We start from the raw sequence: 144,179 nt of genomic DNA, 5'->3' as shown, positions 1-144,179 counted from the left end.
TTAAATGAGAAGTCGAACTGCTGTGTGTGGCTTTGCAGATTAAAATGCCTAATGCAGTGCCTAGCACATAGTAAATGCCGGCTCCCTTCTTTCTTTTCTGCCATCCAGAAGAACTTATTAAATTTAATTAAATGATTCTGAAAGATGAGTAAAGATAGGAGAGGCCCTCACAATGCCCACAACACAGACAAGCAGGAGCGAGGAAGACTGCAAACATTCTTATCCTTTATTTCTATCTTGTGGTCATAATTTCAAATTGTTCCTAATTCAAATAATGGACCCAGTAAATGAGATTCCACAGTGTCCTGCCAAGGGCACTCTGTCTTGCGTGCCCTGGCATCTGGGAACTTTTAATAACCAACCCTCTGTACCTTAGGCTGGTTCTGCCTTTGAGCCATTTGGACCCACTTGCCAGATGGTTCACAAAGCGTTAATCCTCTCAGCCTCCCGGAGGAGAGCAGGAGGCAGCAGCCCCATCTTCACGCAGCATTTTAAACCTGGGGACTTTCCCCTTGGCTCAGCCAGGGTTCCCCCCCCCCCCGTTCCCCCACAGCAGATGACCTTGGGCTGGAGACCCCTTTGAAGCCTGTTTTGTTTCTTTCTTTTTTCTTGGGGGGGGTGGATAAATTGGGGTTTTTTTCCCCCTTGATTTTATTTCTTTTCTTTTTTCCAGCTTCACTGAGGTATAATTGACAAAAATTGTATATATTTAAGGGATACTTCATGATGTTTTGATATACACATATAATGTGAAATGATTATTATCATAATTGAGCTAATTAACATACCTATCACCTCACTTAATGACATTTTTTGGTGTGACAAGAACATGTAAGATCGACTCTCTTAGCAAATTTCGAGTATACAACATGGTATGATTAACTCTGTTCACTGTTCTGTACCTTAGGCCTCCAGAACTGATTCATCCTGTGTAACTGAAACTTTGAGGAGGGCGGAAAAGAGGCAGACAGACAGATAGATTGTATGAACTGGTCAAACATTAACTGAAAAATAATTTCTATGACCCTCAAATCTCAGGACTCAAGGAACTTGGGCAAGGAAATGGCCAGAGGGAGATGGTGGATCCCATGAGGGGTCCACACAAGGGGATTTGGAGGGCTGAGCGTCTCTCCCCATGCAGATGCTCTACCCATCTCCTGGGAGAAGGCACCCCAGGGTTCCCACCCACCTCTGGGACCTCCTCTGGGCCACTCTCCCCACTGCCATTACTGGACTGCTGTCTGCCACCCCTGGCCTTCCTTGCTTCCTGGAACACCCCGAGCTCCTTCCCACCCCAGGCTTTCTGTGTGCTGTTGCTCTGCTTAGAGCTTTCCTTCAGTGCCCAGCACGGAGCACAGGAACATGTCATCTCCTCAGGGAGCCTTTTCTGACCCCCACCTGACCCCAGACAAGGCGTACCAAGTACTTTTCTATTGTAGATTTTATCATATCATCATTTAAAATGTTTGTGGAATAATTTGATGTCTGCTATGGGCTACATGGTAGCCCCCCCAAAACTCATATCTTGAATCCCTAACCCCCAGTGTGATAGTATTTGGAGATGGAGCCTTGGGGAGGTAATTAGATTAATGAGGAAATGGGGGAAGGGGTGTCCTCATGATGGGATTAGTGCCCTTATAAGAAGAGACAACAGGGCCGAGCCTGTGGCGCACTCGGGAGGGTGCGGCGCTGGGAGCGCGGCGACGCTCCCAGCGGCCGCGGGTTCGGATCCTATATAGGAATGGCCGGTGCACTCACTGGCTGAGTGCCGGTCACGAAAAAGAAAAAGAAAAAAAAAAAAGAAGAGACAACAGAGCTCTCTCACTCTCTCTCCCATGTGAGGACACAGCAAGAAGGTGGCCATCCACAGGCCTGGAAGAGAGCTCTCACCAGGAACCAAATCAGCTGGCACCTTGATCTTGGACCTCCCAGCCTTCAAAACTGTGAGAAATAAATTTCTGTTGCTTGAGCCACTCACTCTGTGGTATATTGTTATGGCAGCCCTGGATGACTAAGACAATGTCTGTCACCCCCAGACAGGCTATGTTCCTTATCACTCCCAGCAGTCACCTAAATCAGATAAGTGGAGGAAGGTTTATTTACACAAAGGGTGGTTGTAGGGGGAGTAACCCAGAACTTATTACCCTAGGAAGAAGGAAGGGAAGGGTCAGTTAGGGAAGCCACAAAGGGCAGAGTTGTGTAGAATCAGCCACCCGGAGAGGCATACTGCCTGCCAGTATGGAGACCGCACAGGGAAGGAGCCTGACACCGCTCTCTCTCCTCCTTCTGCTCTCCTGCTGGGACCATCCCCCCTACTGTTGGCCAAGCCCAGCCAGAAGCCAGAGGGCACTGGAGCCTGATGCTGTCCGACAAGTCAGCCTTCTGGGTCAGAGCAAGATGGAGAAGGGTAGAGGGCAGAGCAGGTCTCAAGGGGCAAATGGGGGGATATCCCCTAGCACCTGGTATAGCTGAGCACAAGTGTGCAATCAGTGGTTGCTAAATGCAAGAATGACCATTCTGACCCTGAAACTTCTCTCCTGTGCCTGGAGTCTGCGACAGAGGCCAGTCGTGAGGACTTTCTGCACCTTTCTCCTTTGTTTTAAAGGGGAGAGTGCAAAAATGATTCCCATACTCCTGTTTTGCTACCATGAAATCTTTGACAGTTGACACCATTTTGGTGAACAATCACAAAACCTGCAGCCTGCTTCAAAGCCATCTGATTAGTGTTCTGGATTTAGACAAAGAAAGACACCTTATCTTAGGTACCTGTCTCTAAGTCAGGTGTTGCATATATCTGCTCCATACAAACATGTTCTAAAAAGGCCAAACTCTCTCCTTGGAGAGGTCAGATTTCTTCCCTTCTCCTTCCACCCATTCTCTCAACACATTATTTAAACATATTTCCCTATCTGGGGCATATCGGCTAAGGGCCAGTCTGGGATTGAGGGTATGGCGCCATGGAATGCTCAGATATGCTGCAGGAACCCAGTTGACTGACATTCACACTGAGGCTACACTTCTCCCAGGCTACTCCACCCAGTGATTGAGCACAGCCCCTTGCCACAGGATGTAGGACTCCTCTAAGGGGTGACTTTGGCTTGAGGACTCCTCAACAGCCTGGCCAAAAGTTTCTTAGACCTGGGCTGTGGTCTGAGGTGCCTCCTGTCCAAACCCCTTCCTTCCCACTCTCCTTTCACAAGTATGAGACTTGTATCTAGTCTGAGGACTTGTCTTGTCTCTTTCTTCCTCCTCCTCCTTTCCCTACTTTTCACAGCCAAGTCCCCCAATAAATGTTTTGTTTGTCTAATCCCGTCTTGGTGTCTGCTTCTTGGGACCTGAATTGTCACAAAGAGCCTGGCTGTTTGGCCAGTTGATCAGGCTGTTGATGCCTACAGTCAGGTGTTTGCAAGTTTGCATGCCTATCAATGCAAGCAGGCTTTAATCTTTTTGTTTTTATTTTATTTTATTTTTGGTGAAAGATGATGGTGGGATTTAGAGTTTGGGAACTGGGGACAGCAGGTGGATGGAGGGGGTGCCATGGTTACTGTCTCTTTGCCCAGTGTCAGGAGTCAGTTTTCAGCTTGGACAGAAAAAGGGATAACAGCCAGAAGTTGAAGGGGCTACATTCAAGACTGTTTGAGATGCTGGGCATAAGCAGTCCTGCATGACCAAATGTGATAGAGAGTTAGAAAAAAGGACAGTCACACTCACAGCTGGCCACAAACCACAGTGCATCAGCAGAAGTAGCTATCCCCAGTAGGACATCATCCTCACTGAGGATTGTATCAGTTAGCTATTACTGCATAACAAGTCACCCCAACATCTCAACACTCAGTGGCTGAAAATGACAACCATTTATTATCATTCATGTGTCTATAGGTCAGCTGGAGTTTGGCTGATCTAGGCTGGGCTCTGCTGAGGCACCTCCACTTCCTGTATCTCTCATCTTCCTCCTTGCACCAACTGCCTAGCCAGGGCATGTTCCTCTCATGGCAATGGCAGAAGAATGAGAGAGCAAGTGGAATGTATAAGACCCTTAAGGTCACGTCCAGACATATACCACTGGCCAAAGCAAGTCACATGATCGAGGGCTGGAGAAAAACACTTCACCCGTAACGAGGCAATGAAAGGTGTGAACATGGGAAGGAGTGAAAACTCTCCCACTAGGACACAAGCAATAAAGGTAGATAAGGATCACATGAGGAGGAATCAGCCAAAGGAAAGGAATAAGGGCAGTTTGTTCCTGCACATGTAAGAAACATTCCCACCCTGTCAACAACCTGAACTAATTTTGAAGGCTTTGAATTGGGGCATTATCTTCAAAGTAACTTCATTAAGGGGTGAGAATCCCCTGCCTTGGTTTCTCTGCAATGCTCACCACTCTCTGCCTTCTTCTGAGTGTCAGCTTTGTCCTCAAACTACCTTCATGGTAGCACGATGGCTGCAGGCAGATCAGAAGATACACTGCCAACCATCCAATAAAAGTCTAAAGTTGCCCATGAAAAGACAAGCCAGTTTGGCTGGGGAATGACGTGTAGACAAGCTTAGGGCTGCATGGCTCTCCACCACAGAGCCAATCATTACAGCAAGGACAAGGTTCATTGTGAGAACCCTTCAATCTCATTTTTGTTATACGTCAGGGTACAGTTGCTTCCACAAAGGAAAGCATGAACACACTTAGGAAGGGGAAGGGGGTAATAGGAATGAGGAAAGCAGCTGCCATACACATTCCCTGTCCTCGTGGAGCTTATAATCTAGCTGGGGAGAGAGAAAGGTAAATGGCTATACAAACTAGTAAGTGCTACAAAGAAAAGACACAAAGAGGATGCTATTGGAACAGACAATTGGGAACTCTTCTGATGAATAGAGAAGGCTGAGATGGAAGGGAGGGCAGGATAAATTAGGTGAAAAGGACTGTACGTGGGGGACAGAGGGGAGGAATGGTTAGAGCATCCCGGGTGAGGGGATAGGCTCTGGGACTAAAGGAATAATGACACTGGTGGGATCTGGGAGAGGGCTAGTGTGCCTGGAGCTCAGAGATGAACAGGGAAGATGTGAGATCTGGGGCTAAAGAAGGTCAGAGAGGCCAGACCACACCTGGCTCCAAAAGCTCTGTAAGGTGTTTAATTTTTATCCCATGAGAAAATAGTATCATTGAAAGGTTTTGAATAGAGAAAGGACATAATCTGGCTTGTGTTTCTTTCAATCCTATGCACTGTAGAGAGTGGGTTGAAGTTGACGAGAGTGAAACAAAGAGACCTGTGAGGAGGCGATAGCTGTGGTCCAGGCAAACAAGGATGGCAGCTTAGAGATGAAGCCAGGTAGATGGATCTGAGTGCTGCTTAAGAAGAACCAACAGGACCTGGTGAGAGATGAGGGAGGAAGACCAGGTTGGTGAACTCTTTACTCTTGACACTAATTTTCATTGAGGACACTCTGATTTTTCTACAGTCCGTATTCAACAGTCCAAGGAAGTCACAGAGATGGCCTTGGCAGCAAAGAGTATAAAATGGACTTCGAGCCAAAAACCACCTAACACTGCCATAAGTTTTCTCATTCTGCCAGCGTGGTGTGATGTAAACTACATGAGATTTTGACATCACCGAAACGGGGTTCCATCTCTGTCCTTAATTAGTTAGAGAACATGGGTGACCTATTTTAACCCTGTGGAGCTTCAATTTCCAAATCCATAAAATGAGGATTATGACACACCTCTTGGGGTGCTTTTAACCTGCGTTGGTTTGATCAGATAGTATATTTGAAAATCTTTGTAAAGAGTGAAGGACTATAAAATGCAAATTAGTTTGGTATAATTATAAGGAAAATCATTCTCTTATGAGAGTACATTTATCTAGGTTTCTGACAATGTTAGTTCTATATTTAATCACTCCCAAAAAAAAGAAAATTGCTTCTCGGGTCTTTGTCATGATGTCATGCTCCTACAAATGAAGGGGCCAAAACTTCCCTGTGCAACTTGACAGTGAAGCCATTTCAAATGAAAGAACACAAAGTATCCTATTTTGGAGATAGTTTTTGCCACTCACAAAAACTGTCACCAATGACCTGTCACCTATGTCTGTTTGATGTATTACACAGGTGTTGAAGCCACAGGCAAGCAAATGTTCAATGTATAATGGAATCAAAAGAGGCCAAGCAAGGAACTGGGTTAGTCTCAGGCAAGGGCCTTAAGTCAAAATGATTAAGCAAAATGTTTAACACGAAACAGAAAAGACCAGGCTATGGCAGACTGAGGCATCGCTGGATTCTGAGACTTGAACAATGTCACCACCTTCTCTCCACCTTTTTCTTCTGCTGTGTTGGTTAGAGCTCAGACAGATTTTACCCTTACCTCCCTCCAGGTTCATCAAGAGAGAGAAGTTCTTTTCTGGGTACCTCCTGGGCAAGTCCTGATTTCATTCTGATTGGACCAACTTGGGTCACATGCATATGCTTCAATCAATCACTCAGCCAAAAGGATAAAGCTATGATGATTGGCCCAGGTCTAGATGACACTCCCATCACTGGAGGAAGAGAGATTGGGTCCCACACAAATACCTAGCCTGGAAATGGGGTAAAGAGATGACGCTCCAACAAAATCAGGGACTCCTGCAGAGGAACGATGCTGGGAATTCCACTATAGGCAGCCATAGGGGTCCCCTTGCCAGGCCTTGCCTTGGCCTCTCATTCCAGCTTCCCCTCAGCTTTGTCCCCACTTCCCCTGACTGTGCCAAAATCAAGTGCATCACATAATAATAATTTGCACTTTAAATTTCCTCATCCACTAGTCCCTTTGCTTTCACGTTGTAGTGGATTGAATTATGTCCTCCCAAAACTCATTGAAGCTTGAACTGTGTCTCCCAAGTTTTATGTATTAGAAACTTGGTCCCCACTGTGACTGTTATGAGGGGTTGAAATCCTATTATGGTAATTGAAAGGTGGAGCCTTGAAGAGGTGATTGCATTGTAGGACCCTGCAGTAGTGAATGGATTAATAATGGTGGTCAGGGGCATGGCTCTGAGGGCTTTAAAAGAAGAGGAGAGTCTGTCTGTCTCTGCTCTCTCTGCTTCCACCATCTTGCAATGTGAGATCCCTGAGTCAGTCACTGTTGCCACCACCAGATGGACTTTGGAATTCCCAGCCTCAGAAACTGTACACAATATATTTGATTTTCTTTATGAATCATCCAGTTTCAAGTATTTTGTTATAAGCAACAGAAACAGACTAATACACACACTAACCATGGGCAGCGGGGTTGTGGCTTCCCAGAGAAATCTCCTGACTTCTAAATGTTCACTTTATTCTTATTCTGTCTGTCCTTCCACTCCGTTCTTCACCCCTCTTTGTCCTCCTGTACATCCCCAGAAGCTGACTCTATGGACTGCATCACAGGGCCCCCTTTCTAAATTAGTGTCCTGTGGCTGCTGTACCAGATGAACACAAACCTAGTGGCTTAAAACAACACTGATTTATTCTCTTACAATCTGGAAGTCCTAAGTCCAAAATGAGTCTTATGAGTCAGCATCAGACTTATGAGTCTCAAATCAAAGTGAGCAGGTCTGGCTCCTTCCAGAGGTTCCTGGGGAGAATCTCCTGGGGAGAATCCATTCCTTGCCCCTTCCAAATTCTAGAGGCCACTGACATCCCTTGGCCCTTGGCTACTTCCATTGTCACATCTCCTACTGTGACACTTCCTCTTCTCCCTTTTTCTTTCTCCTATAAGAACCCTTGTGATTCCATTGGGCCCACCCAGATAACCCAGTTTAACCTCCCCATCTCAGGGTGCTTAACTTAATTACATCTGCAAAATACCTTTTACCATGTAAAGTAACATATTCACAGGTCAGGGGTATTAAGTCACTATTCTCTGTACCAAATTACCCTTTAGTCGTTAATTGAGTTCAACCAAGCGGAGGCACCTGCAGGTGACCAGGGAGTAGGAGGAGAGAGATGTCCTTCCGTGCTCCCTCCCTGCCAGGCGAGGCATAGGTACGGCTCTGTTCCTCTATGGCCACAGCTCCTCTCAGGCTGCCTCACAGTCCCAACTTGCACGTGGTTCCAGCACCCCCTTTCTTCGTCTTGCCCTTTCAAACCCATGGCTGGTAACAGCTTCCAGCTGTTGCCAGTCTCTGGGTGCCTCAATATCCCTTGTTGATGCTCTTAACCCTAACCACACCTCTAGGAAGAGTCCCTTTATTAAACTGTCTTAACCATTTGAATTGGATTGTTTCCTGCTAGAACCCTGACTTAAACCATCTTTAAAACACTGTTCCTCAATTCTTTTCTCTCATCCACATTTATAATATCTTCTTTCCCTCTGCCTATTAACTAGCTCCAGTTTCCCCAAACCTAAAACAACCTCCTCAAAATACCATAGTATTTCCTCTTTCCTCACCCTGCTGTCCTTAATCAAGGGATCTGTATCCATGATCACTTTGTATATCTTTGTCTGTAGATCACTTTGAATATCTTTGTCTCTCTGAATCTGGTCTCTTCTCCCTGAAAGCTTTTGAAGCTTACCCTTTGAAGTTCACTGGGGACATCGTGTTTCTCAGTCCCCATGTCTCTATCTCCCCTTGTGCCCTCTCCTCTACCTCTTGGGTCTGAGATGTGGAATTTCACCTGCAGCTCTTTCTGTTCCTTCTACACCCAGATTCCTGATGGCTGATCCCACCCTGCCTCTCACTTCATCACATATCATCAACTGTGAGCTCAGATTCCTGTCTCTACCTGCCCATTGGCCATCACCTGGACAATCCATAAGCCCCTCAACACCTCCCAGATGGAACTTTTATTAGTCAGGGTTCGCCAGAGAAAACAGAACCCACAGATACATAGAGACATATAAGCAGAGATTTATTATGGGAATTGGTTTACATGATTATGGAGGACGAGAAGTCCTACAATATGCCATCTACATGCTGGAGAACCAGGAAATCTGGTGGTATAATTCAATCTGAGTCCAAAGGCCTAAGAACCTCGGTGGGGGGGCGGGGGGTGCACTGATGTCAGTTCTAGAGTCCAAAGGCCCCAAGAACCAGGAACGCTGATGTCCCAGAGCAGAAGAAGAGAGATGTCCCAGCCCAAGAAGAAAGAAAATCTGCCCTTCCTCTGCCTTTTGGTTCTACTTGAGCCCTCAACAGATTAGATGGTACCACCCATATTAGTGTGGATGACCTTCTTTACTCAGTCTACAGATTCAAATGCTGATCTCTTCCAGAAACACCCTCACAGAAATGCTGTTTTACCAGCTATCTGGGCACCCCTTAGCCCAGTCACCATCCCAGAAATTCACCATCAAAGAATTCCTCTTTCATCTACCTGTTCCCTTCTCCACTGTTTCCATCTGAGACATTCCTGACATCTTATGAACATGGTTTTTCTTCTGGCTCCTCTTCTTAAAGTGCTGGTGTGCCCTGTCCTCAGGTGGACGTGCCACCTGGACAACAATTGACTGCCTAAACCTGTAGTTCCCAAACCTAGCAGCAATACAGCCAGATTATGTGAGAGAGAGTTTTAAAATGCAGATCCCTGGGCCTCTCCCATGTGCTGCTAAATTAGAATCTCAAAGGGGGAAACCCAGGCATCAATATTTCTATCAAAATCCCAGGTGACTTAAATGTGGCACTCAGGAAACATGTGTTTAAATGACCTACACATTTACACTAAATTTTCTATCCCATTAAATTCTATTTTATTCATTAAATAAAGAAAAATAAAACATCAAAGCAAAAGTTTCTAATTTTTTTAGATTATGTCCACTACCTTTATTTGAGGTGGCATTTGCTTAATAAAGCAAATCTTCACATACATCAAGTGGACATCCACTCAAGTAAACTACTGTGTCCTTCTTGACTGACCCATTTTGTAATAAGAGCAAGTGCACAGGACACAGCAAATAGCGAAAAGCATGAAAGAGAGGAAAAATGAAGAAATAAAAAGGTAACAAAAAGATTTAATACTAAGCTCTGAATTTTTTTAATCAAAACAAACAAAAACAACCCTTACTAGGATAGACAGCATTCAGGACAAGACTTCAAGAGATACAAGTGTACTTCAAAAAGTTCATGGAGAAATAGGATTGAAGTATGATATAAATCTTTTCATGAACTTTTTGAAGCACCCTTGTATAAAGATCCATGTCCAAATTGGTCAGCTACCTTTATAACTAGCCCTTCATGGCTCTCTTTTTAGCCTATTTTTGATTTTGTTCTTCCAGGATTTACTATATATAATTTCCCTTCATGCGCTACCCAAAAGCTTGAGAATGCTCTCAAGGTTTTGTACAATGTGTTCACCTCAAAGATTATATTCCATTGACCACTTTTTAAAGTGCTCCATCCAAACTTGTCTCTCTCTATGTAACCCAAGTGGACTTTGGTACCTGCTTTCAGCCTCCCAGAAAGAAATATTTCACTTTTTCTTCTAATTTACGTGGTTTTTCTTTCTCCAGGTTTAGACAAAAAAGAAAGGGAAATCTTGATGCATCTACACATACAACCTCTAAGTTTCCGACCTCTGACCAACTCCACCCTTCAGAAATGGGAGCTGAGATTGACCTAGGTTAGTTAGTAGCCAAGTCAGTCCTCCTGTCACCAGGCTCTGGACAACTGTCAAGAGCATTGTCTACCTGTGATCTGAGGGCCCCCTTGCCCTGGAATCCGCTGTCCAGCGCGATCTCCACATCTAAGCAGTAACATGAGCCCGATGCTCTCGGATGCTAGCCTGGGCACATGAAGCTCAGGACGCAGCTCTGTGTGGAGCAGGGAGCCTGCCTCTCGCTGCTCCAATGCAGCCGAGACCAGAATAGGATTCTGGGGAAGCTGGAGTGTCTGCATCCTCTGTAAAGCCTCAGGCAGCGCTGGGCTCCCAGCCAAGTTCCATGTCATTTTGCTTGTCTTTTGCCTGAGTAAATAAAAGGAGCTGCCCCAACAGAGTCTGACCCATCTTTCTCTTTTGTAACAGGTGAGAATTGCCTCCAATGCCAGAGAACCTGCTGCCCCTGAGTGAACAGCCAGTCCTGCTGGCTCCTCCCTCTTGGATGGTTTCTCTCCCACGCTAGCCAAGGGAGGTCAAAGAATTCTAGAATGTCAGTACTAGACAGAGCCTTCAAAACCATTTCCAGTAAGGGACAGAGGCAGGAACAGGGCTTCTGAGTCATCCAGGGCTCTTTCCATGAGTGCATTAGTCAGGGTTCTCGAGAGAAACAGACGGCAAATAAAATTAACCATCCCAATAGGGCATCCTGCCCACTTCCACTTGGGAGTCAGAAGTTTGTTCATTTAAAGCAGTTTCAACAGGGCACAAGACAGTCTTATTCAGCATGAACAGATGCTTACTAGATCTGGTTGAGCTCTCAGAAGGAACATGAAGTAGACATGTGCTCTTCTTGCCTGACCAGCCCACTATTTCTCTGGGAAACTGCTGTGCCACCATCCCATGAGGGGCTTGTGGATTTGTCACTAACGGAATACTGCCCAACGTACCCACTGAAGGTACCACATGAACCAGGTTGGGCTAATTATATTTTGCACCTGCAGTAGAAAGAGGTCCATGTCCTAATCCCCAGAACCTGTAAATATGTTACCTTACATGGCAAAGGGGAATTAAGGTTGCAGGTGGACCAGCAACTTTAAGATAGGGAGAGGATCCTGTACTCTCCAAGTGGACCCAATGTGACCACAAGTTTTCTTGAAAATGGAAGAGCAGGGTCGGAGAGATGCTTCATTGTTGGCTTTGAAGATGAAAGGAGGCCATAAGCCAAGGAACGTGGGCAGCCTCCAGAAGGTGGAAGAAGCAAGGAAACAGACTCTCCACTGGAGCCTCCAGAAGGAACACAGCTCTGCTATGATGGCTCACTTCCCACGCAAAAAGCAGGATGAAGTGGCACATGGATTTCCCTTCCATCGTACGCCTAGGCAAAACACTGCTTTCAGGCTCCCAAACCAAGTGCCATAGCTTCTGCAACACACCACTTGCTGTTCTCCGCTTCCTAAAACTACCACTTGCCACATACCTCAAACAACTCCAGGGTTAAAAACCTGTGATTTTGTTTACCCAGCCCCCATTCACCCTTCTTGTGGTAACAGCAACCCCAATTGCCTTTGCAAGAACAGCCCTTTCTGATTCCCAATCCACTGGCTGCAGAGAGGGTAGAAGAAAGAAAAGCAAAGCTAAAAGCTAGGAATGAACAGTGTTTAGATTAAATGTAAAGGACATAATTTCAATAACCAAATCAGCCCCCCCAAGACCATTGACTTCATTAATTCAAAATTTTCTCAACAACTTTTTATTGAGCACCTCCTAGGTACCAGGCACTGTTTTTGGTTCTGTGAATAAAATAGTGAACAAAGCAGATGAAAGCCCCTGCCTTTGTGGAACTTACATTCTGCTGGCACATACAGACAAACAAAATAAGCAACATGTATAGTACGTTAAAAAGTGATAAATGCTAAAGAGGAAAAACTAAAGCTGAAAAGAGGAATACAAAATTGGATGGGAATTGTTAACAATTTTAGATAGGCAGGCCAGGGAAGGTCTCACTGAGAAGGTAACATTTTAGAAAAGACGTAAGTGAGACATGTGGAGATCTGGGAGAACAGCATTTCAGGCAAAGGGAACAGAAAATATAAGGGCCCTGAGATGAGACTACACCAGGCATGTTCAAGGAACAGAGAGTAGGATATTGCTGATGAAGCAGAAAGAAGGAAGGCAGAGCAGCAGGACATGAGGTTAGATAGGATACTGAATGGTTGTCTCCCCCATTGAATGGGGTCTCCCCAAAATTCAGTCTACCAGAATCTCAGAATGTGAAGTTTGGAAATAGGGTCTTTGCAGATGTACTTAGTTAAGATGAGGTCATGCTAGATTAGGGGGGCCCAAAGTCCAGTGACTGGTGCCCTTATAAGAAGACCGTGTATAGACACACACAGACAGAAAGCCATGTGAAGATGAAGGCGGAGATTGGAGTGATGCTGCCACAACACAAGGAACGCTGAGGATCATGAGCAATCATCAGAAACTGGGACAGGTACATGGGATGGTTTCTCAGAGCCGTTGAAGCGAGCACAGCCCTGCCGCACCTTGATTTCAGGCATCTGGCCTCCAGAACACGGAAAGAATACAATTCCGTTGTTTTGTGCTCCCAGTTTGTGGTCATTTGCTACAGCGGCCCTAGGAAATTAATACATAGAGGCAATGAGAGACATGTATCGGAGAATTACTGGCATGGGAGTCACATGGTCTGGTTTACATTTAATAGGATTTCTCTGGTCACTATGCAGAAGTTACCTGTAGAGGAGGCCACTGCAAAAACGCGGGCAAGAGATAATGGTGGTCACAGACTGGTGAGAACTGAACAGAATGTAAGTTCCACAAAGGCAGGGGTTTCGTCTGCTTTGTTCACTATTTTATTCACAGAACCAAAAACAGATCCTGAAAGTAGAACCAACGGGACTTGCTGCCAGATGGATGTGGGATTTGAGAGAAGAAGAGGCGACAAAAATGAAGTTAGAGATTTTGGCCTGTGTTTCATGAACATGGAGCTGCCATTAACTGAGATGGGAAAATTAGGGCAGGGCAGGTTCTGGAGTGCAGGGGCTACGGGAGCTCTGTTTGGGACATGCTACATTTGTGAAGTATTTGTGTAATACATTTGTATTAGACATCTAAGTGGAGATGCTGTGAAGGCAGTTGGATATTCCAGAATAGAATTCAAGGAAGAGATCCAAGCTGGGGGTATAAGTTTGGAAGTCATCAATGCATGGCTGGGTTTAAAACATGAGGCTGGATAAGATCACCTAAGAAGAAAGTATGCATAGAAAAAAGAAGAGGGCCAAGGCCTGAGCTCTGGGTGACTACAACGCTTAGAGAGCTCAAGAATGACAGAGATCAAAAAGACTGACCACCCAGAAACGGAAGGAGGACCAGGAGAGGAGACTGCCCCTGAAGCCAAGAGAAGAAATTATGTCAAAGAGAAAGTGATCAACTGTGCCGAATACTACTGATAGGTCACATCAGATAAGGGCTGAAAAACAGCCATTGAATTTAGCCATAAGGAGCTAATTGCACTGGAGACATGCAGTGTCAGTGGAGCAGAGGTATAAAAACCCGATGCAGGTGGGTCCAAGAATGAATGGGATGAGAGAAATGGGAGGCAGCAAGTATAGAACTTGCTTCCAGTAGTTCCTTGAGCCCATAAAGTTTTTATTTTTCCTTAAGCTACTGTGAATTGACTGTCTGTTGCTCACAACAACAACAAAGTCCAGACTAATAGAGGAAGAAGGGCAGGAGGCAAAGGAAGGTATGAGTATCTACTGTGTGCTAGGGAATTTATATACATCATCTCGTTTAATTTGTACTTAATTATAGTAACCCTACACAGCAGGTATTCTTTATCCCTATCAGAGAAATTAATTACCTTCACATTCAAACCCAGATTTGACCCTACATTCTATGGCATAGCCATGGGGTGACGAGTACTATTGAAAAAAACAGATGGTCACCAAGGTCCTGTTTTTGCATTGATATATACCAGTAGTTCTCAAACTTCAGAACCTCCTGGAAGGCTTGTTAAAGCACAGGTTGGTGGGCCCCACTTCCAGCACTGGGTGGGACAGGGGAGAGAACATGTATCTCTAACAGGTTACCATGTGATGCTGCTGCTGTGGCCTGAGGGCCACACTTTGAGAACCACAGATTTGTACCATCACTCTCCCTTGCTCAGGTCCAGGATGCCTGAAGACCCCATTCAGAACTCAACTATCTCAGTCCAGCTTACTTCTAAGCTATTAGAGGGAAACCTGCAGCATCAGACCAGAATCCTCTGACTCTTCTAAATCTCTCCTGAGACCTAGCTCTGGGCAGCCTGACAGCAGGTACTTAACTTAAACTGTCTGTGTGACCCCCATATTTATCATCATATAGCATACCATCATGTATAATCATGATTACAAATGTGAGATGTGGTAGTCAGAAACAGTTTCTTTGAGAAATTGGATCAGTATATTATCTAGGGAAATAATTATTCTCAGTTCCTACAGACAAGTTGCTACAGACAATACTGCCCCACACCTCATGTCCATTTCTTCACTTTGCAGCCTCTGTGGGACGGCATGGAGAACAACCAATCAGTGCCTCACCCAGAACGCGCATGGGCCTCCTTGGCTGAACAGTCCACACCCCCTTGCACTCTCTGCCCAGGCCATATTTCCCATCCCTGGAATTCTATTTCTGCCCTCTTTGGCCCTGCCTGTCCTCACCCAGGCCATGAAGTAGGGCTGTGTCTCTTCGGGGTGTATGCATCAGTAGGAGAGGATGCAAAACTGAAGAATGCATTGATTTTGGGGTTAGACTCACTTGAATTTAACTCAGCAAAGTAGTAGCTGTGTGCCTCAGGCAACTTAGTTGACCTCTCCAAGCCTCAGTTTCCTCTTCTACAAAACAGAGACAATAAGAAATATCTTGTAGGCTGTTGGTCTTGATTATCAAAACTGTTTGTTAAGTGCCCAGAATGAAGATGGTTATTAACAGAGTTGTCTATTCATTCATGTAACAAGTATTTATTGAGTACCTACCATGATCTAGGAACTGTCCTGGGAGCTGGGAATGTAGCGGTGAAGAAAGCAGACACAAAACCCTGCCCTTTCAGAGTGGAGCAGTCAGACAATTTGTGGAAAATGATCATTATTATTACATTATATTAAAAGGAACTAAGTTCTTTGGAGGGGGTCTGCGGTCTGCCATGGCAGGGAGTTTGCAATTTTAAACAGTTGATCAGAGAAGGCCTCATGGAGAAGTGTTCTTTCAGCACATACTAGAAGGAGATGAGGAGGTGAGCTGAGAACACCTCTAGGGCAAGAATACTGGGGCAGGAGGAACAGTAAGTAGAAAGGCCCTGAGGTGGGAGTATTCTGCATGACTCTGAAGACTGGCAGAAGCCACAGAGCCAGAGCAGAGTGAGTGAAGAGAAGGTTATTAGCAATGAGGTCAGAGCTAATTATGTGGATTTTATTAATGGAAGTTATAAGCCAAAGGTAAGTCACAGTGCCCTAAGTCAATTCACCTGGTGACAGCAACCTAAAAGTCACATTTTTAATATTTGCATCATATTCTACATAACATACAGATCTTTGTAAGCATATTTGTGTGATGGGGTCTTTCCCTATATTGCCAACTGTAATAAAAAGTGACCTTCACTGATACCAATAAAAGCCCAGATTTCCTGAGGGTAGAAATGCAAAATGAATCTCAGTGAATCTCCACATGGGAAAGGGCAGCTGGATCTCTAAACTCTAGTTCCCAGAAATATTTTCCTTTTGGGATCTATCATGTGGGCCTTGAGGGCATGTTGCTTCCCACTTAATGCCCTCCTAGCCTCAGTGAGGAACCACTTCTTCCATAATGCCCCTCAGCACAGCTGGGTCAAGGCTGAAGCATGAGATCAAGGTTTGCAAATACTGGGGGTGAGCAGAAGGGAACCAAACACAGGACCTAGTGGAAATATGTTTGGTTCCTAGTGGAACCAAACACTTGGGCCTGGGGCTCTAGGCCAGCCCTGAAGTGGGCACATTGTAGCATTTATTTGTTCCACTCATTTGTTCACTTAACGCACCTTTATTGGATGAATACCATGTGCCAGGCACTGCACTAGGCAATGAGGTTATATGTTGAATAAAATAGGCATAGATCTTACACTAAAGGAAACCAATACATAATCCCAAAGTGGAATAGGCCAGTAAAGGATGATGTACTGATAGAGACCATCTGAGCCAATTTAGGGTGGTCAGGGAAGGCCTCTTTGAAAAGGTTAACTGAGACTTGAAGAGGAGGAGCCAGCCTTGCAACAATGGAAAGATGACTGTACCAGGCAGTGGGGAACCTGTGTGAAGGCCCAGGTGAACCAGGACCTTGATGTGTTAAAAATCCAGAAAGGCAGAGGGGCTGTTCAGTGGGTAAGGGGGAGGTGGGGCCAGCTACATGGCTTGGCATTTCGATTTTATTCCAAGTGTGTACTGGAGTATCATTAGAGATCTTTTAGCAGGGGAGTTCCTAAATGACCACATATCTCCCAACCCACATGTTCTTACAGCATAACGTGCACACTTCCCCTTACAGAGAGCTGGGCAGTGGCTGTTACTGCTCTTCCCAGTGGAAGTGGTGCTATGTGACTCTTGAGGATAGGGCATCAAAGGATACAGGTTCTTTTTGCGATGCTTATTCTGGAGAAGCCAGCCACCACACTGTGAGAAAGCCCAAAAGAACTCAGGCAGAGAGACCATGTGGCAAGAACCATGTGGAGAGGAACTGAGGCCCCCAGCCAATAGCCGACATCAACTGCAGACAAATGTGTAAAGGAGCCTTCAGATGATTACAGTCCCCTGCCTTGTGGAGCCACCCAGCTAAGCCTCACACACTGGGAGACAGAGATAAGCCATCCCTACTGTGTCCCGTTAGAGAATTCCTCCCCCCAGAATCCATAAATTTAAAAAATACTTGTTTGACAGCACTAAGTTTTGGGGACTGTGTTATGCAGCATTATTGGCCAGAGGCGGAAGCAGAGTGAAAGGCATTTCCTAGACATTTCAATTCCTGGAAGTCATGATCCAAAAGAACAAGAACTAGAGATAAAACAGAGTGCTCTTTCTCTCCTATCTGAGATGAAACTTCCAGCCCACCTTTCTTGTCAGGGGACCTACCTCGCATCCAGATGACTGGCTAGGGAAGTTTTTCCTTCCGGCAGAAGGCACCTATCCACAGGTGGAATGGAGAACACTTGCCTTCAAGGACTGCACAGAATAAACAGCATAGCACAATCACCCAAATGGCCATGCACAGCACAGGTGGGAGGCATTTCCTTCTGCCCCCTCTTGAGCACTTTCAGCTTATTCACCCAAGGACATGTCCACCTTAATTTCATGTTTGTAACAAGTATTTGTCAAAATTTATTCATCTTTCCATGATATATACCATTTAGTCCCTTCGGAGTGGTTTTGCTTTTCTTTCAAATGTCGTTTGCTATTTTTGCCCACTTTCAGACTTTTAAAGACTTTTTTTAAAAAAAGCCATTTCATTGACATACATCTATCTTAATTGGCTAAAAATCTTTGAAATACTGAAATGAAGATAAAGAAAAACATGCCCACAAAAGAGGGTGCTGTTGGCCTTCAAGAAATGGCCCCCAGGATTCAAAGTGCCTCATCTTCGTGACACAAAATTCAAAATTCAGAATGCAATGTTCATTCTTCATGGCAAAAAAAAAAAAAAAAAAAGAATGCGTCATTCCTTCTCATACTATTATAAAATAAGTGCATGTTGATTACATAAATCTTAGAAAATACATAAGCCAAAAGGAGTAGGAAAAGGAGAATGGGGGAGAAAAAGAGAGAAGAGGAAAAGGAGAGGGAGAAGGAGGGGGAGGAACCTGCTTCTCCTCGAGGTTCCCAAAGATGAACAACTGAAGGATGCAGAGGCTTGATGACCCTAACATTAATTTAAAAGAGGTCGATTATTCAAGTAGCACTGGAATGAACTCCAACGAAGAAAACGTGAATTTTGCCTTTCCTCCATTCTCTACCAGCTATCTCACCTAACCTCTTGGAAAAGAACTATGAATGGCCCTACATTACATAAAGACTTAATTGTTGACAGCTAATTGCTTTAGGATGCCTTTACTAATCTTAGAGCTCCCATCCCTCTAATTAGACACCTAGTCCTACTGATTTGCAAAACTCAGGTACTTTCGATCACCATAGTGAAGCTGATACTTAGGCTTTTGGAGTAAGATTGCAACTCATGTTCAATTACTTATTCATTCAATAAATATTTATGCATGCCAACTATGTGCCAGGCACTAGGGGTACAAGCAATGAACAGGTAAATAAATGTCAGGAGGTGCATAGTGCTATGAAGAAAAAAACAAAGTGGGTGGGGAGTAGAGGGAGTGACAGAGATGAGATGTGATCTCCCCCTCTTGACGTCCTCTGGGTCTCAGTTTAAATGTCACTTCCTCAGAGAAGTCTTTCCTGATCATTCATCTAAAGCAGCTGCCAAGAACTCCATCACATCAACACTTTGAATTCTCCACACAGCACCTATCTTATCTGATATCTTGTCTGTTTCTGGCTTTTGTTGTGTCTCCTCCACTAGACTATAAACTCTCTGAGAACAGGAACCTTGGCTATTCTGTTCACTGTTGAAACCACAGCACATACAACTGTGCCTCCCTCATGGTTGATATTCAAGAAATTTTATTTGAATGAATGAATGAATCATGGGCTGAGACTGAAGCCCGTACATGCATCAGAAACCAAATCCTCTCTCCCTATGCCTTTCCTTCACTGGGCTGTCAAGGTGATGGGGGAACAGTGGTGGTAAGTGAGGGTCGTGGGGAAAAGCTAGGGCAGCTATCATAACATCAGGACTTATGAAACCCTAGCGAGTGGGCTCAGGAGTGTGTTGGAGTGAACTGATGCTGGGCTAGCTAACAGGAGCTGACTGCACTCATATCTTTCCAACTCCGTATCCAGTGATGTCATACTAGTAGCTTGACACTGGCCATGGGAAAGAATTTACATTGTGGAAATAGGCAGATGCTACAAACTAGGGCTTTGTTTTTAAGAGCGGGTTTGCCTACACAACATTAGATGGGTGTTATGACGTTAGTCAAGTCACTTAAGATCCTTCAATACAAAGTAGGTCTATTTCCCCCCTGGCTACCCTGAGACCCTAAAGGGCTGACTACAGGCAGAGAGGTCACTGAATTAGTAATACATTTTCTAGTTCTGAACAACTCCATAATTCTACCCAACAAATCCCTCTTTTGCTTCTTTCCTCCTCCAGCAGCTTTTGGGGCTCTCCAGAGCTGAGAAGATCTATATAACCCGCAGCCACTCTCTCGCAGGAGGCGATTCTATGGGTGGCACACAGAATAACTTATTTGTGGACTTTGTTCCAGCTGCAGTAGCACCTCCCGTGAGGTAGCACACAGGGGTCCCAGTCCAGGCTGCACCCTCCCTTGGCCTCCTCCTGCTGCTCCCCAAGGCAGATTCCTAATTCCTGGGAACCTAAGAATCCTGTTCAGCCTGGCATCCCGCCCAGAGGAATAGAGGAGTGAGTGTCTGGTGCATCCCTGGCTGTAACCAAGCTGAATCCCAGCATCTGGAAAACCCCCAGATTCTTTGTCACACATACCTTCCCATAAGGTACAAGAGTCCCTGTGCAAATCAGGTCCCATGAGTCGCTATTTCTCCCACGTCTCCGAGGCAGTAATGTAAGCTCATTCCTAATAATGGTCTGGACAAGGAATTGGAAATCATTTATCAGCCGCTTTAAGTAGTTACCAAGGAGAATGTCTGATTACTTGAGTATTCAACTAATATAAAAACAAACCACTTCCTTGAATTTAAAGTAATGTTTACTCTGAATGCACCACAGTATCCCAACCAGGTGAGATGCCTCCTCCCTACTTCCCCCACAGGCATTCATCCTCTCCACAGACTGTTACAGAGAAGCTAATAGACATGGAAGACAAAATTTATCCAACATATAGCTATTTGATTCCTTAAATAGATAATCCAACATGGAGCAGCAGCAGGACTTAAAGACATCATACAATTAATTTTCCTGAAATGGAGAGGAATGATAACACAATAATGTCCACAAAGTTCTAAATGAAAGAAAGTATATCTTGAGAATATTATACCCAGCCCATGATGCTGTTCAAGGAATACAGGACTTACAAGTTATTCTTGAAACAAAGACTTCAACATGAAATCCAGACAATTAAAATATGACCTAAAATAAATAATTCAGGAATGCAAAAGACTTGGGGAAAGGGCTGGCAATGAGCACAAAGTCTATTTAAATACAGATCCAACAATAAAGAACCATTCATATATTTATATGAATGGGAATATTATAAACCTACAAAATTGAAAATACTCATAGTATAACTTTTAAAAATCAGGAACCAAAAGGGGAAGTGGTAAGAGGAAATTTACGTGTTAATGTCCTCATCTTTCTTAGGAAGGATTAATTATACTAGCGAAAACTGAAACATGTAGCTTTTAAAAATCTCCAACTACTTGGGCCGGCCTGTGGCTCACGCGGGAGAGTGTGGTGCTGATAAAAATCTCCAACTACTTAATTCTCTCTCCCCTCTCTCTCCCTATATTCCTTCATCCTCCTTCTTTTGTCCCTTCTTAAAGGAATATTTTGTATTTTTTGTAGTAAAAACACTTTTATTTAAAATTCAACAATTCATTCCATTTGACTATAATTCCTTTCTTTGTATTGAATTCAAACAAAATGAAATTCCTAACATGAATACTTTTTAATAAAAAGCATCTATTTTATAGTCTCAGTTTTATAAAATATTTATATCTATTCTCTAATCGTAAAATAAAAATATACGAATGGTCTTCAGGGTTAACCACAGCTATTCCTGAGTGGTGGGATTTTTCTCTTTTTTAACGTCTGAAAACTTTTTGCATCTTTTGATTTCTCTGAAACCAACACGTTGCCTCTTTAAAAAGGCTGCATTAAGTACGGATGCCAGAAGTGAATATGCCAAGATGTTGAAGGAGAAGAGAGGAAATGAGAGGAAAGAGGGGAGGGTGTCCGATGGAGAGAAAAGAAAGTGGAAGGGGGGTGAGAGAGAGAGAGGGGCAGGGGAGAGGCAGCGGGGAGCGAGGGGAGAGAGGGGCAGGGGAGAGGCAGGGGGGGTGCGGGGGGGGGAGAGGGGCAGGGGAGAGGCAGCGGGGGGAAGGGGAGAGAGGGGCAGGGGGGAGGCAGCGAGGGGGAGGGGAGAGAGGGGCAGGGGAGAGGCAGTGGGGGGGAGGGGAGAGAGGAGCAGGGGAGAGGCAGCGGGGGGGGGGGAAGGGGAGAGAGGGGCAGGGGGGAGGTAGTGGGGGGGAGGGGAGAGAGGGGCAGGGGGGAGGCAGCGGGGGGGAGGGGAGAGAGGGGCAGGGGAGAGGCAGCGGGGGGGAGGGGAGAGAGGGGCAGGGGAGAGGCAGCGGGGGGGGAGGGGAGAGAGGGGCAGGGGAGAGGCAGCGGGAGGGAGGGGAGAGAGGCAGGGGAGAGGCAGCGGGGAGCAAGGGGAGAGAGGGGCAGGGGAGAGGCAGCGGGGGGGAGGGGAGAGAGGGGCAGGGGAGAGGCAGCGGGGGGGAGGGGAGAGGGGCAGGGGAGAGGCAGCGGGGGGAAGGGGAGAGAGGGGCAGGGGGGAGGCAGCGAGGGGGAGGGGAGAGAGGGGCAGGGGAGAAGCAGTGGGGGGGAGGGGAGAGAGGAGCAGGGGAGAGGCAGCGGGGGGGGGGAGGGGAGAGAGGGGCAGGGGGGAGGTAGCGGGGGGGAGGGGAGAGAGGGGCAGGGGAGAGGCAGCGGGGGGGAGGGGAGAGAGGGGCAGGGGAGAGGCAGCGGGGGGGAGGGGAGAGAGGGGCAGGGGAGAGGCAGCGGGGAGGGGGGGGGAGGGGAGAGAGGGGCAGGGGAGAGGCATTGGGAGGGAGGGGAGAGAGGGGCAGGGGAGAGGCAGCGGGGGAGAGGGGAGAGAGGGGCACGGGAGGGGCAGGGGAGAGGCAGCGGGGGGGGGGGGGGGGGGGAGGGGAGAGAGGGGCAGGGGAGAGGCAGCGGGGGGGGAGGGGCACGGGAGAGGCAGCGGGGGGGGAGGGGAGAGAGGGGCAGGGGAGAGGCAGCGGGAGGGAGGGGAGAGAGGGGCAGGGGAGAGGCAGCGGGGGGGGAGGGGAGAGAGGGGCAGGGGAGAGGCAGCGGGAGGAGGGGAGAGAGGGGCAGGGGAGAGGCGGGGGGGGGGAAGGGGAGAGAGGGGGCAGGGAAGAGGCAGCGGGAGAGAGGGGAGAGAGGGGCAGGGGAGAGGCAGGGGGGGGAAGGGGAGAGAGGGGGCAGGGGAGAGGCAGCGGGAGGAAGGGGAGAGAGGGCAGGGGAAAGGCAGCAGAGAGAGAGGAAGCGGCAGGGCCTGGGAGCAGGAGTGGCGGGCGTGGTGGAGGCGAGCCCTTGGCGCAGTAGAGGCGGCCACGTGCCTGCCGTGGAGGGCCCGGCCGCGCTGACCTACTTTCCGGGCTGGTCTGTCCGCCGCCCGCCGGAGCGACCGTGCAGCCGGGCTCCCTGCCACCCCTTACCCGGGCGCGCCAACTCGTCAGTGTCATCCCGCCCGGCTTCCCTGGAAAGGAGGAAATCCCTTCGCAGGCTTCTTGGAAGAAATACAGCGGGTTTCGTCTGGTAAACCCGAGTCGCCCCCAGGGATCTCCGGCCAGAGAACAGGCCCCCTTCTTCCTACGAGAAGACTGGACCCTCATGGAGCGGCCCGTGCAGAGCCGGGGCTCCGGGAACCCTCGTCTTTCCGGTTGATGTCCCCTCCGGTTCCCGGTTCCCTCCGGGACAGAGGGAGAGCCACGTGGCGACACGCATGCACATGCTCCTTTCCCTCCTGGCCCAGCAGGCCTCCCAGCATCAGTGGCAAGGTGGAAAGAGACAGACAGGCTCAGGTTGTCACCTCAGCTCTGCCACTCTCCACCCCGTCCCTTAGGCAACTCACTTGACAGTCAGAACCCCATTTTTTCTTCATTTTTAACATAGAGAAAATGCCATCTATATCTCAGGGTCAGGGTGAGGATTAGACAAAAATAACGTGCAAAAGTGCCTGGCATAGCAGCTGGCACATGATGTGCGCTCAATAAAATTGTTAGTTTATCCACTTATCAGAAAGCTGCTTTATAGGGGGCATCATGGGTGGCTCCGGATGCTGGCCACCTCCAATTTAACCAAACCTGGTCATGAGTGATTTATGTCATCATAGTTACTGATGCCAGGAGACATTCTTGGGGAAATGCCTCCTTTCTGAAATATTTCCTATGAAACAGTTTGGCCCTGTGCCCACTACCTAAAGAACTATGTTGTGGATTATTGGTATAAACAAAAATAATAAACACTTAAAAAGCAATTGCTATGATGCAGATAGAGAGAGGCAGAACTTTAGACGAAATCCTGCACTCGGCCTGTCAGCAGTGCTATGGGCAGGTGCACTCACCAAGGGGACAACTGAGGCTGGACTAAACAGTAGTCCATTTGGAGGTCATTTGGTGGTCATTTTGCATGCATTCCCTCTGTTATCATCTTGATTTTTTCTATGGAAATTCTTCACCACCCTCTTCCCTCGTGCCATTTTGGGTGGATGAAAATCAAGAGTCTCTTGCCCTCCCCAAGCAAAAAGTGGGCCCATGACCCCACTGGCCATGTGGACTCTCCCTCCCCCAGGACTTGGAATCTGAGGAGAACATGCAAGGACAGAAGAAGATAATAATAATAACAAAATTTTCTTTCTAGCGGTGACGTCCTGTCTAGGTTATCATTGCTTCCACCACCACCACCCACACTCCTCAAACCTCATGTCAGCCCTCCAGACACCCCACCCCACCCCCGGAGCTCCAGACTCAGGAGCCCAGCTGACATCTGGACAGCTTCAAGTTGATGTCCCAAGGGCACTGACATGTTTAAGAGTGGACTCATCTTCCCCTTGCCTCTAAACCTGCTCTTCTCCCATATACCCTGTCTAGTGCAGGCCACCACTGTTCACCCAGTTTCCCACTGAAGAAACCTGGACATTATCCTAGACTCTTCTTTTGTCATCCCTGTCCATCTGGTCCTCAGTCTGTCAATTCTACCCCTAAAGAGCTCACAAACCCATTCCTTCATCTGCCGCAGGCCAGGCCTTCGCCCCTTCTCCCCTGGAAGATGGCAGTAGCTTCTTAAAAGCCTCCTGCTTCTAGGCCTTTCTCCTCCAACCCATCTTCCATGCTGCAGTCAAGGTGATCTTTCTACATGCCTCCCCGGTTATGTCAGGGGCTTAGAACTCTTCAGTACCTTGCCACTTGCCCCTCAATAAAGCCCAGACTCCTTATCACAACAAACAAGGTCTGTATCCCTTACTACTCTGACCCCATACTTCACATCTCCCATCACTTCTACTTAAGCCTCCTCCTCTAGCTACGTGAAATGCAACAGTTTCCTGGACACTCCTTGCCTTTTTGAGCCTCTAAACCTTCACATGTGCCATTTCCTCTGCTTAGAATGTCCTTTCCCCTCTTCTCTACCTAGAAAACTCTTCCTCATTCTTCAAGACCAAGTTCAAATATCCCCTATTCAGAGAAACTTTCTCTGACCTCCATAGGCAGAATTTACTATTCCGTCTCTGAGTTCCCATTACACCTATTTCCCATCTCTACTACAGCACATATCTTACTGTATTGCCTTTACCCTGCAAGTTATGTCTCCATCTGTCACCTCTATCCACCACACTACCTCCAGCAGAGTAGGTGCTCATTAAATGATCACTAAGGATGAATGAAATACATTCTGGTTGGAGATGGGGAAAGAGAATAGTCTTGGGTTTACTTTTGCTCAGGCAGATCATGGGAAGCTGGTTTGAAATGGGTGTCTTTACATTTCTGAGAGTGAATAAGTATATTAGCCTGGAACTGCTGGCATCCACCCTGACACTATGAAGGAAATGCTGCCTGGGAATGGAGCCAAAGCATACGAAGACAGAGTTTGTAGACAGAATGAGAACAAGTTCCAATGGTGACATTTGAGCCCATTTTGGTAGCTGTACCTGAAATCAGACATGACTCTTGAATTTTTCAGTTGTAAGCCTTTCCCTCTTTTCACCTAAGCCAGTGTGGATTTTCCACGTTTTGCAAGCAAGAGAATCTTCATGCTCCTAAAGAAGATTGAAATAACAATACCCTTAAGAGAAGAACTTTAAAATTCACGTCATGCATTAAAATAGAAGTATGAGATCAACTTGAAGAGGCAGAATGGCCCTGGGGCTGGCAAGAATTGACTGCAATCTAACTGAACAAAGACTTATTAAGGGCATCAGGCCAAGACTCTAAGTTACTTGACATAGAATGTGTCCATCAGAAGGAAGGTTGGTCAGACATGGGTGCTGGACAAAGGAGGGTCGTGGAGGAAGAGCTGGCAGTGCCCCTCAAAGCACCATCCAGGTTAAGTGGAAACAGGTATCAGAATTTCCTTGGAAAGAAGACCCATCTAATGCAGGGCCTCTGAACCTGGGGTCCCATGGATGGCTTCCAGGAGTTTTGTGACCCTCCTGAAATTGTACGTGCAATTGTGCATCTTGTCTATAGCTTCATTCAGATTCTCAAAAGGGTTCATTATGCCAAGTAGGTTAAAAATTGCTAATATAGCACGTAAATGTGTTTCACACATCCTACCTGAGAAACCCTTCTTTAAACACCCAAATTCTTTTATATATTCCAGTCTCATTGTCAGGACGCTTCCCTCTGATAATCTGGTTTTCCATGTAGCTCGCCTCCAGGAAGGGAATGTAGTGAGCTTCTGATGGGAGCACATGGGTCTACATGAGAGCTGTATTTCTCACTGTAAAGCAAGAAATGGAGACATCACGGAAAAGGGGGAATACATTGTGCCTAGGCAGCCCCAGGTACAAGTACAACAGAACCCGGGGATTAATAACTAGCATTTGTTAAGCATATGTTCCAGATGCTTTCATGTGTTACCTCATTTCATCATAATAAACCTGTGAGGGAGAAATCATTATCTCCATTTTTACATGATATTAAGGTGAAGACATTTTCTCAGGGTTACACAACTGCTTGCCTTCCAAGACCCTGTGCTTTTCATGCTGCCCCCAATGACTGCAAACCCCATCTAAATTATAATTATCACACTCTGGTCTTCGTAGTAACTTTGAGTATTGTGCTACTGTCTTGATACCCCCTCCACATGTTTCTATCAATGGACTCTACCTCCACCCCTAGTCATAGGGTGTGTGAACCCAGGTACAGGTAGCCAGAAACACCCCTGAATGGAGAGATTGATTCAGGGATGGAAACGTGACCACAGTCAGGCCCATCAGAGTTCTTCTCTGGATTGCGGTAAATGGAGGCAGCATGGAAGGCCCTTTGTCTCTTGGAGAAAGCTCATGTACAGCAGGAGGAAAAAACGTCAAGCAGAAACCAGAAGAGACGAGAGATGGGCAGTGGGCGCTCCAGCAGCACTGGGCCTCCAGGTCCAGATCTACAAGTTCTTCCTTACATTCTGTACACTTCCCTCATAACATCCTGGACTGACGGAGTCAGTCAACAAGTGGGAATGTGGTAACAATAGACATGGTAGCTGCCTTTTATCTCATTTATTCTTCACATTGAAACTCTGAGGTAGGTTCTATTCTTCTTGTCAAAATGAGGGAAATAAGGAACAAAATGGTAAAGCAAATTGCCCAAGGTCACACAGAGGTGAGTGGCAGAGAATTTAGGAGGCAGGACCCCAACTTAATCTCCATGTTATATTGCTCTCCATCAGATGATGAAAACACATGCTAACACTTGGATCCTGCCACTGAAAGCAGAGTGAGGTTATGTCTCAGAGCAGGGAGGGAGCTGGAAGCAGTTTAGATACCCCCAGTGAGGTGGGTTTGCCCTAGAAGATATAGGGACTTCTCTTAGCTTACCTAAAGAACCAACATGACAGCATTTTGTTGTAACAAACAAATTGAAAAATCTCTGTGGTTAAAACAACAAAAATTTATTTCTTGCACTTAGGATTTCAGCTCAACTGCATCTCTGCTCAGCTCTGCTCCACATGTCTCCTTGCTCCAGGAATCAGGCTGAAGGAGCAGCCATTATCTAGGACTTGCGGATCTTCTGGCAGAAGGTGGGAAAGCAAGAGGCCAAGCTGAACTACGCAGTCTCATTGAAAGCTTCGGGTCAAACACGGCATAAATCATGTCTACTCACATTCCATTGGCCAAAGCAAGTCACGTGGCCAAGGCTGCCAATATATTCCACCTATGGGGATAACTCTTGGAAGAAATATATCCCACCTACTAGAGTCACTCCTGGAAGTCACCTAGCCAGGGGCATGGATGAATAATACCCTCAGAGACAGGGAGAAGACAGTTGCAAGCAATAACACAATCATATGAAAAGATAAACAAGCGCTGCAACGACAGAACTTAGGACAAACCCACCTTTCACAAAACCCACGTTTCACCACAGGGAGTCTTTAACAGGACTGATGGGAGGAGAACATAAAGCTCCCAGACTTTTGAACTTAGCAAAGACAGAGTCTCAGCTGCAGACAGGCCAGGTTCCAGTGGCAAAAACAGAAAGTCCACACAGCTAGACCTTTCCACATCTGGAGCCCAAACAAGGACCTAACAAAAAGTCAGAACACAATGATCCCAGGGGATGCCTGATGAGTGTATCATAAGAATAATCCTTGTCTCAGGGCATTGAGTTATGAGTAATTTCCCCTTCTGTTTTCTATTGCATTATTGTGCTACTTTCATTATCATAAAAATAAGCATTTTTTAAAAAAGACACATGCCCTTCCTGAAGCCCAAAACAGCATGGGGCAATATAGGTGACTGCTCTTCAATGAAAAACCTCACAATGCTGAGCAAGGTTTATGTATCAGATGATGCATCAAAGGCATATAATTTCAATCCTGTGGGGCAAATGGTCCTGCCACCTACTGCAATGACTGACAAACAGAAAGGCAATAATTAGGATAATCTTTTCCATGGGTGGTTTTTGTTTTTGTTTTTGTTCTTTTAATTTTGGAAAAATCAGACTTTATTTGCAAAATCCAGACGTTCCTGGAATTTTCTACCTGCAGATTCTGTCTGAAGTTGAAGAAGAAGGAAGATCACAGTGAGGTCAGTATCTAAGAGATCCTGGATTTCTTTCTGGCCCAAGAAGGGAGATTAGGCAACATAGGCTTAAAAAATGTCTCAGCTAGCATTAAATCTGTGATAAGTCAGCACCACGGCTTTCTAATAGCTAAAAATGCGTTTGAGCCCATTTGAGCCCAATTTGATACAATATTTGTAGAGACTTAAGCCCTGGGCTTTGGAGTTATACGGGCCTTTGAACCTTGACCCTGTTGCTTGACAACTCTGCAACTGTGGGCAAGTAATTTAAGTTCCCTGTGCTTCAATTCTCTCCATGTGCCTTATTCTCTGCTATGGGATAATAATAGCATCTACTCCATAGGGATGTGTTTTTGGGGTTAAATACACACATCTGATGCTTCTAACACAGCATTTCGCTTGTATAAGCAAATAACAAATTTTAGTTATAAATACTAATGTAATAAGGACAGAAATGATTGATGTATGTGTATCTGTAGCTTTTTCCCCTCCCTCTCCTATTAAATAGAAGCTGGTGTTACTTGGTCAGCACATCCTCCTTCTGCCCGTTCTCCCACACTGTCCTCCAATTCTGGGTCTTATTGGGGAAATCCAGCTAATCAGTGCGAAAGGAACCAGAGAAACAGGAATGTGGATTTGCAATGGAAAATGCTAAACAGAACAAAAGCAAGAACAAATAAACAGATGATAAAGAGAAAGAGAGTAGCAAAAGGAAAGGGAGATGTGGGGGTATTTGTGAAAAGAGTGGAGAACAAAAAACAGGACAAGAAATTTTGCATAGCGTGAGAGGTAGTGACCGAGATAAATCAGGGAAGGAGATTAAATTAGTTATCTATTGCTGCATAATAAATTACCCTAAAATTTATCAGCTTACAACAATTAACATTTATTATCTCACTCTGTCTGTGGATTGGGAATCTGGGAGAGGCTCAGCTGAGTTATTCTGCCTCAAGGTCTCTCATGAGGCTGCAGTTAAAACGCAGCTATGGCTAAAGTCTGAAAGCTTGATCAACCTGAAGCCCATCTTTCAAGATGGGTCACTTATACGGCTGTTGGCAAGAGGCCTCAGTTCCTCACCACAAGTCTTCAACCACGTGAGAGATGGCCTCCCCAGGGTGAGTGATCCAAGTGAAAAAACAAGGCAAAGCTGCAAGGCCTTTTACGACCTAGTCTTGGAAATCACTCACTGTCACTTTCCCCATATTCCGTTCATTAGAAGAGAGTCATTAAGTTCATTCTACACCGAAGAAGAAGGGAGGAGTGTCAAAGAATTTGCGGATATACAGTCATCCCTCAGTATCCATGGGGGATTGGTTCCAGGACCCCCGTCTCTGCAAATACAAAATCTGCAGATGCTCAAGTCCCTTCTATAAAATGGTGTAGTATTTGCATATAACCTACACACATCCTCTCGTGTACTTTAAATCATCTTTAGATCACTTATAATACCTAATACAATACCTACACATCATTTCATTTGTGTGGATTCAACATAGTACTCGGCAAGTGGCAAATTCAAGTTTTGTGTTCTAGAACTCTGTGGAATTCTTTTTTTTCCAAATATTTTCTGTCCACAGTTGGTTAAATCCATGGATGCAGGACATACAGATATGAAGAGTGACTGTATTTTTAAAACATCACAGGGACTTTAGGGAGTATTGCTGTGGACTGTGAATTTGATTCTCTTGACTACTATTGGAGAACTGCACATGAGGTTTGGAGTTATTTTTGCTTTGGGCTATGCAATAGTTTTTGTTGTTGTTGCTTTAATATGACATGGCCCCTAGATTGGTCTATGTTGTGCCCCTGGATTTTTCTGGGTGACACCAACAATAAATTTAAGTATTACTGTAGACTGATGTATATAAGTAAAGATTTCAGCTAATTTACCATCTCTAATACTCACTAGGAACTTGGCACAAGGAAGGAAACAGCTGGATCTTTTCTCCTGCAAGCAAAGCCTGTCAAGATTTCTTTTCATGCTTATCTGAGAATACTACAAGAAAAACAATGGAAGAAGAGAGAAAAGATTCCCCTAAAGGGTGCCCAAAGAGACTGAAGTATCCCATTTTCTACATAAGGAGAAGCTTTGATGTGGGAGAGAATGGGGCTTGTTACCTACACCCTGCTCACTCCTTTCCAGTCACTTTGGCCTCCTTAATTTTTTAAAACACCCCAACCTCCTTCTTGTCCCTAAGCTACTACACAAGCTAATCCCCTATCTAGAATCTCCTTCCCTCCAGTCTTCACACGACTCTTTCCTTCTCATCAGCCTTCAGGATCTCTGTCTAATGACACTTCCTCACAAAAATTTCCCCTGAATACTCTCTTTTACTAGAAAAGCTCCTACTCCATCACTTATTATTTTATGGATTCCCTTACCCTACATTATTTTCTTCATTGCACTTTTCACCATCTGAAATTGTTTATTCATTGGTTTACTTATTGCTTGCTGTCTCCTTTACAAGAATGAAACTCTATAGACAGGGGATTTACATGTCTTGCTCACTGCTGTATTTACCATACCAATTAAGAATGCCTGACATTTAGTAGGTACTATGGTTGGAATGTTTGTCCCCTCCAAAGCTCATGTCAGAACTTAATCCCCAATATGGTATTTGAAAGGTGGGGCCTTTAAGAGGTGGTTGGACCATGGGTTAATGGTGTAATGGGTTGTCAGGGAGTAGACTGGGGGCTTTACAAGGAGAGGAAGAAAGCATGTGGAAATGTGCTCTTGCTCAGCCTCTTGTCATATGATACTCTGTGTCACCATGGGACTCTGCAGAGAGTCCCCACCAAGAAGAAGGCCCTCACCAGCTGTGCCTCTCAACATTGGACTTTCCAGCTTCCAAACCTGTAAGAAATAAATTTTCTTCCTTTGGTCGCTTGGTGGGCCTGTTTAGTTTTAAGATTCAGTTTCTCAGCTCTGGAAAATTCTTTTCTATTATTCTTTGATCACTTCTTCACCACTCTTTTCTGTTTTCTCTTTCTGAACCTCATATTAGTAAGATGTTGGACCTTCTGCATATGCTCTGTGGCCCTTGTGTTTTCTCTCAAGGTATGTATTTGTTTATCTTGGTATCTTTCTCTTTCATAGACTTCCTGTACTTTATCTTCCAACATTTTGATTGAATTCCTAATTTCAAAGATACCATTTATAATTTTCAAGAGCTCCTTCTTTTTCTCTGATTTTCCCTTTTTAAAGCTTGTTAATCTTGTTTTATGGATTGGAGTCTTTATTAATCTTTCTTGGCATATACTTAAGGTGTTTTCAAAAATTTTCTTCTGTTTCTTGAGTTATTGTGCTTACCAGTAGTTTTTCTGTTTGCTTGTTTATTAATATTACATTTGCCTTTTTCATTTTTAAAATTTTTTAGTGCCAACCTATCTGTGTCTTAATATTTTAAATGCATCTCTTGTAGAAAGCATCTAGTTGGGTCTTATAACAATCCCTTCTTTTTGAATTAGGGTGTCTAAAGTCTGGCCAATTAGCTCAGTTGGTTAGAGCATGGTGCTGATAACACCAGTCTTCAGGGTTTGATCCCTGTACTGGCCAGCTGCCAAAAAAAAAAAAAAAAAAAAAAGTTGTTTTCTTATTTTAGAGTGTTTAGTCCATTTACATTTAATGTAATTACTAATATGAATGGGTTTAAGTATAATAGCTTGATATCTGTTTTCCATTTGACTCTTCTGTTTTCTTGCTCCTGTTCTTACCTGTATTCTTCTGGTTAATTGAATCTTTTAAGTGTTCCATTTTATTTTCTCTATTAGCTTTTTACCTACACCTCTTTGGAATTTGTTTTTGTAATGATTGATCTAGGGCTAACAATATGAACATTAACTTACCAAAGGCGATTTTTAATTAATACTGTACCACTTTCCACTTCACACATATACAACAATATAATTCAACTTATCCACTCTCCCTTACCCTTTGTGCAATTGTTGCCATATTGCTTACTTCTACATATGGTATAAATCTTACCTTGCAGTGTTGCTATTCTGCTTTAGAAAGTCCATTGCCTTTCAGAGAAATTACACAAAAAAGGAAAACGTATTTTATATGTATCTACTTATTTATCATTTCAGTCTCTCTTCATTCTTTCCTGTAGAACCAAATTTCTAATATCATTTCCCTCATACCTGCGTAATATCCCTTAGCATTCTTTGTAATTTAGGTCTGCTAGTGGCAGGTTTTCTCAGCCTGCTTTTAGAAGGATAATTTCACTGGATATAAAACTCTGGGTTGAAAGTTGTTTCCTTTCAACACTTTAATGATGTTATTTGCTTGTTATCTGACATCACAGGTTCTAGTGAAAAGTCAGCAGTAGTTCTAATCCTTGTCCGCCAGTATGTAATGTATCTTTTTTCCCTGTTTGCTTCCAAGATTTTTCTCTTTATTTTTGATTTCCAACAGTTTGACTATGATGGATGTGGATATAGCTCTCTTTGTATTTATCCTGCTTGGGGTTCAGTGCTTCTTGTACTTGTAAGTTGAAGTTTTTCACCAAACTGGGGAAAGGTTAGGCCATTTATTTATTCATATATTTTATATACTCCAATCTCTCTTTATTTTCCTTCAGGGACTCTATTTACACATATATGACTATTTGACATTTTCGCACATGTACCTGAGGCCCTGTTCATTTCTTAAAATCTTTTATCGCTGTCCTTCATATTGGATAATTTTTACTTATCTGCCTTCAAGTTCCCTCAACCTGTCTTCTGCCATCTCAGATATCTCCAGGTATTTTTCATTTTTGTTTTTACTTTTCACTTCTAGAATTTGCATTTGTTCTTTTTTGTAGTCTCCATTTCTTTGCCAAAATTACCTGTTTATTCCTTTAATTCACTATAACTGCTTTAAATTTTTCATTTTTTAAGTCCAATATCTGGACCATCCTGGATTTAATTTTTATTGCCTGCTTTTTTCTTGACTAAAAATCACATTTTTCTGTTTCCTTGTATGTCTACTGTTTCTCAATTAAAAATTGGGCATTGTGATTAATTCATAGCAGGGTATGTGTTGTATATATTATTGTACACATATATGTATCTTGTTATCTTCTCCTGAAAGGTATTCATTCCACAGTTCAGTTACTGGCTAGTCATCTTGAACTTGTGTAGGTTCAGTTTTATGATTTGTTAGTATGGATCTCTGGAAAGCCCAAAGTGTTTCCCAAGCCCCTCTGACTTGGTAGAACTCAATTTCCAAACTCTTCCCTCACTGCAAATCTTGCCAGGACTTAATTTTGGGTTTTGTTAGGTAAGGTACATCTTTGGTTTCACACGTTAGTAGTGGAGTGCTACTGTCATCTAGTAGGTAAAGATCAGGGATGCTGCTAAATATCCTACAATGCAAAGGACAGCGTCCCACTACAAAGAACTCTCTTGCCCAAAATGTCAATAGTACCAAGGTTGAGATACCCTGCTCTAGGGCACAGTCTGTACTCTTAAGATGTGGCCTTTCTGTCATCTCAGCTGAATGCCAGGAATATTAACAAGCCATTAATGATATCTCTCCACTCTGGCAGGGCTGAAAATCCAATGTGCCCTAGCACTGCTCTTCCTCAGCACTTCCCACCCTCTAGCACCTATCCTCTGCTCTCACCCCTGAAGCAGCCATCTCAGATGGTCTTCTTTGTACATGTGTCTCTCAGCACAGATTTAGAGGGGACCTCCACACACAGCTCTCTGTGTATAGCTCCCTCCTCTCCAATATCCTGCCCCACAGATTCTAGCTTCTTCAGTTACCCTGAACTCTGATCTCTGCTTCCTTCAGTCAGTGGAACCACTGTGCCCTGCTCAAATTCCAGTTCTTTATGCCACAGTTGAAACATCATCCCCAGCCAGGGAGCTGGGTGACTATGGCAATCACCTCATGAGTGCCCCTTCTCTCAGGGACCACAATTTTGCTATATTTGTTGATCATTCTCTGAAAAAAAAAGCTTCCTATATATTTTGTTCAGGTATTTAGCAGTTTGTATTGGGAGGGCTAATCCATATTAGTGATTCTTCATGGCTAAAAACTAAAGTCCAGTTTGTTTATCTTGACCTTTCTATTTCAAGCTGAAGCTTTGTACAAATTGGTAAAACTGAAATAATTGTGATAACACACTCAGACTATAGGTGTTCCCAACCTGTCACTTACTGAAGATATTTCTAATTCATATTCTCATTCAACAGAAATATTTCTGAGCCCCTACCATGGGAAGATGCTCTCACAGAGGATAAATCAGCTCATGTTCATAACAACCCTAAAAGGTATGGATCATCATCCCCATTTTTATGAGATAAACATGTGTGAGTACACTTTTCTTAAAACTTGGCCCGAGCCTGTGGTGCACTCGGGAGAGTGCGGCGCTGGGAGTGCAGCAACCCTCCCGCCGCGGGTTTGGATCCTATATAGGAATGGCCGGTGCACTCACTGGCTGAGTGCCAGTCACAAAAAGGACAAAAAAAAAAAAAAAAAAAAAAAAAACTTCGAAGAGATACAGTAGACTCAAGAACACATTACTTCCCCAAGATCATATGGAAATATGTCAGAAGCATGAATTGGGTCTACCTTACTCCAAATCCATTGTCCTTTTTTTCCTTTCCAATGTCCACAGCTGTCTTTCTGGGATCGATCTACTACCTCTCAGAGGAAATTAAATGGCCTCAAAATGAGACTAGATTTTCCCCTCTCACACACATCTGCTCTCTGCTAATTTTATTCATATTTATCTCTTCGGGCACCCTTGTATATGATGCTGAGCCTCTTTGTCCACATTTGTCCTGGAACATATCTGGGGCTGAACACTGCCTCTCTCCCAGGGAGCCAGGACCTTACACTGTCAAGAACATGTGGTCCATTGACCAGAGTTCATAGATAATTATAATTACAGAGGAACTGTTATAACTATTCATGTTTTTAAAAAATCTATCAAACATTATTAAATTTGATCAGGATGGGCCAAATAAAGTTTTATTGTAACATTAAAACAAAAAAGAACATGTAATCCAACATTTACATCACACAACCTTACTTCCTCTGTTAAAATCTTTTAAAAAAACATAACAAAACAAACAAACAAACATAAACTTCTCTAGAGTGTTAACTAAGCAGTTATCCAAACTGGCTAAGAGAAGACAATGCTTTCCATGGTGAAGCAGTAAATACCAATCTATTTATTCCTATTTTTATGAATCAGGAAGCACTTGAAAATAAAACCCTTATCATCTGTTTGCACTGTAAAATCACAACAAACAACTATGTTGTAGTGAGTTGAATGGTGGTGCCCAAAAAAGATACGCCCACATCTAATCCCCAGAACCTATTAATGTGACCTTTGGGAAACCCATCTTTGCAAATGTTAAGTTAAGGATCTTGAGATGAGATAATCCTGGATTATCCAGGTGGCCCTAAATCCAATGACAAACATTATTATAAGAGACAGAAGAGGAGACACAGAGACACACGGAGAAGACTATGTGAAGACAGAGGCACAGATTGGAGAGATGCCAACAGCCACCAGAAGCTGGAAGAGTCAAGGAACAAAATCCCCCAAAGTCCTTGAAAGGAGCACACCCCTACCAACCCCTTGATTTCAGGCTTCTGGCCTCCAGAATTGTGAGAAAATAATGTTAAATGCCACTGTGTTTGTAGTAATCGGTCACAGCAGATACAGGAAACTAAAAAACATGTTCCCAGAAAAAGACAAACTGACACAGTAATCACACCGGACTCTTCATGATTTTTTCCATCAAGATTTGGTTTCTTCAAAGGCTTCTTCTTGGTAGTACTGACAGCCAGCCATCAGAGCAGGTACAAATGTTTAAGAAAAAATAGGAGAAAAACTTAAAATTGAGTAAATTAAGAAACATTTAATTTTCCTGCTGATTAGGAAATGATTGTTATATGCTTCCATAGCAACCTATGCGGTACAGTTAGAATGCTTTCAGCTGCGAGATAATGGAAAACCCAAACCAAAGTAGCTTTAACCTCTAGAGTATTTACTGGCTCACATTCTGGAAGGGCAAAGGGGGGGCAGGCTTCAGAGCCAGGGTGATACAGTTGACATAGATTTAATCATCGCACTACTCTGCCATCTACAGTGTTGGTCACATTTTAAGGCTGTTCCCCTATTAGAGGAAGGCTGCCATGGGCAAGCAGGGCTACCTGCTTCCTCTTTTAGATCCAGAAACGAGAGAGATGGAGGGAGGGAGCCAATCACTGGCAAGAATGATGGGCCGTCCTTAATCAGGCCCTGCACCTTGAACCTAAGGGTAAGTCAGCTTTCCTGAGACCCCCATAAGGAAGCGGTAGATATCTAACCAAATGGGGGTTATGTCAGGAAGAACAAAGAGGATGCTGAGTGGCAGGTAGGTATTGTATATAAATGAAGTTGCGATAATACTAATGTGCCCATCATCCCATCCACCCTGAAATAAAAAATACAGCCATAGTTGAAGACGTAGGGCATGCTGATAGTACTGATATGGCCATCACATCTTGGGCACGAGTCGTGACGGTCAGCTTTGTACTCTATGAATATGCATAACCAATAAAATAAAATTAAATTAAATTAAAAAATAAAAAAAGAAGATGTAGGGACATTCCCCTGACAATTACACCCCTTCCTCCTCCTCAGACATCTGCTCATGTGAATTTGGGTTTTATCAATCCCATGTATTGCATTCTATCTGTACTATATCTGTTTGCAGGCCTAAGCAATATGCAATATTCTCTCATACGTTTTTAAACTTAATATAAATGGGATCGTACTGTAGATGCTACTCTGAGACTTATATTTTTATTGTTCATCATTAGATTTGTGAGACACATGCACAGGAATAAGGGATGCTCCAGCTCATCTATTTTCAGAGATGCATTCCAATGTCTGAATGTCCCACAACGTATTTATTCATTCTCCTGTTCATGCACGTTTTCGTTGATTCTTTTTTTTTTTTTTTTTTTTTTTTTCCTCTTTATTACAAAGCAAGCTGTTGTGGACATTCTCAGGATATGACTCCTTGTGTATTCATAGGAGAGTTTCTTTGGGGTATATAAACAGGAGTGGCATTATTGAGGGGGTCATAAGGTATACACATCTTTAACTTTTGTTGTTCTCAGTAGAGGTGGTGGCAATTTACATCTCCAAGAACCAAGTTTGAGAGCTCTACGCCTCCACATCCTTGCCAACACATGCCGAGTCCAACTTTAAAATCTGTTAATCTTGTAAATCTTCTTTAAATTGTCTGTGGCTCTTGCTAGTCTCTAGACTCCACGTGGGACTGTGTTTATTTCATTCACTCCCAGACCCCAGACAGTGCTTAGCACAGGGTAGATTTCATGAGGGGAGAGGAGTCAGATGGTGAATTCTTGAAGGGCAGGGTCCCAGCCTCCTTCTCCTCTGTGTAACTCCTTTGCTGTTGTTAACAGTAACAAGGCAGGGAGGGTACAGCCCCTTTACTGGGAAAATCTTGCTATTAGCTAAATCAGCACACACAGAGAATCTAGAGGATGTGGAAAAGGTGTCTTTCCTTTTGCCTTCAAGTTGCTGATCAGTTTTCAGCAACTCGTCCTCCCCTCTTCCCTCCTTCCACTGTGGTGCTCTGGGTTGCTCTACCCTTCCGCTCTCCCTCCTGGACATGGTCTTCCTCAGCCTCTGCCTCAGGTCATCAGTCACTCATGTCCATCTGCCTACTCGTGGATGGAGCTGGGCGGGGGGAGGTGTGGATAAGGGGGAGGAGAATGAAAGGGATGAAGGAAAGCAGCCTCCTTGGCCCAGCCTCAGCGGGGAACATCTAAACACACCAACCTTCTACTGCTAAGATCGACCACTTCTCAGTGCAGGACCCTGATAAATGGATTTGGTTTTCCCTCTGCTTTTTCAAATACCTCCTTCTACTGTCTTAACTTATTATGGCCAAATTCCTTGAAAAAAAGACAAGTGTGAGCCACACCCAAGACAGAACTGGTGGGGACTCCATCCAAACTTACCTGTTCGAGATCTGGCTTCCTGCAATGGTTCTCATTCAGAGGCAGTATCACCCCCTGGAGACATATGGGAATGTACAGTGACATTCTTAGTGGTCATCCTGCATGGGAATTTAGCAGGTCTGGGCCAGGGATGCTGAACAGCCTGCAGTGAGCAGGACAGACCCGCACAAGGAGGAACTGTCTGCCTTGAAATGTCGATGGTACCCCTCACTGAAAACGCTGTGGGCTCTGGGAGGCCAGGAGTCAGGCCTGACGTGTTCACACGTGTTACCCCCAGGGCCTGGCACAGAGTGGGAGCTCTATAAATACCTGTTGAGTGAAACAGAGCATGAGTAGATGCAGTATTCTGTGGACCAGCTCACAAAACTCAAGTACCTGCTAGAAGCACACTTTAAAAACCAAGGTGTTAACTCATGGCTAAAAAGCAGACCAGAAATCTGAAGACAAAATATCCCCTTGTAAGGAAACAAGTGAAATTTTCTTTACACATGGGGGAAAAAAAATTTGATCTCTATTCCTGGGAAACGATCAAATCCTGTCTCATCTCCATTTAGAAATATGAGGGGTTTTGAAGAGATATAGTCACAGTAAAAAAAATGTATAAATGCTCAGACACTGCAAAGCAGCCAAAACTTTATACACATTAACCCCTCTCTCTTGATGTGACCACGACTGAACACAGGGCAAAATTTGCCAGAGCAGTTACAAAGGCTTTGAAAGAGAGGGGGGTATCCAAGCCCATCCTACTGTGGAGGGGAGGACACATGGCTAAGAGATAGGCTCTAGATCAGAGGGCACTGGGTTCAAACTTCAGCTCTGACACTTAGTAGCTGAGTGACTCTGGATAAGTGGCAAGCTTCTCCCAGCCCCCATTTCCTCATCTATGAAATAAGGATAATGATACTTGCCCTATAGGGCAACATGAGGATTAAATGAGATAATACAAGGAAGGTAGAAAGCACAGTACATGGCAATTAGTAAACACAACCATCACCATCATCATACTTTGAAAAGCAACCCCAGACAAATGTCTAGTCACCTCAGGGAACAGACTAGACATTCTGCTATTTAACTCATGGACATGAGCAGACTGAAAGAACGTCATGTTCTTAAAAGACACAAAAGAAGGAATTTTATTCTGCCTCTTAGTCATCTTGCTCCCTGGTTGAACAAGACAGTGTTGTGACTGACACTTTAAATTATAATTGTATTTCTATATCCCTCTGGTGATAAATATTTCACTTTTAGGCCTCTTTTGCAAAAATGAAGGTCTTCCAGCCAACTATTCCTCATTCAAATTTACAAATACGTTTTCCTCCCCACCCTCAGCCCTCCCACCATGCCAGGCCTTTGCAGGCATTTTGCTGTACCAAAAAGTAGATTTGTGTTTTATTCTAATAACTTTGAACATCTATACTAATGAAAACACTTGACATCTGTTTTCTGTTGAATTGTGAATGCTTCAGAGCAATATTTATAAAACCCACTTCCCAACCACTGCTCTCAGATTTGATTAAGTCACAGTAAAACATGACATTCCAAATCAGAGTTACAAGCTGTTCTTGGGTTACATGAGGTCCAATCCTTTATATTTTCAAATTCATGAGCACATTACTAGAGAAACATCACTTACCCAGCTGATCAAACAAATGCTCTCTCCTCTCACTCAGATGCGATATACTTTGGGCTTTTCTGACTCAAATCCCAGTTGAAGTCCCCTTCTACGCATTTTGGAGATTGAGGGTGATGAGGGAAATAATTCAAATAATGGTAGAGTGTACATTTGGGGCACATTCGTGAGTTAATCAACCTTTTAGTAAAGATGATCTGAAATAAACAATCAAGGTAACTCATAGTAGGAGCAGAGAAGGGAGTGGTCTCATATTTTTTTTTATCAAACTCAGGCCCCCATGCAGAATGCTGAGAAAATTCTCCCCTGGAGAGCCTGGCGGACAGGCAGCAACTTCCGCACATCCAATAACATAGCCACAGTATCTGATCTAAAGCAAATCCACTACTTACAAATACTGCTAATGTAGTAAGCTAAGTAGCAGCCCCCAAAGATATCAGGCTCTAAACCTGGAACCTATACATGTGACCTTGTATGGAAAAAGGATCCTTGCAGCTGTGATTAATTTAAGGCTCTTGAGATGGGGAGATTATCCTGAATTATCTAACATGGCCCTAAATGCCATTACAAGTGTCCTTACGAGAGAGGCAGGAGATCAAATATAGAAGAGGAGAAGGCCATGTGACGGTGAAGGCAGAGATTGCAGTGATGCAGCTGCTAGCCAAGGAACACCAACAGCCACCAGAAGCTGGAAGAGGCAAGGAATGGATTCTTCCCTACAGGCTCCAGTGGGAGCATGGCCTTGTCCACCTCACGGTTTGAGCCTGTAGGGAAAATGTAGGAAGATGGTCAGGACCCCTACGATGTTCAGAATCTTGTTGAACATTTGATGTAAATATGCATGTGTGCCCAGGTGTTCCTTGGTTATTGACTAATGTAATTGTGCATGTGCACCCAGGTGTCCTGGGTTATGGACTTAAGTATAAAGGATGAGTGGCTCTAATCCACAGCGCCCCCGCCCCTGGGGATGCCCCCGGCAGGGGGTGGGGAGGAGGCACAGGGAGGCCACTATTGCTGCTGGAGGCTGTTGCTGCAAACTGTTGCTGCCAGTGCCCCTGGGATGCCCCGAGAAGGCTGCCACCGCTGCTGCCACCAGATCTACTGTAAGCTGCTGCTGCTACTGCTGAAGACTGAGCTCACGCCATCTGCCAATGGCTCCCAGGATCTTTCCAATTACCTGCCGTGGACCTGCATGTAAGAGGTCTGGTGACCCAGCCTGGCATGTGAGGCGGGGGTCTGTGTAACCAGACAATTGGCATAGTCACTTAGCCCTGCAACTGGCTATGTCAGCAGGATTCCAACAATAACCCCAACCAGACAATTAGCATAGCTATTGCTGTAATCCTACAACTGGAGTAGTCACATAGCTTAACAACTGACATTGTCACTTAGCTATTGCCTAGCCATACAGAGTCCAGTGAAACAGTTTCAGGTTTCTGGCCTCCGAAACTGAAAAAGAATGAATTTCTGTTCTTTTAAGCCAAACACATTTGTGGTACTGTTACAGTGGTTGTAAGGAAACTAATATACTACACAAATAAAAAGCAAATCATAATAGAGACAAAAATCTAGCAGTGGAAAGAAGTTAATCCAATCCTCCCTCTGTTCCTGTTTTACAGATCAGGAAACCAAACAGAGGGGAAGCCAAGTGGAATGATAAGTCCACACAGACAGAGCTGTGGAGTGGGAGACAGAGCTCGGACCGGGTGTTTTGAGTCTCAGCTCTTTTTTAAGGGAAGTCAAGCCTTTGGACTGCTTGGGTCCCCTCCTAACCTTTTCAGAATGTTTCCAGCTCTGTCCGATACTGTCCAATGCAGTGGCCACTAGCCACATGTGGCCTTTTAAATTTAAATTTAAATTTAATAAAATTAAAAATTCCATTCCTCATTTGCACAAGCCACTTTTTTTTTTTTTTTTTGCGAGACAGCATAGAGGGTCTTTACTCAACAGCAGGTCCTCAACGTCTCAGGCCTCCAAGGGGAAGCATTTGCCCCTGTTCTATTTAACTTCTTCCACACACGTTTCTGTCCTCCCCAGGTACGGCTTGATGCAAACAAGGGGATTGTCCTGGATGTACTTATACACAACATTTGAGGGCACAGTTTGGAGGTGGACAGGACCCTAGTAAAAGTGGGACATCAGAGTCTCGCTATAGCCCATGAGAATGTAGAACTTGTGCTCAGGCAGCTGCCTCAGGACCAGGGCACAGATCTCCATGGTTAGTCCAGCACTTCAGGAACACGTGGTCGGCCAAGGCAGCCTGGAACGGTACCCAGCATGAAAAAGGAAGAAAAACATCCTCCACCATTCACTCTGCAGCATGGTCTTCCCCATCCAAGTTACCTGTGTGCGGCGACAGCCAACCCTTGCGGTGGGTGATGGGGTCTGGTGCGTGCGCCTACTCCTAGTTCACTGGCTTGGCCCCCCACCCACGAGAACCGGGACCACCTGGTTTTTGATGCAGACCACGGAGGTGTGCGGGGAGCTCTTGGCTCCAGGACAGCACCCACTGTCCCAGCCCTAGACTCCCCGGCTGCGCACGGCACTACCACCTTGGGCTAGATGCAGAACCACAAACTACATTTTAAGAGCCCAACACTCACATGTAGCACATGGCTACTGTACTGCACAGCGTAGATATATAAGACGTCTTCAAAAAGTTCATGGAAAGATTCATATTATCTTTTAATTCCATTTTTACATGAACTTTTTGAAGTACCCTCATATAAACAGTGTCATCACTGTAGAAAGAAAGTTCTACTGGACAATGCTGGACCAGACACATGCAATACCCAGCAGACTTCTCCCCAGCCTTATCAACTCTGTGTCTGGTTTGTTCATAATATATCCCCAACCCCTAGGACTCTGGGCAGCATGCCTTGGTGATCAGTAAGGACGTGTATGAAGGCAGCAGGGACTGTGACCCCTCCCAGCTTCTTCTTGCTGAGCAGGGCTTTCCTGCATGCTCTGAGGGATGCTGCAATATGGGCCAAGGACCACAGCCTGTGAAGTTTCCTTGACTGGCCCAGGAGCAGCACAGGAAGGCAAAGAACAAGACCCCACCTAGACCCAGCTCGTGCCTCAGGAGAGTCTTGCAGAGCACCCTTCAGGGGCTGCTCCCAGCTTGTTCTGATGGGACGTCCTCTTGGGCTGCTAAGGGAAGTCTGACACAGTCTCTCTAGAAAATATCAACTAATATTTGCAAGGTCTCTTATAGTTCAATGCTGTGGTCTCTTTTTACAGATGAGAAAATTGAGGTTCAAAGAGGTGAGGTGAGGAGACTTGCCAAAGATATATGGGGAAGCCAAGATTCCAAATGAAAATTCTGACTCTAAACTTTGCCTTCTATACCACCACCTCTTCTTCCTTCTTCCCTTAAGATGTATGAGTGTACTCCAAAAAGTTCATGGAAAAATTCGTATTATCATTTTATTTTTCCATGAACTTTTTGAAGTACTCTCGCATGGATGTGTTCTTGAAGACACAGCTGGGTCTTGCTCATGGTGTAGTCCAGAAAGTATCAAGCAGTACCTGAGAAGACCAATAAAATCCAGACGGAAATGAGACAAACATTTAGAATTGTACTTCTGAGTAATCAACTCCAGAAATATAGAAATTTTGTACAAATTCACTTCAGAGGAGTGATTCCTTATGCCAAAACAAAGGTCATGTGTCTCAATTGAGATGGGGTTTTGAAGGCACACCGAAGGCATTTGTCTCCGTATATCCATGAGATTGAGTTTCCAGCTCTCTCGCGTGGGCTCTCTCTTTCTAGCTAGGATTCCACGGACACTCACAGTATTCCAAGCACTTAATTTAAACCTCACCATATGTGAAATGTGATAATTTAATCCTCACCACAACTCTATGAAGTTAGGCACTATAGTTATTCCCATTTTGCAGTTGAAGAAACTGAGATGTTCAGAGTTTAAGTAAATTTGCCCTCCAGGTGAAAGAGTTGGAGTTTTGAATATAGGTTTGTCTGATTACAAACTCCTAACCATGGAAGTATTTTGCCTCTCAAGAAAGACTGAAATAGACAGTTTGATTCCTAGGAATTTGTCATGAGAAGTGAGGCCCTGGGGAGAAAAAAGTCCTCAAAATAGTCATGAGTAAGTCTCTATGTGGGCAAAAATATTTCATACTTTGACCATATTCCTATTCTACTCCTGGCATTTCCATTGCCAACATTTGTCTTTCTTTTAAAAGGCTGCCCTTTGTCTTTAGCGGAAAAACCCAGAACTCTTCAGTCAAAAAGACCAAAATAAATCTTGAGCATATTAAGAAAAGATCCAGCAGTTCTGAGTCTTTTTCTCAGAAAAGTACATATTTCTGACAAGTTATATTTCTAGATGAAATGGCTTCTTAACTGTAAGTATCTGGGACTGTTTTAAATATATATATATGGAAAATTTCAAGCATTCATTAAAGAAGGGAGAAAAGTATAATAAACCCTTATGAATCTATCATTCAGTTTCAACAGCTATCAACTCATGACCAATCTTGTTTCATCTAATCCCCCTACACCCACTTTGTTTGCTGGCATTTTAAAGTAAATCCCACACATCTGTCATTTCCCTTGTAAATACAAAATCACAACGCCATACACTTAACAAAATTACAGTAATTTCTTAACATAATCTGAAACCCAGTCATACTCAAATTTCTCCAACTGTCTCAAAAACGTGTTCTTTCAGTTGGTTCGTTCCCATCAGAATCTAAACAAGCTTCACACACTGCACTGGTTATGTTTCTTAAGTCTCTTAATCTAAAGCACTTCCCCTCCCACTTCTTTTTTATGCATTTGCTATGGCAATTGGGTCATCTGTCCTGTAGGATGTCAAACATTTTGGGTTTCTGTGGTGGCAGTGTAACTTGTTCCTCTAGCCCTCAGCTTCCTGTAAACGAAAAGTCAAATCTAGAGGCTTGATTAGATTCAGGAAAATACCATATGTATTTCATATTATGTTTTTTTAAAAAGGAGGCACACAATATGTGGTGGTCATGGTTTAAGCATTTTAAGACTGATTGATGAGTTTAGGATTTATTGGCCTCAATCATCCATTTTATACCTGCCATCAACCTTTCTCTTCCACCTAATGATTTCAAATACCCACTAATAATTTTAAATGTCACTGATCCATTAGGGACCGCAATATGGTGCTTTTCTAACTCTATCAGTCTTTCTGTGTTTATTAGCTGGAATTCTTCAAGAAAGAACATTACCTATTATTCATCAATAAAAAGGAATGAAGTGCTGATACGTGCTGCAAAATGGATTAACCTTGAAAAGATTACGCTAGGCGAAAGCCGCCAGTCACAAAAAAAATCACATGTTGTACATTTCCATTTATATAAAATGTCCAGAAGAGGCAAATCCATAAAGACGGAAAATAGATCATTGGTTGCTAAAGCTGGGGAGGTGGAGAATAGGGAGACGCTGCTAATAGGTAAAGGGTTTCTTTGGGGGGGTGATGAAAATATTCCAAATTTAGGTTGTGGTGATGTTTGCACAACTTTATAAAAGCCATTAAATTAGATGGTTAAATCTTACAGTATGTGAATTAAATCTCAAGAAAGACATTAAAAAGAACTTTCCCTCAGTCAACCCTTTGGTTATTTTGAATATAGTTAATACAGGAAAGTCAAGATAAATATTTGTTACATTCCATTCAGAGTAATGAGCTGGATACCCTAGCAACCTTCAAAGGTGATAATGCCTTTTAAAGTACTTTTATGAACTCATGGATATTTATATATTCAGTGTACTTAAATCTATTGTATTCATTATTCTTTTTGAAGCTTGCATTGTCCCATCTTTGGCCAGTGGGCACTCCTCCAAGTTGGCTCCTGTGTGTTACTGACATGACTCTAGGAGTCTTTGATAGTCTCCCTGCTTTCTGGCGCAGGACAGCCCAGGCTCAACATAACATTTCCTGCCCAAGAGCTGGAATTAGCCATTTCCCCAAAGAGGAATGGTTTTCTTCTAGTGGGAAATGACAGTTAGAAAGCATAATCTGAGTGCTCAGGGCACTAATTGCTACAAAGACCTTTTGTCATTGCTTCAGAGGCCTTTTCAGTGGGCAAAATTAGGTAATACTATTTTTTTAGCAAGAGAAAAATAAATCATGAATTCAAAATAATATTTCCAATTCAAATGTAATATTACTGTTTTGACTTGGATTTTATTTTTGCATCTTGTTTTGCTCTTAGGTACAAAAGCTTGGTTTCTAGTGATACTAACATAATTACCTTATAACATATATATGATAGTTTACAGTAACAATATTTTTATTACTAACAGAATCTTACATTTCTTTCTTCTTTTTTTTCCGGCAGCTGGCAGTACAGGGATCCTAACTTGTTACCTATGTGTTATAAGGCTGTGTTCTAACCAGATGAGCTAACCGGCCAGCCTTCTTTGCAGTTTTTATCTTCAGGATATATCTCTACCAAAATACTGTGTTTGAGCAACACTTGAAATAATCCCTTTCTGTCCCTGGATATACAGCCAACCTGAAATATACTTAGAATTATTTGTTTCAGTTTGTTTGCAAGTTCTAGGAATTTCTCTTTTTTCTTTATAAATATAGATATCACTATATAATCATACATACACACACACCTGAAATCCTCTTATTCACTTTTGACAGCTTCATGGTGCATCTTTGTGTAAATATGCCATTATTTGTTCAACTTGTGCCTTACTGGCAGGCATAGAAAGTCCTTCTTATTTTAATTGCAAATATCCAACAATATACCTACCAACTAATCTACAGAAAAGAAAAAATGAATTTTAAAGTTCTTCAGACTAACAACTAATTTAATACTTAACTCATTCATTAATTTATCCACTAAAACTTAACTCATCCAGCCAAAAAATATCTATTGAGCAACAACTATGTGCCAATCACATAGAGCTGCAGATACAGCAATTAACAAGATAAAGTGTCTGCCTACAGAGGGCTTTCAGTCTAGCAATAACCTCAATTTCATGTATCATGGACATATTGATAAACTACTTGCTAGCTGAACTAAACTATAATTCTGACAGGTGAAGTCCTCACCACAACTTATACAATATCTAGGGAATTTTCCCCTCTATTTTAAATTTTTATCTGCTTTGAAAGATTCCCCTTCATTTCATTTTTGAAACATTCCTAGTAAGTCCAATCAGCAGATCAATAATCAAGGGATACTGGGGAACAGATGTTCTACATGTAAAGCCAACATTCCAGTGAAAAATAGCCAGGTTTAAAGTTCTCTATACAGAATTACAGGTTGTTTCACTTTCTCTGTTCTCTATCCTCCAGAGTTGGGGAGAAAGCAAATGCCTTGAGAATTTCTTAATCGCTCAAGTTAAATAAGATTTTGCTATCATATTCAATATGACAATATGTCGTGTTAACACTTCCTCAACAATTAATAATACATTACCAACAGGAATTTTTCTCAAAAACTTTAGTACAAAAGCCATTTCAGGGACATGCTTTAAAATGCTTAAAAATTAACTGGAGGAAAAAGGACTAAGCTAGAACTGATAACAAAAGGGAAGGAAGGTCACTAACCCCAAAGAAGTAGTCATCTGATGGTAGGTAGTTACATCAGAAATAGTCTAAGTCAGTGCTTCTAAAATTTTTATGTGCATATAAATCATCTGGGAATTTTGTTAAAATGCAGATTCTCAGTCAGCAGGTCTAGGATAGGCCTGAGACTGCACTTCTAACAAGCTCTCCCAGGTGACACTGAAGGTGCTTGTCCACAGACCACAGTTTAAGCAGCAATGGTCCAAATGTAGATGAAGGCATCTGAGAAGAGGACGTTCCCTCTAACACCTCCCATTGCCACACCATCCCCACCTCCCATCCTCCCAATCCCTTTCATCCACCAGGACTGAGGAACCAGTCCTCTAATTGTTCAAAATACAACCACACCTAGTGGGTAGAGTCTTTTCAAGTTAAATTTTTATGTACAGGACACCTGTTTCTGGTAATGTGGCTCATTAGATCATTTGAAAACCCTCCTGCTAAAAAAGCTAACTAAAAATACTAGTTAATATATATCAAATGTATTTTTTAAGGCATAGTTAGCTCACAAGAAAATAAATACTTATTTTCACAAGAAAATAAATACTCTGAAAACAGAACTGTAAACCAGAAGGATAAGTGCATGAGTAGATGCTGTGCAGCCTGGACCAGTTCCAGAAAATAAGGAAATGAGGTTTCCAATTCACACAATGAAAAGAGATGAAAGATGTTTGGTCTATATGAGGAATGGTATGGTAGATAACAATACAACATAAAACCAGGACCATCAAAGGGTAACCCTCTAATAAGAAAAGGTAACTAGAAAACTCCACATACAAGCCTAGGAAGATAAGAGCCTATGTGACTCATCTTGGGCTCAGAGCAAGAGCAGAAAAAAATGCTTCCCTGGAATTCATGACCATGGGTCTGCCCTCACCTAAATCTGAGTAATTTTCATTAGTCAAGTGGTCCAGAGATCCTTAAACTGCAAAACTAACATAAAATGTGGTTCTGAGTCAGTGATAACTATGGGGTAACTGGCAGAAGCAAACACAATACCTCTCAGTAGAGACCTGCCCTCAAGTTAGGCTGCAGAAAGCCCAATTAAATAAACCCTGCTAAAGATACGCTTATAATAAATATATTAAAAACAAACAAGGAAACATTCTACTGTGAGGAAGAGACAGCAAACAACAAACAGAAATACCAAATATCAAAACCTTCAAATAATAGAACTTTAGGATAAAAACTATCGAAAGAAAACTGCTTAAAAATAAGACATAAGAGAATCAAAAATATAAAATATCCTTATGAAAATGGAATAGGTGAACTTGAAATAGAAACAAATAGAACTTCTAGAAAGGGAAAATTATAGTCATTGAAGTTAAAATGGATTGTTTAAACAGCAGAAGAGATCATTAATAAACTGGGTAAATAGAGTTGAGAAAATTACCAAGAATGCAGTGCAGAGAGGTAAAGATATACAAAATCCAAAAACGTTTAAGGGAGAATAAGAAGGTCCAATATATGTATAATAGGGGCTCTAAAAGTAGAGAACAAGGAGAATGGAGGAAACAGAGAAATCATAGCCGAGAATTTCTCAAAACTTAAGACAGACATGAATCCTCATTTACAGGAAGAAGACAACATCTCATGACAGACATGAATCCTCATATACAGGAAACAGACAACATCTCATGCAAGGTTTTAAAACTCCCCTCAAGGGCCGGCCCCGTGGCTCACTCGGGAGTGTGCGGCGCTGGGAGTGCAGCGGCGCTCCTGCTGCGGGTTTGGATCGCGGAGCAGGCGACACCAAGCCAAGGGTACCGATCCCCTTACCGGTCACATAAAAAAAAAAAAAAAAAAAAATTCCCCTCAAGACATATAATAATGAAACTGCAGAGCACTAAAAACAAAGAGATATTAAAAGTCACCAGGGCTGGCCAGTGAGCTCAGTTGGTCAGAGTGTGCTGCTGCTAACACCAAGGTCCAGGGAGTGATCCTTGTATGGGCAAGCCACCAAAAGAACAAAAAAAAAAAAAAAATTTTTTTGAAACAGTAACCAAAGACAGATTATCTCTAAATAATTAGAAGCAATAATGAGACTAACAACAAACTTCTCAACAAGCCAGAAGACAATAAAACAATTTCTCCAAAATGGTGAGAGAAAAAGATAACCTAGAATTCTATATAGGTAGCTAAAATATCATACAAGGTGAGGACAAAATTAAGACATTTTCAGACAAACTGAAAGTTTACAACTAGTAGACCTTGACTGAAATAACTTAGAAAGTTTGTTTTTCAGAAACAAAGCAATTAAACCTAGAAGAAACGGGATGATAAGCAACCACGGCAATCCTAAAAACATTAAATTTATAAAAGAAAACAATCACTACTCTGAGGGATTTGTAACAAAGAGAATTCTCTGAAATATAAAATAACAAGGTGTTAAAAGGAAGTTTAAGTACATGCTAATCAAAAGGAGGGTAGAGATCTTCACAGACTCTAGCCTTTATTAAATCAAGTGTGCACGTCAAAAAGTTAATGGTGGGAAATTCTGGAAAGATGGCTGTGTTTGTGAAAGCAAAGTTTTTGTATATGTCCAAATCCCCACACAGAAACAGAGAAACTTGATAGCAAAACCAAGAACATCATGGACAATATTCACAACAAAAGTAGGTAAAAAGGTAACCCACAAGTCCCAAAATACGAGTGAGGAAAATCACCAAACACTACAAGAGCTGCATGCATGGAAAGAAGCACAGGGAAGCAATGGGGCACCTGAAACATCAGAGTACCAGAGAAACCAAAATTGCCAACAAATGTGTGCTGCAAAGCCTAACAGGCCACTTTGAGGACAGCAGTTGATAATGGGAAGGGTCTTGCCCACTTCAACGGTGGGTGAGTATACGGGATCCGCAGGAATGTCTGAATGGGTTGCAGGAGTTTAGTCTCTGTGAACTCTCAGAACTGACCCCTCAAGGTTTCCCTCCCAGGACCAGATCACACACCGAGGAGGAACTGTAGGGAGCAGAATCAAAATTGAGCAGGATGGGGACAAGAGAAGAAAAGTGAAGGTCTGGATAAAAGTGGAAGAGGAAAATAAATCTAAGAAATCTCAGAAATTAAGCCACTATATTTTTTAATACTACGCAAAAGCAATAGAAGAGGGGGCTCTGTGAAGTTAAAAAAAATGATATAAATCAAGCCTCCTCCTACAAGTCCAGAAACTATAAGGGCACAGGCAAATCATTATCAACATGCGAAAATCCAGGGAATATTGTTCCCATGAGATCTTCCTGAGGAATCGGCTGGAGCGTGAGTTTCAGACAACCAAAACAATTAGAGAAATATTAACTTAAGACTAGTGGTAAGCATGAAATGTATACCTCCTTATTGTTTATATAATGAAGTTTAAAGGAAGAGTAGTATGCAATGGCAGAAAGGTATTTACTAAAGGGTATTCAATAACTTACCTAACTATTGGAAGGCATAAAGAAATTTCAGGAACAAATCCCAAAGCCGCACTGCAATTAGGAAGCTGCCTGGCAAAAAAGAGAAAACTGCAGCTACAGTTGCTGGCTCTATAACCCCACCATCTCTGCTATAATCCACACCAGCAAAATGGATGCTTCACATCCTGCCTCTCCTTCAACTTAAGTCAATTCAAAATTCAAATCTCACTAATTAATGTATACTAATTCATATCTTCAATCCTAACTATAAGGAATCTGAGAAAATGCAGTGTTTAGTTTTCCAGCTTCAGCAACATGGGAAGGCACACCAGAAGGAAGTGGAATTGAGGTTGAGCGAATCAATCCACAATACCTGCCATGAAAAGGAACTTCCTTAACCAGGCACAGGTATCTTCCAAAAACCTACTGCAACTTGTTACTTAGTGAAATGTTAGAATTTAATATCAGTAACAAGAGAAGTCTGATTCTTCTATTAAACATTATACTGGATGTCCTAAGTACAATTTTTTTGAAAAAGGAAGTATAAACACTGAAAAGGAACAAATGATTCAATACTACTAATACTCAAAAGTCACATGACTATCTGCATAGAAAAATCTAAGATAATGTATAGACTATCAGAATTAATAACAAAGTTCAGCAAGCGTTCTGGATATAAGATCAATATACAGAAATCAATTACATTTCTATGTATCAGTAATAAGAAATTAGACTATGTAATTTTTAAAATAACACTTAAGTACAAACCTAGCAAAAGATGGATAAGATTGTTATTAAAAAATCATAAAAATTGCAGATCCCCTTACCAGCCAGCCAGCAAAAACGAACGAAACAATAAAATTTTATTAAAAAACATATAAAAGACCTGAATAAGTTGAGAGAGATACTGTGTTTATAGACAGAAAAATTTAATGTCATTAAGAAGTATTAATAGTTTAAAACAATTTGGGATGTAATTTAGCAACTTCTAATAAGTTTGATCACACATACCTTACAACTCAACAATTAAAATCCTAGGTTTATACCTGAGACACCTTCCAAATTTCACAAAAAATACAAAATACCACTCATTGAAGTGGTTTATAATAACAAAAAATGGATAGCTATTGACCCTTACTAAGAAAATGCATAAACAAACTGTGATATAGTCATACAATGAAATACTACATAGCAGTCAAAATGAATGAGAGCTTCACTTATCAACATATATTGTGGGAAAAAAGTAAGCTACAGACTACACACATTATGACGCCTAAGTAAAATGTTTAGATGTGCAAAATAATATATAGCTTATGGATACTGACATCTAAGTATGAAACCATACATGGGAATGAAACAGATCAGAGTCAGGGCAGAAGTTAACTCCAACAAAGGAAGAGGGTGAATGGGCTTGGAGTGCAAGACACAGGAAGCTTCACTTACTTTTGTAATGTATTATTCCTTTAAAAAAAAAAACTGAAACAAGCATGGCAAAATACTAATATTAATAAAGCTAGATGACAGGTATGTGATTGCTCGTAGTAGTCTGTATACTTTTCTGTGAACTTGAAACGTTTCATTTTTTTAAATGGCAATATTAGCACAAAAAAGTTCCTTCATGTGATGTGGCGCTCTCTTCTCTCTCACTCTTGTTTCAGAGGTGGTATACACTGGGCCAGTTTCTATTCTATTAATGAGACAAACTCAGCCAACTTGCTCTCTTCTCTCCCCTCTTTACAGTCAGCCTCTTCAGTCTCCCATCTTCCCACATTACCAGCAGACTTGAGCTTAGAGGAAGGCAACACCTTCACAGTCCTCCAGCCCAGACCACCTGCCCTATCTCTCATACCAATGAGGCTGGAGACCATAACAGTAAAGCATTCCCTTGCTTTCCCTTGCCACTTTCTACTATGCACTTACCTCCTCTACGGGAGGCAGGAATGACTGGATAGAGGTAGGATTTGGGCATACCTGGATCCCTGGATATAATATTATGTATATATTATATATAACATATAATATTATTTAAATGATATATAATATCATTTAAAGAGAACCATTTTCAATCTCAGGTGTGCTGGAAAGGGCAGCTCCCTTGGGATTGTGGGGCTTGTTTTTTTGCTAAGCACAGACTGATCTCTGGCATGTCCACCAGGCAGGTCAGCGGCCTAATTTCTTACTTGGTTCAGCCCAAGCTCTTTTTCAGGAAAACTAACTCTGGGCTTTGACCTAAAAACTCCATGGAAATTAACTTAATTTTAAACTCCATTTATGAAAGGTCAGAAATAGCTCAACTTTCTATCTTCACTCTTAAGTAAAATTGTGTAGTGCTTCTTGCAATAAAGCATTAATAAATTTGTTGTGACCAGAGCATGAAGGCTCAGAGTTCTGCAAAATTAGATTTCTGAGGAAAACTGTGGCTTGCGCTTTCTAGTTTCCAAGAGATGGTCCCTAATGACCCAAAGGCACTAGAAATCCCACACAGACCTACAATACCTTCCCATTGACCTCAGAAGGAAAGCCAAACATCTTAAGAGGACTTAGATGGTCCTTCCTGACATGAGCCCTCACTTGAACCACGTCCACCTCATTCATCACTGTTATCACTGGCACCCAGCACAGTGCCAGGTGCTTGATAAAGGCAAGAAGACATAGGACCTCTGCTCCTCCCCACTTCACTGTCCTTCCCATCTCTTAGGCTTCTATTGCAAGTGGAAATTTTTTAAAAACACTTGGAAATCCTCAGGAAAAAAATGTGCTTGGTCTACAGAGGAGAAACTGAGATTTCACTCTGATCCACAGTAGGCTGGGGAAAGTTGGTGAGACTAGAGACATGATGTAAACCAGAGGTGGTGTGACGATGACAAGAGATACAGCCAATCCCGGGTTGGCTTCCTCTGTGGAAAGGCAGGATGCACAGGGAGCCAGGGAATGCAGCCAGGTTGGGATGAGCTCTAGGAGACTGTTGTAGCCTGGTACTTCCTGACCTCATACCAAGTCCCTCACCCCTTGACCCCCTACACTATCAGCTAGGGCCCTATCCAAAAGGGCCACCCCAATTTGTCTTGCACATTCTACAAATGTGCAGGGGAACTGTTTTCAATACCCTAATTTGGATGCACTTATTAGAATAACAATATTGAAAGTGTCCTTATTTTTTGCCAGATAATTTGCTGTTACATACATCTCAACAAATTCTCACAGTAACCTTATGTGACAGGTACCATCACTGGGTTGAATTAGTTTAACTGTAACCATTCTCTACCCAGTAACCAGAAAGAGTTTGATGAAATACAAATAAATGAGATCATAACCAATTCCTTCTAAAAACTGTCTAATGGCTCTTTTCATTACCCTCCAAATAACATCCAAGTTCCCTGTTGTGGTTTGCAAGGCCTGTGTGTCCTGGTCCTGCCCATCTTCCTCCCCTCCTCATTCCACCCTCTCCCTTGTTCACTGTGCTCCAGCTCCACAGCATTTTCTCCTTCTCAAATTCCCTTCCTCAAGGGAGCTGGAAAGGTAGATGGGGCTCATCTTGCCACAGCCTTGAGTTACCTATAGTGATCTCATAACAGCTAAAATAAGGGATAAGAATTTAAAAGCAGTGTGTTGGGGTGGGATATCTGAGGGTTATCTGGAGGGAGGTCAGACTAGAGCAAGAAGAGCAATCCTGAAGCAGGACTTTGAGACCCTTGATTGAAACTCAATACCCCTGAAAGGCATGATATATTCCTGGTAGTAAAGGGGGCTCACTACAGTCGTGAGTAAAAGATGTGAGGACAAGAAGTTGAGACCGAGATGGGATTGAAAACTGCACAAAACAACAAAAAACCCAGGCAAGTTGCTCTCACAGATACAATTTTTTTATGGCAAAAGAATGTTACCTCCTACTGATTCTTTAGGGCTTAGGCCTAAGGTACTATGGATTCAGCAGTAAGCAAGAAAGCCAGCCCAGCAACCTCATATCTGGAGAGGCTGAGCACTCTGTCAGAAATCACACAGCTAGGTAACAATTGATAGACAGCCCACACCCATTTTTGAAGGTCCAAACAGTCCTTGAGATGACTATCAAGGTAATGTGATTATGGAGAATAGAGAACAGAGTTGAGGGCAAGAGGCATCTGAGTTCCTGGGACACAAAATCCAACCATCATGGCATCGGCAGATTTCATTTCCTTCCTAAATCCACCTGGTATGTGGTTATTTGCTCTTCTACAAAATGACATGCCCCAGGAGCCTATGAGAGCTCCAGTAGTTCTGGAATTCAGCTGCTCTGTCACAGAAGCCACAACAGTAGTGCTATAGTGTAACCACAGGTTACAGGTAATTTCAACTGACAAACACTGTAAGAGGGAAAAGTGACTATCAGTGGGAAATCAAGTGACCTGATGCTTTGCAGTTCCTCCTGCACTACCATGGCGCGCAGTGGTGGGCTGGTCAGCTCAGGAGAGCCTACTGTGTGCATGTCTTCTCAACCCCACCTTCAGTAACATCACATTAGTAGTGTGAAATCCGCCATACTTGCACACACAAAATGGCAAATGCTACAGGTTAAACATTCACCAAGCTATCACTGGCTATAGGTGACCATACTACGTGTGTTTGTAATTTTGGTTGTCGGAGAACAGAAACAGAGCCTGTGCTCTTAATTCTTTGTATAAGAAATGGCATTGCATCCTGCAGAAATAAGTATCACTCTGTGAAAGAAATGTTTTACATTTTCCATAGTGCTTCAAGTTCTGTTTCTGATTTGTTTTCTGAATAAAATCATGGTCAGCATAGGCTCTGGATCTCATCAATTTCTTCATTTTTAAATTAATAATTAACTTATTAACTTAAAGATAATCTCTCACTCTTTTCTAGCATTCTTTTCAACATACAGTATGTTGAAACATACAAGTGTCACCCACCTTTTTCTTCTGATTTTTTAAGATGACCCTCTTGACCTTACACTGTCCTTCCCTTCAGAGACAAGCTTTTTCAAATGTGCTAATAACCTCCAGCTCCACTTCAGCTTCCACTCACTCCTCGCCACATCATTCAAATAGCTCTCTTCCATCTGACAGATGGAAGAGGAACCAAATCAACTGGCACCTCAGCTCTTCCTTTGACGCAGTGGCACTCCCTCCTCTGTCAGATGGAAGAGGAACCAAATCAACTGGCACCTCAGCTCTTCCTTTGACGCAGTGGCACTCCCTCCTCTGTCACCCCCTTGGCAATCTGTGGCACCATTCCCTATGGTTTGCCTTCTACCTCTATGCCTGCTCCTGCTCCCAAATTTCTTCTGTCCCTAAATATTTATGTAAACGTACAGAAGACCCAACCGTCAACTGTAGATACTTCTGGGGAGTCAAGTGGTGTTGGTGTATGAAAGACAATAACAAGCTTTTACTCTGTAAAACTGACAAATTGTTTGAATGTCCCATGAAAATATACTCATATATTACCTATATAATTTTTCAAGAACTAAGTAATCAGCAAAATTTCATTCTGCTCTATAAAACAACTCTCACGGTCAATTATCAACATCGGCCTATAGGCTTTAGCTACCATCTGCATACTGACATCTCCCAATTCTGCTCTAGCCCAGGCGACTCTAATGATGTGAATACCCAGCAGACTGTAAGCCATCTCCACCTGGATCTTCCACACACCCCTCACCTCTCCAGTGCCCCCTTCCCACTGAGGCAGGGTGCCCTCAGCATGCAGACACAAATTGAATGTCTGAGACATCCTAGACTCTTCCTTAAACCCTATACTTAGTCAGTCATGCTGATTCTGTATTCAAATTCCCCTGAAATCTATTCATCCCTCTTGATCCTCAAAGCTATTTTTTAAATCCAGGCCTTCATTTCTCACCTAAGAACAAATATCTAATTGGTATCCTTGAGTGTAATCTTCCTTTCCCCCTAATAATCCCCCAACTACAACTAGAAAAATCTTACTAAAATACAAATTGAAATATATCACCATTCCAACTAACCCCTGTCCCCAAATCCCTAATCACCATATTAAAATCTGCAACTGGTCATCACAGCATTGACGATAAAACCTCAACATAATGTAGTCATTTGTGATCTTCCTCCACTAGCAGTTCCCATATTCCAGTCATGTTAAAAGACTTGAAGTTCCCCAGAATGTATCCCAATTTCACTCATTTGTCAAAGGTCACTTTTGCCAAGTAACTTTCTTGGAATGGCACTTTCTTCCTGAAGGCTGGGCATGCATGCCCTTTCCATATTTTCTATGACACTTACCTAATTATGGCACTTTCATGATTACGGTTGACCAAGAGTCAACTTGTCAGTTTACTACAAGATGAACAGCAAAATGTCTCTCTCATTTCTGTACCTGTACTGCTTGACACTCAGGGGAACTGAATAAATATTCATACAATCTGTCTTGGAAGGGATCTCAGAATTAATTCCAGTTCTTCCCCCATCCCTTCACTGAATATCTGGTATCCTCTGTAACCACACTGCTATGTGAATTTCCAGCTTCTTAAAAACCTCCTGTGATGGGGAAATCACTTATTAAACACCAACACCAACAAGGCCTCATGCAGGACATCACGTACAGAATTCCACTGGAAGGAGCTCACGGTTCAGTATGTTCCTTGACACCTTCTCTGACAAGAAGACCAAGCCCCTGCTGTTGCCATGGCTGGAAGTTGCTGACTTCCAGATTGTCACAGGTCTCAGAAACACCTAGCAGAAGGAACACTGGTGAAATGACTGCTAGAATTGAACATGGGAAGAGCCCTGTACCCAGCAGAGAGGAGACACGCTGGCCTAAAGTTAATGCCCAGGAGTTAACTGCCACCTAAAGTGGATAAATTCAACCAAAAAGGGAAGCAAAGTCCACTAAGACTTAAATCCTAACCAGGTGAAATTCTATCAGTGTTAATTATAAACACTTAATCTTTTAGAAAATAACTGAAAACAATAAAATTGTAACATTTTCAAAAAGTTAACACAGTTGGGATTTCCCTAGAACTCTTTTTGCTCTAACTTGTGTCTTCGATGTTTAAGCTTCAGAATCACCACAATGTCAAAAAAGAGAAGCCTAATGGCATCATTTTGCCCTAACTCTAGGACAGTCTAAGAAAAAGAAGTGATTTAAATAAATTATTTTATTGAAGGAGATAAGTTACTCAAATGTTAACTGCTTGTAGACAAAAGGAAGAAATATTGTAGAAGTCAGGTTTGTTGGTAGACAAAAGACAGTACTAAAGGCTCTGCCCCCAAAATATCCAGAATCCAGGGTTTTCATATTTTTTCATGGTTCAGTTTCTCATGGGACACTTTCCATTCAAAGGATTCTGGAGACCAAATAAGATAGGATTCTTTCGGCTATCAACCAAGAGTCTTTAGGTCTTCTCTCAGCCAAGGCATCCAGTTAAAACAGAATTTATTTTTCAGATTCCTCTGGAGGATTAAAAAGTCTCTTTCTCATTGCATCGCCATGCTCCCTGCTCTTGGTCCTCTTTTCCATGTACTAGAAAATAGAAGGGGGGAGAGAAGAAACAACAGATTATGTCACCATTTGTATTAAATATTTAGAAATATTTGCAAATAAAAATGTTTTTACTGATATCATTTTTACTCGTCTTTTATTTCTCCAAATCTGAGACTGAAAACAGACCTTAGAGGATATCTAGTACAATTTCATTCAATACAGTACAGCACCTACATCCTAATAGGTACACACATATTTGCTGAATTAATTTCCTCCCAAAACATGAATTCAATAAATATTTACATGGATGAGTTCTGTCCCTCTTCTGCAGGAGCTCAGTCTAGAAAATCCTCTAACCTTTGCAGAGCACTTCTATTTATGAGGGGCTCACTGTCTTGAGAAGTAGCCTGTTTGATTGTTGGACAGTTCTACTTATTCCAAAGTTCTTATGTTAAACCAAAAAGTATTTCCCTATAAGCTATCCTATTGCCCTCTATTTCTTCTTGCCTGCTATACTCTTCAAATATCTGATTACAGATAACCCACTCATTACCTCTTCTTCAGGCTGAACATCACTGGTTTCTACAAGTGTTCCACATGGCTTCTGTCTTCTAATATCTATAAAATGACTAATATTTTATAACGCACTTTAACATCAATACCCCTTATCAAAAATATTACAACCAGAATTAAATACAGTGTTCTAGACATAGTGACAGACACGGACTTCAGTGGGCCTAGTTCTTATGACCTAGTCACATTATATTTCTATAAATATTATCAAAAGAGTAAATGGCTCTTAGCAACCATATTATCCTACTGACTCATATGAAAATTTATAGTCACCTGAACTTCCCAGGATTTTTTTTCACCGTGAACAGTCATCAATCCTGATTTTCCCCAAATCCTATGTTTTCTGTAATCAGCTGGATCTAAATGTGGTTTTCACCTTCGAGGTTTTCATTCTAGTATTCTGATCTGACCAGCAGGTTATAAATAACTGCAAATAGAGAGCTTGGCGCTTAGAAAAAGCACTTGGATTTTCTCAAACAAATGGTTATTAACCTATGTTTAAAGCAGAGAAACTTGAATATAAGTGTTTTCTGTAGGTACATATTTACATGTTTATATATACCAATACAGACATGTTTTAAAGGTAAATAAATATTTTTCCCTATGCAGAAGGAAAAAAGAGTAAAAGTAAGTTCAAAGCCAGAGAAATGGAAAGAGAGGCCACAGAAATGAAAGATCAGTGATAGAGAGCTAAAGAAAGACTTGACTGGATCCCCTCCCCAACCCCTGAGAGAATAGTATGGAGATTAGTGACTGTGAGTTATTTCACTCTTCTGGGCCAGTAACCTCAAATATAAGGAGTCACTCTAGATGATCTTTAAGAAGTTTTCTAGGTCAAAGATTTCAAATGAAGGATTCTAACATATCTTCTGAATGGTAGTTCTCAAAGTTTTTTTTTTTTCCTCATTGAAAGGCAACTTCAAATTATTGGTGAAACACCAGGTCCCTTCAACCGAAATCACTCCTTTCATTTGTCATACATTAAATTTCCTCCTAAGATTGTTGTGGAGAAAAAAACAAAACCAAATCACTATTCTAGAACATGGAGGAATACTTGTTCCAAGAAAAAGATTTGATATCTATATTTAATCATGTATAATGAACGACCCCCAGAAATCACCTTGGGAGGAGGGTCCTATGGGTAAGTCTTCGGAAAATAATACTTTGTAGCAGATTGTAGGGAAAATATAGGAAGATGGTCCGGGCCCCTCAGGTGTTCAGAATCTTGCCAAGCATTTGATGCATGTGGGCCCAGGTGTTCCTTGGCTATTGCCTGATGTAGATGCGCATAGGCAACCAGGTGTCCTGGGTTATGGACTTAAGTATAAAAGACAAGTGACTCTAATCCACGGGGCACCCCGTCCCTGGGATGCTCCCAGGGAGGCGGCTGCTGCTGCTGGAGGCTGCTGTAAGTTGCTGCTGCTGTTGCTGACTGAGCTTGTGTCATCTGCCAGTGGCTCCTAGGATATTTCCCAATTTCCTAGCATGGACCTGTGTGTGAAGAGTCTGGTGACCCAGCCTGGCATGTGAGGGGTCTGGTGACCCACTCTGTACAATGGGTTTGAAGGATCTGAGCCCTAGCTCTGCCAATACAAATGGAAACTTAGTATAAATAAAATAATGAAACATTTTGGCTTTAGTTATGAAATGCCTAGCCATACAATTAGCATAGAGCTATTGCCTCAACCCAACAACTGGTGTAGTCATGTAGCTTTACACAGACCAATAAGATAAGTTAAAGAGCAAATTAAATTAGTCTATATTAAAACATATCGAAGACATCTCCAAAGGGAGTCAAGATGGTTCCTGAATAAAAAAGGGGAAAAAAGGATGCAGATGAAGTTACTCAAAAAACTCCATCAAGGAGTTCTGGTCAAGATGGCGGAATAGACGGTCCCCAGCGTCATTCTCTCCTACAAATCAACCAATTTACAACTATAAAAATGTAACAACAGCAAAGCTGGGGCCACTGGAGCTCATCGGAAGAGGAAAACAGACCTATGGAGTTCATGAACGGGGAGAAGCCACAATGAGAGAAAGAAAAAACTGCTAAGAGCATTTTGGGCCACAGCCTCTTTAAGGCTGGAACTGCTGAGCACATGGAGCAGGAGCCAGCAGAAGCCACAGCTGTGCCGTTCAGATGGAGCTGCTAGGAGGTGGCAGGGGAGAAGAGAACCTTGGTGGCCTCCAGGACAGCCACACCACTAATAGGGTTCCCGTGGACCCACGCACAAGCGAGGAGCCAGAACAGCTGAAACAGGGTAGCCATTCAGAGGCCAGTGAGTCATCGCAAGGGACCAGCACAGGGCCCGTCTCATGGGAAGTGTTTGGAGTACGGGCAGTGGGGGAGACAGGCCCACCAGGAGAACACTGGGACACAGCAAGGACAGCCAATCCGCCCCCCACAATCAGTGCAGGACCACTCAGATGAGACTGGTCAGGAATGCGAATTGCATGGGGTGCAGCTTGTTGAAGAGATTCAGGCCCAGATCAGAGTTTCTACACAACCCAGGAGCACCGGGTTTCTGGAGAGCCAGAAGTACCTATAAGGTCAGCCATTAAACCCTGAGCTGCACAAAAAATGTCCCCTAGGGAAACAGCAGTAAAGCAGCAATTTAGCTCAACTACACAGCTCAAGTACTGGTTCCCACAGGAAGTTCCCCCATTTTAGAAGTAAGCAGCAAAGGACAAACAATTAGTTCCGGCCCAGGCACACCACCAGTGCCTTGGGGCCCACCAGGGTACCTGAGGCATGGAGACAGGGATCAGACCCCACTCCCAAATCCAGGCACATAGCCAGTGCCTCGGGGCCTCACCAGCGCAGGGACCAGACCCCCCGCCCACAACCAGACACACCGCCAGTGCCAAGGAGCATGCCAAAAACATCACCTCCATGTGGGTGGCCCACCACAGCCACCACAGTAACCACGGCTGCTGTGAAAGTGGCTAGACATCACAACCACCATGCAGATGGTTTACCAGCCACTGGAGTGCATTGACACAAGGAGAGTCACCAGTAGAGAACAAAGAAAAGAAAAGGATGTCTCTCTCCACAAAGCCCATTCCAGAGTGACAGAAGAAGAATCTGCTCTATGATAATATTAGGGGACCTGAACACACCTCTCAGCATTGGACAGATCATCTAGGCAACAAATCAACAGAGTAATCATTACTCTTTCAGAGAGAGAGAAGAAATCTATGGTTATCAATGATGGGAGGGGGGAGGAAGGAGAGATGGGGATAGATTGGACAAGGGGCATAAAAAATAAGTACAATTTGTAACAATATACATACTATTGATTTGATCAACATATGTCAACATTGAATCCCCAAAATATGTATAATCAATTATGATTCAATCAAAAAAAAAAAAAAAAAAAAACTCCATCAAACGATATGGACAGAATGGAAGGCCAGTTAACCAAAATTCAAACAAAGCAAAATAATTAAGAGGGACAAAAGAAGATGTTACAAAAGTAATGTCAGCGATTATTTCAATAAAAAGAACAAAAGCAGTGACAAAGCAGTAAAGACAGGTTCAGAAAAAAGTGGCCAGGCCCTTTTTCTAGCTAAAAGCTTCATAGAATAAAGTATTCGGATGACATATGAAGGAAAAGTAGGAAAAAAGCATTTGAAGCAAGCTTAAGAGCAGAGAGGAAACAAAGGAGCACAGGTTCTGAGGATTAGAGGATAAAAAAACAGACAGAAAAACATTTATAAATTAGGTAATGAAGCAACATAAAATTACATAGAGGACTTAGAAAATAAGTCAAGGAGAAAAAATGAAATTTATATAAAAATGAACTCAGACAAAATATGAAAAATATCCACAACATTCTACCAAATAGTCAGTCACAGAGCTCAGACCAGTGGGGAAGAAAATTTCATATGAAGATCTAATCACCAAAGCAATGGCAAAATTATTGAACTGTAAGGGGGAAAAATCTAAACATAAAAGCTACCTTATACAACTGAAAGCATATGTAAAACAAACAGCTATACTGAATAAAATAGTATGGGCTTTATTTTTCCATAAGCTTATTATTAAAACAGGAACACCCTTAGGTTTAGTTTCACAAACTAGCCTTTACATATAAAGGAAAATATTTTTCAAAAATTATTTCAAAACACTAATAGGTGTACGTTGTACACACAAAGAAAATTATCACCCTTAACTCAGAACTCCAGAAAATTCTTCTAACAGTAAAGATGGGAGTCACACTGAAAAAAGATTCTAGGAAGAAAAATTTTAAAAGCTCCAGAATGAAAAATACACAAAATTAAGATAGATGCTACACAGCTTCAAATATTATATTTAAACCTTTCAATCTGAGAATAAAGAAAAAAAGTTCAAAACTACAGAAAATGAAGACTGGAAGGCAGATTTTTAGTTAGTATATATTTTAAAAGGTTCTAGATATAAAACATTTGATGTATAAAATACAAATAGAATTAAATTTCTTTTCAAAGGTTTAAAATGCACTCTGATTGTTTAGCAATGCCTGGAAAAGGTCAACAAACTAGGTACTTTGGCTATTTGCCCACATCCAAGTCATAGCCTAAATACAAGTTCAGGAGATGATGGTCTTCCCAAACAAGTCAAACTAGATCCCTATGGCTTGTAGAAAGCATAACTACAAACAAATTCAAAATGCTAAAGCTTGAAAGAGCCTAAGTCTAGCCTCTTCATTTGATATAAGGAAACTGAGACTCACAGAGTTTTAGCACCTGCTAATCACCTACTAGCTGATTGACTAAGTCTTTCTGCTGACCAGAGACTCAATTCCCAAACCTTAAAATTCATCCAGATGAGTTACAGTAATTATAATAAGGAAGTTGTTTTCATCATTTGTGTGCAAGGCAAAACATAGAGAGCAAAGTTCTAAAACTGTCCCCAGAAGAGGTTTTCATCTCTCCTGGTTTTAGAGGGGAGGTCATACATATAAAGTCAAATTTTTCTGTCACACTAAAATTTGGGGGAAAATTTAACAATAACAGCAATGTTGTTCAACCATTTCCATCCTTTGACACTTTTCTTACCTCATTCTTCAAGCATTTTCTCATCTCCCGATCAAGATCATTGCAATGACCAAAAAATTTCAGAATGGTGTGCTGAAAGGAAGAAAAGGAGTAAAATATTTCATCCCACAATATGTCAGGTCTATGGCACACAGAATATAAATACTTATTCCTATGGAAATGAGTTTTGTGTCACTTCGCTAATTAGCAAGTAATAGTTAAATCACATGTATAAAATATACAAATAAGCTTACCCAAGTCCTTCCTACAAAGGAGGAATGTATGCTCTATGGATAGAACAAAAATAGAGACCTTTTCATTGATAAAAGGAAGTCCTACTAACCCACCAAAACCTCACAAAGACATAGGGTATAAGTTTTATCAACTAATACCCCTTCCTTTAAGGAGCGTGTTAAAATTGCAGCACAACCTATTCTATTGTGCCCTATTCTCTATTACAGCACAAGTCTGTTACAGGGAATGGTGTCAAGCTGCACTGCAGCCACACTGACATGAGCAAAGAGTAATTTACTTCACTAGCAAATACACTGTCCCATAAAAGAGTTATTTAATAAACGCTTGGTGCAAGTGCCCTTTTTCTCATTTGCCTCCCTTCAAAATGTCATCAAAACACATCAGATACATAGCACTATCATTAGATATAAATTAGCCACTAATTTACAATACAGTAAAAAAACAGATATGTCTAAAGTTCAAAGTCTGCTTTATTTGAAAAACAAAAATAAAAATCTTCTAGTGGTTTCAACTCCTATGACTATTAAAATGGCAAAAAGTATGAATGCTCTGAAGGAGGTTAAGATGAAGCCTGAAGTTAAGAACCTGAATATTAGTAGGGCCAAAATTAGCGTATTTGCGCTTCACAATTTTTAAGGGTGGGTTGGATAGCATGGGAATCTGTTATAATGACATGCCATAAATGCTGAACTTGTAGTTGTAATAATAAGCATATCTTTTCCTTCTTTTTTTTTTTTTTTTTGACCGGTAAGGGGATCGCAACCCTCAGCAGGGTGTGGTCTGCACCACGCTCAGCCAGTGAGCGCACTGGCCATCCTTATATAAGATCTGAGTCCGCGGCCTCGGGGCTACCAGCGCCGCACTCTCCCGAGTGAGCCACCAGGCCAGCCCTCCTCTTTCTAATTAAGACTTTCATGGAAACTAAACAACAGGCAATTAGTAAGCTATGACTCATACTATCTTTTTTTCCTGCTTCACCACTACTTCAAATGTACTTTTCAGTCCACATTGAATCCATAGTTACAGTTTTTCTGGTGAGCATTTAATTTAGACTAAGGTCTCCTATTTAATACATAATGACCTTTTCAGAATAAATATTTCCTTTGTATTTTTCTTAAACTACTTCCTTGACAACAAATAAATAGTGACAACGCATTTACACCCCTTCTAGTTAAGTAGAAATAACAAAAGGTTATACTTTTAGAATGTAAGACAATATTTCATAGCTTAGTTTACATTTATTCATATCATCTCACATACATCTTAATTTAAAAATCCATGACAAAAACTAATGTTTCCTTTCACCTCAACGTTAACTAAGCCCAAATGAGAATTGTACTCTGTGACCATTATGTGAAAAATATTAAACCAAAAATGGCCCAGTGGAATTGGTACAAGAAATGCCTATGGACTGTATGTAATTCTCTTGTACACACATGGCGCACTACTCTAATTAATGCCTGACCTCTATTTCTAAAGAATCGAATCAAAAAAACAACTGATTGGAATAAGTGAATAAACCAATAGATATGAGAACCTTTTACATGGCGAACAATATCCCAGGCTCTAGGGATACAGCAGTGACCAAGGTAGACCTGGGCCCAGAGGGAAGGAGACATAGTCAGAGGGAAGGAGACAAATGATGAAGTGACTGCCATAAAGCAGTGTTCTCAAAGTGTAGTCCAGGGACACCCAGGGGTTACCAAGTACTTTTCAGGGTATGTACAAGGTCAAAAGTATTTCCTTAATATTACAAAGACCTTATTTGTTTTTGTTCACTTTTATCCTCTCACAAGGGTACAGTGGAGATTTCCAGAGGCTATATAAAGTATAATAAATATCACAACATATTGAATGTAGAGGCAAATATGAGAATCTAGCTGTATTTTATTAATTCAGACATAAGAGAATTGCAAAAATGCAAAAACAATGCCATTCTTTTCAATTTTTTTGTTTTGAAAATGAGATTTTTATGACAAATATGTTTACTATTGTAATTTTTAAATTAATTTTTAAATTTCTCAGCTTTCATTCCTAATTTAGTAAATATTGGTAAATATCACTGACATAAATAAAAGCTCTTTGGGGGCCTGGATAATGTTTAAGAGTGTGAAGGAGTCCTGAGACCAAAAAGTGTGAGAGCAACTGCCGTGAAGTAGGAAATGTATTATGTATGGTGCCACTGAAGTACAGAATGACTGTACAAAGACAATCTAGGCCAGAAAAGGAGAAAAGGGAGAGAAAATAACCAATTAAGTTGAAGAAAACCTGAAAAATTATAAAACCTGGTTTAGCCAATGGTAAATTAGTGAGTAATGCTCTACATTAAGCAAAAGAAAAAGCAAGTATAAAGGCTTAGAAGACAGAAACAACACTTTCCAGCATAACTGCAAAATGGGCGTGCAGTAATAAGGGGGAAAGAGTTGTGGAAGAGTGGTGAAGCCTAAGATCTACATAGAGACAATTCTGTGAAGGCCTTGAAACACCAGGAAAGAAATTTTGATTTTATTCTATAGGCAAAGGGAGTTATTTAAGGGGAACAATGATTACACTTATTTTATTTTTGAAAGATCACTCTAGATGCAATGCAGAAAGTGGACCAGGACAGAGGACAAAATGGTCAGGAGACCAATCAGAAGTCATTTACAGGCGGCCCAAATAAGATAATGTTGGCATGGACTATGTTAGTGGCACTGGCAATGGAGAAAAATGATTCAAGACATATTCGGCAGAGAGAATGGGCAGCACTTACTGAGTGTTCACATGTGAAAGGTGAGGCAGATGGAGGAATTAAAGATGACACTGGTTTCTGGCTTGGACAAGTAAATATTTGCTGAAACAGAGGTAAGATAAGTTTGTGTCTGGACATGTTGAGTTTATCTGTGCGACAGTTAAGTCCACTATATAGTTGAGATAAAAAGACCTGGAACTCATAAGAAATCTGAGCCAGAGACAGAGGTTTGAGGGTCATAAAACCATTGGAGTGAAGGTGTAGCCTCAGAAGGTGTAGGGTAGAGGGGACTCTGCCAAGGAGACTGAAGAGTGGCCAAAGAAACACAAAGAAAACCAGAGAAGAAAAAGGTAAGGTAGAGACCTGTGGAAGAGTTTTGAGAAGGAATCAGAATGCTGCCTGGGAGAAAAGTGAGGTAACTACTGAAAACACCTACTGAATTTAGCAATGCAATCACTAGTGACCTTGGCAGCTTTAGGATCCTAGTGAGGGTAGAAGCCAAATTGAAAAGAGGAGAAAGTAAGCATTCTTTCAATAGTTTGCTCTGAAAGGGAAACTAATATAGAATACCAGAAGGCTGGGATTATGGAAGGGATTTTGTGTATTCATTTCTCAGGATGGAAGAAATATGGGCATTTTATAATACTAACAGAAAGACGACAAAAAAGAAGAAAAATGCAAAGATTAAAAAAATGCTGGATAAACCCAATTGTTAATGAGCTTATCTCCGGGTGGTGGAATAAAATCTAAGTTTTGTTTGCTTTACACTTTCCTAGGTTTTTTAAACCACCTTCAATGACATGTACTACGTATTACTTTTATAAATCAGAAAAAAATACATAAGGACTTCCAAGTAGTTTTGAGGAAAACATCTGTTCTAAATTCTGTATTTTAACTGTAGATAATCTGAGTCTTGCTGACAAATATAGGCAAAATTGGCCAGTAGATCAGAAGCAGCCCATAGGTTCTGATGGCCATGGATATGACATTTGGCTGCAAAGACTGCAGAAGTATAAAACATAGAAAGAATGATAAAAGCACAGCAAGTCAGGGCTATTTGGAGATAAAGGAGTCATATACTTCAAGTGGTTGAAGAGCACTAAAGCATTCTAGCACAGAAAGGGGCATTCAGAATGGTGGCCTAATCTACAAAAAAAATTAAAATACAAAATCACACAAATTCAAGGCTAAGAAGACATCTTAGCTAATTTAACCCATTCATTTTATCAATTAAATAACTGAGATGTTAAGTGACATGTATTTAGTATACTTGGGGAACACAGGAAAACAAGTAGAAAGTTGAGCTTTATTAAAAAAGGAATTTCACATCGCTTCTCGGCCTTTTGGCTAAGATCAAGTGTAGTATCTGTTCTTATCAGTTTAAAAAAGGAATTTCACGAAGTGCACAAATGATGCATTTCCATTTACATCAAGTACAAAACCAGGCAAACTCTATTATTAGACGTTGAAATGTCTTCACAGAGTGGTGACTGGCAGGGAGCATAAGAGAGTTTTAGGGCCCTGGTAATGATGTTGGTTGACCAGGATGCTTGTTAGATGGAAGTGATCCAACCAGGGGAGCATCAGGAAACAGCACAGGTAGCTAGTTGATCTGCCTTCTGATCAGCACAGGTGCCACATAGTGGAGACTAGTCAGTGTGACAGAACTGCAGGGGGCATGGTTTGCCAGAAAGACTCAGTCCCCAGCTGTTTAACCCCACATGACCCAGAAGTGACTAAAAGGCCAACAGTTAAGTTCCAGCTCACACAAAAAATTTTCCTGAGTCTGAGAAACAACAGTAAGACAGCAACTTAGCTTAGGCACAGAGTTCAAGCTCCAATCTCCCCAAGAAGATTCCCCCAAGCCAGGAATTAATCACAGGACAGCAAATTAGTTTCAGTGCAGTATATAAGTTGTGGTGGTTGCTATTAATCTACCACAGAATGGAAAAAGATCACAGACCACAGACAAAGTTCTGATATTAAGCATTAAAGGTCTACCGCCACCAAAGAACACCTATAAAACCTGGAAGAGGTAGCCATCTCCTCAAATGCCCAGGCAGCAACATAACGACACAAAGATAGAGAAAGAACAGAGAAATATGACAGCAACAAAGGAAACCAACAAAACACCAGAAATGAATCCAGAAGAACAGTTGATTTATAAAATGTTTGACAGAGAATTCAGAAAAATCCTCTTAAAGAAGTTCAGGGAGTCATAAGAAAATACAGATAGAAAATTAAACGATATTTGGAAAACAATCAAGGAGCAGAATAAGAAACATGAAAAAGAAAAAGAATCAATTTTTAAAAAACTAAATAGAAATTCTAGAAATAAAGAATATGTTATCTGAACTGAAAAGCTCGACAGAAGCTCCAAAAGCAGACTTCATCAAATAGAGGAAAGAATCAGTGAGCTCAGAGAAAGAACATACAAAATTATCCAATCAGAGAAGTAAGAAGAAAAAAGAATAAGAAAAAATAAAACAGAAATGCAGCAATTATGGGACTCTTTCAAGGGAAATAACCTTTGCTAATTGGTGTACCTGAAGGAGATGAAAAAGGAAGAAAACTAGAGAGCATATTTAAGGAAATAATGGCTGAAAATTTCTCAAGTATGGAGAAAGATGACAGCATCCAGGTACAGGAAAGCTCAGAGGTCACTAATCAAATTCAAACCAAAGAGAAACACCCCAAGACACATCAGAATCAAATTATCAAAAACCAAAGACAAAGAAAGAAAACTGAAAGCAGCAAGAGAAAAGAAACACAAACATTTAGCACAGCCTCAATATGTCTCTCAGTGGATTTCTCAAAAGAACAGACATATAAATCAGAGAGCCCCACTCACATACGGTAAATTAATTGATTTTTGATAAAGGGACCAAGGCAAATCAATGAGGAAAGGACAGCCTTTTCAACAAATGTTGAAATTACTAAATATTTACAGGCAAAGAAAGTGAACTTGACTCATACCTCACACCATACACAAAAATTAGCTTGAAATGAATCATAGATCTAAATGTAAAAGATAAAACTATAAAACTTTAGAAGAAAACAGAAGAATATTTTTGTGGCCATGGAATACAGAATATACAAAGATTTTTAGAACATAAAAAGCACAAACCATAAAAGAATAAATATATAAATAAGACTATCAAATTTATAAACTGCTCTTTGAAAGACATCCTTAAGAAAATCAAAAAGGGTGCCACAGACTGGAAGAACATATTCACAACACACTTATCAAACAAAGGTCTTATATGCCAAATAATAAAAATAATTCTTATAACTCAATCATAAGACAACCCAATTTTTAAATATGGGCAAAAGATTTTATATGAATGGCCAACAAGCACAGGAAAAGATACTCAAAATTGTTACCCATCAGGGAAATACAATTTAAAACCAAAATGAGATATTACTATACACCCACAGAATGGCTAAAGTTAAAAAGATTAACAATATCAAGTGCTGGTGTGAATATAGAGCTGGTAGAAATGTAAAACAGAGAAGAATAGAAAACAGTTTGGCAGTTTCTTAGAAAGTTAAACATACACTTACCTCATGACCTAGTCATTCCATTCCTAGGTATTTACCTAAGAGAAATAAAAAGATGTCCACGCAAAGATTTGTACATTAAGGGATTTCAAAAAGTTTGTGGAAAAATACAATTGAAAGATAAAACACACGAACTTTCTAAAGTACTCTCACAAATGTCCACAGCAGCTTTATGCAAAACAGCACAACTGCAAACAACCTAAACAGCCATCAAAAGGGAAATAAACTGTGGTATATCCATACAATGGAATATTACTCAGAAATAAAAATGAATGAACTGATGACATATGCAACAGCATGTATAAACCTCAAAAAATTATGTGGAGCAAAATACAAGAATATACAATGTAAATCACATTTATAACAAATTCTAGAACAGCAAAACCAATCTGTATTGACGAAAAGTATTTCAGTGGTTACCTGAGCCAGAGGTGAGGGTTGGGGACTGACCGCAAGGAGGCACAGAGAACTCTTTGATTTGATAGAAATGTTATATATCTTCACTGTGATGGTGGCTGCACAGGTGTTTATATTTGTCTAAACTCATCAAACCAAATACTTAAAATAGATACATTTTATTACATGGAAATTATACTTTAATAAAGTTATTTATTTATGTTTTTTTTAAAGATGACTGGTAAAGGGATCCTAACCCTTGACTTGGTATTGTCAGCACCATGCTCTCCGAAGTGAGCCAACTGGCCATCCTCATACAGGAATCTGAATCCTTGGCCTTGGTGTTATCAGCACCACACTCTCCCAAGTGAGCCAGGGCTGGCCCAATAAAGTTTTTTTTTTGTTTTTTTATTTAAAGATGACCAGTAAGGAGATCTTAACCCTTGACTTGGTGTTGTCAGCACCACGCTCTCTCAAGTGAGCCAACCAGCCATCCCTATATAGAGATCCAAACCCACGGCCTCGGTGTCCTCAGCACCACACTCTGCCAAGTGAGCCACAGGCTGGCCCTAAAGTTAATTTTTTTAAAGCTCATCTTTAGTTCCAGTGATTTGAGATGTCACCTTTACTACATCCTTTTGAAAGGGGGGAAAAAAACAGAATGTTTAATTTGATTCCAACTTAAATTTAATAATAGACCAAAATGCAATATACAAATATAAACAAGTAATGAAGATTACTTAAAAGCAAGGATTGAGATCAAGATGGCGGAAAAGACGGTCCCTAGCGTCACTCTCTCCCACAAATCAACCTATTTGCAACTATAAAAACATAACACCAAGTGCATACGGAACGGGGAGACACCCAGCAGAGGAGGCAGAAGCTCCGCGGAGCCCACATGCCCTGTGGGGCTGCCGTCGTGTGATCCAGTAGATAGGCTTCACCGCCGCCACCAGGCTCCATTCCCAGCCCAGCCCAGCCCAGCCCAGTGCACACAGAGTGGGGAGACGTCCGGCAGGGGAGGCAGAGGCTCCGCAGAAACCACACACCCTGTGGGGCCGCCACTGCGTGATCCAGCAGGTAGGCTTCACCGCAGGAACCCGGCTCCATTCCCAGCCTGGCCTAGTGTGCATGAAGCACGGTGACATCTGGCAGGGGAGGCGGGAACTCCGTGGGGACCACACCGTTGCCACGCGATCCAGCAGCCTGGCCCAGTGCGCGCAGAGTGAGGAGACGTCCAGCGGGGGAGGCAGAAGCTCCACAAAGACCACACCGATGCCGTGCGATCCAGCAGCCCAGCCCAGTGCGTACAGAGCAGAGAGATGTCCAGCAGGGGAGGCAGAGGCTCCGTAGAGACCACACACCCTGTGGGGGTCCACCACCGCTCGATCCAGCAGCAGGCAGGCTTCACCAACGCCACCCGGCTCCATCCCTAGCCTGGCCCAGCGCGCACGGAGCAGGGAGACACCCAGCAGGGGAAAGGAAAGCTCTGCAGAGACCACATGCTCTGAGGTGCCTCTGCGAATCCCAGCAGCCTGGCCCAGTGCGCGTGGAACAGGGAGACGTGAGCACGGGAGGGGGAAGCTCAGCAGAGACCACACACTCGGCAGTAACGCCCCATGACCCAGCAGCCCGGAGTCCAAGCTGACCAGAGAGGTGGCTCCCCAGAGAGGCCCAAGACCTGAGGCAACCACACACGCAAGGCACTAGTGGCCAACTGAGCAGTCACGGAGGTAGCCAAACCAAACTGGCAACCCCAGCAACATCTTAGTCAGACAACAGTGTCAAACCTGTGGACTGTAAAAACCCCCGCCACAATGAATAAACATCAAAGAAAAGATACCAGAAACACGAAAAATCAAGAAAGTACACCACAAAAGGGTAATAAAAACTCTGAAGCTCTAGATCCTGTAGAACAAGAAGCCCTTGAAATGACTGACGAGGAATTTCAAATGATAATTCTAAGGAAACAGAATGAGATACAAGAAAACTCAGCTAGACATCATGATGAAACAAGGAAAAGTATACAGGACCTGAAAGAAGAAATGTACAAGGAAATCAATGCCCTGAAAAAAATGTAGCAGAACTTGCTGAACTGAAGAACTTATTCAGTGAAATAAAAAACACAACGGAGAGTTTAACCAACAGGCTTGTGGAAGTTGAAGAGAGAACCTCTGAACTTAAAGATGAGCTGTTTGAAATAACACAGGCAGACAAAAAAAAAAAAAAAAAAAGAATCAAAGGCATTGAAGACAATCTGAGAAATAACAGACAACCTTAAACGCTCAAATATCCAAGACATGGGTATTCCAGAAGGGGATGAAAAAGGAGATTGCATTGAAAACATTCAACAAAATAGTGGCAGAAAACTTCCCAGGTATAGGAAAAATCACAGATCTTCAGATCCAGGAAGCTCAACGATCTCCAAGCGTATTCAACCCGAAAAGGTCTTCTCCAAGACATGTTATAGTCAAACTGGCAAAACTCAAAGACAAAGAGAGAATCTTAAAAGCTGCAAGAGAGAAGCGTCAAATCACCTATAAGGGAGCCCCAATCAGACTAACATCAGACTTTTCATCACAAACCCTAAAAGCCAGAAAGGAATGGGATGATACATTCAAAATACTAAAAGACAGAGATTGCCAGCCAAGAATACTCTACCCTGCAAGGCTATCCTTCCGAAATGAAGGGCGAATAGTATATTTCTCAGACAAACAAAAACTCTGGGAGTTCACCACCACATCACCACCCTTATAGGAAATTCTCAAGGTAGTACTGGCTTTGGTTCCTGAAAAATAACTACCACTGCCATAAAAACCCAAGAAAAATCACAACCCACTAGTATAATAAAAATGGCATTCATGAAGAGAAAACAAACAAACAAAAAGGCTATCTACAACCCAAGGAACCAAAAAATACAGAAAACAAACAGTAAATCAGAAAGCAAGGAACAAAAGACACCTAAGACAACCAAACAATAATCAATAAAATGCTAGGAATAAATCAACACTTTTCAATAACAACTGTTAATTTAAAAGGCTTAAATTCCCCAATCAAAAGACACAGACTGGCTGACTGGATTAAAAAGGAGGACCCAACTATATGCTGCCTTCAAGAGACCCACCTCACCCATAAAGACTCACACAGACTAAGAGTGAAAGGATGGAAAAAGTTTTACCATGCAAACAGAAAGGAAAAACGAGCTGGAGTAGCTATTCTTATATCTGACAAAGCAGACTTTAAACTAAAAACCATTAAAAGGGACAATGAGGGACACTACGTAATGATAAAAGGATTGATCCATCAAGAAGACATAACAATCATAAATATATACACACCCAATGTTGGAGTAGCCAGATTTATAAAACAAACTCTATTAGACCTAAAGAAGGAAATAGACACTAATACCATAATAGCAGGGGACCTGAACACCCCACTGTCAATATTAGACAGATCATCTAGGCAAAGAATCAGCAGAGAAACACAAGATCTAAACAATACTCTAGACCAATTGGAATTGGCAGATATCTACAGAACATTCCATCCAACAACCTCAGAATATTCATTCTTCTCATCAGTACATGGATCATTCTCCAGGATAGATCACATATTAGGTGACAAATCAAGTCTCAACAAATTCAAAAAAATTGGAATTATCCCATGTATTTTCTCAGACCACAATGGATTAAAACTAGAAATTAATAACAAACGAAATTCTGGAAACTATACAAACACATAGAAATTAAACAGCATTCTGCTTAATGACATATGGGTCCAAGAAGAAATCAAGCAAGAAATCAAAAAATTTATTGAAACTAATGAAAATAATGATACATCATACCAAAACCTGTGGGACACTGCAAAAGCAGTATTAAGGGGGAAACTTACTGCATTAAATGCTCACCTCAGAAGAATGGAAAGATGGCAAGTGAACAACCTAACACTTCACCTTAAAGATCTAGAAAAACAAGAACAATCCAAACCTAAAGTTAGCAGATGGAAAGAAATCATTAAGATCAGAGCAGAACTGAATGAAATTGAAACCCAAAAAACAATACAAAAGATCAATGAATCAAAAAGTTGGTTTTTTGAAAAGATAAATAAAATTGACAAATCATTACCATGGTTAACAAAAAAAAGAAGAGAGAAGATTCAAATAACAAAAATTAGAAATGAAAAAGGTGATATTACAACTGATTCATCTGAAATACAAGGAATCATTCGAGACTACTATAAACAACTATACGCCAACAAATTTGAAAATCTGGAGGAAATGGATAAATTTCTGGACACACACAAGCTCCCAAAACTGAACCATGAAGACGTAGAAAATCTGAACAGACCAATAACAATAAAGGAGATTGAAGCTGTTATCAGAAGGCTACCAACAAAGAAAAGCCCAGGACCAGATGGATTCACAGCAGAATTTTACCAAACATTCAAAGAGGAATTGACACTGATTCTTTACAAACCATTCCAAAAGACTGAAACAGACGCGAATCTCCCAAACTCATTCTATGAAGCAAACATCATCCTGATACCAAAACCAGGTAAAGATATAACCGAAAAAGAAAACTACAGGCCCATATCCTTGATGAATATAGATGCAAAAATCCTCACTAAAATACTAGCAAACAGAATACAGCAACACATACGTAAAATTATTCACCACGATCAAGTGGGACTCATCCCAGGGATAGCAAGGTTGGTTCAACATACGCAAATCAACAAATGTGATACACCATATTAATAAAATCAAACACAAGGACCATATGATCATCTCTATAGATGCTGAAAAAGCATTTGATAAAATTCAACACTCATTCATGACAAAGACCCTCTATAAGTTAGGTATAGATGGAAAGTATCTCAACATAATTAAAGCCATATATGATAAACCCACTGCCAATATCATCCTGAATGGGGAAAAGCTGAAAGCTTTTCCTTTAAGAACAGGAACTAGACAAGGATGCCCACTCTCACCACTCCTATTCAACACAGTGTTGGAAGTACTAGCCAGAGCAATCAGAGAAGAGAAGGAAATAAAGGGCATCCAGATTGGAAAAGATGAAGTCAAACTGTCCCTGTTTGCAGATGACATGATCCTATATATCAAACAGCCTAAAGCCTCTACAAAAAAACTCTTGGAGTTGATACATGATTTCAGCACAGTAGCAGGATACAAAATCAACACACAAAAATCAGTAGCATTTCTATTCTCCAATACTGAACATGCAGAAAGGGAACTCAGAAGCTTGCCCTTTACAATAGCCACCAAAAAAATAATACACTTAGGGGCCGGCCTGTGGCTCACTCGGGAGAGTGTGGTGCTGATAACACCAAGGCCCCGGGTTTGGATCCCATATACGGATGGCCGGTTCACTAACTGGCTGAGCGTGGTGCTGACAACACCAAGTCAAGGGTTAAGATCCCCTTACCGGTCATCTTTTAAAAAAAAATAAAAAATAAAAAATAATAATACACTTAGGAATTGAGTTAACCAAGGATGTGAAAAATCGCTATAACGAGAACTACAAACCACTGCTGAGAGAAATTAGAGAGGATACAAGAAGATGGAAAGATAGCCCATGCTCTTGGATTGGAAGAATCAATATAGTGAAAATGTCCATACTACCCAAAGTGATATACAAATTCAATGCAATCCCCATCAAAATTCCAAAGACATTTTTCTCAGAATTGGAAAAAACTATCCATACATTTATATGGAATAACAAAAGACCACGCATAGCCAAAGCAATGCTGAGCAAAAAAAATAAAGCTGGAGGCATAACACTACCTGATTTTATACTATACTACAAAGCTATAATAACCAAAACAGTATGGTACTGGCATAAAAGCAGACACATTGATCAATGGAATAGAATAGAGAATCCAGAAATCAACCCACACACCTACAGCCATCTGATCTTTTTTTGTTGTTGTTGTTTTTTCTTTTTTTTTGTTTTTTTTAATGGGATCCGAACCCGGGGCCTTGGTGTTATCAGCACCGCACTCTCCCGAGTGAGCCACGGGCTGGCCCCAGCCATCTGATCTTTGACAAAGGCACCAAGCCTATACACTGGGGAAGAGACTGCCTCTTTAGCAAATGGTGCCAGGAGAACTGGATATCAATATGCAGGAGAATGAAACTAGACCCAGACCTTTCACCATACAGCAAAGTCAACTGATAATGGATTAAAGAATTAAATATACACCCTGAAACAATAAAACTTCTTAAAGAAAACATAGGAGAAACACTTCAGGAAGTAGGGCTGGACACAGACTTCATGAATATGACCCCAAAAGCATGGGCAACCAAACGAAAAATAAACAAATGGGATTATATCAAACTAAAGAGCTTCTGCACAGCAAAAGAAACAATTAACAGAGTTAAAAGACAACCAACAGAGTGGGAGAAAATATTTGCAAAATATACATCTGACAAAGGATTAATATCCAGAATATACGAGGAACTCAAACAACTTTACAAGAAAAAAACAAGCAACCCAATTAAAAAATGGGCAAAAGAGCTAAGTAGGCATTTCTCTAAGGAAGATATACAAATGGCCAACAGACATATGAAAAAATGTTCAACATCACTCAGCATTCGGGAAATGCAAATCAAAACTACACTGAGATACCATCTCACCCCAGTTAGGATGGCTAAAATCCAAAAGACTCTGAATGATAAGTGCTGGCGAGGCTGCGGAGAAAAAGGAACTCTCATACGTTGTTGGTGGGACTGCAAAATGGTGCAGCCTCTATGGAAAATGGTATGGAGGTTCCTCAAACAATTGCAGATAGATCTACCATACGACCCAGCTATCCCACTGTTGGGAATATACCCAGAGGAATGGAAATCATCAAGTCGAAGGTATACCTGTTCCCCAATGTTCATCGCAGCACTCTTTACAATAGCCAAGAGTTGGAACCAGCCCAAATGTCCATCATCAGATGAGTGGATATGGAAAATGTGGTACATCTACACAATGGAATACTACTCAGCTATAAAAATGAATGAAATACTGCCATTTGCAACAACATGGATGGACCTAGAGAGAATTATACTAAGTGAAACAAGGCAGGCACAGAAAGAGAAATACCACATGTTCTCACTTATTGGTAGGAGTTAAAAATAAATAAATTCACACACACACACACAAAAAAAAACCGGGGGGGGGGGGGGGGGGGGAGAAGACATAACAATTACAATTCCTTGAAGTTGACACGAAAAGCAAACAGAAAGGACATTGTTGGGAGGGAGGGGGGAGAGGGAGGAGGGAGGGAGGTTTCAGTAATGGGCCACAATAATCAACCACATTGTATATCGACAAAATAAAATTTAAAAAAAAAAATTTTTTTTAAAAAAGCAAGGATTGAAAAACTCTGGTGTTTAACTTGATTAACCTAGGAAATAAATATTAAATGATGATATCTTTATTTATGTCTAGTATTGTGAAAAACACAACACAATTCTAAAGGGTTATATTGGCAAAATCCTCAATGACAAGACTGACATGTTATTCCACAAAGTCTCTTTCTCTCCACTGTTCCTTTTGTTAGCAGACCCTCTCTCCTTTTTTATCTCTGCCTGTAACTAACCATATACAGAAATAAAATATTCTGCATTAAGTCAACACAAATAATCAGTTCTTGCTCTTTAAAAAGTAAACATTTTATATTTTTACCAAAAATATAAAGGTGTGTTTTACTTATGTAATCTGGCTCATTTTTCGGTTTGAGTAAGTGGGGAGAGAAGAACTGTTTCCAATTCTTGATGCAAATGTACGGTGAAAATAGTTTGCCTAAAGTATATTGTCATCAACAACATTCTTTGGAACCAGTAAAAATATCTGACTTCCCAGTTTATAAATATTACTTGCTACCTTACTTTTGGTCTTCACATTTTACTTATTTAAGTGATACTTACTATTATTATAATTATACATATCTACAGTTTATGAATATCATGAGAAAAATAACTAATGCATCATGCAAAGTTAAAAGAAAAACACGAATCCTTCTTAAAACAACTGTGTCATGCATCAAATACACACAAAAAAGCTAAATATTCAACATCTATAAAAATATCAGCTTGATTTAATGCATTCCAAATATGGGCTCCTTTTCTATTTTGGTTTTAAACATGGAATTTTACTTCCATTAAGAAAACCCATTGGACTAGACCAACTATAAATTAAATCTAGTTAACATCTAATTATATAGAATGCTTCAATTACCATTAAACACAGAATGGTAGCTGTAGTGGACTGAATTATGTCCCCCCAAAACTCACTGGAGCTTGAACTGTGTCCCCCAAGTTTTATGTATTAGAAACTTAGCCCCCATCGTGACTGTTAAGCGGGTGGGAAATCCTATTATGGTAATTGAAAGGTGGAGCCTTGAAGAGGTGATTAGATTGTAGGACCCTGCAGTAGTGAATGGATGAAAAGTGGTGGTCGGGGTGGGGTTCTGAAGGCTTTAAAAAAAGAGGACAGTCTGTCTCTCTCTTCTCTCTGCTTCCACCATCTTGCAATGTGAGAACCCTGGGTCACTGCTGCCATCACCAGATGGACTTTGGACTTCTCAGCCTTAGAAACTGCAAGCGATAAATTCTGTTTTCTTTATAAATTACCCAGTTCCAAGTATTTGTTATAAGCAACATAAACGGACTAATACAGTAGCCATCAAGGAGCAGATAATCTCAGAATAATGCCATTATGACCAGAAGAGTCAGAGCTGAACATAATTGTTCCAGCACCCTATAATTAGGAAAGAAAAATCATTTTACCTTAAGAACATGGATTCTAACTACTACAAGCTACTTTAGAAGTTCCCTAACAAACTATCATGCTTGATTTTTACTAATCATAAAAGGAGGTGGTTTCTGAAAAATCACATGCATTAATTGTTAATCTTTACTAAGACCTGTTGCTAAGACATTATCATTACTTTCCATTAATGGAGATAACGTTTTACATCAATGTGTTGTACCTAAGTTTCGTTTTTATTTTGTGGTAGTTTTCTGAATTCTTACATTTTTGTGACATTCCTTAAGCAAGTTAATCAAGATGTTGCATTCTTCAGTGTGCAAGTGTGGAGATAAGTCAGGATGCATCTTTAGGAGAAGGTGATGGATCACAGCAGTGCGACCTGTGGATACAAGAGTATCTTGAATATGCATGAATATATTTGTTAATGCCACCTAAAAGTACTTTCAGTAAGAACCTACAGAGACTTTTATCAGAAATGTTAACCATTTACCAGCTGTGTGACCTTAAGCAGATTATTAAACTTGAGCCTCAGCTTCCATATCCAATGATTTAATATATTCAGCAAGTTATCAGGAATGTTTAGAGAACCTGCAGGTTCAGAAAAAAGAAGGAATCCTCAAGAAGACCCAATCCTACAAATAAGTACTCAAGCAGAAACAGCTTAGCGATACTGATAAGCCTAACTTCAAATATTTCCCACCCATTCCTGAAATTGATTATATCTCATTTTGTTCAGATGAAATTCTACCAATTAAGAGAATAGGCTTATTAATTCTTTTAAAATGTGTATTCCTCTTAGAGAGCAAAAGGGCCATTAGTCAGTCTCACATTAGTGTGAATTAATATAAATAGCTTTCTTTTTAACATCTGGCTGAGAAAACCTTACTAAATGATAAAGTGAAACAAGAAGCAGATGTTAACAAATTTTTTCAAATTTAACAAGTACATCCATAAAACTAACTATTACACTGAAAACATGAAGCCGAAATCCCTGAAATTAAGTTTCATTGGTTCATTCACAAAGAAAATTAGCAGCCAAGGTCAAAGGAAAAACATTATTTTGAAGTGACTGCTATAGTTATGTAGCGCAATTTTCACCTTTCTTTTTTTTTAACCCATTCTTTCTAACTCGGAATAGATTACCAAAAGAACCAATTATTGCTTTAATCTTTTAAAAGTTCTAAAAAAGAAAACATAGGAACTACCTCACACTCATTAGGATGGCTACTATCAAAAAAATACAGAAAATAACAAGTGTTGGAGAGGATGTGGAGAAATTGGAATCCTTGTGCATTGTTGGTGGAAATGTAAAATGGTACAGCTGCTGTGGAAAATGGTATGTCATACCTCTGATAGAGTTTGGACGTTTTTCCCCTCCAAAACTCATGGTGGAAACCTGATTCCCAATGTGGCAGTGTTGGAAGCAGTTTGAGTCATCAGGGCAGATCCTTCATGAATGGATTAATACTCTACCTGAGGGGCAGGGATAGTGACTAAGTTCTCTCTTTATTAGTTCCCATGAGAGCAAAGACCCTTGCACCTCCCCTCTCTTTTTCTTGCTTCCTCTCACCATGTGATGCTGCCTGCCGCTTTTCACCATGAGTAGAAGCAGTCTGAGGCCCGTGCCAGACGCAGCTGTCCCAGAATCGTAAGCCAAATAAACCTCTCTTCTTTATAAATTACCCAGTCTCAGGTATTGTTACAGCAACACAAAAACAGACTGATACAACCTCAAAAATTTAAAAATGGAATTACCATAAAATCCAGCAATTCCACTTCTGGGTATATACCAAAAGAGCTGAAAGCAAGGTCTTGAAGAGATATTTGTACACCCATATTCACAGCATATTGTTCATAACAGCTAAAACATGGAAGCAACCCAACTGTCCATCAACAGACAAATGGATACACATATGGAATCTCTTTGCACTTTCCTCTTAATTTTGCTAAGAACCTAAAACTACTCTAAAAAATAAAAATTACTATATACATACATATATATATATATATGACAAGCCACTGACTAGGAGAAAATATTAGCAAATAACATGATAAAGGACTTTAGAAACTTTTACCCAGAATACTCAAAGAATCCTTACAACTCAATAATAAGACAATCCAGTTTTAAAAACAGACGAAACACACACACACGCACGCACACACACACACATGCACACGCACACACAAAGGTCAAAAGATTTGAACTGATATTCTACCAAAGATGATACTGGAATGGTTAATAATGCACATGAAAAAATGCTCAACACCCTTAGTCTTTAGGGAAACCTAAATTAAAACCACAATGAGATATCACCATACCTACCAGAATAGCTATAATCAAAGCCAGACAATACCAAGCATTGGCTAGGATACGGAGAAGCCGGACCTCATGCATTGCTACTAGGGATGCAAAATAGTAGACACTTTGGAAAACAATTTAGAAGTTTCTTAAAAAGTTAAACACATAGTTACCATATGATCCAGCAATTATACTCCTAGGAATCTACCCAAGAGAAATGAAAACATAGATCCACACAAAGACATGTATGCAAATATTCATAGCAACATTATTCATAACAGCCAATAGTGGAAACCATCTAAATGAGCAATAACTGGGTAAATGGATAAACAAAATATACTGTGTCTATACAATGAAATATTATTTGGCAATTAAATGAACTACTGATACTTGCTCTAACAGTGATGAACCTCAAAAGCCCTATGCTAAATATAAGCCAGATGCAAAAGACTACATATTGTATGATTCCATGTACGTGCAATGTCTAGAAAAACTAAATTTACAGAAACAAAAAGCAAATCATTGATTGCCCAGGATTGAAAAAGAGAATGGGGATTAACTTGCAAATGGGCAGAAAGGAAATTTTGAGTGATGAAAATGTTCTCAAACTGGATTGCGGTAAATGGCTGCACAACTCCACGAATTTACTAAAATCCCTGAATTCACTTACAATGGGTTAATTTTACAGTATGTAAATTATACCTCAATAAAGCTGTTTTAAAAGAGTTCTGAAAAATTCCAACTGCCCATCCACTTTCCACTCCCAACAAATAAAATTCAAAAAAGTTTCTGAACAAATAATGGCAGAGGATAAGAACATAGCTACTATTTCAGATTGCAACTTATAAAAATACCAGTAGATCACTGCTCCATTCAGTAACTAATAAACACACACACACACACACACACACACACAAACACAGCTGAAGATCACAAATCACGCTGCTGCAACTAGCTAAGAATTTATTTGAAATAGAAAACAGAATTGTTTGCCTGCCACTGACTACAGATCCTTTAATGACACAAATTTTTTGCCTCAGAAAAATGAAGTTTCATACAGTTTAGCAATTTAAGTTATCTAACATTATACCAATATTATGCACCTATATTTATGTATGGTATTAGTTATCTGGATTTTGCCTCACTTATCACTGAAAGAAGATGTATGCTCATTTTTTACTGAAAGATGTATGCTTTATTTGGTCACCTTGAAACTGTCTTCAACTTATTTTGTAAATGTGTTTCAGAAAATACTTCTGTTCATTTCTTTCAACCTGCCCTCAAATGTGTGTCTTTACAGTTCAGAAACAAGCTTATGATGAACTAAAATGACCTCTTTAATTGACAAATACTTGAGAAGACATCTGTCTGCTAAGATAGTACATATATGCACATTGTTTATAAATATAAATACATATAATGATACGTATTTTCCTCCCTCTATAACAAAAGTTTACTTCAAATATGTATGTACTGTAGACCTAGCTAGGGTACCAATAAAACATCTTCCCTTCTAATTTTTTAAAATTTAGTTTTATTTTTAATTGACAAATAATAATTATATATATTTATGGGGCCCTTCTGCTTTCTTATCCTAGATGACTATGTGAAAGAATAAAATGGCTTAATTTAGCTTCCTTTTCTTATTCTCGGTAAGAAAGTACTTGACCTAAATGTCCATTCACCTTATCCATTATCTAACAAATACCTTGCTTTACCAATCATTCCCCTTTCCTCCACCATATCTTCTTAGCTAGATATACTCTTCCTCCCCTGTCCTTCTATTCACCCTTCACCTATGCTCCCTTTCATCCACCCGTCATCTAGCTTTGCCTAAATGTTGGTTGCATACATGGATGTAATGCTGTACTCCTGAGTGAAAAATATGAAGCATGATTGTACAACAATGACACTGTTCTCTCAGAACACATTTAAATAAGTGCTGATACCTTCGAGTAGTCATCTTTAAAAGTCATTCTAATAACACTATTAAAACTCAAAGTATTTTTTACAAACTGAAAAAAGGCTATATATTCCATATTCTTATTTTTTAAATTTCTTCAGAGCCATAAGATAACAACATTATTAGTTTAGAAAACTTGCTGAGCACTTACCATGCACTATGCACAAGTCTTATAACAATCCAACAACCCTATAAAGTGGGTACCCTTTTAAATTCAGTTGAAATTGCTTTTTTGTAGGTCAAAGAATGCATTACCCACATTCACATAGACAAACTAAGCCCCAGGTCACACAATAAGTGGCAAAATTACTACCCAACACAACCTCTCACCATGAAGGACTTTTTTGCATGTTTAAAATAGAAAAGATTGCCTTTGCAGAAGTTTGTGAATGAAATAAATTCAAATAGAACAAACTATTTTACAAAGAACCTTTAGTTGGCTATAAGTTCAACGGGCACTAATTCTAGGACTAAGTTCCAAAGAAGTCAACGTGGTATTATTCTGTAGTATTACAAACAGAAAAAAAGAAGTACTGTACTCATCGCTGGTCAACCACATTTAGAATATTGATAATCTGAATATTCCTGGGAGAAGTGTTCAGGATGGAGACGGTTTTGACACTAGGTTTAAACAGAAAACAATTGATGAAGCAGGGAACATTTACCAACTTAGAAAAGCTCATAACATGGGAGATACAAAAAAGAAATAGCCTGGTTAAGTGGGACAAGCAATGAATTTGAAGGAAAAAGATGTGGATTTGAAGGCAAAAACTGTGGACTCAGTTATTCACAAGTTTATCATTTTGGTTACTAATCTAAGACTTAAGTCTCTTCCTCCATGAAATGAAACTAATTCTTGACCAATATTTCAGTGTTATTTTCATTGTTAAAATAATAAATGTGAGACTATCTGAAATAGTAAACAGTGAGAGTAACAACGTAAAGTATTATTTGTGTATCTGAAATTCTCAGTCACATGATGAGAAAGGCCGAACTGAGTTTACTCTATGACAGGCCTGCAGTGTAGACTAGAAAAAAGGGTGAAAGTTGCAAATCCATGTCATCTTAATGGATTTGCCCAACAATGAAACAGGCTGCTGTGTGAAGCTCTGAGTTATATGTCATACTGAGACTGTCCCAAATGAATCTGTCCAAGAGACTGGCTACATCAATTAAGGATGTCATAGAGTATATTCCCGCACTGAATTCTTAAGTTTCTTCTCAAATCTAAGTTCACAATTCAATTAAATTTTAAGTACTTTCCAAAAGTAAAATGCACACTCAAAGGATAAACACTTGCTACTACTAAGAATACAGAAAACAATTTCAAAAGGGTAGTGCCAAGGTAATTATGAATATTAGCAGCACTGCTGAAACAAAAGTGAGGGCAACATTCATTTGTGGTAAGACCTCATGCATGGATGTCTGCAGTGACAGAGAGAGAGAGGGATAAATTCCATTCCAACTGTTATTATTTAGTTAAACACAAAACTTCAGTCCCACCTCTACACTTTCATTTAGAAAACATCAGAAGAGTAAACGTGTCACAAACACACCACCTCTCTCACCATGCCAGCCCCATTCACTTCATCAAGTATGCACACAATGACACCAAAACAGTCCACTGAAACTAAAATTTTTCAGCTGTGAAAATGTGATGTTTTGATATCTAACAGGCTCCTAACAAAGCTACTTTTCCTTTTCCTTGGGGTAGTCTGGGAGAGTAGAAGCAGTAGGATACTTTCACTAAAGACAGAAAATTATAGTTTTATTCACTCCTTCACCTTTGTTTATCAAGACTTCAGATTTCAGCCACCAGATGGCACAATTTCAGAACATAAATAAATGAAGAGCAAGTAATATATTAACTCCACAAAAGGGGTAAGCATTCTAATAACATAACTTCCAGCAGATCTATATCACGGGGGAAACCCTGTACTTTAATGCCACTTCATATTTGCTTAGAAAGATTTTGCTATTGTACGGCTGCACCGGAAGTAAGTTTACACAACAGTAACAATTTCTGATGTTATGTTAAAGTAAGCAAGACCAGAAATGTCTCTTATTCAGAGTCTGAAGATCTGTTCTACAGAAAAAAACTGTAAACTAACACTTTATGCTTTCTATAACATAGTTTTTAAAAGTCTACATTTTAGAAAGCCCTAGTATTTGTTAAGTTGGTATTTTCCACCTTCTTCAAACTATGAACCACATTGCAGCAGAGGTAGCAGACATAGTAGGGGATTGCCTACTCTACCCACTTCTACTTATCACAGCCAAAAAGTGAGTAAATCTAAACAGATGCTACTAAGTGACAAGCTCTCCCTGAGTAGAGACCTCGCCACGTTGCAACCCAGAGCAACCCCAGGGCTTCCTGGGAGAAGGGCTTAACTATCTGACTTCCACCAAATGGTTTCTCAAGGAATGGGCCCACATTGTAGCTTTCCCTGAATAAACATTTATCAGTATTTACTAGGTGTTGAGTACTCTGCCAAATCATGTGAATTTCAGAGAAAAAAAATCCACCCACCTCAACGCACAGGCTAGTGAGGGACTATTCTTGTAAATACACATAGTAAATGCCCAATAAATGTTTGCTTAATGTTGAATTTGTGATTTATAAGAGACTGAAAATTAGTTCAGACCACAACACAGTAAAAAAGGATGGAAAGAGGCTCATTTTAAATTAACTAAACAAGTGCAAATGCCTGTACGTATACGAAGAGAGACACATGGGGCTGGCGGGCGTCACAACAGAATTCCTTTGCCAGCGCAAACTTCTAGGCACCGAAGAATTCCAACGACAATTTCCAAAACTTCGCTTTACTTAAGACTCTACATAAAACGCCTAATGTGAAAATACAAGCACGGTCATCTTTAAGCCCAATAAAAGGGATCTGAATGTCTACTCTCCTTGAAAAGGGTACTAACGAGGCTTAGTATATTCTCACGTCACAAGACGGATGAGTGACAACTTTCACTGCAGCTGAGATGCACTCAAACATGCCCCAGTTTACTACACGCAACCCTCAGTTCTTAGATAAAGTGATAATAGGAAGGTTTGCCGAGCGCTCATCGCCTCTGACACCGACTTAAGGTTTCACTCTCCATATCCGATGCGATGGGTTATACCCATTTTACAGGCGAGAAAGCCAAGACTCAGGGAGGGGAGGAGCCTGCAGAAGGTCGCGGGGCTAGTGAGCCAAGGGCGGATTCGAACAGCGAGTGACATCCACAGGCTGCTCTTAACCGCCAGCGTGTTCCGAGCAAATGCCCGACGGCAGAAACCTTAGAACGCCCCTCCACCTCCGCCCCCAGCCACACCAGCACATTCCGCAGCGCAGCCGCCCGGCTACGGGAGCAAGGTGCCCCCGAGGACGAGGGGCCGGGTCGTCCTGCTCCTCAGAGAGCAGGCGGGAGGCGGGAAGTCCCTGCAGGACCAAGTAGAATAAGGAGCACGCCCTCAGGGGACCTGAAGAGGGACGAGGGACCGCTCCTCACAACGGCCCGGACTCCCGAGACTCACCCGACTCGAGCCCACCCGGGAAAGGCTGAAGCGATAGCCACCGACGAAGACTCCCGAAGCAAAGGCGGAAGGCCCGGGAGCCAAGAGCAGGGCCGCCGGGTAAGCCGCGAACGCCCTCGACGCCCTCCACAGTCGACCCGGTCCGCTCCGCCCCCGCCGCCCTCCTCCGAGGCGCATGCGCCACCTGGCCTGGACGAGCCCATTCCTGGACGCTGTGGGGGGAGAGAGAGCGAGTCCACTGAGGCACGGCACCGCCTAAACAACAAACCGAATCAACAATCCAGATTTTGTCATTGAATCTAACTTTATTTAAACAATCTTCTCTACTAAGAAGAGGACACTGGGGCTCCGTGAGTTTCGCTTCTGTTTCCGCCCCCCATGCGGCCCCCTGTACCCAAGGTACAATCCAACGTTTGAGCTCCGGTGGGCGGAGCTTGAGGGCGGCTGGAACTGCAATTGGTGGCTTTGAAGGCGCAGCGGGCGGGAACAGCTGCCGAGGAGCGAGACGGCTGGAGATGAGGGCCGGTAAGAGAGCGCCTGGTCTCATGGGATCGAGCCCCGGAGGGTGCGCGGAACTTCGAGAAAGACAAATCCCAGGCCCCTGGGGCGATTTTTTCGCGACTGCCGCGCGTCCGAGGCGCAGGATTGATGCTCGGTGCCGGGCTGAGGGCGGGGAATTATGGTTGAGGCTGAGGTGGAAGAGGGCGGTGACGCTTGACCGTGACGTCACATCCGCCCTGGTGGGGGCGGGGCCTTCCGTAGGGCGTGCATCTGCGCCGGAGCCGCGCTGGCTGTCACGTGTCGGGCCGCCCAACTCTCGGAGCGCTTCCTTTCCTAGTGTGGCTTTTTTCTGATCTTTAGTTCACACGGGCTTCTGTTTTTGTCCATGCATCCTTTTGCGTTACTCCTTATGCTCCCTTTTGCAACTATTCGGCGGTGTGTGTTTACAGGAATATTACTTAAAAGGGATCTTTTTTGTCATGGGCTCATTAAACAAATATACTATCTTGAGCCTACCGTATGCCAGGTACTATTCTAAAGCGCAGGGAAGTAAAATGAACGTTGAAAGATAGTCACAGAGGAAACGTTTCATAAAGGATTTTCCATCTTTACTGGTGAGATTCAGTGCGCTCTTTTTTTTTTTTTTTTTTTTTTTTTTTTTTGTCTTTTTCGTGACTGGCACTCAGCCAGTGAGTGCACCAGCCATTCTTATATAGGATCCGAACCCGCGGCGGGAGCGTCGCCGCGCTCCCAGCGCCGCACTCTCCCGAGTGCGCCACGGGCTCGGCCCTCAGTGCGCTCTTTTTACCAGATTTCTTTAGAATGGGGTTCTGCAAACTTTACCCAAAATCGAGAATCATCTGAGGTGCTTTAAAAGATGCTAAATCTCACATGCGCCCCCCCCCCCAGTTTAACTTGATGGGGCCTAACAATCTATATTTTAACAGCCCTCGCCCCTAAGTGATCTTAATGAAAGAAGTATTGGTTTATTTCCTTGACTGTTGAACCCTAACCCTTCTCAGGTTATCTCCTTAAACATACTGCTTAGTGAGCGTATCTAGGCATTCGTTCCACAAGTACTTATCAAGTACATATTACACAACTCTTGAACCATCTAGACTTACTGACTGACATCGTTCTAGATTCTAGGGGTATGGTTATGAATAAGACAAACATAGTCCCTGCTCTGGGGCTCAAAAAAATATTGTGGAGACAATAAAATAATAACATAATTTCAGACACTTACGTAAAGACAAGCAGTGGAAGGTGGGGAGGTAACTTTTGCTTGAATTCAGAATAAGTCCCTCTAAGGAGAAGCGATGTAGGCTGAGACTTGAATTATAACGTGAAGTCACTGGAGTATGTACAGAAAGAATCTTCTTGGCAGAGGTAACTGCAGGTACAATGGCCCTTCTCTAGAGGGATCATTCTGTATTATAGAAATTAACAGGCCATGGAAGCTGGAGCTCAGAAAGCCAAGGAGAGAGAAGCAAGGGCCAGATAACACAGGGCCTCGTAGACCTTGGTGAAGATTTTAGTCTTGACCTTAAAACAGGATAATACTGTATCTGAACAAGTAAACAAATTAGACTCCATTTCATGATCCTGATTCTGTTCCCATGATCTTAATTTAGTTATTTTTCTCTTTCCAAATGACTCGTAATCTTTCCTATTTTTTTACTTTTGTTTTCAGTATCTTTCTAAAGTACAGTGAATTAGCCATAGGAGGAAAAAGGCAATATTAAATTATATTCAGTGTTCAACAAATACTTAAGATGGTAGAAATAAGTCACAGCCAGGATTCTTGTAGGGGAATGTTCCTCTCTTTGTCCTTGGAAATCTCGGAGTTGTGATGGAAGCATACTGACAGACTGATTTCTGCCTTTTTTCTTAAACACATACACCAAGGTCTGTGTGCTTCTTCCTAAACAATAGGCTGTTAAGGGAAGTTGAAGTCTGCAGATACCCTGCTTACTCTTTGTTTAGAAATCATGCTTGCTTGCTTATTGTGTTCTATATTTGTGTTAGTCCATTTTTGTTGCTTATAACAAAATACCTGAAACTGGGTGATTTATAAAGAAAATGAAATTTGTTGCTTACTGTTTCTGAGGCTGAGAAGTCCAAAGTCCATCCGGTGGTGGTGACAGTGACCCAGGGGTCTCACATTGCAAGATGGTGGAAGCAGAGCAAGAGCAATAGACAGACTCTCCTCTTTTAAAGCCCTCAGAAATATGCCCCTGACCACCATTTCTAATCCATTCACTACGGCATGGTCCTACCATCCAGTCACCTCTTCAAGGCTCCACCTTCCAAATACCATGATAGGATTTCCCACCCTCTTACCAGTCACAGTGGGAGCTAAGTTTCTAATACATAAAACTTGGGGGACAGAATTCTAGCTTCAGTGAGTTTTGGGGGGACATAATTCAATCCACTGCAATATTTAAAGAGAGAAAGATGCCCATCAGTGTCCCCAAATGAGATAGCAGAGTTGGGATCAGCTGTCACCCTTGGCCATGAGGAAAGTAATAAAAGGGCTCAGAATCCCACTTCACTGTGCTACATATCTAATACAGCCACTACATCATGCTCCTGAAGAGTATTGCCCTTGACTGTTGCTGAGGGAGTCACGCTGGATTTGGGTCTCAAGACCTTTCAGACCATTGAAGAATCTCACTTTCGGGCATGGGGCAGGAAAAGTGAGGTAATTGCTCTTTGTTAATTGGCAACTGTCCTCTGGACTCATAAATCCAGCTGTTGATCAATATCTCCACTTGGAGTCTCACAGTTATCTTAAAATTTACAGGCTCAAAACAGAATTACAGAATTCTTGAGCTTTCCTCTGCCCAAAGCACAGTCTTCCCCATCTCAGTAAGTCTGTCCTTTGAGCTGCCTGGTAAAACCTTGGTTTCATCTTTGGTTCCTCTCTTTCACACCCTGCATCTATCCATCAGGAAACCCTTTAGGCCCTCTCTTAAAAGTACATCCAAAATATGACCTGTTCTTACCACCTCCACCTTGATCCCCCCTCATCTCTTAGCCACATTATCACAATAGCCTCCTCACTGGCTTCCTGCTTTTTTCTTTGCTTCCCTAGACCACATTCTCAGTACAGTGACCAGATTGATCCCAGTAGAAAACCTAAGCAGGAGGATATCTGCCTCTGCTCAACACCTTCCAGAGTAAAAGCTCCAATCCTTGCAGTGGCCCTGAGAGCTCTCCATGATCTCTGACCTCACCTCCTCCTTACACCTCTTCTTTTTCTCTACTCCTGCCAGTTGCTACCTTCCTGTTCCTAGAACAGGAACCCCAGGCAGGTTCTTGCCTCAAGGCTACTGCACTTACTGTTCCCTCTACCTGGAAGGTTCTTCCACCACATGACTCCCTCCCCTCCAAGGATTGCATGAAATGTCACCTCTGTCATGCCTGCTCTCTCATCTCCTCCACATCCACCTCACACCCAGCCTACCTAACACTATTAATGTCAGAGAAGAGGGTCTGGGGAGGCCAGATAGCTGGCCTCAACCCACCCCATCCTCTTACCAGGTTCATAACCCCACCACAGGAAAGAATTCAAGAGCAGAGTCACAGCAGAAGATGAAAATAGGTTTAATGTAACAAGTAAGAAATACAGACTTCATAGAGACAGTAAGGCCTAGCTCCAGAGGCTGAGCAGGGTCCACCAAGTTTAATACAAAAGTAAGAAATACTTAAAGTTTAGTACAGAATAAAGGCTGGCTCAGGGAGCAACAACCCCACCTTCTGCTGGGATTAGCTTTTATAGTTTCACTACCTAATACATATTCAACTATCTGGTGAATATTCAATTAAGGGGTGGTTCCCTGTTACATAACATAATTTTGCACATGCTCAGTCTCCTATTAGGGTATGTTCATTGGTCAAATTCTATTACATGCACTGAACATATTCAAGAATATTCAGTACTCTTTAGCACACCTAGTGGAAGGTCATTCAAAGGATAAACTCCCTTTTACTGAGCATGCTCAGCAACTGGATTTGCATAAGTCGGCCCCTTGTGGTCTCAATTTCCCCATATTGGTGCTGAAAATAGGTCTAACAAGCAACAGTAACTCCTCTAGGGGAGGTCCTAGAGAAGGGGCCTGAGATAAATTGGGGGAGTGCCTTGAAACCCAGAGGTGTGTCCTGAAACCCAAACCTAGAGAAACTGAGCACCTCCTATTACTCCATTATTCCATTTTCTCCACACCACTTCTCACTGTTAACATATTTTGTGATTTTCCTTTTGTCTCTCTTTCCCAACTAGAATGGATGCTCCATACTGGAAAGGATTATTCTCTTTTTGGCTAAAAATGTATCTATCCCCAGTACCTAGAGCAGTGCCTGACTAGCACAGATGCTCAGTAATTGGTTACATGAATCAGTGAATGGATGAATGATTTATATATCATTGCCATTGGGAGATCAAAATAATCTAGCCAAGAAAAGAGAGATGGCACCAATTTTTAAAAAACTCTAAAACATACCTAAATAAACAGCCTAAGGAGAAAATAATTAAATCCTCATGCTGAAACACTCCTTATAGACGGGCTGAAAAAAGGGAAACATTTGGATGTTTTACCTACAAATCAAAATCTCAGCTAAAAATATGCTGAAAAATATACAGTTAAACTTCTGTATTTGGTTAATATTTTGTTGTGCTGATTTTTTGTTAAAGTGCCAAAAAAATGGATGAGACTGTTGCCGAGTTTATCAGGAGGACCATCCTGAAAATCCCCAAGACTGAAATAATGACAATCCTGAAAGGATGGGATTTTTTATCTGAAAATCAACTGCAGACTGTAAACTTCCAGCAGAATAAGGAATCTCTCATTCAGCACTTGATCCTGCTATGTGAGGTAAGAGTGTTTGAAATGATAGCCTTGGACAACATGCTGCCCCTGTTGGTTGTTTTTTTCTTCCTTTCCTTAGTCCAAAAGAGATCTAAGGCAGCTGTTAAACTGTGAAGTCATGAGTACTATGTACTGCTGTAGTGGAGAAGAAACTAATTTTTAACTGGCCTTTTCAACTTAAAAAAAGTGCTTACAAATCAACAAGAGAAAAAAAGTAACATCATGGGACAAAAAGAAAATCAATACAACTTAAAATAAGAGCAGTAATTTTTTAGCCTGACCAATTATCAAGGATGAAGATAGTAACACCCAAATGTGTTGGCAGACTTGTGAGGAAAGAGGCACTCTCTCTTTCACATGTGTTTATTTACTTATTTGCTTTTTGTTTTAAGATGGTTTCAGACTCAAAAGTTGCAAGTATAGTACAAAGAATTCCCATATTCCAATATACTCTTCCCTCATTAACTTTTAAATAAATGTGCTTTTTTGCAATTCCACTTCTGGAAATTTATACTGAGAAAATAATAAGCAGGTATATATAAATAATATAATTTATATAGCTTAGTGTGTAAATATTTATATATAAAGATATCAACTTTAACATTGTTGTGAAAACAAAAAATTAGAACAGTTATATGTAGGAGATGGGATAAATAATGATACATCCAATAACAAAACATTCTATAGCCATTAAAAAGAATAAACTAGATCTTTGTGTACAACATTGAAAGAAGCTATATAATATGCATACATATAAATGGCTATGTACAGAGCAACAGTCCTCAGCTGTGGCAATTTTGTCCCTCCCAGGACATTTGGCAATCTCTAGAGACATTTTGGTTGTCAAAATTGTGCGTGTGGGGACCTACTGGCTTCTACTGGGCAGAGGCCAGGGGTGCTTCTTGACATCATAGCACAGCCCTCCATAACACACTATTATCTAACCCAAAATGTCGATAGTGCCAACGTTAAGAAACCCTGCTGTAGAAGTCTAGAAGGATATATATATCTGACTGTTAACTCTGGCTGGCGTAGGGAGCATGATGGTAGGAAAGAGAAGAATTTTCACTTTTTACTGTATACACTGCTATACACACTTAATACAAAAACCACAACTTTTTAAGTATAAAATTCTTGCAGAAAAGTGTCTAGATATATGTATTTTAACAAACTGAGCACATCCATGAAACAAATACCCATATCTAAAACATTACCATTACTATTGCCTCCAACTCCAAGGATATCAACTATGCCAACTTCTAACAGCATTAGTTTTGCCTGATTTTGTAAAGTTGAGTCACACCTTATGTTCTTTTGTATATGGTTTCTTCATTCAACATTATGGTTGTGATTTTCAGACACATTTTGCATATAGTACATTGTTCATTCTCACTGCTGACTTCTGTTATATAAATATATGAGTACAATTCATTTATCCACTGTACTGTTGATGGGCATTTTGGTAGTCAGGTGTTTGGTTGTTATAACAGTGCTGATATGAACATGATATTACTTATTTTTTGATGAATGTATGTACTCATTTCTGTTTGGTATATACCTAAGAATGCAATTGCTATTTTCTAGGATGTGCATATACAGTTCTCCGTTTTGATAGATAATAACAAAGAGTTTTCTAAAGGGGTTTTTCCATTTTATACTCACCAGCAGTATGGAGTGCAATTGCTGGGTCAGTGAGTATGAGCATATTAAGCTTTGGTAGATAACATCAAACTGTTTTCATATGGAGTTGCCCAGCGTTGCACTCCCACCAGCAGTGTGTGAGTTCAGCTCCCCTTCTTTGTCATAGCTGACATTTTCCATTCTACTCATTTTAGCCTTCTGGTAGGTATGTAGAGGTTTTTTGCTGTAGTTTTATTTTGCATTTCCTGATGATAAATGAAGTGAAGAGCTATTTCATATGTTTACTGTCATTTGGATATTCTCTTTTGTGTTGTCTAATTATTTACGCATTTTTCTACTGGATTGTCTCTTTTTTTTTTTCCTTCTACATTTTGTTTGTTTTAATAGACTTTCATTTTATAGCAGTTTTAGATTTACAGAGAAACTGAGCAGAAAGTACAGATATTTGCCATAACCCCCCCGCCAACATACACACAAAACCATACAGTTTCTCCTGTTATTAACATGTTACATCAGTGTGGTATATTTCTTACAATTATGAACCAATATCGATGTATTATTAACACAGTTTTACATTAGGGTTCTCTCTTTGTTTTGTACAGTTCTGTAGGTTTTTTTCAAATGCATAATGCCATGTGTTTACCATCTCAGAATCGTACAGAATAGTTTTACTGCCCTGAAAATCCTCTGTGCTCCACCTGTTCATCCTCTCTCCCCACCTCCTCCTCTGAAACCACTGATCTTTTTTTCCATTACCTCTAACATTTATCATTTTCTTGTGTTGGGAACATTCAAAATCCTATTAGCTTATTGAGACTATACAATAAATTGTTAGTTATAGTCACCCTATAATGCTAAAGAACTCTAGATATTATTCCTCCTGTCTAGCTGTACTTTTGTATCCATTAACCAACTACTCACCATTCCTCCTTCCCCCTACCCTATCTAGCTTCTGGTAACTTCCATTGTACTCTCTACTTCTTTGCCATCAACTTTCTTAGGTTCCACATATGAGTGAGAACATACAGTATTTCTCTGTCTGTTCCTGGTTTATTTCACTTAATATAATGTCCACCAACCTCATTCACATTGCTGTGAATGACAGGATTTCATTCTTTTTTTATGGCTGAATAGTATTCCATTGTGTATATGTACCTCATTTTCTTTATTCATTCATCTGTTTATGAACACTTGGGTTGACTCCTCATCTTGGCTGCTGTGAACAGTGAAGCAGTAGCACTGAGTTCCAGGTCCAGGTACTTGGGGAGGCACTCAAGGTCTCAAACCTATTGTTGCACCTAAGTCTTGGGGTGGTGGTGGTGGAGGAGGCTGGGTATTTTCTTCCATTCTCTATGTGGCTATCTTTAGTTTCTTTTCTCACTAGCAATTTTTACTCCATTGATGAGATGGGGCACTCTCTTAGTTATTTATGTTTAATGTAGCTGTTTATTTGTTTGTTTTTTTTATCTTTGTGGGAGAGACGAGAAGTAGGGTCTTCTAGTCAGCCATCTTGCTCTCTATCTTTGGGATTGTCTTTTTCTTATTGAGTTATAGTTCTTCATATCGTTTTAATCAGTCCTGTGTCACATAAATGTATTGCAAATATTTTCTCCCATTCTGTGTTTACCTTTTCACTCTCTTAATGCCTTTTCATGAACAGAGGTATATATATATTTTTATATTATATGTATAATCATAGTCCAATATTTTCCTGTAAAATCTGGCAGATCAACAGGCATTTCTCACTACACTCTGTGAAAAGCCAGTAAAATAGCAATAAAGGAATTATTTTTAAAGCATAAATCCCCAAGGCCAGAGAGAAAAGGCGAATACAGCAAATAAAAGGTGTCAACAAAATTTTGGACACTGAAAAACAGAACAAGTGGTAACTGAATTAGTAGAGCAGAGAAAGTAGAAATCTAACTACTTTCAATTCTATACACTTTTCTAGAAGAGTGAAGAAAAGGGAATACTTCCCAGCTAATTCTGTAGGGCCAGTATTCCCTGACACCAAGATCAGAAAAAGACAGTACAAGAGAACAAAGCCATAGGTCAATATCTCTTATGAACACTGATGCAGTTATTCTCACCAAAATTTTAGCAAATCAAATCAAATACATTAAAATAAGTATACATCATGACCAAGTGGACTTCATTTGAGGAATGCAAGGTGTTTTAACATTTGAAAACCAGTCATTATAACAGCATATTAACAAATTAAATTTTTTTATGACCATCACTATAGACACAGGAAAAGAATTTGACAAAATCCAACATCCATTCCTTAGGAAAATTTAGCAAACTAAGAATAGAAATGAACTCTTGAACTGATAAAGAATATCTATACAAAGCCTACAACTAACTTGCTACCTAATGTGTAAGATTGAATACATTCCCTTTAAGATTAGGAATAAGGCAACAATGTTTACTCTCACCATTATTTAATTTTGTATTGGAATGTCTTGCCAGTGCAATCAAGCAAAAAAAGAAATAAAAGCCATCTAGATTAGAAAAGAAGAAGTACAATTGTTTTTATTCACAGGTTATGTGGTTGTCTATGTAAAAAGTCTAATGGAATTTATTTTTTAAAAAGGTACTAAAACCAATAGTTTTAGGAAAGTTGCAGGATACCAGATTGATGTATAAAAATTAATTGTATTTTTAGATACCAGCAACATACAGTTAGTAATTAGAATTCAAAAAATATATTTATCATTTATGATAGCATTGACAAGTATGAAATACTTAGAGATATATCTAACAAAAGATTAGCAGGACCTATATACCAAACCTACAAAACACTACTGAGAGAAATTTTAAAAGACCCAAGTAAATGGAGAAATAGACTGTGTTCAGAGGTCAGAAGACTTGATATTGTTAAGATGTCAGTTTTTCCCTGATTGATATGTGCATTCATTGCAATCTCAGTCAAGATTATAACAATCTCCTTTTGTAGAAACTGATAAGCTGATTCTGAAAATTATATTTAAATGCAAAAGACCCAGAATAGCTAAAATAAGTTAGAAAAAGATAAAAGTTGGAAAACCAAAACTATCCAAATTCAAGATGACTTATAAAGATAGAGTCATCAAGACAGGGTTATATTGGCATACAGAGAGACAAGTAGATTGAAGCCATAGAATAAAGTCCAGAAATAGAACCACATGTGTGGTTAAATGACTTTTGACAAAGCTACAAAGAGCAATTCCATGAAAAAGGATAATCTTTTCAACAAATGGTGTTTCAATAATTGGATACGCATATTCAAAAAAATGAACATCAATCCATCCCCCACATCATATAAAAAATTAACTCAAAATGGATCCAAGACCCAAATGTTATACCTAAAACTATAAAATGTGTAGAAGAAAACAGGAGAGAGTTCCAGTCAAGATGGCAGAATAGATGGTCACCAGCCTCACTCTCTCCTACAAATCAACCAATTTACAACTATAAAAATGTAACAACAGCCAAGCTGGGCCACTGGAGCTCAGGGGAAGAGGAGGAAAGACCTATGGAGTTCATGAAAGGGGAGAAGCCATGATGAGAGAAAGAAAAAACTGCTCAGAGTGTTTTAGGCTGTGGCCACTTTAAGGCTCAGACTGCTGAGTACACGGAGCAGGAGCCAGCAGAAGCCACAGCTGTGCCCTTTGGATGGAGTTGCTTGGAGGCAGCAGGGGAGAAGAGGGCCTTGGCCCCCAGGATAGCAAGACCACTAATAGGGTTCCCGTGGACCCACACAAGAGTGAGGAGCCAGAACAGCTGAAAAAGGGGAGCTATTCAGAGGCCAGTGAGTCGTCGCAAGGGACCAGCACAGGGCCCGTCCCATGGGAAGTGTTTGGAGCATGGGCAGTGGGGGAGATGAGCTCACCGGGAGAACACTAGGTCACAGCAAGCACAGCCGACCCACCCCCTAGTCAGCATAGGACCACTCAGAGGAGACTGGTTGGGAATGCAGAATTGCATGGGGTTCAGTTTGATGAAAAGAATCAGGCCCAGATCAGAGTTTCTACACAACCCAGGTGCACCGGGTCTCTGGAGAGCAGGAAGTACCTATAAGGTCAACCATTAAACCCTGAGCTGCACAAAGAAGTCTTCCCTAGGGAAACAGCGGCAAAGCAGCAATTTAGCTCAATCACACAGCTCAAGTGCTGGTTCCCACAGGAAGTTCCCCTGTTTCAGAAGTAAGCAAAGAACAAAAAATTAGTTATAGCCCAGGCACACCATCAGTGCCTCAGGAGCCCACCAGGAGACCCAGGACATGGAGCCAGGGACCAGACCCCCTGCCCACAACCAGGCACACCGCCAACACCAAGGAGCATGCCAAAAACATCACCTCCATGTGGGTGGCCCACCACAGCCACCACAGTAACCACGGCTGCCATGAAAATGGCTAGACATCACAACCACCATGCAGATGGTCTGCCAGCCACTGGAGTACATTGACACAAGGAGAGTCACGAGCAGAGACCAAAGAAAAGAAGAGGCTGTTTCTCTCCACAAAGCCCATTCCAGAGTGACAGAAGAAGCATCTGCTCTATGATAATATTGGGGGACCTGAACACACCTCTCAGCATTGGACAGATCATCTAGACAACAAATCAACAGAGTAACCATTTCTCTTTCAGAGGGAGAGAAGAAATCTAGGGTTATCAGTGGTGGGAGGGGGGAGGGAGAGGGGGATAGGGAGAGATTGGACAAGGGACATAAAGAATAAGTATGATTTGTAACAATAGACATACTAGTAATATTGATTTGATCAACATGTCAACCCTGAATCCCCAAAATATGCATAATCAATTATGATTAGATTTTTTAAAATAAATAAATAAATAAATAAATATAAATACAAAAGAAAAAAATAAATAAACAAGAGAAAATCTTTGGGACTTAGCAAAGATTTCTTAGATACAACACCAAAAACATAATCCATAAAAGAAAAAATAATTGATAAATTGCATTTCATCAAAACTAATAATTTCTTTTCTTTGAAAGATACTGTTAAATAAATGAAAATACAAGCCACAGACTGGTAGAAACTATTTCCAAATCATCATTTGATAAAAGACTTGTATCTAGAATATATAAAAAATTCCCAATATTCAATAATAAGAAAACAACCCAATTAAAAAAATGGGCAAAAGATTTGATTGAACACACGCTTCCCCCCAAAATATATAAGGATGGCAAATACACACATGAAAAGATGCTCAAAATCATTAGTCATTAGAAAAATACAAATTAAAACCACAATAAGATATCCCAACACACTTATTAGAATGGTTACAATTTAAAAGACTGACTGTACCTAGAAGTAGCTGGGATGTGGAGAAACTGGAACTCTCATACACTGCTGGTGGGAATGTAAAACGGCCACAGCCACTTTGGAAATCAGCTTGGCACTTTCTTAAAAAGTTAAAGTGTAAGCCTACCATATGATTCAGCCATTCCACTCCTAGGCATTTACCCAAGAGAAATGAAAACATGTCCAAACAGATATGTACACTAATGTTCCTAGCAACATTATTCATAATAACCTAAAACTGGACACAAATTCCATGAGCAGATAAATGAATAAACAAATTGTGATGTATCCACACAATGGACTACTACTCTGCAATAAAAAAGAATGGACTATTCATAGATGTAAAAATATGGATGGATATTAAAATAATTATGCAGAGTAAAAGAAGCCAGACCAAAAAAAAGTACATACTTACAATAACATTCATATGAAACTAGAAAATGCAAACAAATCTGTAGTGACCAAAAGCAGATCAGTTGTTGCCTCAGGACTAGCATTTGGGAGGTAAAAGGTGGGGACTGAGAACGGTGGAATGGGAGGATAATAAAGCAGCACAAGAATATTTGGGGGGCTGGTGGATATGTTCACTGTCTTGATTGTGATGATGATTTCATGGGTATATCTGTAAGTCAAAACTTATCAGATCTTACACTTTAAATATGTGCAGTTTAATATATGTTAATTATACCTCATAAAGTTGACTATTTCTTAAAACAAAAAGTGAAAAGTGATAAAGAAGGGAGATTGTGGGAGAACAGTTGTGAGTGCCTGGACTGAGACCTGAATCAGAGTGTATATTTTTTAGTTAACAGGAGAATATAGATTGGATACAGGTTGTCAGTAAAGGATTGAGAGAGTGCTAATAGACTATTCTAATCAATCCTAAAATGTGCTTTAAATGGGGAAGAACTAAACCTATTGCCACAGTTACTAAACAGTGTATCCTCTCTTTCAGGAAAAGCATGCAAGTTTCAACGACGTGGCCCTTTTAGACATGATTTGTAAGTTTTGGTGATTGTATTTATATTTAATCCATCAGTTTCATCAGAGGCAATTTTTTGTGTCAGGACTCAGATTTTAGAGTCCAGGAGACCTGGTGTCAAATCCCAGCTCTGTCACTTACCAGTCTTGTGTCCTTTGCCACATAAGCCTGACTTCTCCTAAATGCAATGGAGATAATAATAGTACCTACTTCACAGGAGTGTTGTGAGGATTAAAGAGACAGTGGTTGAAAAGCTCTCAGCACAGTAACTGGCAGATAATATGCACATAATAAATATTTGTTTGGCTTTGTATTATTACTGTTATAGAACTTGAAAATATATTTCTGAGAATTTGTTATTATAGTTTCTCACCTCTCCTCCCTTCCATTTCTTTGATTTTTTTTCTCACTGTGTCCTGTTTTACTGGGTATTTTTCCAGTACATCTGTTTTTTCATCAGGAGGCAACATAGTGTAGGGGCTAAGAACACAGACCCTAGGGCCAAGTTTCTTGGGTTTGTTTCATGCTTTCTCATTCCTCTCTGTGAGCCCTGGGGCAAGGCAGTTAACATCACTGTGCCTCATTATACAGTATTATCATTTGACAAATCTGTATAATATTGATAATATTACATAATGTTATGGTTAGGATTAAATAAGAGTACACGTTAAATACTTTGAATAGAGCCTGGTATTGATTAATTAATTGTTATCATTATATATTAACTGCCTTCTATGACCCGGAAGTGTGACAAAAATCTTTATTAAACTTTGCTTCAACTGTGACATCACTGAATTTATTCAGAGCATCTGCCTTTGATTTCGTTTGTGTCACTTTCAGTGATTGGATTCTGTCTAAGCCATAAAAGGTGGATCCATAGAGTTCCCATTTCTCACACATACATTCAAATGTTCATTAAGTACCCACTATGTGCCAGCCAGTGTGCTAGTCACTGGTTAGTGAAACAGGTGACCCATACTCCCTTAGAGGTCACAGTGTACTTGAGGAGAGAGGTTTGTCAGTTAATCACACAAGTGCATGCTTGCACATGGTAATGAATGCTGTGAAGGAAAGAAATAAAGAAGGGTCTATGGGAGCATGATGGGACTGCTGTACTGTGGGGGTTTAGGAAAGACTTACTGAGATGGCATTTGAGCTGAGATCCAAAGGATAAGTTGGCATTAACCAGGAAAAGGGGAGAAGAGACTTTAAGGAGCAGGAGGGGCAAAGGGCATGGCATGCATGAGTGGGAGGGGGTGTACCCAGGAGCAGAGGGAAGGCAGGTAGTGGAAGCTCAGTGCTGCAGGAGGAGGGATAAGCTAAATGAAGTTTGTGGGAGGCTAGGAGACCATAATACAGAGACCTAGAGGGCACTGGGCTGATTTCAGTCTTTTTGCTAAGAACAGTGCACTGCCTTTGAAGGATATGAGCAGGAAAATATTGAGTGCTTGTTTTTTGAAAGATTGCTCTGGTTACAGTGCAGAAAGAAAGGATGGGGAGAGACCTACCGGAATCTCATGGAGAGGTCCAAGCAAGAGAAGACAATAGCCTGGGTGAAATGCTGGGAAGGGAGATGGAGAGAAATGGGTAGGGCCAAGGAATATAAGGATAGAAAGTGAAGGGACTTGTTCATGGTGTGGTCAGGGGCCGTGAGTGGGAGGAGTACACATGGCTCTCATGTCTGTACATGCGACTAGAACAAAAGTAGACCCCCTGATAAGATGGGGAATCACGTGTCACAAAGGTCATGGGCTAGTCTAGGATGTGTTCTATTTGAGGTCATAAATGTCTTCAAAGTCCTTGACATTTATTTCATTAACTTTTAAATATTTATGTTTAATGGAATGATTAACAATAAAAATTTTTAATTTCTGTTATTGTTATACCAACCTTATTCAGAGACCAATTAGCAGGTCATCTCAACTCTGAAACAGAACCAAGGAAGAAAGTATCAGGGAAAAAAAAAAACCTTTGGGTGCTGTCTCTTGAGCAGGCATCATGCTGTGCCTGCTTACACTTGCTTTAGACAAAACCGGATAATCAATGAAGAATTTGTCAGGCCCTTTGCCATAAATGGTAGGGGAGGAGGGGTAACAATCACCCAAGCACCAAAAAAAGGAAAGATACTGAACCTAAGGAAGGACAAGAAAGGTAATAAGTGCAGAAAGCATGGCAAGTTGCCCTTGAATATTGGGGCCAGTAGCTCCTTTTTATGGGATATTGAAAACCTGGTCTGAGGTCCAGAGACACAGATGGAAGTCAGCACAGGCAGACTGAGGTCAGTACATGTAGATGAAGATCAGCCCAGGGACAGACAAAGGTCAGTGCAGGACAGTTTTAAGCCAGGAGGATGATGAAGTAGAGTTGAACTTGCTAACTTCCTAAATGAGCTTCCTAGGCCTATTTCTACTCCAAGATGCTCTTAAGTTTGTAACTCCTGAAGGGTATCTGCTATATCATGCATTTATTCATTTGTCAAACATATACTGAGAGCTTGCTTTATAGGAGGCAGTTAAGTCAGACTGCGACTACAACAATGAACAAGTCCCTCATTTCCATGAGAATCTAGGTGGGGAGACAGGCAGTAAGCAGGTGAACATCCAGATACGTAATGTGATGTCAGGTAGCAATGAGTCCTACCTGAAAGTACTGAAACTGAAGTAGGGTGATTTAGGTAGGGTGATCAAGGTAGGCCACTCTGAGTTGACGGCTTTCAAGTAGAGAGCAGAATGAGGTGAGGAACAAGGTGTGTAAGGGGCTAAGTCAAAGAGACTCCAGGCAGAGGGACCAGTGGGGTGTCAGTCACGTGCAGAACACCGTTCCTTGTCATGCCAGATAAGCACAGCACTCAATGGAGCAGACCTGTGTGGAAACAGGATGAATAGGCTAAGATAAGAAAACATGCTGAAACTGAACTGTGTTGTCTAGGTTGGCTGAATTGAGTAATTATATTTTGTTTTATTTGTCTGAAGTAAATTTAATTCATATAAAGTTTACATTTTGAATAAAAATAACCTAATTTTTGAATTATTGTTATTTTCCTCAGTCAGTTTTATATTATTAAAAGTATGTATTTTTAAGCACATTACTTCAAAGTTCTACGATTTAATACTAAGTAGGAAGCCCTTCCTCCCTCTCTCAGATACTCAAGTTCATCGGCACCAGAAAGTTTGGGATGTTTTTCAGATGAGTAAAGAACCAGGTAATATTTTCCATTTTACATTGAACATTTGTATTTGATATTTTGGCAATTTAAAAGTGAATGGCAGTATATTCCTCTTAAATCTATTTCTTCCAAAATTAGGTGATTATTTATTAGTTATATATGGAAAATGAAAAATATATTTTGTGGTGCCATGTCAGAGGCACTAGTAGCATTTGTGTGATTTGATCATTGCTCAGGGGTTACACAGTAATACTTAGCTTCAGGGTTCTTTGCAAATGCGTTTATTGACGACATTGTAGCTCCCTTAACTTCTCTTTTTCTTTTCCCTTTGGCAGGTGAAGACACTGACCTTTTTGATATGAAACAATTTAAAAGTGCATTTAAGAAAATTCTTCAGAGAGCATTAAAAAATGTAAGAATAAAATATACCTGAATTTCCATGAAATTCAATTTGATGACATCTGTGCACTTAAAATTTGCTACTATCTTGTGTTTTTGTATTTGTAAGAAGTTCAGTTAGTAAGATTCCAAACTATTCTATTCCATATCAAAGACAAACTCTAAATATTATTAAAACCTTCTCTCTCCTCTCACCTGTCAATTCAGGGCCTGATGCTTCCTTCTCAAAAGTAGCCTGTCCGGTAGAACTCTCTGCAATGATAGAAGTATTCAGTACCGGCAGAGTGCAGTACACATGTGGCTGCTGAGCACTTGAGATGTGACTAGTATAACTGAGGAACTGAATCTTTGATCTTATTTAACTTTAGTGCATTTAAGTTAAATAGTCACATGCGGCTAGTGGCTCCAGTATTAGGCAGTGCAGCTCTGAAGCACTGGAAGCATTTTTGCTTTTGTGATGTGGAACAAAGAAGCTATTCAGAGTAAGACCCTCTTCTGTTCAAGCCAGAAGCCCACTGAGCACCTGATGGGGCCAAGCTCTGTGCTGCTTGCTGAGGAAAGTCAAATAGCCCTGTGCCTCCATGCTTCAGGTTGGGGAGAGTTCCTTGTCTTTTGCGCTGAGAGAATTTGGAAAAGAGCTAGATAAAAGAGTGGGCAGAGTTTGCTAGTGTTAGCAGCCACCATAACAACCTGCTTTTCCTGGAGTAAGATCTGAGAGGGAGGAAATAAAGAGATGTGGGCAAGCCAAGTTCACCTGCCAAGAGCTCCAAAGGGAAGCTGAGTGAGGGGTAAGCTGATTATTTAAGAGCAGGCTGTTAATTTCTGGACCTCTTGCGGCTGGCTAGTTAGCTCAGCTAGTTAGAGTGCAGCCTTATTACACCACGGTCACAGGTTCAGATCCCTGTACCGACCAGCTGCCAAAAAAATAAATAAATTCTGGACCAACTGACAATCATATTTAAAAGTTTTGAAAGACCTATATTTTATCCATGAAATGGAAACCAAGTAAAACTTCCTATATTCCTGCCATATAACATTCCTTTAGAATAGTTTTTAGCTTCTGAGTTAAATGCATGAAAGTATTAGGATTAGTATATTTTTAAGCCCATTCCTACATAGAAATCTTACTATTAAACTTTATAGTGCATGCTGGGTCTGTGCTAGATGCTAAAAAGGCTTCATTGTAAAACAGGTATCTCCTGTAAGGCTGCCTTAAACTCCTTATAAACTCTTACAGGTGGAGGAACACAGTTTTCAGGACAAGCCCAAGAAATTATTGAAAAATATTGATGTCAAATCTTGATTATAGCTTTTAAAAATTTTTTTCTTCCAAAAGACTTTGCAAAGCATAAATGCATCTTTATAAAACAATCACAAAATGATTTCCCAAAGATTCCCCAAAACACTGTCATGAAAAGAAGAGGAAAAGACCACCAGGTCTCAACCTGTGTACAAGATTATAGTCACATTGTTTACCCTAAAAAAGTACCTCCAGTTGGTGCCACTATGAGATTTTAATTAGAAAACAAATCTTTTTTTTTTTTTTTTTTCAAAAGATGACCGGTAAGGGGATCTTAACCCTTGACTTGGTGTTGTGAGCACCACGCTCAGCCAGTGAGCGAACCGGCCATCCGTATATGGGATCCGAACCCGGGGCCTTGCTGTTATCAGCACCGTACTCTCCCGAGTGAGCCACGGGCCGGCCCACAAATCTGTTTTTTTTTTTAATAAGGTGATGGTCAGCTTCAGAGACACTGAGGAGAATGCAGTCTGGATTCGAATTGCCTGGGGAACACAGTATACAAAGCCGAAACAGTACAAACCTACTTATGTGGTGTATTATCCCCAGACTCCGTATGCCTTCGCTTCTTTCTCCAGCCTAAGGAGCAATATACCACTTCTGGGTCAGGTATGAAACAAATTATTATAAGTTATAATATTTTATTATCCTTATCTCAAAGGTCTATGTAGGTTTAAACTGATCAATAAGCATTTAATATAGAATACCACATTTAATTCTTGTTTTCCTAAAATAAGGAGCAGAGAAAGTTGCTATCTACAAGCAGGAAAATGGCATAAGATCTTAGTTTGGAGCTAATTTTTGTTGTTTTTTAATCTAGAAGTAATGCATGCTTAATGTAAAAAACAACCAATTCAGAAGTCTCTAAAGATAAAAAGTTAGTCTCCAAAACTTCATATCCCTTTTCCCTTCCCCAGTCACCCAAAATAACTATTCTTAAAGTTTGCTATTTCCTTTCAGATGTTTTATTACAAAAGCCAGGGCGGTACATATGGTTCTGTAATTTGCTTTTTGAACTTAACAAAACATTTCCATGTGGTTACATATGAATATACCTCATTGCTTTTTTATGACTTATAATTTGCCTGTTAATGAACATTATTTTCATTTGTAACCATTTTCCCCACATTCTGTACACAAGAAGACTACTTTGACATAAGATGTAGCCTTTGTCTACTCCAGTGTTGTGGACCAAGCGAGGTATAGGATCCCAGTGGGTGTCCTTGCTTGTCACTGAAGTTCCTTGGTTGTTTATTGAAACAATAGAAGGACCACTGCTCGCTTCTATTTCCCTTTAACACTGTACTTCTTTACATTTGGGATATCTTTCTCCATGATACATAGTGTTCATTCATCCACTTACAGCCAGGTGAACACCCTCCCACAGGTAATTTAAACATTACCCCAAAGGCTAATGTTCATTTCTATTGTGTATCTTAAGGCAAACTTATCTCTACCCTCCAAATCCAGGTAAATATCTTATTCTAGTAAATGTTTCAGTCTTCTAACTTGTTTCCCAAATAACAAGAAGCTTTTCTAAACTGCATTTAATATATACTTTTTTCTTCAATATTTACCCTAAAGCATACATATTTGCATTTTTGTGTGGCAGTATGATTGTAGTATTAGATGTTGGTATTGTTTTGAGCATTCATTGTTTATTCCTAACACTGAACTTGACTTAACTCCTAACTTTAAACAGGATCACTTTTCTAAAAATGTTAGAGAAGGCCGGCCCGTGGCTCACTCGGTAGAGTGCGGTGCTGATAACACCAAGGCCACGGGTTCGGATCCTATATAGGGATGGCCGGTTCGCTCACTGGCTGAGCGTGGTGCTGACAACACCAAGCCAAGGGTTGAGATCCCCTTACCGGTCATCTTTAAAAATAAAAATAAAAAATAAAAAAATAAAAATAAAAATGTTAGAGAAGACTGCATTCATGAGAGTCATAATGCCATTAACCACTTTTTTGGTTTTTAAGCAGAGTAACAGGTCATGAGATTAAATTTTTCTGGGTTTCTTTTCACTCTTAATTGGAAACTATTCACTGATTGCAGCTCCTACATTTTTCTTTGACAAATATTATAAACACAGGGATAGTAATCCTAATAGTCTTGCTAATTTTCATTCTAGGCACTGACAATTGCTAGCAAATACCATCAGATTGTGCAGATGGACCTGAGAAGTCGATATCTGGACTCTCTTAAGGCTATTGTTTTTAAACAGTATAACCAGGTGAGCTAATCAGTGACTCTACTTAAAGTTAAGTCTTCATTTTCTCTTTTACACAGGAGTTAGAAGCCACTGGGAAAGTCCACCTTCAACAAGAGGAGATCACTTTAGATATTACTGAAGCAGAGAAAGCTTTCAATTAGTTAACATGAAAGGAAACAAAATAATTTCTCACTGTCATCTTTTTATAATTGTGTTGTGTTTTATATGGTTCATTAGTCACTGGAGTCTATGTTATAAACTCCAGTTGCCAAATCAGCTATTACAATTAGAATTTATTTTCTGTTTAGAGAAACTTAAACTGTCTATTGAAGCTAAATATATTATTCTATTATGCAAGAGAGAAGTATAATTAATTTTTTGTCCCATCAGTGATAGAGGGGTTGGAATGAAAGGAGAAAGTATTAGTTTATTAATTCCCACAATTTATTAATTTGTTAAATTATGTGAATGTATTGTTCCCCTTTAATGAGAAGAACAGATCTGTCCTTACTACCAGGCTCAGGGTTTTTTTGTTTTTTTTTTCCCTTTGCATGACAAGTGTCTTCTCCTGTGTTCAGAATTCCTGTAGGTGTATTGTTCATGCTCTGTGTATATCTTTGAGCCTTTAGAGATGTTATCCTTATGTATTTTCATCTGTCCTACATAGAAAGAAGTGATGGCTCTCTGAAAATCACTCTTTAAGGGAAAAAAAAATCTAACATTAAGTTTGCAATTTTTCCTCTAACCACCCGCTTCCTTCTCCTCTCTCCATACTGATATAAAATGTTCTGCTATAATATGACTGTTGCGTTCCTAGGAAAATTCACATTATCAGACAGTTAATTATAAAAACAATGGCTTCAGGGGCCAGTCCTTGGCTCACTCGGGAGAGTGTGGTGCTGACAACACCAAGTCAAGGGTTAAGATCCTCTTCACGGTCATCTTTTAAAAAAAAAAATGACAATGGCTTCAGTTGGGGGAAGAAGGGGTTCAAGAGATTCAGACTTACAGTAGGAAAGTTATTTTTCGAAAAGGAATCTCAGTTTTTTTAGGGTTATAAAGATACATCTATAAAGCTGAAACATCACATTGCAGATATTGCCTTTGATTCCTCTAGCTTTTGCACTCACCACCTATACCTCTACCACATCCATTTTTATGATAACAAAGTACAGAATTTTTCAAACAAAACAGCCATATTGTAGGCCCCAGCAGTCTCCTTGTCAACATCCTGCTCTAGGAGAAATGCTCAACTCAGCCTCAAATCTCTTTTTGTTGGAAAAAATAAAGATAAGATTTGGCATACTTTCACATACCAAAAGCAATTAATACCTATCTTCAAGATGTTAAAATTAGTAAAACATTCACTTTCCTTTTTTTTTTTTTCCTAGACCTTTGAAATGCACAACTCTACAACACCTCTACAGGAAAGAAGCCTTGGGCTAGATATAAATAGTATGTGTGTTTTAAGATAAAACTGAAATTTGGAAGTGCATCATGTCCTTTTAGATTTCTGTCACTTGGTAAAATACATATATACTAGGATCCTGATTCAAAACTATTTACTGCTTTCAGAAAAACTAAAAATTAAATATCTGTTGAAGGCGGAAAGCTAAGCTACCTTTGGAATTTACTAGAATGCTGCAATGCAGTAGCCTATTTAAAGACATTGCATGATCTGATTGAGATATATATAGTTTTGTGGTTTTGGGGTTTTTTTTTACCATAACTGAATTAATTATTTTGTTTCTTATGTCAACATGAGAAATGTATTCCAAATGCTAGGTAACGCAGTATAATATTTAAATAAAATATTTGAGGGGAAAAAAATAGAATTTACTAGAATGAATCTAATAACAATTACAACAAAAACAAAAATTAGCTAATAGTTGTTGAGCATTTCTTTTGTGACAAGCACCATACTAAGACATTTATATGTATTATTTCCTTAATCTTCTCGGTGGTCCCATGAATAAGTGCTATTCTTCAGGAACTGGGTTTCACAGAGGTTTGGTAACTCTAGGCAAAGTCACACAGTTAGGAAGCTGCAAAGCCAGAGTGAAATCCGGGTATGTGTGAGTCTGGAGCCCACACTCTCAATGTGCTGGATAAACTGCCTCTTGAATGATCAGAATGGTAACTATCGCTGCTCACAAATGACACGAGTCTCTTCTAGAAAACCCAGGAGAATAGAATATAAAACTACTAAAGTAGACCATAAAGTTCAGAAAGTGGTGGGGTACAATATAAATTTATAAAGCATAAAAACTTTCCTATCAGCAGTGATTTGGCAATGAAATGAAACAATACAGCTGTTATGAACTAAACATTTTTATGACTTTCCAGTGGCATAGGAACTGCTGTTGATTTTATGTTAAGGAAGCAGGATATGTGTATTTATAATCCCAGTTTAAAAAATACACATATGTATGTATGCATCTTTACTTTTACTCACTGTTAAAAGAGATAGACAGAAATATAAATTTAAATGTTAACAGTGCTTATCTCTGGGTGGTAGAATTATGGGTGATTTTTATTTTCCTTTTATCAGCCTGCACTTTCTAGCTTTTCTACAATAAGGAATTGTTACAATCAAAAGAACAAACAGTAAACATTATGTTTAAATTATACAAACATTTTGAAAGGTTAGGAATGAAAAGATACTTAAAGGATGAAATACTTCCTAATGGCTAATTTCATTTGAAATCTTCCACCTGTAGTGGATTCAAGGATCATTCATGAAAACACATTAGAAAAAGAGAGAGTCCACAGAATAACTCAAGAAACTTTTGGAGACTATCCTCAACCACAGCTGGAATTTGCACAGTATAAGGTAGGACACTGCGATAAACATTAACTATAAGTTATCAACATTTAGGAAAAGAACAATAACTTTAAAAGTGGAAAACAAGTCTATGAAACTGTTCCTGTTTTATCTATCACTTCAATTTTGTATAAGAAGTTTATGAGTTAAATAGACCTCTTTATTATATTTATCAATTCCCCTGTTAGCAAAAGAGACCCTTAGAAATTCTGAATTTGTCTTTTCATTTCATCTTCCATATGAATTCAGTTATGTATAACTGGCTGATCTATATATTTGAGGGGAAAAAATTGTAGGTTATACCTTTCTAGCCCATTCATACCTAGAATAGTACTTGGCACATAGTAGGTGCTCATAAATACTTGTTGAATAAAAGAGTGAATAAATAAGTTATTACATAGCCCAGTTAGTATTACATGGTGAAAAACAAGTAGCCTAGATAGTAGTGCAAATGTAGCTCATTCCAGAAGAGTGCCGCCAAGCACCAGGAGGGGCAGAGAGGGGCTCCAGATGTTTAATGCAAGCCCATTGCCACCATTAGAAGACCTTGAGGTTTATATCATGTTCACTCTAATCTAACTCCATACTCATACTAATAACATTCTCTTACCCCCTCCATCAGAATTCTTTCTGTTTAGCCTTCCTATAGCTACAGGCCGCACTTTAAATCTGCCACTGATCTGCTCCATTAGGCTCAAAGCCTGTTTAGCTTGATTTGTTTTTAGTGGGAGAATTTGATAGATACCTTTCAAGTTGGTTTCCCTTAATGGTAGGTTTTAACCCAGTTCCTTTAAACAGCTCATAATCTAGAACAAAGGTTCTGAAAGTGTGGTCCCTAAACTAGCAGTATCAGTATCACTTGAAAGTGGTAAGAAATGAAAATTCTTGGCCCCACCCTAGTCCCAGCAATCTGCTTTCACAAGCCCTGTAGCTGATTCTGCACACTAGAGCTGGAGAGCCACTGGTCTAGGCTACAGAAGATGGATACAGAAGATTTCATGTGCAAAATTTCCCTTTATACACATTTTGTAATGGCTCTATTCTGTAAGTCAAGGTGCACATTTATTCATACCTGCTAATAATTTTTTCCTACCTTTTCTATTTTGAAAAATATCAAACCTTCATAAAACTTGCAAGATATTACAGTGAACATCCATTTCTCCTTTGCTTCAATTCACCTATTGTTAACATTTTGCCACATTTGCTTTCTCTCTCTCTCTCTTTATTCTGAACCATTTGAGTTAGTTGCAGATTACTCATCCACCAAATATTTCAATGTACTGTTTCTAAATTTTCTTTCTTTTTTTTTTTTTTTTTTTGGCGGCTGGCTGGTACTTAGGATCTGAACCCCTGACCTTGGTGTTACAAGGCTGTACTCTAACCAAGTGAGCTAACCTGCCTGCCCAAGGATCATTTTAAGTTAAAAAAATTAAAACTTAGAATCTAAGATCCAAGTGCCTATTGATGTAGCAGTACTTGGATATTTTTGGTGGTATTAAGGAATTGTTATTAATTTTTTAGGTATGGTAATGGTATTGGGGTTCAGTTCTTTAAAAGAGTCCTTTCAGGTTTCTTTAAGATACATACTGAAATATTTATGGATATAATGCAATGGTGGTTTGGTTTGGCTTCAAAATTATCCAGTGGGGGTAGCCAGTAGCAAACGGGATGTGGCGTAATGGATGAAAGAAGATTGGCCACGAGTTGATAATTATTTCAGTTGGGTGATGGGCACATGGGACTTATACTGTGCTCCTTACTTTTGTATATGTTTGAAATCTTCCATCATAAGTTAAAAAGAAATGGTGGTAGTCACTCAAAAGATGGGACATTTTTACATTGAAATTACAGATTACAAAAGATAGTGCTAATTTTCCATTAAGGATGCAAAGTGTAAAGGGCACTTGAGGGTGGAACTGACATCCAGCATCCCCTGTGTGTCAGGCACTATGCACACTGGCATTCTGTGTTGGACATCGTTTAAGATACTGGCTTCCCTCTGTGCTTGCAGTTAGCAAATTAAATGGTCCCTGTCCCCATTAATCCCTATATTTCTTGATGATAAGAATTAATGAAATTCATAATCTGATGTCATTATATTTTACCATTCCAACTGATATATTTAATAGCTATTTATAAATATATTTATTGACAGCTTGAAACAAAGTTCAAGAGTGACTTAAATGGGGGCATCTTGGCTGAGAGGGAAGAACCCCTCCGGTGCCTAATAAAGTTCTCTAGCCCACATCTTTTGGAAGCATTGAAATCCTTAGCACCAGCCGGTGAGTGGTCAGCTTATTTTACAAGCTAGAAACATTAACAACATACCTCCATCTGAGCCCCTCCCTGCTGACTGATTCCCATTGCTCCACTCTGCTACCCCTTGTGCCCTGTTGCATTTCCTGCTGCTGCACTTAATCGGGGGGCAGGGGTCGGGGGAGCATGATCCCCACCCTCTCTTCTTGGCCATTTTTAAACTGACTCAAATCTTTGCCCTGTGAGTGTTTTAATTTTCTTGCTTTTTTATTTTTTTTTAATTTCAGGTATCGCAGATGCACCACTCTCTCCATTGCTTACTTGCATACCCAGCAAGAGAATGAATTATTTTAAAATTAGAGATAAATGAGAGTATGTGGTTTTGTAAGCACATCGGCTCCTTAACTATATTGCACACATATTTCAGTTCATGGCTGGCTGGATAGCTTCTGTTTATATACTTGTATTTTAGAAATTAATTCTTGGTAATGAAAATTTAGAAATGTTCATATAATTGGTGGGACTGATTCTTTCCTCCTGCACGATACCCTAAGTATAGCAGTTGTGGGCGTTTGAGATTGACAGGATATATACATGGCTCCCCGACGTGACCTTGAGTGCCTGAATGCTCTGAAGTCAAGCATACAGCACAGTAGTTGAGACTGTTGGGCATCATGTCCAGCGTACTTTTTTTCACTCCTGTATCTCCCCGATCATGGGGAGATCTGCTTCCAGTGGCTGGGTTCCAGGGTTTTTCTCTTAAGCCTTGGATCATGGAAAGAAACACCAAGAAACTATGCCCAGCTCAAAGCTTTCCAGGAGAATCATAAAATTGCTCCATTCAGAGGGTAGAGTTGGGTCCACTAAGTTATTATTGCAGGAGGTTGCATATCTGATGATTCAGTTATATAAAATAAATGTTTTCATTGTAAATATGATACTTTTCATCACCTGTTTATCATAACGTGGAACATTCAAACTGACCAATATTATGCTGATTTGTGAATAAAGATGTTGAAAAACTGGTACATTAGTTGCTTTTGGTGAAAATCCTTCAGTGATCATCACTAAATAGCATGTCCTTTTATAATAATATTTTAAAATCTGTTCCCTATCTTGTTCCAGAGAGGATTTGGTGTTATAAAAATACATGTTTCAATTATAAAATTGAAAGGTGAGGAAATCTGGGCAGATAGGAGGACAAAAAAGAACAGGAGAACAAAACAAGGCTAGGAGAAGATTACTATGTAAGAATGTAACAGTGCCTCCCCAGTTGCTAGAAGACTGAAAATTTAGTGTGCAGTTTGCCAGTAACCAAACAGAGAAGAAAACACTAATTTGTGAATAAAGATATTTTAAAAGTGGTACATCAGTTACTTTTGATGAAAATCAAAAAGAGGCATAATATACAGAATATATAAATACAGTCAGAAAAAGGGGGCTAAACAATGCTTTATCATGTAACGGTATTACCTATTGATTACAGGTGAAAAATTGTTTTTAGATTTAATTTAATTTAGAAATGTCATAGACACTTCAGTCATCCCAAGTGAGACACTGAGTCTGTAGGGGCTTAATGATGCCAATTTCCTTTTGACCATAGTCACAGTTTAGGGCACCTTTCCCTACGTACACACACGTAGTAGGTACTTCTGCTCAGTGCCTGAATGCCTGCGTTAGGTCTACACAGAGGTCCTGCAGGTTCCCAGGATGGTTTCCCATGGGCTCAGCCTTCCCTGGTACTTGGCAGGAGTGTGTAACTGGAGTCCGAACAAGAAAGACACCAGTCATATTATCCACTCTATAGTGGTACCACTTGAGGCTGTACCCTGTGCTCCTCCCAGACAGAGGTTCCTACTTAAGGAAATGAGAAGACTGGTTGCGGGTTCACTAAACTCTTATCTATTATGTATTTGATAGTCACGTTCAAATGCAGCTTGGGAACCGATGCAGCAGTAAATGCAGAGCCAAGGACCTCTACAGTGAAAGGAATTTACTGCACATTAGATAAGGTCTCCAAAAAGGAATAATAACTAATATTTTATTGAATATGACTGCATGGCAGGCACTGTGCTAAATATTTCATATGCATTATCATATTTTCATAAGGCAGGCAGCATTACTAGTCTTATTTTACTTACATGGATACCAAAGCTTAGGCTAGTCGGAATGAGCCCACGTTAACCCCAGGCAGCTGGACTCCAGAGCCTGCACTGTGGACACCATGCTGAAGGAGACGGTAGCCACAGATGCCATCCCACATGGAAATGCATTTTGTTGGGCCTACAGCACTTTTTAAATCAGAATTAGCTCCTGTGGTAGACAATAATTTCCCTTCCTCCAAGATATCCACATCATAATCCCTGCGATCTGAATATGGTACTAAATATGATTAGAAAGAACAAACTCAGGGCCGAGCCCGTTGCGCACTCGGGAGAGTGCGGCACTGGGAGCGCAGCAACGCTCCCACCGTGGGTTCAGATCCTATATAGGAATGGCCAGTGCACTCACTGGCTGAGTGCCAGTCACGAAAAAGACAAAAAAAAAGAAAGAACAAACTCAGTTTCTCCTGCTACACTCTCATAACCGCTTCTGACACCAGGTGTGGAGGGGGGGTTCCCCACACATCAAGCAAGCAAGCAATTCTACAGAGGACACCATGTGGGTGTCCTCAATTTTCATTCCAATACTATCTACCTGGAGATAGCATCAGATCCCACAGGTTCAGGGCTCACTCCTGGAGAGTCCCTCCCCCTGCCCCTCCACTTCTGATGCCAATTGCAAGCCCCAGGTTGTTTTAGCTGTGCTTCTGACCCACCAGCTATAAAGCAGGGTTCCCATGACCCCCTTCTTGGGTTTGATTAGCTTACAGAACTCAGCGAAACACTTAGGTTTACTGGCTTATTATAAAGGATATTACCAAGGATACAGATGAAGAGATGCACAGGGCAAGGCATGTGGGAAGTGGTGTGGAGCTTCCTTGCCCATCCTGGGACCTCCAAATGTTCAGCTATCCAGAAGCTCTCCAGTCCTTTTGGGTTTTAATGGAGGCTACATGTATTATTAGTCCATTTCTGTTGCTTATAACAAAATACCCGGAACTGGGTAATTTGTAAGAAAACAAAATTTATTGCTTACAGTTTTGGAAGTTGGGAAGTCCAAAGTCCAGGGAACACATCTGGTGAGGGTCTTTCTGTATGGTGGCTTCACAGCTATGCAAGGTCTCACATGGCAGAAAATGGCAGAGTAGAGAGAGAGAAGAAACTCTCACATGCTCTTCTTTTAAAGCCCTCAGAACCATGCTCATGACCACCATTATTAATCCATTCATTAGGGCATGGTCATCAAAATCTAATCACTTCTTCAATGCCCCACTTTTCAATTACCATAATAGGATTTCCCACCTCAACAGTTACAGTGGGGATTAAGCTTTAATGACTTTGGGGGGCCATTCAATCCACTGTACTACATTACATAGGCATGACAGATCAACTTAACCTGCAGCCCCTTTCCCCTCCCAGGAGGTTAGGGGGTGGAGCTCAATGCCCCACCCCTCTAATCCTGCCTTGGTCTGGGTGACCAGCCCCCATCCTGAAGCTGCCTAGGGGCTGCCATCCAGCAGTCAACTCATTAGCATAAGAAAAGACGCTTATCAATTTGAAGAGTTCAAGGGTTTTAGGAGTTGTATGCCAGGAAATGGGAATGGATACCAAATATTGTATATATTTCACAGTATCACAGTTACTGTACAAAACAAAGGGACTTTGCAGTGGGGAAATTATCCTGGATTACCTGGATGGGCTCAATGTAATGACAAGGTTTCTCAAGAATGGAACAGGAATAGAAGAGAGTCACAGGTGTAGTAGGGAACCCTGAGCATTTTCTGATTGTTAAACCTGCCCCCTTCCACTGGAGAAACTTTTAGAAATTTTACGCTTGGCTGTCTTAATCTCGAACTTCAGCTTCTGCAACCCAGCTTGCTTCCTGCACCCATGCAAATTAGGCTCCAGAGCTGACAAATGGACTGTGTCCCATAATCAGCCAATATGAATTAGCAGGGCTAAATCCCTCATTTACATGAAAGGACCTGAATGGGAACTTGGGCGAAAAGTTAAGGCGGGAATTTTGGCTATAAAGACTGCCTCTTTCTTTTGTTCGGGGAGACATGAGCCTAATGCTCGTGCTCTCCTTGCTTGCAAGCAATGAAGTTGTTAGTCCCAACCCCTACTGACCTTAACAAAGTGCTTTAACATCAGAAAGAGCTGTAACACCAAAAAGAGCTGACAACTATTAAAAGAGCTATAAAACCAACGTTGGTCTTGGATTCCTCTGTGCGAGCACCTCACAACACAGGGAGATGTGACTACTGAAGAAGTCCGAGTAATGTGATGAAGACTCAACTCACCATTATTGTTTTGGAGATGTAGGAAGGGGCCACAGCCAAGGAACTCAGGCAGCCTCCAGAAGCTGGGAAAGGCAAGTAAATGGATTGTCCCCTGGAGGCACCAGAAGGAACACAGTTCTTAATCTTAGCCCAGTAGACTTATCTCAGACTTCAGACCTCCAGAGCTGTAAAATAATACATTTGTGTCGTTTTAAGACACTAAGTTTGTAGTAACTTATTAATAGCAAGAGAACACTAATACAACTGCTAATATATAAAAGTTGGAAGTTTTCACATAAAAATCTATCAATACCAAAGATGAGTAGCAGCTGCCCCACTTTAAAAAAAGACATATTTCCCACTTTACTGCAGTCCTCCCTTTTGTCTACCCCTGGCCATCAATACCCATTTACAAGACCTACCTAGTCACTCTAAGTATTTGGGTTTTGGAACCATGCACTGAGAAACACTGTCTCCCAAACTAATGGAGTTCCAGCAGTTAAAACAGAAGCAAGTAAATCCAACCTCCCTAAATCGATTAACTCTGTCAATTATAACAACCCTTTTGTTTGTATAATGTGACTAAATTTCTATAAGCCTAAATTTCCTAATCTGCACAATGAGGGGAAATTTACAGTACATAGCCCCTACAGTTGTTCTGCGGACAAAATGAGATACTGAATGAAAAGCGCTTCCCCCAGAGCCTGGTACATGTTAATCCCTCAGTAAACCATAGCGGAAATTAGTGTACTATTGCCTCTCCCTCCGTTGAACCTTTGGGTTGTTTCTATTCTTTGGGAAGTAAAGTTCCTGACCTCATTGGTTTTTCTTCTGTCCAACTCTTGCCTGAGTTCCTGGGAAGGCGCAGAATAGGTGATCGGGGAACCAACACCTTTTAGCTGTTGGCAGGTGAAGATTTGTCTCTCCGAGATGCGCCCTCCGAGGCCGGCAGGGGGCGCTGCGCTGCCAGGGCCCGCCGGACGCTAATAAGCCAGGCGGCCCCGCCCCTTGCCGGAAGTGGTTGCGGCGGAGGCGGGGCCTCCGAGCGGGGCCCGGCGGCCGTGTGGCAGCCATGGCGGCCTCGGAGGCGGCGGCGGCTGGGCCCGCGGCTCTGACGGTGGGCGCCCCGGCCGTCCCCGCGGCTTCGAGGGGAGCCGCCGCCGCCTCGGGCTCGTGGGGGCCCCCGGGATCCCGGCTGAGGGTAAGCCGGCCGCGGCCTGCGGCGGCGAGACAGCAGCCCGCGGCCCCTCAGCCGCCGGCCCGGGAGCTGATCCAACCGTCGGTGAGCGAGCTGTCCCGGGCCGTGCGGACCAACATCCTGTGCACCGTGCGCGGCTGCGGCAAGATCCTGCCCAACAGCCCCGCGCTCAACATGCACCTGGTCAAGAGCCACCGTCTGCAGGTGAGCTCGACGCGGACGGCGGCCGGGCGGCCGGGCCCGGCCTCGACAAAGCGCCCAGGGCGTGGGGGAGCGGAGCCCCGGCCTCAAGGGGGATGCAGCGGCCACCAGTGCGTGCGCTGCACCCACCTGTCCAGCCTCTGCCTGCTCCCAGTCGGAGGTGGCTTTCGAACTCATGAGTCGGGCCAAAGAAACACGGGAATCCCAGCTGAGGGAATTGAAGAGCTAGTGCACACGAATACGTAGTAGCAGGGAACCACTGTGTCATGCCAGTCGAGTGTCAGGCTCGGACAAGCCCGTGCTTACTGACCTCGTATTTCGTGCCAGGCACGGGCCCAGGGGTTTTACACATTTTGTCTCATTAGTTCTCACAGAAACTTGGCGAGGTACGTATCATCCCCTTTATATTGATTAGATAAACAGATTGTACAAGCTAGGTGATGCAGGGATTTCAGCCTGGATCTCTGGTTCTGAAGCCCGTGTGCTTTCCACCGCACCCACGATACCTCCTTTACGTCCTGCTCTGGTGTTGAAAAGGAGCGGCAGGTTTGGCTCTAAGCATCGTCAGTTAACAAGTTTCGCAGTGTTGGTAAGATCGTGTTGCTCAGGAATGAGATCTAAGGGAGATTTCTTCCCTGGATCAATTTTAAAAAGGAATGCAGCAGGGCCGGCCCGTGGCTCACTTGGGAGAGTGTGCTGATAACACCAAGGCCAAGGGTTCGGATCCCTATATAGGGATGGCCGGTTGGCTCACTTGGGAGAGGTGTTGCTGACAACACCAAGTCAAGGGTTAAGATCCCCTTACTGGTCATCTTTTAAAAAAAAGGAATGCAGCATAAGGTGGCAATCGTCGGAACAACCCCTCCACATCGTTGTGTAAAAGGGGGCTGTGATTTTCAACCTTTGTTGGAAATCTGTGGGAAGCTTATTAAAAATCCAGACAGCCAGCTCCACCCACACCTATTAAATCATATTCTCAGACACTGCAATAGGAAGTTTCCTTTCACCACTTCTTAAAGTCTCTATGCCAGCAGTGACTTAATTCAAAAGCATGTCGCTGAAAACAATTTTGTGAATATGTAGCTTTTGATGGTCTGATTTGACTTGGAAGCAAATTTAGATTTCCCAGAGTATTTATATGTTCTGCCTATCCATCAGGTAAATCCTCCTTGGAAACCTCCTTACAATCAGGCTTCTGATACGAATTTAAAAGCAGAAAGTTTGAGGTTACAGTCTCTAGTAGGACAGATTTGTTTTCCATGAAAGGTGATCCGCTTTTACCACCAGCCAAACGCAGATGCAACAGCGTTCTCATATGAAGATCAGGGAGCCCAGTCAGGAAATAGTACATGGAGGTATGCTAAGAAAGACCCTGCAAGTGCGACTGCATTGTTCCTCAGAAGAGTTTGGGGTTTCTTCCAGCAAACAAGTGCAGCTTTGGGAATGGTTTTCAATCTCTTGTTTTCTCTTTCATACTAAATTTTAACTAAATCCTTTTTTTTTTTTTTAACTATATCTTAACTTGGGTAGATGAACTATATATTTGTAGGAATTCTACAGCCTAATTCCTTGGTTCTCTGTAGTTTGTACACCACAGCCATCACCTCCCTCTGGTATTGTTCCCTCACTGATAGAAGGCTACAGCAGACCTTACATGTCTGGGCACAAAAATGAAGCTGCTGCCAGTCTGTCCAGGACCCTCCTTGGTTCTGTCTGAACATCACTCTAGCAAGTACGTCTTAACAGTTTATATTGTTCTTTTCTCTGGAATTGCCATTAGGAGCGCTGTATCTCTCAAGACTTTGTTAAGCATCAAGATGCCACTTACTCCTCAGGACTGGCTAGTATAAAATAGGTTTTTTGGATTTTTTTTTTCTTTTTTTTTTGGTTTGTATTTGTTTTAGTTATTTTCTATGTTTATAATGGGTTTATTTCTAATTATGTTTTTAGAATGTCTAAAGTTCAGGAATTCACAAGATACCAGTGCATAAAGTATAATAGGCCTCAGGAGGAGAAATATGTTTGAGCAAATAGAAATTCTGACAGTCAGGGCCGGCCCATGGCTCACTTGGGAGAGTGTGGTGATGATAACACCAAGGCCACGGGTTCGGATCCCTATATAGGGGTGGCCGGTTAGCTCGCTTGGGAGAGTGTACTGCTGACGACGACACCAAGTAAAGGGTTAAGAGATCCCTTTACCGGTCATCTTTCAAAAAAAAAAAAAAAAATTCTGACAGTCAGATCTTAGCATTTCATGTGCTCGCTTCGGCAGCACATATACTAAAATTGGAAGATCTTAGCATTTCAGGGTGTCAGTATTCTCCCTTGCCGAGAAGCTGTGTGAAGTCATTCTTTCAGTTCTAGCCAGATTCATTTTTCAGATTTCTCTTCTCTGAAGTCAGCATAGTACACTCTAGATCCCTTTCTGAACTGAAAAAGCTGAAAAGCAGAAAGTTGGACTCTTCTCAGTTTTCTTCCTAGATCCCTGGAGCAACCTTTTTTAGCAGGAATTTTAAACAACCTCACTGAGAACTATCTCTGTTTTTTTCTTGTCAAACAGGCTCACTTTTCTGTCTTGTTCAGCCTTTCTAACCATGGTGCCCAACAGCCCCTGAGCATCTGCTGTCTTGGTAGAAAGGATTTTGTTTAATGAAGGTGGCCTGTGTGGCCAAATTGCCATATCCATATGGTGGTGTCCCCATGTGGCAAATCTGTACCTCACTCTGGTTACTGCGTAGAAGGCTCTTCAGGCTCTTCAGTTCAAACCTTTTTTTTTTTGGCAGCTGGCAGATATGGGGAACTGACCCCTTGACCTTGGTGTTACAAGGCCATGCTCTAACCAGCTGAGCCAACTGGCCAGTCCCAAACACTGTTCTTGAACTTGATGTTCTCAAGGTATTGGAAGGGGGAAGAGAAAGGCTTGGGGACAGGGGCTAACTGGGAAGCTCATTTGGTTTTGAGAGGGGTTTGTGTGCTGGCCAGTGATGTCAGGAACAGTCAAGTGTGTGCACATACCTTCTGCCTGAAACTACTCTGAATATGTCTGATTGGCAGATTTTCTATAGTTAGTGGAAATTTTTATTGCCTTGGTTATAGCTACTTGCATAATTCTAATTTCTTGTTTTTATATTTTCTAGACTATGATAATCTTTATTCCCTTCCCCATTAGTTGCTGTATATTTCTCATTTTATTCTAATCTTCACAAAACACCTTGCCCCCAACCAAATATGAACTTCTTAACATAAATGATTAACAAACCCTTCTGAAGAATGATGGGTCAGAATTAGGAATTGAATTCTAAGTGCAGAGTATGTGCTGCCTTTTGGTTTTATGTGGGTTCTTAAGATACATGTCCACATTTCATGTCCTATAAGGAAACCTGGAAAATCCTAGCCCAACCTTGCCTACAGTGGGATCCATGGAGAAATGAAAGCTATAGTGACCCAGGGAAAAAAGAGCAGGAGTAAATAGGCATTTCTTGATTGCTAGAGATTCCTTTGTTCCTAGCATTTGAAAGCTGTGAAGGGGACAGGAGGGCACTTAACCTCTTATCAAGCAACATTTATATTTTTAAAACATGGCTTAGAGGATTTTGTATTATGTTCAGGCCAAGGGTTTCCTTTTAATGATTTGCCAAAAGATTTTTTGAAAAAGGAAAGGAAAAGTTCCAAGTTGCTCTACAGAACATATTGTGTGAAGGCTTTTAATTTTAAATTTAGAATAAGATGACAAAGCAAAGTAGTTTCATTCTTGAGTGCTTTTTGTGAAGGCAGTCAGGTACCAGAGCAACTATAATGCTTTTTTTTTCAATTTTTGCTATAATTTCTAACAATCCTTTCTTTTTATGCTCTACTCTTCAACTGTGCCCTTCCTTTTCCTTTTTCTATTTTGTAGGTGTTTTCTTTTTCCATGTTGTTTTTGGATTGTTTCCTCTCATAGATTCTTTTTCAAATTCTGTCCCTTAAAACATGAAATATTTTTTTTCAGTTAAGCACCCAAAAGACAGTTAAATCTTATTCTTGAATGGATATAGGCCTTCAGAACAAAAAAAAAAAACACTTGCTCACTGCAGTTCATGTTTTACTGTGCTATTGCTGTTTCTTATCTGCCCTGTTCTCATCCTGACGGACTTACCCTTGAGCTTACTGTGTCAGGACAACAATGGGAAGAAGACCCCAAACCAGGGTGGATGCTGCAATGGGGGAAGCTGAGGAGGTGGCCCTGAGAAAGCAGGAGAGTAAACAGTGTCAGGTTGATGTAATAATGGCAATAAGGGGGTTATTCACATCCAGTTTGACCGTAGTTAGTGGTCTCATCCCCATGCATGGTATAGTTTTAGCTTAGATGACCACTTGAGCGTAATCAGTATGATGCCAGAGTTTTTATTGAGCATTTACTCCAGTCAAAACACTCCCAATGCAACAGAATATACAAATAAACCCCTGCCCGTGAAAATGTTTGGGGGAATTGTAAGTAGTTCCATTAGGTATAATGGAATAATGGGAGAAGAAAGTTAGTTTGAAGCTATATATATGTAAGGGACTATGAGTGTCCCAGGCTAGGGAATTTCAATTTTGGTAGCATTGGGATGCTGTTGAAAATGTTTTAGTGAGGCAAGGACATAATGAAAGGAGAAGAATTAAAAGTCTAGAAATTAGTCGAGTTTTAAAGACAAAGTCCAAAGAAATGAAATAAAGACAAAGTCCATGCAGAGAGTTGGGATGACTTGAACTAAGGAGCATTGAGAAAGCAATGAGAAAGGAAAGGCTGGGAGGTCGTAAAAGGCATTTAAAGAGAAGTGAACACATACTATGGGATCATGAGAGGGAGTTTGAAATGGATAATAAAAGAATTGCTAAGCATCGTTGAGGATGTATTAGTAGTGAGCATGGATTTTGTAGTGATCCAGTCAGCAGTTTTATGGAGCATTTGACAGCCTAGGAACAAATAAGGGGAACATCTCCCTAGAATATAAACTGGCTAAGAGGAATTCCATAGTGGCCAAATAAATGAAGGATTTTAGAGTATTTCTTGGTATTCTCCCCACATTTCATTTAATCTACTCAAACACTCATATTCTTCTCTCACATTGATAACATTAGATGGAAAAACTATAAGTTCATTAAAAGTATTTTATAAAAAACAAAACTAGATAAATTGGTTAGTGAAATAAAGTTGGCGATGAGGGACAATGTCAGTTGTCATTAAAACTAGCAGATGCCAGTATTTAATCAAAAGCAGCGTTTCAGTCCGACTTTCACAAGGAGAGTGTTTAAAGTACTAGTGTAGATGAACTTATTGAAATTTAGTTGGCATAAAGCAAAAGAAGAAATGAAAACCTCCACAGCAAATAACTAGTGGCTAACATTAATTATTATGTGATAAGCACTATTCTAAGCCCTTTAGAAGTATTAACTAAATTCCCACAACAACCCTAAAATAGGTAGTACTATTATTATGTCCATCTTCCAGATGAGGAAACCAAGACAGTTTAATTTGCTCAAAGTCACAGCCAAGTGGCAAGGTAGAGAATTCAACCTATAGCAGTACAATTCCATAATCCACAGGTTTAACAACTACACCAGTGATTCTTATATTATGCTGCACGCTGGGATCATCTGGGGAGATTTTAAAACCAAATGTGGATCCCTAACTCCCACCTAAAACCATTTACATCAGAATACCTGGGGTTGGTTTCAGCCAGGGAAAGGTGTTTTGTTTGGTTTGATTTTTGGTTTTTTTGGTTTTTTTTTTTTGCAGCTGGCCAATATGAGGATCCGAACCCTTGGCCTTGGTGTTATAACACTGCATTCTAACCAGCAGAGCTAACCAGCCAGCCCAGGCATAGGTATTTTTTAAAGCACCTCAAGTGATTCTCAGAGGCTGCCAGGGTTGAGAACTTCTGCACTTTACTGGACTGCTCTGTTCATCATGTGATTTGTTTCTTCTTTAAGCAGAAAGACAATACCTTAAGGTATATAAAATAGTTTCTGCCCCTAAGACATTTAGTCAGGAGACAGAAAATATGGAAGAAAATGACAGTATTTAAGTTTGGTGCTATCTTGGAACTCAGAGAAGGAATGGATCTTTAACTTTGTGGTGAGCTGAACAAAAAGAGTAGCTGTTGCTTAAGCATGTGGTCTGGGCTAGGCTCAGTGCTAATTCGCAAATCAGCATTCTCTTCTCTAAGCCTCAAATTAATCCTGAGAGTTAGGTATTCTCTCAGTTTGTGGAATGAGTAAATTGGCTCAGGGAGGTTAAAAACCTTGTCCAATGTCACACCACTAATCAGTAGTACAAACAGCTTACAGACCAAGGTCTCACCAATGCCACATGCTCTCTCCACCACTGCATTCTATCTGAAGGGAGCCAGGAGGGTGTGGGGCTCAAAGTGGGCCTTAAAAAGAGAGTCACCCATACCGGCCAGCCGCCAGGAAAAAAAAAGATATAGTTGTAATGGTAGATTGGAGGCATAATGAGGAGTTTGGATATTTTTCAATCTCTTTTTTTTTAAACAGTGATATGCAAATACTTTTTCTGGAATGTCAAATTTTTGAAAACATTAGAAGAGAAAGAGGAATTTTTTGGAGCCTACTTAAAATCATCCAAATGAATAAGAGTACCTACAGAGTGTAGTCCAGAGGGGTTATAAAAGGATGAACCAGTATTAAAAACATGGAGGAACAATTGAATTTGATATCAATGAAAGATAAATTATATAGTTTAAAAATAAAACAAAAGGGCCGGCCCTGTGGCTCACTCGGGAGAGTGCAGCGCTGGTAGCGCTGAGGCCGCGGGTTCAGATCCTATATAGGGATGGCCGGTGGTGCGCACCACACCGAGCCAAGGGTTGCAATCCCCTTACCGGTCACACAAAAAATAAATAAAATAAAATAAAAATAAAACAAAAATAGCTTATTTTCCCCTCTAAAGGAGTGGACACAGACTCAGCAAGATCAGCCTGTTCCTGTGGTTAAGAGATCCAGTGGGAAAGAGAAAGGAAGGAGTGTTAGCAAAATGGTTATTGGTTTCTCACTTCTCTAGGTATACATTGATGGTGGAGAAGGAGGTGGGCATGTTCTAAAAGTAATAAACTGTTTCTCATCAAAAAACTAAGGGAACAGAATTTCTAGGTGCTGCAGCAGTGGCTGAGACCTGAGCACACATCCTGTTGCCTCTGGTGACCTGTAGAGAGGTCCGTCACCCCCATTCCATCCTATAGGGCCAGCTGGAAGGGGCCAGACAAGAATTATACTGGAAGTGACCAGGAGTCTCTGACCCGAGTGAGGTATATGGGCTTATGAAGGGCAACAAGACAGAACATCTCAAGATAAATTGACTCACCAAGTATTTTAAAACTCCTAGCTAAAAAGTCAATTGAATATTTAACAAAGGGTTATTAGGATTAAGTGAGTTAGCATATACAAAATGCTTAGAACAGTGTCTGATGCATAGTAAAAGCTATGTTAGCATTGACCATTATAATGATTATTAATTTCAAACATAGCATGGTGCCTACATTCAAACTGCTATAGAAAAGTTGTATAAACTAGCTTCAGCTACTTTAGGGACAGTGTAATAATAAGAGAGTCATAATGCTATTGATTAGGAAAGCCTTAGGTCACAGTAAAAGAAGATTTTCTCAGGGACTCAGACTAAGACACTTGAGAGTAGAATAATAGGGAAGACCTAAAATGACACCCAAATCTTCAGCCTGAGTAACTATGTATGATGCCACGTGCAAATAGAGAAGCTGGCTATAAGGGCAGAGATTTTAAATTTGGGAAGAGGAGTTTTAAAGGAATAGATAGAAGTAAGATATTTTTAAAACACAATTTTTGTGGGTTTTTTGAAAAATTTTTAACAAACCTTTTGAGCAATAATTTGCACACCATAAAATTTACACATTTTGAATGAATAATTTGATTATTTTTTAGTAGATTTACAGAGTTGTGCAACCATCACATTTTAATTTTAGAACATTTTCATCACCCTAAAACTTCCCGTCCATTTTCAGTAATTCTGTTTCCAACACCAGCCCGTTCTATTGGTTTTGAAAATAATTATTTAAAGTAATTTTCCTTTTTCAGGATGGCATAGTAAATCCAACAATAAGAAAAGATTTGAAAACTGTACCGAAATTCTACTGTTGTCCAATTGAAGGATGCCCGCGAGGCCCTGACAGACCATTTTCTCAGTTTTCTCTCGTAAAACAGGTATTTTACTTGTCTTAGGTATACTTCTCTAAGGGTGTAATACAGACGGTATATACCTAGTGTGCATTCTAATTACTCAGTGAACGTAACTAGAAAGTTGAGCAGAAAGCTCTTGTGAGAGCAGACGCCCAGCTATCTCCCAGGTGGTGAAAATGTGAATATGGGTGTAATGCAAGTGTAGTGAAACACGGCTTTTTCTGGAGGGAAAATGTCCAGAAGTGGGTTTGGAGAGAAAGAAAAGTAGACCAATTCAGCAAAGAAAGAGAAAATTTGTGCTTGCAGATCTCTTGTGTGAATCTATACACCTCCAAAGGCAGAGGACAAAGGTACAAAGGAACTGTTCTCCCAGTGCAGTAAGAATCTGCAGAATCCAGAATAATTTTGGAATGAGCTGTCTCAAGAGGAGGGAGGAGCCCAGTGACTGGGGAAAAAGGAATTCAAGACTGGAAGAGATGGGATCTGAAATGTTTTCCCGAGGGTCTGCTGGAGGGTGTCCTGAGAAAAGCATTGCAAAGATATTTTTTCTACCTGCAGCACTTATATGTAGATCAAAGTCTAAATGCTAGGTACCATGGATTGTTTCCAAAACAGTCTGTTCGCTTTTCACAAGGCAAAAGTGAAGAAGAGAAGAGGCATATGATAAACTGCAATTTGCCTATTTATAAATTTTTTCGGACTGCTGTATTTTATACCTATAAAATCACTATTAATTTGGGTATGTTGATGGTTTTGAAATGTTTTCAGTAGTTGCTGTTTTTCATCTTGGTCCCTTCTGTGTTCTTCCTAGCACTTCATGAAAATGCATGCTGAGAAGAAGCATAAATGTAGTAAATGCAGCAATTCGTATGGTACGGAATGGGACTTGAAAAGACACGCAGAGGACTGTGGCAAGACCTTCCAGTGCACATGTGGCTGTCCCTATGCCAGTAGAACAGCATTACAGTCCCACATCTATCGAACTGGCCATGAGATCCCTGCAGAACACAGGTAGAAAGGATAGAAAAGCTTGGACAAAAGTCAATGGCTATGAGAAGAGTTTCAGATGAAACTTCTTGAAGATCCAGTAGTATAGGGAGAGAAAAGGAATCAAAGAGAAAATGTGTGACATTTAAGAAGGGAGCTTTTGGAAATGGCAGTAGTACTAGCAAAGGACCGATGTCTAGGTCTATAATCTTGACCTGATTGTTCCTCCTTTTTCTTTTGCCAACCCTTGGTTGAGGGACCCTTATCATTCCCATTTGAAAATCTCAACTTCCAGCATTTTCTTTTTTTTTTTTTTTTTTTTTTAAAAAGATGACCGGTAAGGGGATCTTAACCCTTGACTTGGTGTTGTGAGCACCACGCTCAGCCAGTGAGCGAACCGGCCATCCGTATATGGGATCCGAACCCGGGGCCTTGGTGTTATCAGCACCGCACTCTCCCGAGTGAGCCACGGGCCGGCCCCCCAGCATTTTCTATTAGAGGTGTATCAGATTGCTGAAGTAAGTTTTATCATGAAACTATACTTCATTTTAAAGGTAAAATTTATATTTGGTATAACAGCTTCTTGCTTTAGAAATGATAAAACTTGGGCCGGCTCGTGGCGCACTCGGGAGAGTGCAGCGCTTGGGAGCACAGCGGCCGCGGGTTCGGATCCTATATAGGAATGGCTAGTGCGCTCACTGGCTGAGCGTGGTTTGGGCGACACCAAGCCAAGGGTTGCGATCCCCTTACCGGTCACAAAAAGACCAAAAAAAAAAAAAAGAAATGATAAAACTTGCATTATATATATCTTTCAGATTTTTATGTTTAAAGGTCTAAACTGAGTTCTGGTACTTAGAGCTTAAAAAATAAGGTGTGCTTTCTCCTTCCCTGATTGCATGTCTCTGAACGTCCACCTACCATAATAGGCCTAGTTCTCACGGTTGCAAAAGAAGGAATTTATCTTTTCTGGATTGATTCTGATCTCTGCTGTATATGTGGGAAATAGCATTTATAAATAAGTGAAGATACAGTGTCATGGTCAAAGAAAGCTGCATTTTAAAATTGGTTTTCTTTTTGCTCTGTCATTGTCTTCAGGGATCCACCTAGTAAGAAAAGGAAAATGGAAAACTGCCTGCAAAACCAGAAGTTGTCCAATAAGACCACCGAATCACTGAGCAGCCAACCAACCCCTAGACCAGACACTCAAGAACTAGAAACTTCAGAAATAAAGCTAGTAGCTTCTTTTGAAGACTCTTGTGGCTCTAATGCCAGAAAGCAGACCCTTACAACACCTACGAGATATTCTCAGAAGCTGCTTTTACCAAAGCCCAAAGTGGCTTTGGTTAAACTACCGGTGATGCAGTTCTCTCCTGTGCCTGTCTTTGTGCCTACGGCCGACTCCTCAGCCCAACATGTGGTGTTCGGTGTTGATCAGGGCTCTGCCACGGGCACTGTGCACTTACTGCCCTTGTCGGTAGGAACCTTGATCCTTGGCCTAGATTCAGAGGCTTGCTCTCTTAAGGAGAGCCTACCTCTTTCAAAAATGATAAGTCCTGTTGCTGTTGAGCCAATTAGTACAGGAGTTCAAGTGAGCTTGGGTAAAAGTCCATTTAATCCTTTACAAGAATTAGGGAACACATGTCAAAAGAATAGCATTTCTTCAATCAATATACAGACAGATCTGTCTTATGCCTCACAAAACTTTATACCTTCTGCACAGTGGGCTAGCCCTGATTCCTCTGTGTCATCTTGTTCTCAAACTGATTTGTCATTTGATTCTCAAGTGTCCCTTCCCATTAGTGTTCACACTCAGACATTTTTGCCCAGCTCTAAGGTAACTTCATCTATAGCTGCTCAGACTGATGGATTTATAGATGCTTGTTTCCAGTCCAGTGGGATCTCCAGAGAAACTCAAACCAGTGGGATACAAAGTATGACAGATGACCATGTACAGATGGACCAAGCTGGAATGTGTGGAGACATTTTTGAGAGTGTCCATTCATATAATGTTCCTACAGATAATATTATAAGCAACAGTTTAGTAGCAGACACAGTAACTCATGGTTTGTTACCTCAGAACGACCCTAAGACTTTAAATCAAGATATTGAGAAATCTGCACCAATTATAAACTTCAGTGCACAGAATATGCTTCCTTCACAGAACATGACAGATAATCAGACCCAAACTATAGATTTATTAAGTGATTTAGAAAACATCTTATCAAGTAATCTGCCTGCTCAGACATTGGATAATCGGAGTCTTCTATCTGACACGAATCCAGGACCTGACACTCAGCTCCCATCTGGCCCACCTCAGAATCCTGGAATAGATTTTGATATTGAAGAGTTCTTTTCAGCCTCAAATATCCAGACTCAAACTGAAGAGAGTGAACTTGGCACCATGAACACAGAACCAGTCTTAGAATCACTGGACATAGAGACCCAAACTGACTTCTTACTTGCAGACACCTCTGCTCAGTCCTATGGGTGTAGGGGAAATTCTAACTTCTTAGGCCTTGAGATGTTTGACACGCAGACACAGACAGACTTAAACTTCTTTTTAGACAGTAGCCCTCATCTGCCTTTGGGAAGTATTCTGAAACACTCCAGCTTTTCCATGAGTACTGATTCATCTGACACAGAGACCCAAACCGAAGGAATCTCCACTGCTAAAAACATACCTGCTCTAGAAAGCAAAGTTCAGTTGAACAGTACAGAAACACAAACCATGAGTTCTGGGTTTGAAACCCTGGGGAGCTTGTTCTTCACCAGCAATGAAACTCAAACAGCAATGGATGACTTTCTTCTGGCTGATTTGGCCTGGAACACGATGGAGTCTCAGTTTAGTTCTGTAGAAACCCAGACATGTGCCGAACTATATGCAGTCTCCGATTTCTAAAAGCTGAGTCCACTTGTGGGATGGCATTTACCATTTCCTTCTGGATTAGAAAATGGGGAATGGTACAATGGTATTAACTCTGTTGAATGTAGCTGATGACACAGTCACTTAGATTCTTTGCGGTTCTTTGCCTTTTGTACTTGTAAACATGAAATTTGTGTATAAATGTGAGTATTATAAAGTGTAAGATGTTGATCTAAAAGTGATTGCTTTGTGTTGCCCATATTGTCCTTTTACAGCTGGTCTTTCCATCTTTAAAAAAAAAATTTCTTACCTGTAAAGCCTGTCTAGCCAGTTAGCTGAAGCCAAGCTTACCAGCTACTAAGACACAAACTTCTCAGATCTTCAGAACGTTTTAGTCATAGTGTAACATACTTAAATTGCACCTAAAATATTTTTGACAGTGCTTGTTAGAAATTCATGTTTCTCGATAGAAATGAGAAAGGCAATGCTGCCACCATCAGATTTAAACAGTGCTTCCATGGTTTGAGACTTCTGCTGCTTTGACATCTTTTCTGATCTGAAGACACCAAGGAAAACTACAGCTGTCTAGTTTTGAGACAGTTTTCATGTAGTCATGTCATCCCTTCTCTATATGAGCTATTATTAGTAATGTACTTTTCTCACAAGAGGTTTATTGCTGTAAAATTGCTGCCTAGAGGGAAAGCATCAAGCACTTAGTGTACATAGTGATCCTTGTAAATAACAGTCATCCAAACCATGGGAATATGGGGTTGTGGAATCGTGCTTATTAGTTCATCCTAGCATGTGCCCTATGAACATCCTTCCTGCTTTCCACAATAGGCCAGAATGGGGCTCTGGAGCTACTGCCCAAAGTGCACCCACAGGCTGGATCTGAGTTTTGTCACTCTAAAAATGTGAGAAGAGAAAAGGACATTTCAATACTTTGCACTTCTAAGCTTCATTGAGCGAGAGTGCAACCTACAATTATTTTAAAGTGACTTTTCCTTCCATCCACCACTAATTTTTTTCTTGAATAAGGAAAGATATTGGTCTAGCAAGGAAATTATTTGTGCCTTGAGGCTAGCAATTATAGAATAGATCCATCTAAAATATGATATTCTGTATATTGTTGCTTTACTTTTTTGATGAGAGTAATACCAAATAGTCATCTTCAAAGAAAACAAGGTGAAGACTTATTGCTTCAATAATCAAGAGCATTTTCTGTGAGATGGGAGCATGGTCAAGTATGCTATAGGGGTTTTCTATATTTAAGAGATCCTGAATTCTTAATTGCTAGCCAACTTTCAGGCAAGGAAGAAACAGTGCAGACTGTATGTTGTCTAAGTTTACAAAAACAAAAAGACCTGTTCTTTCTGTGGCATACTCTTATGCTGTGAAGGCAAAACTAAGGAGGGGACTACTGATTCATTAAATTGATGGTGTTGCTACTAATTCCTATCCCATACATCTGATACAAAAGCAGTTTGGTAATGGATAACATATCCTGGGCAGGTGAATTCAACCTAGTAGATAAAAGTTTGCTTTGGTCACAGTTGCCTATAAATATGTATTTCAAAACAAACATAAAGCCTTAATTTAAAATTTCATTATGTTTTAGAATCATCACTGCCTTAATGTTCAAACATTTATTTAAGTCCTCCCAATAAAGGAGAAATGCATGTTTGTAGTTTTTTGTAAATATAAACGCAGATCTATGGCTTTAAAAAACAAAAACAAAACACTTGTTTCTGTGACTGATTGTTAATTTAGCCAATAGAATTATGTACAAAAAAATGGAGCATGCAATGGTTCATGTACAAGAACTGCCTCCCCACCAAACCTCAGCTACCTGGTTGTTCTAAGATTACTTGTAAAAACTGAAATTCTGTGATTAAAGAGAAGCTAGAATTCTACCTTTTTTGTGTGAATTCAACCTATTCATGTGACTTATTTTGTTGCCTTTTCACAAAATTACTGTCTTCTGAAAGTCACATGAAATGACTGTGCCAAGGTGTTTTCATTATTGTCTTATCTTTATTCATAAAAATATGCTAACGATTTTCCTAGAAAAGATGCTCCAGGTGACATCAGCAAGATGGCTCACTAGAGGTGCCTAACACTTGTCCCTCCACAAAAAAGCACCAAAACATTGAATAAATAATTACACTGCAACTACAGTATCTGAAGGAGAGTGCTGGTGTGCAACAGACGAGTGGTGTATTAGTCTATTTTTGTGTTGCAATAACAGAATACCTGAGACTTGGTAATTTATAAAGAACAGTGGTTTATTGGGCCTACGATTCTGGGACAGCTGCATCTGATGCGAGCCTCAGGCTTCTACTCATGGCAGAAAGTGGTAGACAACTGGCGGCAAGCAGATCACACATCGAGAGGAAGCACAAGAGGAGGTGCCAGGGTCTTGTAAACAACTAGCTCTCATGGGAACTAATAGAGCAAGATCTCACTCAGGCCCCACACCCCCAGGGAGAGCATTAATCCATTCATGAGGGATCTGCCCCCATGACTCAAACAAACAGCTCCCAATACTGCCACATTGAGAATCAGATTTCCACATGAGTTTTGACAGGGACAACACATCCAAACTCTATCAAGTAGCAAAGAACCTCTGGAGCATAAAGACTCAGGGTGGCAGCAGAGAAAAAGGAGCAGAACACCCTGCCTCTGCCATCTTGTCTTCCCAGTCAGGATTAGCTCAGAAACAAAGAGGGCCTTCTCTCTACAGAGAAAAGGTAAGCAGGAGGCCCCCCAACAGCCTGCATTAACACCACAGAAAGCTGCAGTCTTTGCTGCTGGAGAATCTTCAGTCCTCTCAGACCCTGAGCCCAGTTTAGGGAGCTTCCTGGAGTTCACACAATGTCATTACTCCAGAGGAGCCCATGTTGTGCCCCCACCCCATGACTCAGGCTGTTGCATGGCATCATCTTGAAACTGGAGCCACTGCTAAAAGCATCCTGCTCCAGGGGACAGTAGCTACTGCACTACCCATCCCTGAGGCTCTGTCATCACTACACCATGCTCACTCGTGGTAGTGCACCATTCCCCAGCTGAGCTCTACAGCTCCCTAACCCCTGGGATCAAACTGCAAAGAAGGCTCTCCATTTTCCCCATCCCAGAGGCTGCAGTGCCCCAAACCAAGCCACTTGGAGCCTAGGCCAAGCAGAAAAGTTGTGACCCTGGTACCCAAGCCTATGTGGCATCCTGCCCACCAGAACAGGTAGTCTTGCTCAACAGGGAAGCCAAGCCTGAGTTGGCGGACTGGCCTTGTGTCCCCTCAGAGTGAGAACCAACATAGCACTTTGCCAACAGGAGCCACCTTCAACCCGGTGAGCCAGTTGCACAAACTCCTGCAGCCTACCCCACTGAGGCACTTGCAGTTATTGATGAAATTGATTACAGCTCAACAAACTGCATGGTGTCTACACTACTGTGCCCACCAGGAAATAAAGTCAACAAACCAAACGCAATCAATACCCTAGGACCCATCTCCAAGTGTAAGTATTTTCCTATGAAAGCCACTCTGTAAAACTGAAAAAGGCAACTATCCTACCAGATGTGTGGAAATCTATGCAGGGACACAAGAAACATGAAAAAGTAAGAAAGGGCACCATCAAAGAAACACAATTCCTCAGTAACTGACCCCAAAATAAATGGAAATTTAGAAATTTCCTGAAAAGGAATTCAAAATAATGATCTTTAAAAAACTTAGCAAACAAACAAAAACAGAAAAAAACCCAAAAAACAGTGAGATATAATACAAATAGACAAGTCAATGTAATCAGGAAAATAACTCATGATCTCAATCAGAAATTCAACAGAGATAGATACCAAAAAATGAACTATACAGAGATCTTTGGGGCTGAAGAATTCAGTAAATGAAATGAAAAATACAACTGAGAGCTTCAAAAGCAGAGAAAAATCAAGCGGAATAAAGAATCCGTGAGCTTGAAGACAAGTGTTTTTGCAATAATACAGTGGGGGGTGGGGGGTGGAGGGGGTGGGAGTGACAAAAGTATACAGTACTTATGGGACACCATTAAGCAACAAATACTCGCATTACAGAAGTTCCAAAGGGAGAAGAGATGGAGAAAGGCACAGAAAGCTTACTTAACAAAATAATAGCTGAAAACTTCCTGATTATTGGGAGAGATATGGATATTGAGATCCACAATGCTCAAAGGATTACAAATAGATTCAACCCAAAGAGGTCCTCTCTGAGGCACATTATAATCAAACTGTCAAAAGCCGCAGTAAAACAAAAGTTTCAAGTCACGTTTAAAAGAATTCCCATTTGACTATCAGCAGATTTCTCAGTACAAACTTTGCAGGACAGGAGAGAACTGGGATGATATATTCAAAATGCTGAAAGAAAAAGAAAAATTGCCAACCAAGAATACTATACCCAGCAAAGCTATTCTTCAGAAATAAAGATGAAATGAAGTTTTTCCCAGACAAGCAAAAACAGAGGCAGTTCATCATAGACTAGTTTTACAAAAAATGCTTAAGGTAGTGCTTCAGCTAGAAGTGAATAAGATGTAAATTCAGACAATAAAATTACAAATGGTGGCAGGGGCAGCAAACATCTAGAATATTTGCATGTGACCAAAGTTAAGTTATCAGCTTTAAAAAGTCTATAATAACTATATATGTAAGCCCCATAGTAACCACAAAGAGAAAAATTATAGCAAGTACAAATGAGAAAAAGAAATGTATCAAAGCTTAGCACTAGAGAAAACCACCAAAACATAAACAACAAAAGAGGAAGAAACAAAGGGCCTGTAGGACAACCGTAAAACAATTTATAAAATGGCCAAAGTAAGTTACTTTACCTACCAATAACAACCTTGAATGTAAATGGATTAAATTACCCAATTAAAAAATATATGAGTGGCTGAGTGGGTTAAAAACCAATACTCAATTATATGCTGCCTTTGAGAGACTCACGTCACCTGTAAAGACACACACAGACTTAAGTGAAGGGATAAAAAAAAGATATTACATGCAAATGGAAATCAAAAGAGAACAGCATAGCAATACTTACATCAGATAAAGTAGAATTTAAGTCAATAAGTGTAAAAAGAGACAAAGAAGTTCATCATATAATGATAAAAAGGTCAATTCAGCAAGAGGATAAAACATTTTAAATCTATATGCACCCAACACTGGAGCATACAAATACATAACACAAATATTATTAGATCTAAGGGAGAGATAAAGTGCAATACAATAATATTAGGGAACCTTCAAAAATGAACAGATCATCCAGACAGAAAAGCAACAAGAAACATTGGATTTAAAATGCACTATAGACCAAATGGATATAACAGACATTTACAGAGTATTTCACCCAACAGCTACAGAATATACATTTTTCTCAACAGCACATGGAACATTCTTCAGGATAGATCACACGTTAGGCCACAAAACAAGTATTAAAAATTTAAGAACAAAGTCACTTCGAGTATCTTTTCTGACCACAATTGTATAAAACTAGAAATTAATAAAAAGAGGAATTTCAGAAACCTTACAAATACATGGAAATTAAACAATATGCTCTTGAACAACCAATGGGCTAATGAAGAAATTAAAAGGGAAATTAAAAATTTTCTTGAGGGCTGGCCGGTTAGCTCACTTGGGAGAGTGTGGTACTGATAATACCAAGGTCAAGTGTTCAGATCCCTATACCAGTCAGCCACAAAAATAAATAAAATAAAATTGAGACAGGTGGCAGGTCAAGCAAGATGGCTGACTAGAAGACCCTAGCACTCATCTCTCTCACAAAGACAGAATAATGAATAAACAAGTACTTGATGAAAATAACTGAAGGAGAGTGCCAGAATATATCAAAGAGTCACAGAAACCCTGGCGAGCACGGAAAGTCAGGATAGCCACATAGAGAATAGAAGGAAACACCTGGTCTCCATCACCCCATCACCCAACTGAAATCAGCTGGGAACCAGGAAGAACTTCTCCATGAAGGGAAAAGGTGAGAGGACCCCAGCAGCACCCATCAATACCTTGGACACTTATGGTTCTCACCACTGTGGACCCCTATAGTCCTCACAGGCACTAATCCAGCAAACAGAGCTTCCTGGAGTCCACACAGTTGTACTCTCCCTGGAGAAGGAGCTGACACTATTGCCAGCCTATGTGGCCCATAAGGATACTGCACTATGCTATATTGCAACTGGAACTACTGCTGGAGGGTGTCTTGCTCCAAGGGCTAATGGCCACAGCACCCTTTCATTCCAGAGGCTGAGCTGCCACAAACCACCTCCCATGGTGACCCAACATGCTCAAGTCAAGCTGTGAGTAGCTGTTACATCCTATCCCTGGGGACTAAGCTGCAGTGGAGCTTCTCCACCTACCTCTCCCAGTCACAGCTGTGCCCTGACCCACAGGGCTCAAGTTCAAGCTGCACTCCACCACTCTGGGGTAGGTACTTGCTGCCACTGCAACTGGCCTCACAGAATCTGACATATTACCTAGTCATAACAACCCAGGGTCTAGAGTCACAACTACATGGTGCCTCATACCCTGGGTCCCAAGTGAGCCCTATTGGCTCTGGTTTCCAAATTGCTGCTGTACCCTGCTCTCTGGTCCAAACCTCCAGAGGTTCCCTTCCCTCCCAGAGATGGGCCAGTGCTGTGTCCTGCTCCCTGGCCCAAATTTCCAGAGCACCCCTTCCCTCCCAGAGGTGGGCCAAAGCTGTGTCCTGCCCCCCAGGGTCACAGTCACAGCAACAACTAGGCCCACCTAGCCTAAACTGTGTACTGCAGAGTCACAGATTTTGGATCTGTGAACAATCTACACACAATCCTGCAACAGAGAGTAAACCTACACTCACCCCAAGACCTAGGTGCCACAATAGGTTTTGAAAGCCTCGAGCCCTGGACCCTGTCTCCACAGTTATTTCAAACACCTGCACCTGGAAAACAGAGCCATTGCAGCTGCTTGTAGGTCATATTAGAACCAACACTAAAATGGATCCCCTTGGTGAAGTTTCCCCATTGTGGCAAATTGAGACTAAGAAGACCCCAAAAGCCCTTGCCACTGAAGACCTTAACAACATACACTGCCATCATCACTGCCACAAACTTCTACAGTCTAGGTCGCTAAGGCATCAAGAGTTATAGCGCAGAAATAAATGAAATTGAGACTAAAAAAGCAATACAAAAGATCAACAAAATAAAATGTTGGTATTTTGAAAAGATAAAATCAACAAACCATTAGCTAGGCTAACCAGAAAGAGAGAAAAGACTCAAAATCAGAAACAAAAAAGGAGACATTACAACTGACACTACAGATATAAAAAGGATTGTTAAAAAATATTATGAACACAACATGCTAAAAAATTGGAAAACCTATAGGAAATGGATAAATACCTGGACACATACAACCTGCCAAGCTAGAATCAAGAAAAAATACAGAATATGAAGAGATCAATTACAAGAAATGAGAAAGAATCAGTAATAAAATTTCTCCCATTAAAGAAAAGCCCAGGACCTAATGGCATCACTGCTGAATTCTACCAAACATTTAAAGAAGAAATAATATCAATTCTTCTCAAACTCCTTCAGAAAATTGAACAGGAGGAAATTCTTCCAAACTCATTCTATGTGGCTAGCAGTACCCTGTTACCAAAACCAGGCAAGGACACAACAACAACAAAACTTCAGACCAATATACCTGATAAACACAGATGCAAAAATCCTCAACAAAACGCTAGCTAATTGAATCCAGCAGCACACTGAAATAATCATTCACCATGATCAAGTGGGATTTATCACAGGGATGTAAGGTTGGTTCAATATATGCAAATCAGTAAATGTGATACAACACATCAACAAAATGAAAGACAAAAACCATATGATCATCTCAATTGATACAGCAAAAACATTTGATAAAATTCAACATCTTTTCATGATAAAAATAAATTAGGTATAGAAGGAATGTACCTCATCACAATAAAGACCATACATGACAAACCCAAATATAGCATCATACTCAATGGGGATAAGTTGAAGGATTCTCCTCTGAGAATTGGAACAAAACAAGGATGCCCACTATCACCACTGTTATTCAACATAATACTGGAAGTCCTAGTCAAAGAAATTAGGCAAGAAAAAAAAATAAAGGGCATCCAAATTGGAAATTGTCCCTGTTTGCAGATGACATGATCTTGTATATAGAAAACCCTAAAATCTCCACCAAAAATCTCACAGAGCTGATAAACAAATTCAGTGAACTTGTAGAATACAAAATCAACACACAAAAATCAGTTGCATTTCTATACACCAATAAGGTAGCTAAAAAAGAGATCAAGAAAGCAATCCCATTTACAATAGTTACCAAAAAAAAAAAAAAAAAAAAACAACCCCAGGAAACTAGGAATAAATATAACCAAGGAAGTGAAAGATCTTTTCAAAGAAAAGTATAAAACGTTGGTAAAAATTGAAGAAGATACAAATAAATGGAAAGATGTCCTATGTTCATGGGTTGGAAGATTCAATATTGTTAAAATGCCTATACTACCCAAAGCAATCTACAAGTTCAATGCAATCTCTACCAAAATACCAATGACATTATTCACAGAAATAGAAAATACAGTCCTAAAATTCATAAGGAACCACAGAAGACTCCAAATAGCTAAAGCAATCGTGAGCAAAAAGAACAATCCTGGAGATATCACACTACCTGACTTCAAAATATACTACAAAGCTATAGTAACCAAAACAGCATGATCTGGCATGAAAACAGACACACAGACCAATGGAATGGAATAGAAAGCCTAAAATATATCCACATACTTACTGCCAACTGATTTTTTTTTTTTTTTAAAAAGATGACCGGTAAGGGGATCTTAACCCTTGACTTGGTGTTGTCAGCACCACACTCACCCAGTGAGCAAACCAGCCATCCCTATATGGGATCTGAACCCATGGCCTTGGTGTTATCAGCACCACACTCTCCCAAGTGAGCCACAGGCCAGCCCTGCCAACTGATTTTTGACAAAGGTGCCAAGAACACGCATTAGGAAAAGGACAGTCTCTTCAACAAATGGTGTTGGGAAAACTGGATGTCCATATGCAGAAGAATGAAATCAGACCCTTGCCTCTCACGATATATAAAAAATAAACTCAAAATGACTAAATACTTAAATGTAAGAAACTATGAAACTACTAGAAGAAAACACAGGGGAAAAGTTTTATGACCTTGTTCTGGGCAAAGATTTTTTTGGATAAGACCTCAAAAGTACAGGCAGCAAAAACAAAAATAAACCAACAGGATTACTTCAAACTAAAAAGTTTCTGCACAGTAAAGGAAACAATCAACAGAGTGATGAGACAACCTAAAGAGTGGAAGAATATATATGCAAACTATATACTGGTAAGGGGTTAATATCCAAAATATACAAGGAACTCAAACAACTCAACAGCAAGAAAACAAATAACCTGATTAAAAAATGGGCAAAAGACCTAAATAGACATTTCTCAAAGGAAAACATACACAAATGACCAAAAGGTATATTAAAAAAAAAGTGCTCAACATCGCTAGTCATCAGGTAAACACAAATCAAAACCACAGTGAAACATCACCTCACTCCTGTTAGAATGGCTATTGTGAAAGAGACAAAAGATAAATGTTGGTGAGGATGTGGAGAAAAAGGAACCCTTACACACTGTAGGTGGAAATGTAAATTAGGACAGCCATTATGGAAAACAGTATGAAGGTTCCTCAAAATTAAAAACAGAACTACCATATGATCCAGCAATCCTACTACTGGGTATATATCCAAAGGAAATAAAATCAGTATTTTGAAGAGACATCTGCACTTCCATGTTTATTACAGCACTATTTACAGTAGCCAAGTTATGGAATCAGCCTAAGTATCCATCAACAGGTGAATGGACAAAGAAAATGTGGTATACATACACAATGTAATACTTACTATTCATCCATAAAAAAGGACGAAATCCTGTCATTTGTAACAACATGGATGAACCTGGAGGAACTATGTTAAGTGAAATAAGCCGGGTACAGAAAGACAAATACTGCATGATCTCACTAATATGTGGAATCTAAAAACGTTGATTTCATAGAAGTAGAGAATAGAATAGTTGTTACTAGAGGCTGGGGAAGGAAAGCTGGTTACCTTGATTATTATACAAAGTATGCATGTATCAAAACATCACCCTATATCCCATACATATGTACAATGTTTCTGTATCAATCAAAAATTAAAAACTAAAAAAATTTTTTAAAAGACACTCATTATCAAAGTTTCTATTTTGATGTAGATAAAAACTAGACACTTTGGGATTTAATTTTTTTGAAAACTTATTCAAAGTATATATTTATTCAGTGAATATATTCCAATTCCTGCATTTGAAAAATGTGACCATTTTATAATGGACTGCCTTTATCTTTGTAAATAATATGGTTCTGGCATAAGAGCAAAAATAAGAGGGCTAGAAAACAAGTAGTTCTTTGCACAGTCATTAATTTGCAGAAAGCCATATTGGGTGTGTTTCTGATTCCCTTGAAACAAAGGAAAAATAAAGTAGAAAAACTTTGCAGACTTATCTAAAAGAAGTTGAGCAAGGTTTGAAGCTACCTTTGATCTGAAGAAAATGATCAGTATCAGTCTAGTTGTGAAGTAACTTCTTTTGTTAATAGTGGCAAATGATGGGGTTATGTTTTCACTTAATCCTTTATGGCCTCAATTATATTATTATTATTTTTTTTTTTTTTTGGTGGCTGGCTGGTAATGTGGACCTGAATTTTAGAATGTTTACATTAATTCCAATCCAAACCTGCACATCAAAACCTGCTATCTAATACTAACTCCAAAGAGTATTTACTATCTGGTACAATTAAGAAAGTGTTTCTCAGACACGTCCTCTGAAGGTCCTTAAAGAAAGGGAAGAAGAAACATGTAATTTTGGGGGATTTAGGGATGAAGGCTTCGAAGTCAAGTACTTACACAATTTTATTTTCTTTATATCTCATGGTATATCTCTGTGTGTTGTCATCTGAAATGTGTGGAAGTGCCATTGGTTAGACACTAGGAAAGGGCAGTGTGTACTCCTTCATACTCTCAACATCTAAATGACTCTAATTGTTAAATAGATGAATTTTAGTGTAGCTTCTTCAGCAAGATGTTGCCTAGTAAAATGTTCTTATGACCAAGAACATGACTACATTGTTTTGTAATTTTTAAATTCAAAGGATTCTCTCAGTTGTTGTAATTGTATTTATAAGCAGATACACCGATATATTAGTTTACATGTCAAGAGAGGCAGGCTAAAGAACAAATGGAGAGGGTTTTCAGGTTGTCAGTGTTCTCAAATGTTAACATGGGTGCTACATTTAAAAATAAGCACTTTGAAAGGAGCAAGGCCCAAACTATGTGAATGAGTAAAAGCAGCACTATCTATATAATACTTGACCTGGAAGATTACCAATATTCATTCAGTTCTTTCAACAAACTTCTGAAAAAACTATACATTTTATATTGCCTTACTATAAGTAACAAAATAAAAACATTGGTAACTTTGTCCTAAATCCACAAATTCCAAATGGCAAAGGTTGGCCTATGAGAAAATTATTGCCATGGCCCCTCCATTGATTTTTGGTACTTTCCTCTGAAGCAAGTTAATATTATAAGACATCAGCCTGCAAAAAAGAAACAATTACAAAAAATTAAATGTAAACTAATGTTTACTAATTACATGTAAACTAATATATCAGTGTATCTACTTATAAATACAGTTCCAACAACTGAGAATCCTTTGAATTTAAACAATGCAAAAAAATGTAGTCATGTTCTTGGTCATTAGAACATTTTACTAGCCAACATCTTGCTGAAGAAGCTACATCAATATTCATGCTATTTAATAATCAGAGTCATTTAGATGTTGAGAGTATGAAGGAGTACACGCTGCCCTCTCCTAGCATCTAAACCAATGGCACTTCCACACGTTTCAGATGACAACACACAGAGATGCTGTGAGATAAAAAGAAAATAAAATTGCATAAGTACTTGACTTTGAAGCCCTTTATCAGTGAAAGTCATATTTCTGAAAACAAAAAATTTCTGAAATAATTTATCTACACGGTGACTTTGTTATTCTCAAAAGTACACCTATGACCTCAGCGTGAACAAAGACTTTTTGGCCTAAAGAAGTGAGCTAATTAGCATGGTATGTGTAAACAAAACCTTGTCCGAACTTGGCATCTTCTGACTGCTGCTTGAAGCTTTTTACTCTCTTGCCTTCTGGTGATCCACTGCTTTTTCCATGTCCTGGGTGCAATATTTGATTTTATAATTGCATCTCAAACATGTTGCTGCTTAGGACTGAATTTGAAATTGATTTTTCTCCTACTTTATCTTCTTTCTCCTGTGCTGTAACAAGAAATTTAGTGACTTCAGAAAATGTAGAGCCCATGCTGCAATAAAAACTAGACAAAAGTCAGTGCATATGAATTCATTTACCGTAAAAGAATATTTAACCATTAAAACTCTCAATAACTTTTCCCTATTTAAAAGGTGAGTGTAACAAAATTAAGATTTTATAGTACACTTTTAAGAAAATCCCCAAACTTTGGCAAACAGTGCTTTAGGAATTATTTAATCTATATTGTCTTATTTCAGTCCATAGAAATAATTTTTGCTTTGTTATACTTGAGAGTCTGGTACTATTAACGATTTGCAAGCTGGTATAAATTTTTTTTCTTTTGCACCTTCTTTTTTTGTAAGATGTGCTATATTTGAAAACCATTTAAATCACTATTTTGTAACAAGATATGTGCTTAAGTAGCAAAAACTCTTCAGATATAAAGTTCTCTAAAGAGCTACTCTAATGGTAAGTATCTCTCTAACATCCTATTTTCCTGAAATGTCCATTAGAGAAACCAGTCATGAGGATTTGGGTGAATAGCCAAAGAAATTAAGACAGAGGGCTGGCTGGTCAGCTCACTTGGCAGAGCATGGTGCTGACAACGTCAAGGTCAAGGGTTCA

At 40.7% G+C, this 144,179-nt stretch overlaps 3 protein-coding genes and 1 pseudogene across 7 annotated transcripts; 3 read left to right on the top strand and 1 right to left on the bottom strand.

The window, feature by feature from the left end:
- Positions 1-58,437: 58,437 nt before the first annotated feature.
- Positions 58,438-88,002, bottom strand: CMC2 (C-X9-C motif containing 2). Its single transcript, XM_063112850.1, has 4 exons — positions 87,851-88,002; positions 80,326-80,441; positions 64,367-64,438; positions 58,438-58,792 (listed from the first exon to the last, which is right to left on the bottom strand). Exons 2-4 carry the CDS (start codon positions 80,404-80,406, stop codon positions 58,706-58,708), a joined length of 240 nt encoding a protein of 79 aa, XP_062968920.1. The 5' UTR covers positions 80,407-80,441; positions 87,851-88,002; the 3' UTR covers positions 58,438-58,705.
- LOC134389901 (U2 spliceosomal RNA) lies at positions 68,659-68,787 on the top strand (annotated as a pseudogene).
- Positions 88,003-93,057: 5,055 nt separating the features above from the next.
- CENPN (centromere protein N) lies at positions 93,058-113,680 on the top strand. Of its 4 annotated transcripts, XM_063112616.1 has the most exons (10): positions 93,058-93,228; positions 101,124-101,169; positions 104,293-104,352; positions 104,652-104,728; positions 106,448-106,624; positions 108,150-108,251; positions 109,622-109,685; positions 110,951-111,063; positions 113,210-113,336; positions 113,598-113,680. In XM_063112616.1, exons 1-10 carry the CDS (start codon positions 93,058-93,060, stop codon positions 113,678-113,680), a joined length of 1,020 nt encoding a protein of 339 aa, XP_062968686.1. The 4 variants fall into 4 exon arrangements, with proteins under 4 accessions (XP_062968686.1, XP_062968687.1, XP_062968688.1 ...); XM_063112617.1 differs by lacking the exon at positions 104,293-104,352; XM_063112618.1 differs by lacking the exon at positions 108,150-108,251.
- A 5,069-nt stretch (positions 113,681-118,749) lies between these two features.
- ATMIN (ATM interactor) lies at positions 118,750-133,049 on the top strand. 2 transcript variants are annotated; one of them, XM_063112075.1, is made up of 4 exons: positions 118,750-119,096; positions 127,185-127,310; positions 128,098-128,297; positions 129,369-133,049. In XM_063112075.1, the coding sequence occupies exons 1-4, from the start codon at positions 118,767-118,769 to the stop codon at positions 131,170-131,172; spliced, it is 2,460 nt and encodes an 819-aa protein (XP_062968145.1). In that variant the 5' UTR covers positions 118,750-118,766; the 3' UTR covers positions 131,173-133,049. The 2 variants fall into 2 exon arrangements, with proteins under 2 accessions (XP_062968145.1, XP_062968146.1); XM_063112076.1 differs by lacking the exon at positions 127,185-127,310.
- Positions 133,050-144,179: the final 11,130 nt, after the last annotated feature.

This window comes from Cynocephalus volans, chromosome 10 (assembly GCF_027409185.1).
Source record: "Cynocephalus volans isolate mCynVol1 chromosome 10, mCynVol1.pri, whole genome shotgun sequence".
NCBI lineage: Eukaryota > Metazoa > Chordata > Mammalia > Dermoptera > Cynocephalidae > Cynocephalus > Cynocephalus volans.
The sequence above is the reverse complement of the archived record's forward strand: the minus strand, read 5'-3'. Positions and strand labels throughout refer to the sequence as shown.

Coding starts and splice junctions, on each gene's coding strand:
- CMC2 (XM_063112850.1), bottom strand. CDS start 80,406: ATGCATCCTGACTTATCTCCACACTTGCACACTGAAGAATGCAACATC. Junction 64,439..80,325: donor TTAAGGAATGTCACAAAAAT/GTAAGAATTCAG, acceptor TCTTCCTTTCAG/CACACCATTCTGAAATTTTT. Junction 58,793..64,366: donor GAAAATGCTTGAAGAATGAG/GTAAGAAAAGTG, acceptor TCTATTTTCTAG/TACATGGAAAAGAGGACCAA.
- CENPN (XM_063112616.1), top strand. CDS start 93,058: ATGGATGAGACTGTTGCCGAGTTTATCAGGAGGACCATCCTGAAAATC. Junction 104,353..104,651: donor TCAGATGAGTAAAGAACCAG/GTAATATTTTCC, acceptor TCCCTTTGGCAG/GTGAAGACACTGACCTTTTT. Junction 111,064..113,209: donor TGGAATTTGCACAGTATAAG/GTAGGACACTGC, acceptor ATTTATTGACAG/CTTGAAACAAAGTTCAAGAG.
- ATMIN (XM_063112075.1), top strand. CDS start 118,767: ATGGCGGCCTCGGAGGCGGCGGCGGCTGGGCCCGCGGCTCTGACGGTG. Junction 119,097..127,184: donor TCAAGAGCCACCGTCTGCAG/GTGAGCTCGACG, acceptor TTCCTTTTTCAG/GATGGCATAGTAAATCCAAC. Junction 128,298..129,368: donor GAGATCCCTGCAGAACACAG/GTAGAAAGGATA, acceptor CATTGTCTTCAG/GGATCCACCTAGTAAGAAAA.